This window comes from Thamnophis elegans, chromosome 10 (assembly GCF_009769535.1).
Source record: "Thamnophis elegans isolate rThaEle1 chromosome 10, rThaEle1.pri, whole genome shotgun sequence".
Taxonomy (NCBI): domain Eukaryota; kingdom Metazoa; phylum Chordata; class Lepidosauria; order Squamata; family Colubridae; genus Thamnophis; species Thamnophis elegans.
In genome coordinates this window covers 53,315,567-53,459,745 of record NC_045550.1, presented here as the reverse complement: position 1 = coordinate 53,459,745, position 144,179 = coordinate 53,315,567, and the positions used below count along the sequence as shown (strand labels likewise).

At 38.0% G+C, this 144,179-nt stretch overlaps 1 protein-coding gene across 4 annotated transcripts; it reads left to right on the top strand.

Annotated features, from left to right (window-relative positions):
• Nucleotides 1-53,145: 53,145 nt before the first annotated feature.
• MECOM (MDS1 and EVI1 complex locus) lies at nt 53,146-139,454 on the top strand. Of its 4 annotated transcripts, XM_032224797.1 has the most exons (17): nt 53,146-53,255; nt 56,345-56,479; nt 79,279-79,381; nt 79,504-79,720; nt 84,340-84,487; nt 91,701-91,857; nt 104,731-106,093; nt 106,319-106,405; nt 109,117-109,204; nt 113,009-113,035; nt 120,351-120,517; nt 123,797-123,874; nt 126,024-126,193; nt 127,409-127,538; nt 135,335-135,571; nt 136,979-137,165; nt 138,486-139,454. In XM_032224797.1, the coding sequence occupies exons 3-17, from the start codon at nt 79,333-79,335 to the stop codon at nt 138,606-138,608; spliced, it is 3,228 nt and encodes a 1,075-aa protein (XP_032080688.1). In that variant the 5' UTR covers nt 53,146-53,255; nt 56,345-56,479; nt 79,279-79,332; the 3' UTR covers nt 138,609-139,454. The 4 variants fall into 4 exon arrangements, with proteins under 4 accessions (XP_032080688.1, XP_032080690.1, XP_032080686.1 ...); XM_032224799.1 differs by lacking the exon at nt 106,319-106,405; XM_032224795.1 differs by lacking the exon at nt 53,146-53,255 and having other exon boundaries at nt 56,407-56,479; nt 91,704-91,857.
• The last annotated feature ends 4,725 nt before the right edge of the window (nt 139,455-144,179 follow it).

The following is a 144,179-nucleotide window of genomic DNA, read 5'->3' as shown; positions in this document are numbered from 1 at the left end:
AGCTGAATTAAGCAAAGTGTCCTACATTTGCTCTTTGGGTTTCGTGTTGAGAGAAATGGCAGGGTGTTAAATTGCTGGAAACCACAATGAATGTTGACGTGCCAACAAGGGCAGAATGCCACATTGGACCTGATCAAACACAACACATCGGAACCCTTCCAAAGTGGTTTCTTTTAATTGATTTGGCAGATTGAAAATAGTAGGTCTTCTACAGAATGGACAGTGGAGATATTAGTCACTCTGCTTTTACTTTACCCTGTAGGGAAAAAAAATACTGTTCTTTAGTACTGAAATGGTAACTTTGAAAACATGCATTTTTGGGGGGAAAAGTGGGGAAACAGTTAACCACAGCAGCAAATAAAAGGGGTCAGATTTAGCTGTCAGGCACATTTCATGAGGAGATTTAATAATGAGTATAACTTTTGACTTGGCTTATTTACTTAATGATGACTGATCTAATTTGAAGGACTGCCAGTGATCTTTGTCCTAAGAGAAAGGACTTGAGGAAGTTGTGGAACAGAGATACTTTCATCTCTGGAACACCCAAAATAATGTTCCTATGAATTCCTGTGCAAAGATGTAATGACAGCTTCTTTTGTAAATCCATATTAACTGTTTGCCTGGATAGGAAACCATTTTGGCCACACAGAAGATAGAAATAAGCCCTTGATTTGACCAAATAGAGATCCCTTATGATTTGACAAGGCTATCACTGCAGTTCCTTAATTCTAGCAAAGAACAAAGTCTGGTGTGGATTGAAGAAATGAAATGGATTTGAAGAGCCCACGGATTAGGGCTGCATTAATAAATAAGCACCCAAAATATGAGATTATGTTTCATAACTGCTAATTAAGTACTGTGTTTAATATTGTAAAAACATAGATTTGTTTCCATGGCGGGTACTGATTTTGGTGAATCAGCAATGGGCTATGTTTCATTGTTTCTTAAATTTCAGGTTTATATCCTGGGGCTGTTTAAAAATGAATCAATGCAAATCAATAGAGGAACTGCGTAGAATCCACAGCACTTCAAATAGAAACCAAATAGAACTATTAGCAGTGCTCTTCTTAAAGCTATATTATTAGGTCCACAAACATATCTTTAGAATCATTTTTGGATAAAGGCAGGATTAAAACTCTAATAAGGAAGAAATAAAATAAATATTCCAAGATGTAGAGTTTTCCCACTAGAGACTTGTACAAATATAAACAAAAAAGCTGGATGAAATGAAGAATTCCACTTCCCTGTTTTTTTGTGTGTTGTCCAAGGAAAGAAAATACTTACTGGATTGTTATACTTTGATTAGCTTCAGTTTTATGGTTTGCAAATTCTGCAGGGTCGCTCTTTAATGTCAAAGATATAGCTAAAACCAAGAATTCATTCTGCTTTCTACACTGAATGTGGGATAATGACTGTAAATTGATTCTGGAAAATAAGGAGTGCATTCCCTCACCCCACCCCACCCTCTTTACTTATTTGTTAGTCCTTAATATCTCTGGTAAAAGCAATGTTAGGAGATGCAGAATGACTGCCGGAATGGAGAAAGATTTGAAGGTCCTGTGAAAAATTATGTGAATACATTGGGAGTTACTTCTGAGTTAAAGTGCATTGAGATGATACAAACAGGATGAGTGCCTGTGTCATCAATTAAGATGGTAGAATGAAGTGCTCTGCTGTGATTTATATGGAAGCAGAGCATTACCTACATAATATGTGATCATTTTTGAAATTTAGTTTTGTTTTTCATATACGACATAATGTTTGGAAATAGCTACAGTTTTTCAAGCCCAAAAGACAAGACACTTTTCTCTGGCATAGGATGGATGTGATTTAAATTATTATTAGCATGAGGAAAAAGAAGATAGGTATAGTAACTTTCCCCTCTCATTTTTCTATAGTGAAACAAGCCAAGAGAAATCAATGATAGTATGGAATTTCACTTTGGAAGGCAGCTACTTGCAATGTTATGCTACATGCTGCAGCAATATGGAAATATTATTTTTATTAATGCTGGTAATTAAAGAACACATGGGCCAACTTTTTGTCTACATGGCTAATAGTTACAATTGCTGTTGTTAGCAGTGGCCAATCAGTAATCTAGTTGCTTCATTTGCTACCAGTTGGGATTTCCCGGTCATTATCTCTAATCAACTAAGAAATCATTCTAGATGCATAGTGTCATTCTACCATTTAGACATCTTCACTCAGAACTAGGTAATTTGCTCCTCTTATATTGTAAAATTATTATTATGGTTATGTATATATGTATGCATGTATTTATGGTATGTATGTTTACAGTTGTATTCCAAACACACTCTTGTAAATAAAAACGAAGTGAATAATCAATTTGATTTACTCACACGTAAATCTAGTTCTAGAACTCATTGGTTCAATAAAGAAAGCAGTGGTACGCATGAAACATTTTATAGAAGTCCAAAGATTAGAAAATGAATAATGAAAGATGATTAATAAAGCAGAAATACAGTTATTAAGTTAGATAGAGGAATATGTATTGTAAGCAATATCACTACCAGAATGTACTAAAGTGTAAATAAAGAATGATAGATTTATAGAGAACTATGGAAACAATAGATATAAGTATGTTGTATAATATTATGTTCCTATATATTTTTTATTTTTCTATGTTGAATATTGTATGAATAAGAGAAAAATGGATGTAATTAGGATATATAACATTATGTGTATTTTAAAAAGAGATGATACAATCAGCATATTGCTGTTGCAAAGTTAAAATTGTGATATAAAATGAAGAAAAATATATTTTTAAAAAAGAAACTTTTATAGATGTCCAGAAATTGCACTTCCATACATGGTGCTGTAGCACTCTGCCCACTGTGGCTCTTGCCCCCTCCAAAAATACCCAGTAAGGAGTATCAAAAGATTGCTCACCTTTGCTGCACCATGTTACTCAATCCTCATCTAAGAGGAATGGGATGCTAGCTAGAGTGAAACAGCCCTCCCCGCCTCTCCTGATCTTTGCATTTTCACCAACATGCTGAACAGCTTGTTGTTTCCTGAACTCCAGGCAAATTGTGGGTCCCAAGATGCATTGGAAGTGGCATGAATTGTGAATCAACTCTGAAGGCCCCTTGTCAATGTTCTCCTTGGCTTAACTGCTATCAGTCTCCTACTTTCAAGAGCCTAAACTTCCTGTAGTCCCAAAAGAAAGATAAATAAGAACAAGTCACTTTGACCCTGTAGACATAGGCTGAGGAATTGACTTGAAATCAAATTTATCATTGCAGCCAGGAACAGAAACTTATTGAGGTGGTTGTTTTCTTCCTGGTAAAAATGGTCCTCCAGTTGACAAAATATATCCTTGGCTTTCCTTCCAGTCCACCAATTAAAGTTCCTTTTCAAATATAATTAAGAATAAGGAAGACTTAATTATTTTATTTCTGCTTCATCAGGCGAAGAGTGGCTACTTCATTTTCCAAATTCTTAAACTGTCATACTGTAGATTATACTGTAATCTATAAGTGGTGTGTATATTTGTCACTGAAAGAAGCAGGAGGGTTATTTAGCTCCTCAGAAGTCAGATGTGAGATATTATGTATTGGACCTACTCAAAGTTTAGTGGATGTCAGTAGCACAGGACACTTGGTGAAGATCCCTTGAGGGAGGCTCCACAACTACTTGGGATTGCTTAAGTCCTCCTTTCCCAGGTCTCATATTCATTTCCTGCTCTTACTCACTCCTCCCAAATTCAGTGTTAGTCCTCCAGGATAGCCAAGACAAGAAGAAAAACCATGAGTATTAACACTATATTTATTGTAAGATTACAATAACAGAATCTTGCAAGTCTAAAAGCATTTCTCCTTACCTTTACTTTCCAGAAAACTAGAGATACTTCCAATGTATCTTTTCTTTCTGTGGTCTAAGATACCTTTTGCATCATGGCTGTCTAGTTTTCAGCTCTTCTATAGGAGATGACCAGGCTGAGCCCAAGGAAGGAGTCAAGCTCATCATCAGTGTCGAGTACCTTTGTGTCCACAAGAGATCTAAGTCCAGCCCTCCTTGATTCTGTTGACTCTTATCTATTGCCAATTGGCCTTGTAGTTCAGATTCTTGTATAGAGACATCATGGAATAAGCTTGTACTCATTTGAACAATCTTGGTTCCTGATTTCTTGCACCTGACATCTCCTCTTTGCAGCTCTTTCTCCTGTCTCCCAAGATCATTCCCACTTATCATTATATCCAACCCCTATTAATTATTTTTCTCCATATACATTCCCTGCCCTGCAAGGCTAGAGACACTTTTTCTTCCCTGAATTTTTACCACAATTTGGATTTGTTACAGAGTTAAGCCACAAGCACTTGGGATGTGTCTTTCACCATGCACGCCAGTTAAGCCAAAGTATCTTGCTTGTGCATGAAAAAGGTAGACTGAAAAAGATAAGAAAAATAACATTGTATTCCTGTTTATTTTCAATGAGTATACTTACTGTCCATATTTGCATAGTTATTTTGATCAATGCCCAACTACTATCCTGCCCTTTTAGCTAAAACCTTCAACTTTACCAGATGGCAATCAAGCTTAACAATGGACAAGCATTTCAAAGGCTTCTGTAGTTTTAATATATGACAGAATTCTTGTGCTATGTCAGAAGATAATCTTTTTGAAAGAAGCCAAAGGATATATTGTAAAAAGTGACATATAAATGAGTTTAGGATAAGCATTCTTCACATTCTGTAGAAGTGTAAGTTGGCATGCCTGCATGAATTGAACCATGAATACATTTCAAAAACCTATGTGGAATCCAAGCAATGAACATTTCAAAAAATAAATAAATTAGTATCTTTAAAGGGAATAAATACAAGGCATCAAGCAGCCACATATTAGAAACAAAATATGGCTTTGTTGGCATTCTCATTACTGCTCTGAATTTTTAAGGTCTTCTAAATCAGAACATTTCAGATTAGATTAAAGTTGCACAGTCAGTGTTTTGGAGAAACTGTTTTCTTCAATGTTCTGACTACTTTTGGGGTAGTGTTTCAACTGCAATATTCTGAAGTTGTAAACATCTCTGAACTACCTCTGAAGTTAGCCTAATAATTGGCATTAACAGGAAAGCCTGATGGCATAAGGGGAAAAAAATCACTTCAGTGGCTCTCACAAGTATTGAATTTACTTTAAATTAGTTGAAATTCATGACCCCAATAGGAATCCGCTACTATTTTAGGTGGACTATCCTGTTAGACAGTTCAATAATCAATTAGAATCTTTTTGCATTTCAATTTTCTGGTCATTGTTCTGTCCTTATTTTCAACAGAGAACAAATTTTGATATCTGTAGCCCATTAGTCTATATTAGTCTATATCTGTAGCCCATTAGTCTATATTCCCTTAGTCTCCTCTTTTGCAAGCCGAACAGCAACTTTCCACATTCTTCATTGGGCTTCGTCTTTAGATCTTGTGAGCATTTGGTACCTGATACCTGGCCTGATACTTGGCCTAGTTTTTCTGGGTCTCTGTTATAGAGTACAAGGCACAGTACTTCAAACACAGTCTAACAATGGCAGAATGTCAATGAAGATTCTCAGTCTTCCAGGTCATGGTTGTCCCAAAAGGTTGTTTTTCCTTGAAGATGTTTCACTTCTCATCCAAGAGTATCTTTGGGCTAACAATACAAAAGAAGAAATACCTCCCATTATCTTCATGCAGTCATTTTGGAAATATGGCCCAAATCTTTTTTTATTTTTGTTGTTGTTAGTTGCAAAGTCAGGTCTGACCCATTGTGACCCCATGGACAATGTTCCTCCAAGCCTTCCTGTCCTCTACCATCCTCTGGAGTCCATTTAAGCTCACACCGACTGCTTCAGTGACTCCATCCAGCCATCTCATTCTTTGTCGTCCCCTTCTTCTTTTGCCCTCAATCTTTCCCAGCTTTAGGCTCTTCTCTAGGGAGTCCTTCCTTCTCATTAGGCAGCCAAAGTATTTGAGTTTCAACTTCAGGATCTGGCCTTCTAAAGAGCAGTCAGGGTTGATCTCCTCTAGGACTGATTGGTTTGATCGCCTTGCAGTCCAAGAGACTTGCAGGAGTCCTCCAGCACCATAATTCAAAGGTCTTAATTCCTTGGCGGTCATTCCCTGTTTGAGAGACTTATGAGTTGCAAGGCAAAATTTGGGGGAATAGGGCCTGGAGTAGAGAGAGAAAAGTGAAAGGATTCCTCAGCCAAAACCAGGTTTCCTTCTTCTTTTCAAAATGTTCCAGTGATTAGTTCTTCCTCTCTTAAATAATTTCCTTAGTATTTCATTAATCAGGCATCAAGCAATATTAAAGATAAGCTTCAGTTCCAATCATAAGCTGTTCTCATTTGATCAGCCTCCTTTAGAATTAATATAACTCTCTTTTTTATGGTTTAATATATACTGAATGGATGTTACAGGGCCAGGTAGAGGTATATAAATTAAGCTAATTAACAGTGCAACCCAACAGTGTGTGAGAGAGCATAAAAGATTCTTTGTGAAAATCAAAAGAGAATAAAAGTGTCACGATGAATAGTAAATTTATTGTGCAAATGGGTCATACCGTATAATGCGGGCTACAATTTATACAATATGTATCCATTTTAAACATTGATCTTTAAGTAAGCCATACCATAAATCTGAATATTCCTTCAGGTTACTATTTATATAGGCCCCAATGGGGATTCAAAGAGACAGTTGCTTTATAAATTTTCTGCTAAATTAGATGGCTGTATGTAAATAACATTTTTTTTATAAGTCAACATTGTTGTGGATTTAATGATTTTGGCCCAGTTGGTAAGGACAGTGGATTAAGGCCCAAGGCTCTCTTACCCTCTAACTTGTGACCCGGACAACCAGCCACCCCAATGTACAAGGCAATTTATTTGTGTCAGAATGGGGGAATGACTCTTCCAAGAGGAATGCCAGCTGTCTCTACATATGACTTTAAGCAGTCTGGAATGGCTATTTTCTCTAACAGATAATTCTGAGCCAATCTCAGAGCAAAGCATTAGGTAAATAGGAATTTCAGAAGTTTGCACATCAACTAGACTTCCTGGTCATCCATGAATAATGTATGGAGCATAGTTTATACTCTAAAGAGCCAAGAAAAAAATACTAGTATAGCTCTCCAGAGTTATAATGTACTGGGACCATATCAGAGGTGGTGAAACTGTGAAAGGGATCTTGGAGTCCTAGTGGACAACCATTTAAATATGAGCCAGCAGTATGCAGCAGCTGCCAAAAAAGCCAACACAGTTCTAGGGTGCATAAACAGAGGGATAGAATCAAGATCACATGAAGTGTTAAAACCACTTTATAATGCCTTGGTAAGGCCACACTTGGAATACTGCATTCAGTTCTGGTCAACACGATGTAGAAAAGATGTGGAGACTCTAGAAAAAGTGCAGAGAAGAGCAACAAAGATGATTAGGGGACTGGAGACTAAAACATATGAAGAACGGTTGCAGGAACTGGGTATGTCTAGTTTAATAGAAAGAAGGACTAGGGGAGACATGATAGCAGTGTTCCAATATCTCAGGGGTTGCCAAAAAGAAGAGGGAGTCAAACTATTCTCCAAGGCTCCAAGGGTAGAACAAGAAGCAATGTGTGGAAACTAATCAGGGAGGGAAGCAACTTAGAACTGAGGAGAAATTTCCTGACAGTTAGAACAATTAATCAGTGGAACAGCTTGCCTCCAGAAGTTGTGAATGCCCCAACACTGGAAGTCTTTAAGAAGATGTTGGATAGCCATTTGTCTGAAACGGTATAGGGTTGGACTAGAAGACCTCCAAGGTCCCTTCCAACTCTGCTATTGTATTGTATTGCATTGTATTTTGGTCTTTAGCAGGTTCTGACCAGTTCTGGAGAAGCGGTAGTAGAACTTTTGAGTAGCTCGGAGAATTGGAAAATACCACCTCTGACTGGCTCTGCCCCATCTATTCACTGCCTCCCAAGTCCCAGCTGATCGGGAGGAAACAGAGATTTTGCAGTATCCTTCGCTTGGAGTGGGGAGGGAATGGAAATTTTACAGTATCCTTCTCCTGCCACATCCACCAAGCCATGCCACGCCCACCTGTAGTAAACATTTTTGAATCCTACCACTGGACCATATGGCCTGTTTTAAGGGTGGGCTCTATCTCCAAAGAAGGCAATATTCAGAAAAAGAAGTTGGCCAATGCAGTGGGCACCAGGACATAGAGTGGGGACAGGCAGAACGTATATACAGTATTTCGCAGGCTGATGTGACAGTTTCCCTACAAGACCAAACAGCTAATTCTCTTCGATTTCCCCAAATTAAATATTATGTAGTACCAAAGCCTTATGATCACACTACAAGGAAATTGTGTGCACTCTCTAGTGCATACAACACCAAATGAATGGATTGTCATCCAGATACAGAGGGTTAGGAAAAACAAATCTTCTTCAAGTCAGCCTGAGTTTCTCATCCTTTCATAGAGCCATCTGGGCTTTGTCATTGTCTTCTCCTGAGAGGCTTTTTTTTTGACTTCCTAGTCTAGTATACAAAATTGAGATTTCATGTGTTCCTAAGTTCAGTAACAAGCAGGACTGACTTTTCTTAGTTTCAGAATATCATTCAAGTTTGTCATGATTAAATCATGTGTGGTCTTTTCCTAAAGGAACTGACTTTTAAAATGGACTCATTTCTGGTGGAAGATGCAGTGTATTTACCCTGTTACATTTATAAATAGTTCATTTGAAATGTAAGGGCTCATATCTTTGCTATGACATGTCTGCGTTACTGGAGTGATTATTAATTTCCCATAGGAAAAAAAATATTCTTACTGTCTTGATCTATATTTTCTCAGTCATACATTTGTTTCAGTAATGTCTTAAGAATAATAACGAGAGGGGGGGGGAGAGCGCTTTAGACAATTCAATTTGTATTTTGAAGCCCTGTTTCTTCCAGAATTCAAAATATAAAACTGACTTCAGTATTCTTACATTCTAAAACCATGACTTTAATACAAGAGAATGCTGGCTCAGTGGCTAAGATGCTGAGTTTGTCGATCAGAATTTCAGCAATTTGAATCCCTAGTATCCCGTAATAGAGTGAGTTCCCGTTACTTGTCCCAGCTTCTGCCAACCTAGCAGTTCAAAAGCATGTAAAATTGCAAGTGGAAAAATAAGGACCCCTTTGGTGGGAAGGCAACAGCGTTCCGTGAACCTTCAGCGTTTATTCATGCTGGCCACATGATCATGGAGACATCTTCAGACAGCACTGGCTCTTCAGCTTTGAAACAGAGATGAACACCACCCCCTAGAGTCAGGAACGACTAGCACATATGTCCGAGGGGAACGTTTACCTTTATCATGTAAGGGAAATTGCTTCTGGTATACATCTTGAAGGTAACAGAGTTTTACTTAGCATAGACACTATTCTTTTTCCTGAAAAAGATAAAAAAATATAAATGTTTCTCAAATGCAAGTGAAAGAGTTGAGATGGAAGAACCTTCTGAGCATTAATACTAAATGTAAGAGCAAGAGGTGCCAAAATGTTTTCTCTTCTCCAAGTCAAGCTTCTCCTATTGAATGCATTTCCACAAAGGGAGCAGTCTGCAAGGAAATTATCAGGGAATCACAATTGTTCTTAAATATCCTTCACTTCACTTTAACACCTTTCCCTGTTTAAAAGACAATCAGATGGTCCTATTTACCTATTTCTATTATCCCAAAAAATTAACCCAAGCTGGGATTTTCCAGTGATGTTTTTCTCTGGCACAATTTAAAAGCAAACAAAAAGAAAGGCGGGATTGGGACCTTTACAGATAGCTAGGCAAAATAAGTAATTAACAGGTCATTATCAGGAAGAAAACTTTAACTATTGAAGCTTGGATCCCACTTCCTAGTTTTCTGCAATAAAAGTTTGGAAACTCCCCAGGCCATTGAATAAACCTTCACTCAGTAAACAAACAAGCTTGTGTTGACTGGATAAACAATCACTAAGGGAAGTGAAAAAAAAAAAGACTGGAGGAGAGAGAGAAAGTGAGAGATCATAGCTTTATTCCTAAAACAAGGCGAGGTAATTAAGTACTAATTTTTAAAAACCCAAAGTGATTAGGCAATTGAATAAACTTCAGCCCCTTTGTAAAAAATTATTTTAGAATGAAAACATTGCCAACTTTTTCTTCACAAGACACTTTGGTTTTTCTACCAATGGCCGGTATATATTTCACTTCTGAGTTTGCGTTGTTCTCTGCCAAATCCCTCTCTAGATCGTAACAAAACAATATAAATCAGGTGGTCATAAAAAAAACCTGCCTGTATGTGCACACAAATATATCTGCTTGAATTATACAAAACATTACATACTTACTTCATTTGACTGTAATTTTCTGTTTCCTTGAAGTGGGGTTTACCTCTCCAAATTGTGGTCAGAAACTTGCCAAGTGTTGTGGAAAAGTTGCTTCTGGTCAGCAACTGATAATTTAGTGCAGTAGACATTTTCTGTCCATTATCTTTATATCCAATAAAGTCTCTTGGCTCCATAGAAGCTTCAAAGTCGTCCCTGCCCCCCAAAAAGATGAAATAGGCAAGGCTGCTCCTCTTGGGAAACATTTTATGACAGTGTCCACAACTTTATCTACAAATCCAAATGTGGCCAGTATCCCCTGAAGATTACAGAGCAGGGTAAATCTGCCGTATACTCCACCATCTTAAAAAATGGCGAGTAGTAATTTTGGCACACAAATTCAAAAGTGAGACTAGCATGAGTCTTAATAAAGTCTCTTTTATATGAAAAGAAAAGTTATCTGCATTAAGAGGTTTTGCTTCCAGTTCTGTGTTGCTTTTGTTGTCATTTCCTTAGATTATTAAATTAAAACACATAAGCTGCCTGACTCCCAGTACTCAAAGCGGTTAATCATCATTGTCTCTTTGCATGGTTAAACATATTGTCAGCCTTGTGATGAAAAAAATAATCTCTGCAAATGATATGCTTTAAGAGAGAGCACTGGTGAGAACCTTGTGCTCCCAGTCTAACTGGGAGATCAAGAGCAGGCAGTTTCATAACTATGCAGATCCTCAGTCCTGAAGATCTGCAGAGATGATGACTATCACCTTGAATTGCGCCCAGGATAACTAGGGCCATCTTAACCCTATATCACGCATGATCTTCTCTGCAATAAAAGCAGTGCCATAAGGACATATAATTCAGAGGTGGAATTCAGCAGGTTCTGACCAGTCTGGAGAACTGGTAGCAGAAATTTTAACTAGTTCGGAGAACCAGTAAATACCACCTCTGACTGCCCCCGCCCCCATCTATTCTCTGCCTCCCCACATCCCAGCTGATCAGGAAGGAATGGGGTAAAAATGGGGTTTTGCAGTAATCTTACCCTGGAGTGCGGAGGGAATGGAGATTTTACAGTATCTTTCTCCTGCCATGCCCACCAAGCCACGCCCACCAAGCCATGCAATGCCCACCAAGCCACACCCACAGAACCAGTAGTAAAACCAGTATATATTTTGATATAATTACCCCCAAAAAAGTTACCAGGACATATTTATATTGTGGTTAGGTTTAAGTAGGTGAAGGGCCATAGCCTCTGAAGATGAAATTCCATTTATCTTCTACTCACATATGTTGGGGTTGCAACTTAATTTTGCTCCTTGAGAGTGTCCACCTTCTGCTTTTCCCTATTTGTTTAATCTTTGATATATTTTTGTAAAGATTTTCTTAATTCTTCCTTTTCCCCCCTGCCCCACAATCTTTTGACAAACCTTCATGCTGTGTCTTCCAGGAAGTTGAAAGCAATTAAGCAAAAAAAAAAAAAAAGTAACAATTTTAGACGTCTATCATATAATTTGAAATTACGTACAGTATAGATTTGGAGAGAGATGGAAGAGAAGAATGCTTTGAGAGATTAGTTGCTAAATGATGGTTTTTAAGAAGTGGGTTATTAACTGAAATAATATCAAGTGAATTCTTTTTTTCTCCATAACCTTTGCAAAGTCTATCCTAGTCAAATTATTACAGCAAAGCAGGGAATCAGGAAATAGCTTTGAATCTGTCGGATCCAAAGTGATGGTAAGACTTGTGTTAAAAGAAAGCTGCACACAAAGAATATTTCTGCAATGCAAAAGAACGGTAGGACACCTAGCACACTTCTAAATGAAAGACATTGCCCTTGGAGAGTTTAACATAGTATATTAGTTAATTTGGTTCTTATAATGTTGATTTAGTTATATGGGCAGAATAGGAATTGGGAAGAAATTATTCCAGTATGCATTTTAGTGCGAGTTCATTCTGTTCATATGTTCCTCATTTATGATCGAAATGATATATAGATATAGATATAGATATAGATATAGATATAGATATAGATATAGATATAGATATAGATATAGATATAGATATAGATATAGATATAGATATAGATATAGATATCTATCTATCTATCTATCTATCTATCTATGATCAAATCAGCACTCTTTTGAATTCTTCAATGCAGTTTGCAACATAATTGTTCTATTCAAATGTGTATTATTAACAAAATGCCCACAAAAAGCACACAATTGTTTTGTAACATCGTTAAAAAAAGATTCCCAAATGATGCAGAAAAAGAGGGAATGGATAATAAATAAAAAAGTGAAATGCATTTTAATAGATTGTATTCTCAGAAAACAAAGGTAATACAAAGATTGTTGTTGTTAGTTGCAAAGTCGTGTCTGACCCATTGCGACACTGTCCATGGGGTATTCATGGCAAAGATACTGGGGTGGGTTGCCATTTATTTCTCTAGTGGATCACGTTTTATCAGAGCTCTCTGCTATGACCTGTCTGTCATGGGTGGCCCTGCATGGCAGAGCTCATAGCTTCACTGAGCTACGCAGGCTCCTTTGCCATAGCAAGGCAGTAATCCATGAAGGGGAATACAAAGGTAGATGATCTGAAATATTGCAAAAAGAATGATTAAACAGGAGAAAGCAGACAATTAAATTATATTTCTCTGGCTAAACAAAGCTTTCGTTTAAGTTACGTGTCTACTTTTAACAAAATAACTCTATAACTTCTAGAGCAGAATAAAATCTCATCTTAGTCGATAACCTATAAAAATCCATTTTGTGTCTGGCTTTCAATTGATGTTATTAATGAAATCATAATTGTTTTTAACCTTTTACTTTCTTTAAAAAAAAAAGTTTGCAAGAGAGATGGATTTTTACAGATTTTCTAAAATGCTGTGGGACACGGGCCAAACACAACTCCTGAGGCAATGCATTCTATAGACTGGGAGTCACTGAAGAGAAGGCCTTCTCCCAAGACAGTCAAACAGTCAAATCCAATAACCTTTTTTGAAGAATGAAAATAGTCACATCCTTGTGAAGGCTCATGTAGCTGCTTTGAAAGTTCTCCTTGCTTGTCTGCACATGGCGTACATGTGTAGACAGCTATTCTACTGATTGTACTGTCAAACTACTCTTTACTATTAAAACAGAATCCTGAAGTTCAGATGAAATTTACTCTCCTGTAACTTAATCCCATTAAATCAGCAATTCCCACTAGATATGTTTGAAGATCACATTGTCTGGGAATACAAAAGCAGCTTGTCAGAAAAAAAACCTTGAAGGAATGGGTAGATATTCCTGAATAACTATCTGAAGATATTTAGCCTGTGGATATCACTGTGCAATGATGAGAAATATCAATTAAAGGGTCACTCTGACCCTTTGCTATCCGGTCCATGACATATGAAATTTAACTTTTCTATCTTTAACCACAGTTTTCTGAGGAAGAACAACATCTCCTCTGATAATGAAATGATTTTGACTCAAGTATTTGCAGTTCTTAATGGCCATTGGCCAAAACAATATTTAATCTTAAAGTTGGAACATCTCAATTCCAAAGAACTACATTGAAGTATGCAAATTGTCTGTGGCTGCCAGAACCTACAGCATATTTCCTCATTTGTTGTGAGAGTAACCTACATAATAGGTTGTTTCTGCCCTCCCCACCTCACTGGATGATTAATTGAAGGCAAAATTCACAGAAAATTCACTAAAGACAAAATTACCATTCTTTTCAATGCAATGGACCTAAAAATGGGGGTCTTGGGATGGGGTGTGTATGTGTGTGTGTGTGTGGGAGAATAGGAAGAGAAAAAGATCCCCTGCAGTTAACAGAAAGAACAGGGGGGTGGACTTTATGAAATGGTTCTCTTTTGGATAACTCCGGAATCCTTGCTAAATTTTGAGGATTTAGCCAGGGAACATATTGGTTCCAGCAGACTATGTAAAGTTAATTAAGGATGATTAATGGAGCATTTTCCTTACAGTGATATCTGTGACAGAACAAAGCTGTCTCAGGCTTGTCAAGCAGAATTTGAGTTGAATGAGTATTTATGTGATCAGATTTGAAGGGCTGCCTCCTGATGGAGCAAGGATTCATCAATCAATCGCACCAGCTTGCAGTGGTGGGAAATTGGTCTATCAGCATAGCTCTACTTCCATCTCCCTTTTTTTCATTCTATCATCCCTCCGGCTACAATACATCTTTAACTTGTACCTCTGACCACCTTAAGAGCTATCAGAGGGGAGCAGAAGCAAGGGACTAAAACATCTATTATGGGGCTGATTTCTCAGCTGTAGTCATACAATTGATTTCTTTTAAGCAGAGATCCAGCCATTGTAAAATGATACATGTCTGTTCAGTGAAGAAATTAGCCATAATACAAGTTTACCTCTTGAACCTTCTCTCTCTCTCTCTCTCTCTCTCTCTCTCTCTCTCTCGTCAATTCCTCTAATAAAGAACCAATGTCTTTGTTAATCATCCTGTCTTTTCCATTCTAAGGCACTTCTTTTTTTTTCTTTTTTTTAAAGCTGGACAAAATTTGTGAATTAAAATGCCTAAACAGATATTGTACCTTGCTAGGTTTGGGCTAATTCATAGAGCCATTTTTGAGACATCAATGTTGTTAAAAGTGATTTTGTTTCTAGATTCTGCATGCTAAAGCATGGCTATATACCAGAAATAGATAGATGGATGGATGGATGGATGGATGGATGGATGGATGGATGGATGGATGGAAAGGCAGGCAGGCAGGCAGGCAGGCAGGCAGGCAGGCAGGCAGGCAGGCAGGCTGCATTTAATTGTAATCCTCTCAATGCAAAGTTTTGTGATTCACTACACAAACCTGGCGGGAGGGGAGATAGGTTTATTTCAGTGTCATCCCACATTAGCTCCAGCAGGCTGAACAATTCTAAAATAGCATGAGAGACCATATAATGATAGAAGAAATGATTGCAGGAAACTCCATGTATAAAGGGAAGAAGGAGTGGTCTTAAAACAGCATAATAGAACAGAGTTGGAAAGGCCTTTGGAGGTCTTCTAGTCCATGGGTCTCCAACCCCCAGTCCATGGACTGGCATTGGTCCATGGCATACCAGCAACCAGACCACACTAACAACTAAAGCCCTATCCACGAGATGCAAGCAGAATACAAAAACATACACCCTCCAGTTTGCGGAAAAACCTTTCTCCATGGAACCTGGACCCTGGTGCCCAAAGGTTTGGAGGCTGCTATTCTAATCCAATCCCCTCTCAAGCAGAAAACCCTACACCATTTTAGACAAATGGTTTTCCAATCTCTTCTTAAAAACCTCCAGTGTTGGAGACCTACAAACCTCTGGAGGCAAGTCGTTCCACTGATTAATTGTACTAACTGGCAGAATTTTTCCTTAGTTCTAGGCTGGTTCTCTCCTTGATTAGTTTCCATCCATTGCTTCTTCCTTGCCTTCAGATGCTTTGGAAAATAGGTTGTGATTCCCTCTTCTTTGTGGCAGCCCCTTATGCACAGGAGGAAGAGCTGCTACTGAGACAATGGTCATAGAAAAGAGGTGCGAGTCTGGGTTAGTAATGTATCCTGAGTATACAAGACCCTCCCTAATCCTCCCTGAGGCAAAGGGAGGGTGGAGGGAGGCACATTCAAATTGCCAGATTCTGTTACTAAACCTGTACAATAAATATAATACTGACGTATAAGATATTGGATTCCTAATCTGATCATTCTTGAAGAGCTGATATGATGTCATTACTCAATTACAGTGACCCTTAATGGCTGCCATTACCAACCCCAGAGGTGGGTTGCTCCCGGTTTGGACGAACTGGTAGTGGCAGTGGCAGGAGGCTCCGCCCAGCTGCCTGGATGCTTCTGTGCATGCGCAAAAGCCTTGCGCACACGCGCGTGAGCACAAACAAACCGGTAGCACTGGGATTTACAACCCACGTCTGCCCACCCCTCAATATTCATTTAAAATGTACACAGTTTAAAAGTCTACCCTTTATGAAGTAAGAAGCTTATCTGCTCTTACTCTGCAGATTCAAGGAGAGGTTTTCTTAGTTTGGAGCAAGAAGCTTGAGGGAAAAAATTCTTGGCTTGGATGCTTTCTGCACAAGAAGTAGTCTAAGGCTACTTCTGGCAGACAGGTCAAGCTACAACCCGTTGTTTAGAAACGAATATGCAAATTGTGTGACTGATGATCTGAATTCTGGAGAATCTCTCTCTGAGCTGTCCTCCATCTGATGATTACTGAGCCATTTGTTTTTTTTTTCTATTGCAAAGCATGAAAGCCTCTTTCTGAGTGTGTGTGTGTGTGTGTGTGCTGCGAGCAAACTCAGAATGTCTAAATATTTAACCAATGTTATTTCAAAGAATTTCATTATTTATCTTCTTGATGGTTTATGCTATATCACATTCTCTTTCTCCCTCCACAGTTGTGGTTTATCATGAAGCAGCACATCTGTGGCTATAGCCAAATCGGACCTGTTGCAAAAGATGCGTTCAGATACCATAAACATGACAAAGGATAGATTACATTGAGCCTTTCTCCATGTTTAACCATTTTAATATGTTTCCTATGCAGAAGAGTCTCTAGATTTACTTAATATATGTTAGCACTTAGACACATGGTTAGGAACATGACTTGGGGTCTTAACCTATTCATAAATAAATGAGGAGCTTCCTGTCTAAGTACAAGAAGAGGGAGAATTTATGTCAAACAATCAGAAATTTAATACATGGTGCTCTATTAGGATGTCCACTTTGTGTACATACTCTTAAAGGCATGATTACGAATAACTTCACTTCTTATAAACAATGTGACTGAAGAAATTACTCACCGAGACAACAAAAGGGAAAGAAAGGTAGGCCATTTTGAGCTGAAGCCAATAAAGGAATTACTTTCCCTGAAAAGGTTAAAAATCACTGCATTTATTTGGGGTGCCATAATATTTGTCTTCGAAGGTTTAGTTTTCTTTGGAAAACCTAGGGAAAGATCGTGTGTGGAGTAAGATTTTAGTGACCTGGGTCCAGAGTTATATCATAGATCCAACACTTTACATGACAGCTTCGGTTTTAATATCAGACAGAATCTTTGCACTGAGTAGTTATTTATATCTCTGGGAAAAAGGCTTTTCAGCCTGTGATGGAGCAAGGAACGTAATTCTTCAACTGGTTCGCCCCATTTATTTTCCACTGGTATGAATAGAAAAAGGAGGTATTTCAGTATCAGTAGGATACATCACAGTACATCACAGACCAGAATTCTAAAACTTCTTAACAATTCAAAGTCAAATAAAGAACTGTTTTATGTCACACACTTCCTTGTTCACCTTTAAGATAAAAGTATTCGATCATGCAAAACTAAGTTCATAACGGCAGGCATGTTTGGGCAACATTTTATAACCTTTCATTTCCAAATGTGTTCAATTAAAAACTTTTGGGATTTCCCATCAGTTTGGTTACTAGAAATTCCTACAGTTGTCCTTTCTACTTACAGTATGTGGAATGAGGAAGATTGGGAAAGGCTGAGTGGTATTTTATGAATATATAACATATAGTCAGTAGCTTTTGGCTCTTTGTTAAAAATATATTGAGTAGCCTACAAATAATGCAGCTAAGAAATTAAGTTTCTCAATTATTTACACTTATGTAGCAGGTAGTACAAGTTAAACAAAGTTGTATTCTCTGTATAGGCATTCTAATATTGTTTGGACTTACAATAATGACTATTCAAAGTTATGATGGACCTCAGGGTTGGGTTCCGGCAGGCACTATTGGTGTTTGCTCATGTGTGTGTGCGCGCGCATGTGCAGTGCAATAAAAATTATTCTGCACATGCGCAGAACCAAAAAACAAGATGGCAGTGCCTACAGCACTGCCGGGAGAACCGGTTTACCGGGCGTGGCAGGCCTGGGTCGCTGCTGGTTCCAGCAACCCAAGCCTCCAAACTATACTGGTTCGACCAAACCGATCCGAACTGATAGGAATCTACCACGGATGGACCTACCTCCAGGCTATTTACAACCTCAGAGTCAAAGTTCCAATGGTTCCATCCCCTGCAATCATGTGACCAAACCTAGTTGCTTGGCAACCAGGCCACACTTACAGGCCATTTGCAGCATCCCATAGTCATTTGACCGCATTTTATAATGGTTTGCTAAAAACTAACAGTTATTTCATGTTTCTGGCAAAACCACGCTCATAGCAAATCATGGGTTTGCTTATGTCAGCTGCTACCTTCTGCTTCTGCTTCACTACTATGCAGTGACAGACTGCCATGAACTATGGGGTGGTGGAATGAAGGGGGGAATACTTTGGGAAATGAAAATAAATGCTGTATCTCCTGGAGACACTGCCCCAGTTAAAAGAAGGAGGGGGTCACATACCAAAGTGAACCTGGATTGAGTCTGGTTATACTAGCATGGGCAATGAGAGACAGTTAAGGAAGGGAAAGTAGAACTTAGGGATTTTGGCGCACAATTTTCAGTTCTGGCTCTGCTTTACTGCAATACACATGATCTCTAATAAACTATACGTTTCTCAACAAATGGATCCATTCTAATTAGGGGTTTAAGCTGTGGCAGGTTGGACAGCTTAATAAACATGGAATTTCCTTAACAACTATATTGGGTGCTTTCATAACTGCCTCACTTGCTTAATGACCACCATGAAAAAGGTCATAAAATCGAGTCAGTCATATGACCAACCCATTTTATAACTGTCCTCTTATAAAGATGAGACTCCATTACGATTGTAAATCAATTTCTACCTGTACACTGTTGTTGATAAAGTAACTTTAAAAATAAAAATAAAAACACAAATGAGGGAAATTTTGTTATGAAATATTTGGTCTTCACATGTTGCTGGGGAATTCTGGGAGTTGAAATCCACATATTTTAAAGCTTCCAAGATTGACAAAGTAATCTTAATAATAGTAAGAGAATTTTTAACTGTAAAGATTTGACCTAATATGGATCACGCTATGGATTTTCCACATGAGAATCATTTCCAGGTGGGAAATTGTTTCCATTCTGTCTGTAGATTGCTGGATGTGACAAAATTGTCTTAGTTGCATATACAATACATGCACATCATTCTCAAATAATGATCATAACCTCTTTTTGGATGACTTGGATATATTATAAACAGCATTCTTGTTTCCTCTCCTGGAAAAGAAAAACGATGGTGAATGCAGAGACAAAAAGGCAGAAATATGCAGATTTTAACTAAGATATCGACATTTTAATCAGGAACTTTGGTAGATTAAGAAAACCCTGGGCCACTAGTGGTCAGAAGGGAAAGATAATGCAACATTAGAAGCAAAGGAGAAATCAGCTTTATGGGAAGAGCCGCCTAATGCAGTCAGCATTATGAGAACTCTTGCTCTGCAATAACCTTAATGTCACTTCAGTAAAATGAGATTATATGGCGAGTATTTCATTTGAGGCAAAATGGGAAAGGGCTGTACATGAATGATTCAAGAACTTGTGAGTTTGGATTTAGATGAGTTTCTAAGCCATTTTTCCATATAGCCAGCTGCTGAATTTAACATACACTTGTGTATCATTATATTGTCCACAGTTTCTGAGAAATGTGACTTTAACCAACCTGAGACATTTAGTGATCTATACACCATTAAAAAAGCCAATTGATTTAATTTGAACCGGGGCTTTGTCCAATATATAGTTTTTATATATACATAAATCCTAGCACCTAACCCGTTCTAGATAATTAAAGTATTATGAAAATAATGAAGTAGCATCAATATTCCAGCAATGAAGTTACAGTATTAAAATACTATAATTAATATCTTTCTTTAAAAATGGGCTTTGTTGCTATGTATTATCCATTGTCCAAACGTCACAGGTGTATTTTTGTGGCGAGGATTCTTTTATTTTATTTTCCTGAACCCATAAACAGCATGTCTGGAATATGCAGCTGGCACACCTAAGCATATGAGTCCTCTATGCCAAATGCCTAAGTTATGTTTCCCTTTAAGTAATACAAAGATACCTGTGATGTTTGGACAATGGATAATACCTAAAACCCCTCTGAAAATATCTAGTGGCCTAATTTATCTGCCCAAAAATTGAGAGAAAAGTTTCCTATACAATGTTAGGAACAAAAAAGGAATATTCTGTAGAGTTTTATGGAAGCGGATTTATAAGATGTGTCAAAATGGATTGCATTATTAAATGTAATCAAGCAACATCATTTGTTTTGTAATTCTAAAATTCACAGCAACATATTTGTTTGTAAGAAATGCATGGGGAAAATAATGTATCTTTCTGAAAGTTGGGTACACAAGGTATACATTAGTGGTTATATTGGGAAAAATTAACATTTAAAAACCCTTAGTCAGGAAATTTGCATGTCAAAGAATGCTAGAGAAATTTATATTTCTACAAAATAATTTTAAAAGAAAATTACACAATATATATTATGAGGAATTGCATTTCATGCAGGAGGGAAAGTTGTAAATAAGAATGGATGAATTGTTAATGGAACTTTGTTAATAAAAACAACAGTTTGAAATTCTACTTTAATAATGAATAGGAGATATATATATATATATATATATATATATATATATATATATATATATATATATATATATATATATATATATATTACTAATTATATATGAACTTCTTATTTGTTTATTTATTAAAATTCTATGCCACCCATTTCATTAATAGAGTGACTCTGGACAGCTTGCAATATAATAAGTTTAAAAGTGTTTATTAAATTAGAATAAAAAAATAAAAACTGTGATGAGGCCTTGGGTGAGAATATTCTCTACCCCATCATATCCAATATAGATATTAATTAACAGTTTAGAAATACATAATTGTAAAAAAAACTGACTTCAGTTTTGCAATACAATATTTTGGACTCTAAAATTAACAATAGCACCAACATTCTAGATCTAAAAATTATACAAACAGTGATTGTAAAGTTAAAAGATGAAAAGGTAAAAGTTATATTTATCCCATAAAACCAATATCTATTTAAAGTATAGGGTGAACTAGAATTAGGAAGGTAATTCAAGTATCGAGTCAATATAGCAGGATAGCACATGGCGCTACCTAAAAATCCAGATAATAAAACAAAGGAGATCATCGTAGATTTTAGAAAGAGTTGGCATGGTCATATTTCAGTCAGTATAAAGGATGCAACTGTAGAGGTGGTCAACAGTATTAAGTATCTGGAGGTGCAGATAACTAATAATCTGAACTGGTTTCTCTACACGTCATCCTTAGTGAAGCATGCAAGCCAACATCTGCATTTCCTGCATCAATGAGGAGAGCATGTATTTCTCCTTCTGTCTGGCCACTTTTTACAGAGGCATGATTGAGAGTATTTTCACAAACTGCATCACTGTTTGGTTTGGTTGCTACAATGCCTCAGATAGAAAGTCCATACAGAGAGTGGTAAGATAACCAAGAAGATTATAGGAGGCAAGCAACCGAGAAGATCATAGGAAATTTCCTGTTATTCAGGAAACTGCTTATAAGTTCTATGTGTTTAGAGCTCACAGCATTGTTAGAGACCCCACATATACCCTCTTCACAGTTTGATTCTGTTGCATCCCTCTGGGAGGATGTTTTGAAGTATTTCCAGCAGGACTACCAGATTCTGTAACAGCTTTGTTCCCTATGCCATCTGTCTGCTAAACTCACATGATTCATTGTACGTACATCTATACATCCGAACTAGATTGTGTTGTTTCTCTGTGTCATATAATATATGTGGGTAGATGCATAATTTTGTATTTATTTATTTATTTATTTATTTATTTTGTCATACTTATGTAGTGTATATTGGAGGTGGAGACCCTCTGAGAGCTGTATGCAACAAAATTTCATTTTAATGTAATGCCGATTAGTGTACATTCCAAGTGACAATAAAGTTATTCTAAATCAGATTAAACTGTGGCAACAAGAACTGAAAGAGAATAAGATTAAAAATGATAAACATTATGTAAATCAAATCTGCTTGGTTCTAACTACCAGATGGCATTGAACAGATTTTGTGTATTGCTGGGGGAGTAGATGGCAACGTGGTAGTTCATTGGAGTGGCGGTGAAGTCAGAGAGTCGTAGGGGGAGTACATTATGGAGCCTGGTGACCTGGTAAATGGAAGGGGAGGAAAATCCCATTGAATGTCTCAACAAATAGAGGAAGCACTTGCTAATTCTATGTAACTCTCTCAAGAAGGGGATCTTTCCATATCTTCTTTGTAATATAGGTGAAAGGAAACTCCAGGTTTTGCTTCTTAACTTCTGCATCACTACTTCCAATAGGAATTAATTACAATTGATTTTTGCTAAGCTCTCTGCTTTGCACAGGCTCAAAGCAAAAGGCAACCTTTTGGTTCTTTTCTTTGGATTATTTTGCCCCCAAAATTGCCTTTCCATAAAACAGCTGTTTACATTTAATTTCTACCAGCAGAAGTCCTGTTTTCAGTGCCAGAAAGTATCATTCATGCAAGGAAAATGCTCCCAAGTGCTGGTTTTTGGGGATGGGGGAGTGTGGGGGTAAGTGTGTGTGTGTGTGCATTTTTCATACTAACTGTTGAGCTGTTGAACACCGTTGAACTCTAAGTGTAACTTTACCCCTTAAGAAAGAGAAGAACAGGGTGGTACAACAGTTTGATGTTGGTGGATACTGATCATTTTCAGCCAGTACAAAAATGTCATCCAGATACCCTGATTTCAAAAGACAACTTGTTGAAAGCAAATTAATTATATTGTTTTCATTGCCTAACACATCTGGAAAAGAGATTTCAGCATACTGGTTGTTCCTAATATTCTCAGATCTGCACAGTACAGCTAAATTATATAGTATAGTAATGCTATGCAGGAGGCAAATGAGGTGGTATGAAAGGCTGCAAGGGATGAACAGTGATTCCAGATAGAATATCGGGAAGAAAAATCAACTCATGATTGATTGATATAAATTACACATTGCAATTGAAACATAACACCTGCTGGCAAAAGAAAAATAAATAAAAAAGGTTAACATAGTCTTTAGGTATGTTATCACACTTTAATATCACCAGTATTAATTCCTGGAAAGAAGTGGATCAGAAACTTCAACAAGCTCTAATGATAAACATTTGACCACTGCACAGGCCTCTTATTTTATGTATTTGAATATTCTCTGATCTACAGAAGAGATTCTAGGTGCCTTACAACCACAAATTGGCTCACATAAAATATAAACCCCAAATACACACATTAAAAATGCAGAAGACAAAACACTCGAGCTTCCTGTTTAAACAATTGCCATCAACCATGTTGCACTAACCACTCTGAAAGCTCTCTGAAAAAGTACAGATTCCACAAGCTTTCTAAATGCAAAAAGGAGAGGGATTACCACAGAGTAAATCAAAACAGTGGTCACTATGATCTCTATCCCATGTCCGTCCTTGAACCTGGACTAGTAGGGATCCAGGTAATCCATTCACCCTTTCAATGACCTCCCCACCTTGAAGGTCCTTTTTTTTTTTTTTTTTCCGAATACATTTTATTTATTTCATTTTCATTTTCATTTTATACAATCACTTATATACTGTGCGTAAAAAAAAAAAGAGAAAAAAAAAACCCAACATGACACTTCATTCCCCCATACACCCTCTCTTCTCCCCCTCCAACTTTCATTTCACCCCTCCAGCATTCCCCTCTTCTACTTCCCTTCCCCCTCAGACATCTCCCCCTCCCTCCATCTCACCCTCCTTACATTCCCTCTCACTCCCTCTTTACTTCTCCCTCCTCTTTCCCTCTTCTCCTCGCTTTGGTGTATCCATACATTTCAGTTTGTTTTAAAAGAGAAAAAGAAAAAAAGAAAAAAGAAAAACGAGCCGCAGTATACAAGTGAATTCTTATTGTTCTAAGAATTGAAACTGTAATTCCACCCTCCCCCCTCCCCCCTATAATCCCCCCTCCCTAACCCCCTTACGGCTTCGCAGGTCCCATACCCGGCATAATTCTTTAACAAGCATTTGAGTATAATAAGGCCAGCTAACTTTAAAATTAAAAAAATAAAATAAAAGTAAAGCCAAAGAAAAAAAAAAGAGAATAGTAAAAAATACAAAATAAAAAAACACACACACACACACAAAAAGAAAGGAGAAACAAGAAGGGTCAATAAACCCACTACGTTAACACAGCTTCCCATTATCTGTAAATCTTAAACAATGTAGCTCATTCCAAATTTCGGTTATTTTACTACTTGCAGGGTTTCAAACTGTATTAGAGCCAGGTAAGTTGATCAATTAGGATTCCCCAACTAAAAGTCTCATTGCTTTGTCTATCTATTCAGACCTTTAATTTATCTCTTTTTTATCCGAATATCCAAACCTTTCTATAAAACCATTAAACTCAAGTACTTCTTTCATTTTTCATTTCCAACACCTCCCTTTCTATCCTTACCCACCTCCACATGTAAATTTTTTTACCTTCCACCCTGCCTTTATCCATATCCACATATATATTTTATCCGCATCCATTGCTCCTCCCATATTTACTCCACTTTCCTGAAGACTCTCCGACCAATCTTTCTTGACCTTATATTGAAATAGCAACTCAAACAAACATCAGCTTGCATTCTAGCCCCAGGTAGTCTAATTAAGCTTTCGCTACCCTTCCCTCTCCCACGCGCCTCCCAACTCCGTTCGTCCCAGACCACAACTCAAAAAGATCGCAATCTCCGCTCTCCTCGCCTAGGAAAATAATTCATGTGCAATTTGAGTTAGAGTTCAGACAAATCTTATATACAATATGTGTCCACAATCAGCAACGCTTCTTTCAGTCTCCATGTCTCATCATCGATATACAACTTTTCCATTTTATCCCAGACGGAAATCATAAAGCTTTAAGAACATCGCTAAGTCTTTATTCTTTAGTCTTCTGCCCTTCCGGAAGAGGAAAGCAACACCCTCCGCCTTGTAGCCACGTGTCTCGCTGTTTGTCTTCTCCTTCTCCTTGTCTCTCCCCAGGTCCGGATGAATCAGGAAGTCCCGCCTTCAGGGTCTCGTAGTAAAATTCTCGGGCTTCACAGAGAGAATTAATGCGGTGTTTTTGGTTGCCAAATGTAACTGTAATACCAGCTGGGACTTCCCATTTGTATGGAATCTGAGAATTTCTGAGTTCTTCGGTTAAGAAAGCGTACTCTCTCCTTGATCTTAATATTTGAGATGGTAACTCTTTAAAAACAATCAAGTCCTGTCCATCAATTCTCAACCTCTTGCTGTAAAGCCTCTGTATTATCTCATTTCTGGATTCCCTTGTGGTAAAGTATATAATTATGTCCCTCGGAAGCTGTCGCTGTTTTGCTACCCACGAATTCTGGCGGTAAATTCTTTGAATCTGCCAATCAAAGTTAAATCCCGGACTTCCCACCAAGCGGCTGAAAGCCTCAAAGAAGATCTGTTTCAAATTCTCCTGTTGGTTTTCACGCAATCCTCTAACTCTTATGGCAAAGGCAGTCTTATTATAATTTATCATGACAAGTTGTTTTTGAGCATTTTCAATTTCCTGTTGTAACGTTTGAATTTTGGATATCAAATTAAGATTAGTTTCTTCCAAAAGTTCCAATTTGTCCTCCGTTTCAGCAATATAATCTGTCATGACTGTCATTACTCCGATCATATCCTTCTTTGCCTGAGCAATTTTAGCATCAAATTGATCATATAAATCCGATATCAGTTGATTAATTTCCTGTCTGAAATCATTAAGCGTTTTGAGAAGAAATTCTTGTGTTAACAAATCTCCCGTGGAGGGTGTAGGAGGCAAGGGTAGCGGCTTCATAGCAGTTTTTGGAGATATGTTATTAAGGAAGCGCTTCTGTTTAGATTTGGGAGCCATTCCAGAGTAAAAATAAAAGACAAGCAATCAAGCGAGCCAAAAATCAAAGTCTCTGCTCCCCTCAGTTAATCTTTTAGCAATTAGTACGGAGAAGCCTTCAGGAGGGTAGGGCTGACTAAGTACGTCACATCAAACACAAAAGCTACGAGATCGCCATCTTGTGACGCAGCTAAAAAAGAAAGGGAGCCTTTTGCGAAATTGAAGCTGGTATTTTAGATAGTAATAGAAGAAATTCCTCAGGAATGGTCCCCGCCCGGATTGACTTTTAAATAGCTTAGCTTTGTCCTGGGGGGGGGGGGGGGCAATCTGCCTAGGGCTGCAAAAAAGGCAGCGTGGAAAACTGGCCGGAGTAAAGGCTCAGCTAATGTTGAACCTCTTCTCCATTCACAGCAAAAAAAGGCTATGAATTACAAAGAGATCCTAACGACTGACCTTCTCCCTGCCCCTTTCTGCCAGAAAGGGGAGATATCTATAGATCTTATAAGATATACGAACCAGAATCCTGACAGGAGCTTCATTGAGCTCCCGACGGCGGCAGGCTCCTCCCCCCGAAGCCCTTGAAGGTCCTTTTTTGAAGGTCAATAGTTGCCATGGATGACCTGGTCAAAGGATGGCCTTTGGAACAGGACCCCACAATTGCCTCTTTCTCAAGAGGTGGCATCATCCTCTCCACCCACTCTATTTTCAGATCCACTCCCTTCTCTGGCAATCCCTAGAAGCCAGTTGGATATAGTCAAGCGTAAAATAGTTGAGTTTATCTAGAAACTGCAGGCCTATAACTAAGTAGTCATTAATAAATCAGATTAGAAAGAACCCAGAGAATTCAGTGGGCTGGACTAAGAGTCTGGCATCTGAGAAGGGAATAGTATTCCTTCCCCACTTTTAAGCTTTGATTGACTCAAAACCAAGACATCAAGACACAATTCCGTGGACTTTCACTACATATTTGGTCATTCCTGACAGTTCCAATTCCACAGGCTGACATCTTCTTGGAATCAGTTCTTATTTCTAATAAGAAATGTCTCCAAAAAGGCAAAGTCCTCCACTGAAGGTTGGGTCTGAATTGGTTATGGGAAAGAACCTATTAGGAATGCCAGATACTTGTCATATCGAAGGCTCAGTGATAAGAATGTTTCTCAAGAACTTCTAATCTTGAAATATTTGCTTTCATTTCAAACTTGTGCCAAGCCGTTATTCATTTTGGTGCTGTTAGACTTCTTAGGTGAGAGCCTTACGTCTGTTTGCATTTTCCCAAATCTTATATATTCTTCTTTTTCTTTTTCAGTTTACAAACACTTGACCCACTCAGGTGCACCGAGTAGAACCAGTCTAAGATTTCTCTTTTTATTATGGCTGGCACCTGTAAGATGCTGAACATTTAAAACATCTGTTTTCATCCTCTCTAATCCAGGGATGTGATCAAGGTAGAACTCTGAGACAATGTCCAGGGTCTCACTTTAAAAAATGAGCACCAAATGCTGTTTGGCTTCTTTCTAAAAATAAATCACTTCTATACAAAAGTGTTCCCCAATGAATCATCCAGATAATTGAGTCTATAATGCAAAATTACCCAACAATACAACTGCTCGAATTTCCCTTCTTTCTATTTTCTAGCTCCTGCATTTGATACTATGATTTTTTAGAACTTTGAGGCCCTTCACCCAACTTTTTTCTTTAAAAAAAAATAGCTTTATTTTCCTGGTAATAAAAGCCATTGCCATGATGTAATTTTTAACGTGATAGGAAAAATAAAATCTTTAAATATATTTGAAATAATTGTATTTATTGCATATGATTTTTAATTTTAAATGAAAGCCAAAGCTTTGTCCTTATCAATACCATTAATGTATTCTTTGTCCGCATGTTATGACTATGATTCTCCAGTATGTTAGTACGACTAAATGTGCCTTGTGTTCCTTAAAAAAACATTGTTATCCATTTTTCATGGGATGCGGTGGCTTAGTGGCTAAGAGACTGAGCTTGTCAATCAGGAAGGTTGGTAGTTTGGCGGTTTGAATCCCTGGCACCGCGTAATGGAGTGAGTTCTCGTTTCTTGTCCCAGCTTCTACCAACCTAGCAGTTTGAAAGCATGTAAAAATGCAAGTAGAAAAATAGGGGCCACCTTTGGTGGGAAGGTAACAGCATTCCGTGTGCCTTTAGTGTTTAGTCATTTTGGCCACATGACCACAGAGACGTCTTTGGACAGCGCTGACTCTTCAGCTTTGAAATGGAGATAAGCACCGCCCCCTAGAGTCAGGAACATGGTGCTAATCCTTATAAAGAAATAGTAGAGCTACTGAACTGCAGAAAAGAGCAGTGAGGATGAAGAAGATGTTGATTGAATTCGCTTATAGGGGAAGTTTACAATATTATGTAATATTGTATTATTATGCTAGGAGAAGTCAAGTATTATTTATGACCTTGGCATGCTGCTAAGGTATCCCATCCATGTAATGACCAGGCCCATCCCTCTTTTAGTTTGTATAAAATCAACCAGATCTACTGTCTTTTGAGACACTGTGTTACAGATTAAGTAACAACAAGAAGAGCAATAAACCATATGGTTTTGAGAAGACAGACAGGGAGGAATATTTTTTTCCTTTGTTGCAATACTGACATATGTGATCATCTAATGAAGCTCATCTAATGAAGCAAACCAAAAGAAATGGAAAGTAATTTGAGGCAGAATGTGTTAATAAAGCCCATAATCCTTTCTGTCAGGCTTCTCTGAGAAGAAGGCAGTCATACCATATCACTGTGAGGAGCTAATTGAAAAGCAGATTCCAGATAAATTATGACATTGAGCAGTGTTTTTTCAATGGGATAATTTGGGGATATCCTGTGGGTAAAATAGAATGATTGGCTTGTTTCTGAGCCAAGTGTTCACAAGCAAGACACCTGTGTAAAACAGGAGAAGGTTTTGTGTTGTTTTGTTTTATGGGGGTAATAACATTATTGAACACTGTGGAAAATGATAATTGGGTCAAACAGTCTAAAAACCACTGACACAAAGAGTTAGAAAGTATCTCTTATTCTTGAGGGATTCAAATATCAAAAGCCAATGGATCACTCTCTTAGATCCTGAAGGAACTTGTGCGTTGCCCAGAGTAACTTCTGTTGAGATGGGCAGCTATATAAATTTGATAATAGATAGATAGACGGATGGATGGATGGATGGATTGATGGATAGATAGATAGGTAGATAACTGTCTGAAGATCTGCCCATTTGAGAAATCCTGAAGGGTGAAGAGCCAGATGAATAGAAGAACAAACATCTTCCTAACAAACCCACCCATGAAAAAAAAAACAGAGAAAAGAAAGATCCAGGGTTATCATATCACTCCTATCAGTCAATCTATTATGGATATCTTGAAAGATTTTAGTGCAGGAAATAAAGTGATCTGTCCATAAGAATTGACAAAAATGGTAATGATTTTTAGAAGTCAGTATTAATTTGTCAAGAAATAGTCATTGTAATCTTATTTCATTCAGCGAGATGTCAGTGAGATAATAATTCTTGACAGCAAAGTGTCTGACAAATAATCCGTGTCATGAAATTTTGAATTATGAACCAGTTAGCATATCTGTTAGATCTGTAGGTGTCTTGAAAACTCTATTCAAAAATGTTCTTCACCTTTTTCTCAAACATGAGTGAAGTATTTGGTGGGGTAGCACAGCATTTCATCCTGTATTTTTCAGTAATAATTTATATAAAGAGGTAGAAGGAATGCTTATTCCACTTACAGGTGATAGAATATTGTGTGATATGGCTAATTCCCCAGAAGACCAATCAAACAATCAATAAATGAATAGATAAAAAATGAAAACTATTCATGGATTAGAGAACTGGGCTGAAAATAACAGAATTAATTTCAATAGAGATAAATTTGAAATTATTCACTGGGGGGGGGGGAATAAACCCCGTGCATTGATATAAGAGCAAGGGCTATCTGGTATAATTATATCATATTATATTTATTTGAGTATTATTATGAATAAAAGTGTCTTTGGAAATATAGTAAATGATAAGCTGATCTGAAGAATTGTGATACAGCCAAGGCCAAGCAAAAATAAACAAATGGTATTGTAGAACGTCTTCTATACCGAGATACATCCATATCCATATAAACATGTATGTATTGTGGGCCAGAATTAATCCTGTTCTGTAATTGGTATGAAATATAAGGATGAAAACACTACAGTTTTAAAGAATTTTCAACTTTTAAAAAATTGATTACCCTTGTTAACTCTGGGAAATTTTGGGAGAAAAAATTGACAAACTTTGCATGTTCCCTCACCGTGATCTCAAACAGTCACTGCCTACATTAGAGAAACTCTTCCAGACATAAATGTGACATAGAGACTTTGCCAGACCATTTTTATGGCTCCCACAAACTCCATGATTGTGCCAATGAAATCTGGGGTCAAAACGCCAAGTGATAGCAGGGCAATTTTGTAACTTTTCTCAGAAAGAAGAATAAATGGATGCCTTATATCTCCCTTTGCTTTATAGCACCTTTAGACTTTGTTATTGCTGCTTAAGATTCTCCAAACTGGAAAAATTCGGGCACTGTTTTTCCAGCAGCGCCATTGGATTGCCACCACACTTCCTGTTTAAAAGAATAGTTTGAAAAATTCTATAAACCTCTGTAAATCGTGTTTCTGTAGTTTAAGAGAAGAGTAACTGGCTCTTCATTTTACATTTTATTGTTAGGTATTAGTTCTCCTTCCCCCTCTCTCTCTGTCGTATGCACTTTGGAATTTTGTGTATGACAGTTAAGCTATTTCAATATTAGTGCCAGCTAGACTTAGTCACAATAAATTGGGAATTTGAGAGATGTTGGCACACATCGACTTGTAAAGGTTTATAAATGGCTTGTACAACTATTTTTCCAAATGGAAACAGCATCAAGCTCCTATATTTCAAGAGGCTATATAAGCACATTGTAATTGCTAGACAATGGAAAATCAATCATAGCTGGGAGAAGGGAAGAAGCTATAAAAATAAAATAAAAATAGGAAAGCAAGTACAATTTAGAGTCCTGGGGAATTAAGTAATGTAATTTTAGTCTGGGATACATTTGTAATTCCCCCCCCTCTGTGTGTGTGTGTGTGTGTGTGTCCATGTTTATTAATTTAAAGCCATTTTTTCTTAGATGAGAAATTGAGCTCCTCCCTCCTCAAATATACGGAGTTAGTTCTTGACATTCCTTTCCTGATATTTTATTAATGAGCCCTGGTGGCACAGTGGTTAGAATACAGTATTGCAGACTAACTCTGCTGACTGCCACCAGTTTGAACCTGACCGGCTCAAGGTTGACTCAGCCTTCTATCCTTCCGAGATTAGTAAAATGTGGATCTTTACGGTCAATATGCTGACTCTGTAAACCACTTAGAGAGGATTGCACAGCAGTATATAAGTCTAAGAGCTATTGCTATTTTTAACAAAACATCTATAAAAGTGTGTGTACTCATTAACTGTCTGGTGAACTCCAAATAAGAAGTCCGTAGTATGGCACTGTCAGCAAGATTGCTCTGGGTTGGTTGGTTGGTTGGTTGGTTGTTTTATTTAACAAACTGATTTTTTGACATAGTCAAAACATAGAAATGAACAAAAACACAACAGCACTCCAACAATGTAAATAAGGTAAAATCAAAGAGATGGTGCCATCAAATCAAGGAAGGCTGGCTGAAAAAGGATTCAGAAATATTGAGGGCAATAGATAAAATAATAGGACCACGATAGGGAATGATAGAGCTATGATAAAATGATTTCCAGCAGACAGTCTGAATGTATCATAGCCATTGTGATCCTTAAAATAAAGTAGGTGTCAAACTCAAGGCCCAGGACCAGGGGTCACTCTGGAAACAGCAAAGGACTAGCTGTGGTGCCTCTACCAGTAAAAATGGAGTTCAGAAGGGCTGTGGGCTGATTGCAAGAGGCCGTTGTAGCCAAAACGGCACTCGGGAGCCTGTTTTCGCTGGTAGAGCGCTCGGGCCACCGCAGATGCCCCCGATACAAGTGATGTCGAGCTGGCCATGTCCATCCTGTCCATGCCCACCCCAGCTCCGAACACAACCCTGATGTGGCCCTCAATAAAATCAAGTTTGACACCCATAAAGTAGAGCAACTTCTGAATATGTGTCAAGGAGGGCCAATTCTTTTGTCCCTATTTTTTAAAAAAATGGAATTTCATCACCAAAATTCAGTCATACTTCTGCTTTATGCCTTAAGACCAAAATGTTATATTTGAACAACAAAGTTGTTGGCTGCAATCACAAAGCAAGTTTACCTGAATTACAGGATCTGGATTAGTCAGTTTTCTTAGTTGCATAATTCACTGAAGTTTAAATAAACTAAATGAGCCAAGTTTACAAAGTGAGCTAAACTGGAAACAGTCTAACCAAGGTTAACATGATAGAGATGTGTTTATTTCAACTTGTTACTGATTCTCATTGACTAATGAGACTCTCACTTTAGTACCTTAGCATATAATAAAATAGTCATTATGAAATATGTTAAAATGACATATTTTATAAATACCTTGGATATCATATTATAATAAATAAGCATCTGGATGAACAGCTTTTTAATAGAAATCTGATTTTTTAAAAGTTCTCTTTATCTCTGGGGGGGAGACAAATATTTCTGCTCTTTCCCATTTTTTCAATAAATGTACTTACAGTATATTGAATTTATAATTCCTCTGCTAAAAGACCCCATTTTAGAAACTTTAGAATATTTTTATTTTTAAAATAATCCTTAGCTTGTATGGACTTTTATTTTCTTTAGGAATATTTTTATGTCTTTCATTACACCTTTTCTCCTTTCTTACAATAGAATCAAGGGCTGAGATCTTTAAATGAGATGCCAAAAACAGTTAAATAAGTGAATGCCCCTCTATTTTGGAATTTTCTGTCTCCCCCCCCCCCCCAAGCCTATAGTTCAATTATCAGAAGATTAAGATGTGCAGCAATAACTTCTATTGTGAAACAGGACATATATCGGACGGAGTCATTAATATATCGTTAATATATCTAAGATGGAGGTTCAAGATACTGTGATCTGTCAAGAAATAAATCCTGAGATCACACTTGGCCAATAAAAAATTCTGTTCAGTTCTGCCCTGTCCTGTCCTATCCATCAAAGGCAGACTTTTCTGATCTACCTCTGTTTCTGACCAACCAGGTTTCTTCAGTTCCTGACCAATTATATTTTATGGTGAATCTGTCTACCCTTGTTTGTAGGAAAGGTATGGGGTGGCAGGAGAAGGGAAGGAAAGAAAAGTCAAGATAGCTATAATCATGCAATCAAAGTCTGATCTCTTTTTATATAAAAGGAGCTTTAGTTGTGAGTTATGATCACTGTCCTGATTTTTTTTTTGATGTTCCTCATGTCCCTGCATAATATCATGTCCTTGCTTGATTTGGTTCAAATCAAATTTTAGGCAGTTTTCTACCTCAAGTGTCATGAGTTATGGCACTGAGTTTCTTGTGAACTCATGGTCTTCATATATACAATGTTGCATATGAATTTCTGGGAATTCTGCAGGGATCATTAAGCCTTTGACTTATGCATATTATTTTGTTGTTTTGCTCTTTGCGTTTCTTCCTGGGTCAACCTTTTACACTTCCCCCCCCAGGCATTTTATTCCCGGGGGGGGGGGATCATGGTGTAATCTCAGCTGATAATTATCATGGGAGTCAGGAACAGGACCTGTGCTTTCCTGCTTTCCCAAGTCCTCTAAACCTTACACCACAGTCACACACACACACACACACACCAGACTGCTTGACAATAAGGATTGTATGGATTTTTGCAAGCAGATCTCTGGGGAGTATTAGCTTAGAACTTGAGGGTCCAAATAGAAACCTTGATATGTTGGGAATGCAGCCCCACCCTGAACCTGTGAAAGATTTTACATGGATAGTTCACCCAGCTTTGGGTTGGCCTTAAGAGTCTCTTGTAGATATCCCCAGGGATTTTAATGCTGCTATTAAATTGGTGAATAGTTTTCCGCCCTCCACCCGCTATCTCCCACCTCCAAGCATGACTTCATTAAGCAAGTACCAAGATACCATCTTGTCCTTTGTGTTTGCGCTAGATGACATTTTAGTCTTTCTCATGAAACCAGGCAGGCGTGCTCTGGTCCCAGACGAGAATAGTACACCGGGTGCACTTGGTCTGTCTCTGCCCCCGCTCTGGTCTGTTTGCTGAGATAAACATCAGATAAGACAGAGGAAGTTGGACCAAGCAAGGGAAACCAGCAGCTACTTTAACTTCTCCCAGCCTTGCTGGATGGAAGAATGTTGGAAAGAGAATTCTTTCCGAGTGCCAAATGAACTGCTAATATTCAGACACTTAGTTTCTTTGGGTTTTCCCCCTCCCCCTCTTCCACTGCTAAGAAGAGAAAGAAGGGAAATCAGACAAGGAGGAAAGATAAAAAATTTTTGGCTGTAAGAAATACTCCACGTTGGCAGTCATTGCTAAGCCAACTTCAAGGGCAGTTTCACCCAAAAGACAGGCAAGCTATTGAAATGTCCAGGTATCTTCTGTAGGCAAAGGAGTCACCAGAATAGGGGAAAAAAAAGTATGATCAATATAGCAATAACACTTAAGACTTATATACCACTTCACAGTGCTTTTCCACCCCTCTCTAAGCGGTTTACAGAGTCAGCCTATTGCCTCCCAACAATCTGGGTCCTCATTTTACCCACCTCAGAAGGATGGAAAGCTGAGTCAACCTTGAGCCGGTAAGATTTTATCTACAGAACTGCAGCTAGCAGTCAGCTGAAGTAGCCTGCAGTAATCAAAATCTTAAAGTCTTAAGATGGGATATGAAAGGGCTGCGGGATGAAAAAAACAAAGGAAAACAGGAAAGTAATGATCGATTCCTGATTTGAAAATATTGAGGGAGGGAGAGAAGGAGGGAGGATGGATGGATGGATGACAGGTTTGATTGTATGGAAAAATGGAGTCTAAAACTAGTGGCGTCATGCAACCCAAAATAAATGCTGATAGATTATCTATAGAAGATATGTTTCCATGGATCAAGATTCCACATTTTAAATACAGTCTGAAATAACCTCCTTTATATGGTATTTTCCATGTGGTAAAATACAACTTCGAGAATTCCCAACTGATATTGAAAATCTGGTTAAGGCTAGAAACCAGGAATCTGCGAATTCTGGTCCCACTGACTTAATCACTCTTTCTCAGTCTAACCCACCTCACAGGGTTATTATTGTGGGAAAATATGAAGAGGAATTAGTATTAGGTATATTTGCCACCTTGATTAATTTATAAAAATAATAAAGGTGGGATAAAAAAACAACAAATTTAACCAATCCTAGCCACGAAAAGGGAGCGAAAATTGCTTTATGGTTATCTGAATTTGTTCTAAAAGACATATCCAGAAGCTCTCTTTAAAATGTGCCTGAAAACAGTGTTTTGTTTTGTTTTGTCTTTTATTGGATAATCTCTGACTAAATCTGTATTTAAGGCCAGTGTGTAAAAAACACATTAACAGGAGAAACGCAGCAAATAATATAATATAAATCTACAAAAAGAACAAATGTTTTTCCTCTCAAACACTTCGTATTTGGCAGCCTTTGGAAAACTTCTATGTAAACATGTCTTTTTTTTTTTTTTCAAAAAAACCCTCCCAAGTATATTATAGCAATTTTTGCCTCGGGCTCCAATCAACACAGTTATTATTGCATTTAGAAAGAAACAAGAAAGAACATATGGTTATTTGCCTGACTCTTGTGCTTCCTTTATCTTTACGTTCTTGAAAGGCCATAAAATAGTGAAATAAAAAAGTCATGGATATGTAGTTTTGTTAACTTTATCTTCTGAACATTAAACATCATGTTTCGAATTTCTTACGGTATATAAAACTGCTTGGTCTTGCTGTATCATATGTACTTGACTTCAAAAATAAAAAAAGAGCCAGCTTTGGAGATATAATAGGTGTGTAACACTCTTTAGATCTTTTGCATTTTGTACAACTTTGTCCAGTTCCCAAAGGTGCTTTTAACATGATATCTATATGGCTATTACTAAAGTCATTTGTTTTTTACATAGCATTAATTAGAAAGTATAGACTATGTTGGTTGACAGCTGTTGAGGTTACTTAGTATTGTTTCAGATATTCTTCTATCACTGAAACATATGAAGAACAGTTGTGTATGTCTAGTTTAATGAAAAGAAAGACTAGGGGAGACATGATAGCAGAGTTCCAATATCTCAGGGGTTGCCACAAAGAAGAGGTGGTTAGCCTATTCTCCGAAGCACCTGAAGGCCGGACAAGAAGCAAAGGATGGCAACTAACCAAGGAGAGAAGCAAGCTAGAACTAAGGAGAAATTTCCTGACCGTTAGAACAATTAATCAATGGAACGACTTGCCTCCAGAAGTTGTGGATGTTCCAACACTGGAAGTTTTTAAGAAGAGATTGGACAACCATTTGTCTGAAGTGGTGTAGGATTTCCTGCTTGAGGAAGGAGTGGATTAGAAGACCTCCAACGTCCTTTCCAATTCTGTTATTCTGTTACTCTAATCACTTAAGACGCAAATAGTGATATGATACTGTATGTTTTTCATAGCTATCAGAAGCTGACAGTTTCTAGGCAGTGTTTAGCATGTACAGAGATCATGATCTAGGATCAGCATTGGAAATCTTTAGTGTATGAGTGAAACTTATAGAAATATATGACAGTCACCCTCTCCTTGTCCTGAGTAATTCCAATTTTTTTTTTTAAAAAAAATTGCCATTGGAAAAAGATTGAGATGTTAAAGTTAGCTAGGTAAAACTTGATATTCCAAAGAGGTTCCATATACATCTCATTGTGACTCGGTTATACTCTCAGATTGCTTTTGACGTCAGCAAGTCTTAGGTGTAAATAAGTGTGTTTGACCTCTGAAAGGCAAATATTTAGCAAAGAAAATAAAGCTAATCATTAAGAAAGAGAGAATAGACATTTGATTTCAAGTGCCTGAGTAAATTCTGGCTACACTTCAGTGTGGTGGGAAAGGTTTGATAAATAAACTCTTATGAGAGACTGTAAAGTGCTGGGCAGATATGAATCAAAACTGTAAAATCAATATATATCTATATTGATCTTTATATATCTTGTGAATAACTGCAGCTTAGAAATTTAACTTGTCCATTTCTCAAGAGTTAATAGAAAAAATTCCAAGCAGAACAGGCTCATTATGGCTCCTTGGTAAGATTATTTAACAGGCCAGACATTAAAAGAATTTGCCCTTTTGAAACAAAATGGCGACAGCTAAATATGTCTCTACTTCAAACAAGAGACAAGGTGCCCTTAGTTCTCGCTATATTGCTTGACTCTATCATACTGGCTGAGTTGCGCTGAATTGTAGTTCAATAATACCTGCAAGATGACAGGTGCCCCACTTCCATTCGCAGAGCTAGATGGACAGTGAAAACTACTTTAGACAGACTGTTTTGTGATGATGAACAAAAAGAGTGGCAACAACACATTAAAAATATATATGCTTGAAATTATGGCTAATAGTACAATCCCAATGGGTAAAAGTGAACAGTCTACTTCTAATCCCGAGAAAATGCATTTGAATACAGAATGCTGCTTGTTTCTAGACTAAGTTCAGATTTAATGCTGGTAACTTGAAAGCTCACTGAAGTGGCCCTTACCATTTGGTTAAGCACTCAGTGGCAAGTGCATATATTTATCTTACGGACTTCACTAAAATCCATCTTGGACTGGAGCTCTCTGAATAAAGTTTTAGAGATAAGGAATAGCAGGTTTTCATTCCTCCTCCAAAGTAAATTCTTACTATTCTTACTATTTACAACTGCTTCATGGACATTACTTCTTCTATTTATATGTTTATCTTTCTATTTATTTAGTGTATTTATATTCTGACCTCAGATGGAAAGGCACCCCCACCCCAAGACCAGAGGTGGTATTCAGCAGTTTCTGATCAGTTCTGGAGAATTGGTAGTGGAAATTTTGAGTAGTTCGGAGAACCGGTAAATACCACCTCTGACTGGCCCCATCCCCATCTATTCTCTGCCTCCTGAGTCCCAACTGATCAGGAGGGAATGGGGATTTTGCAGTAACCTTCTCCTGGAGTGGGGAGGTATCCTTCCCCTGTTACACCAATCACGACACACCTGCCATGCCACACCACGCCCACCATGCCACACAAATAGAACCGGTAGTAAAATTTTTGAATCCCACTACTGCTCCAGGCCTGTTTAATCAATTAATATGCCAGTCATCTCACTGTCAAGGCACTTTGGGCAGCTTATATAGATAATTTATCGGTCAATATAGATACATTTACAGAGACCATTGTTTGACAGTACCTGATATTTAAAAAAAAAAACATAAAATGGAAAAGGAATAGCCTAGTTAAGGAAAACAACAAAAATGCATACATCCTTAGTATTACAACAATTTTATTAAAAATCACAATTCTTTTTGAATTTGAAAGGATTTGAAAGAGAGAGATACTGTAGCACCAATCCTACTGTCCTAATGTTCAACACATTTAGCATGAGGTCTGAAGAAGAGCTAGCCAAGCTATTTTGAATCTTAATAAAGCTAAGATCCTGGATTACATGTGCTCATATCCAAGTGACTGTATGTATGTGAGAACTTGAAAATTAGAGAGAAATGAGGTAGAACCAATGTGTCTGAAGTCAAGTCTCTTGCAAACCGTCCAATATCCAGATGAACACACTGAAAAGGAGCAGATATAATCCAGCTGTAATATAGCAATATGCAACAACAGCAATAAAGCTGTTGTTGTTGATTTTATGGTTTTCTGGCATGTTTGTGGAGATTTTCAGCCATCCAGATCATAGCTGTTTCAAAGGTACTTCTTCAAAAGCAATTGGATGAGAAGTGAAACATTTTCTTCTTCTTCCTCAAGGAAAGAACAGTCTAGTTGCCTTTCAGAGGGAGGGGGGGGGAAGCACCTTTGAGACTCTTTGGAATAGAAACAAAAAAGAAAAGGTCCAGATTGTGGCATATCTACATAATGTTGGCCCATGTTTAGGTAAAGCTTCCCCCACACATGCATGCTACTCATTTCCTGCTCTAGGAGCGGTGCTCATCTCCATTTCTAAGCCGAAGAGCCAGCGCTATCCAAAGACATCTCTGTGGTCATGTGGTTGGCATGACTAAACAGCGAAGGCACATGGAATGCTGTTACCTTCCCACCAAAGGTGGTTCCTGTTTTTCTACTTGCAATTTTTCATGCTTTCGAACTGCTAGGTTAGCAGAAGCTGGGACAAATAACGGGAACTCACTCCATTACGCGGTGCTAGGGATTCGAACTGCTGAACTGCCGACCTTTCTGATCGACAAGCTCAGCATCTTAGCCACTGAGCCACCATGTCCCTTGACCCATGTTTAGGACCTTTAAATAATTAAAGGAACTGGAATGCTAAAAGAAGCCTTTAGAAATCATAACAGTTGTTGGAAATTAAGAGCGAGGAAGCTTCGACGTATTAAAATTCTTATTTTGAAGAAAAAGAAGAAAAAAATACCTAGCGCGGACATGCTATTCCTGATGTGGTACAGTCCTTTAAGTCCCATCTTCAGATTTGTTGAACAGGAAAGGAGTTGTTAGAAAACGCGCCCCATCAGAAACCCCCAGAATTGGAAAGCTGACAAGTCAAGCAAAATTGTATGGCCTATTTTTCAGACATGAAACTTCCCATCATTGCATCGTAGCCCACATGAGGCTGCTAATGCTGCTTCTGCCAGCAGTAAATGGGTGACCGCAGGCCAGCACCTGCAGCTATATGGGTTTGATATATTGATGAGATGTGCTTTGGCTTCAGCCTTCATTTTCAGGTTGCAAATCATTTTTGCATCATTAATATTGATGCATTTCTTGTTTCTTGGAGATATTTTCTTTATGAATCATATGAAATCTGCAACATGACTTGTGTATAAAAATATGAAAAGGGTTCCCTGCAGTCCTGCCATTTTCCCTTCTCTTCTCCAAACACACATACACACACACACACAGCTTGGCACAAGCTTCACTCATATCTCCTTACTTGCCATCAGTAAAGTCCTGGAAGAAAAATAAGAACATAGAAAGGAACTAAATCTTAGAGGGGAAGATATTATTTGCCAGCAAGCAATAATGGTAACAGTGGTACAGCACTTATCAAAGAGACAAAGGAGAAGAAAATGGTATACATCTAATAACTTCTGGACTGGAAGGGGTAAATGGAATCCAGAAAAATGCTAAGATTCTCTTGAAATAGACAAAAAGAGGTGTAGTTAACTAATTCCCTCGGGACTAAACCCATAATGTATTGAATCCCAGTGAATTTGAAACATGCCCCAAAGCACTATTGACATTTATTTATTTTCTGTTTCATGCATTTTTAACTTTAAGCATTTTTAACTTGTTAACTACAACATTCAGTATGAAAGTAGAATCAACTGTAATATTCCCAATGTTTTTTAATCAGAGAAGGTCCATTGCTATTCTTGACTATTTTTAAAATATATTTATATTAAAGTTTTTTCTTATAAAATAGAAATCAAGACAATGGACAGAAAGGAGATAAAAGGACTAAAGTGAGGGAAGAAGGAAATAGAAAAGAAAAGGTAATATTAATAACTACTAGTAGTTTCTAGAGCAGTAGCCCATTAACCATCAAAACCCAATGTCAGAATTTTATATTTTTTTTCTCTTTCATGCAGAAAGACCAGAAATATTTTTCAAATAACCACAAAGCTATTTCCATTCTTGTCCCTTATTAGCGCAGTCTATTTCTCCCTTTCCGCCTTGCTCCATCACCTTTTCATTCCTTTCCTTCATTGTGGGAGTTAGCACTTCTTTCCATTTTTGGGCATATGGAATTCTTGCAGGTGCCAACATATATGGCAACGAATTCCATTTCTCCCCCATTTCTTTTATCTAACTGTCATAGAAGCAAAGTTCCAGTTTCCATCGTAAGTCCATTTTTGAAAACCTTCTGAAATTAAACCATGAATCTCTTATCAATATTTTTTGCCTTATCACATGCCATCCCATATGAGAAAAAGTACCCTTCTTGGATTTATATTTCCAACAAACATTCAAAACAGCCTTTTACAGCTTTGATAATTTATCTGGTGTTAAATGCCACCAGTACATCATTTATAGAACTTTTCTTTAAGATTATAACAAAATATAAATTTCAGTCCTTTGTTGTTGTTGTTGAGTTATCAAGTTGTGTCCAACTCTTCATGACCCCATGACCCACAAACACCCCCACTCTACTGTCTCCTGGGGTTTGTCCATATCACAAACATTATGTCTATAATATTATCAAAGCATCTCTACTGTCCAATTCTTTTTTTGCCTTTAATCTTCCAAACTTCAGGGTTCTTCCCAATGAATCCTCTTTCTCATTTGGTGGCCAAAGTATTTGAGCTTCAGCTTCAGTATCTGTCCTTCCAAGGAGGAATCAGGATTGATTTCCTTTAGGATTGACTGATTTGTTTTCCTTGAAATCCAAGGGATGGTCAAGAGACACTCCAAGTCTGATTTATTTATTACCATATTTTTCAAAGTATAAGATGCACTTGGAGACGCACCAAGATTTGAAGAGGCAAATTAAAAAAAAGTTTTTGTACTCTGCAGACCTCCCAAAAATGGCCCATTTTTTGCAAATATAGCCTTTAGGAGGCTTATAGAGTGCTCCTGAGGGCTGGGCAGGGGGGAAATGAGCAAAAAAGGCCCATTTTCTGCTCATTTCTGCCCCCCCAGCCCCCAGGAGCACTTTGGAAGCCTCCTAAAAGCTATGCATGGCCATTTTGGTGAAGGGGGTGGGGTTTTCAGGAGGTCAAAAATGCTATATTCAATGTATAAGAAGCACCCAGATTTTCACCTTTTTTTTTTGAAGGAAAAATGTTTGTCTTATACTCCGAAAAATACGGTAAGTTTATGTTGGCTTGGTCTAGTGGTTAAGTTTATGTTGACTTGGTCTAGTGGTTAAAGCACCAGGCTAGAGACTATGACTTCTAGTCCTGCTTTAGGCATGAAAGCCTGGTGGGTGACTTGGGCCAGTCACTCTCTCTCAGCCCAACCCACTCACAGGATTGTTCTTGTGGAGGAAATAGGAGAGGAAGAAGGTGTGTTGGATATGTTCTCCACCTTGAGTTATTTGTAAAATTAATAAAGGTGGGATACAGAAAAATACATACAATGAAAATAAAATGCGGAAAAGTGGAGCCTTAGACATGGTAACAATTCAGTATTGGTAATGCCACCATCCAGTTGTCAGTGTGAAACTTTGGACTTGTTTGTTCTCAAGAATACCTTCTTAGCTGATAAAGTTTTAGTTCACACAGACTGACTTAACAAATCTGCAACAATCCCTCTCATATTTCACTGCTAAATATAAATGATATTTAGCACCATTGTCACAACTTGGCTGTGAGGTCATAATTCTGCAGACAAGGCTGATCCTTATGTTGCCTTTAGCAAGGCTTTTTATCAAGTTTTAGGCCACAGCCTCTATGGCAAAGAATTAATCATTATAATTAGAATTCTCTCTAGAAAAGAATTGGATGGCTCTGTTTCGCTGAAAGGTTCAGCTTCCTGAGAAGATTTGGTTTATGGGCAATAGAATGCCTTTGCTATTGTTTATGTCTTTGTTACTGACCTTAATCTAATTCCAGTATAATTTCCAATAACTCTGAATTTAATGTCTCTTTATTATCAACCTATCAGGTCAGATTAAAAGTCACTTTGCTATTGAGTTGTTTGAAAAGATAGAAAGCTTGCATACACAAAGTGAGCTTCTTGTCGATATTTGACTCACAATGCAAACATTGGTGGGTATGCTCTAAAAATTTGAAATTGAAATGGGTTTACAAGTTTCAGAAAGCAACCAGTTTGTTCTTTGTGGTTTCTTCTTGAATTCTGCTTTATTGGATTATTGTTGGAGAGTACAGGAAGTTCTCAACTTATAACCATTCATTTAGCAAACATTTGAAGCTAAAACAGCCCAGAAAAAGTGCAGCTTCTCCATAGGCACATGATCAAAATTTAGATCATTTAGCGAGGGCATGTATTTACTCCAGGTGCAGAATCCTGGGGTTCTCTGAGTGCAATTTGTGACGTCCCCATCCAGCTTGCATCAAGCAAAGTCAATGAGAAAAGCCAGATTCACTTAATGAACATGTGATTCACTTAGCAACTGCAGTGATTCACTGAACCATAGCAAAAAAAGAAGGAAAAGTTTCAGGCAAAACTCACTTAATAACCTCCTTGCTCAGCAATGGAAATTCTGGTCCCACTTGTGGTTATAGATCAAGGACGACCATTTACTGCCTCTGCTTATTGGATGTTTACTTTTATTATTTGAGCAAACCTCATATGGCAAGTTTGTGTTTATTGTTTGCCTTTATTAAAACCTTTTTGATTCCTGTATTGTCACAGTCACCAAGAGGAGAGGGAATGAAACCACATACTGGACATCAAAGAACTGCTGTGTCTTATCTTATTATTAAGGGACGCAGTGGCTCAGTGGCTTAGACGCTGAGCTTGTCAATCAGAAAGGTCAGCAGATCAGTGGTTCGAATCCCTAGCACCGTTTAATGGGAGTAAGCTCCCGTTACTTGTTCCAGCTTCTGCCAACCTAGCAGTTCGAAAGCATGTAAAAATGCAAGTAGAAAAATAGGAACCACCTTAGGTGGGAAGGTAACGGTGTTCTGTGCGCCTTTGGCATTTAGTCATGCTGGCCACATGACCACGGTGACCTCTTCAGACACCGCTGCTCTTCGGCTTTGAAACATAGATGAGCACCCGCCCCTAGAGCGATTAGCACATATGTACAATGAGAACCTTTACCTTATGACTTGTCTATTTGCATCAAGTGCTAGGTGCTAAGTACATAATGCCAATATTTGCAAGACATCATGTGCATCATTGTTTTGGCATCATCGCCACTTATGTACCCTTGTGTTTGATTTGGATGTCATCTTAAAAGTAACAATACATGCATTAAAAAATCCTGAAAGCAGTAAAGCAAAACAGTTCACACAGCTGCTTGTCCCTGATATTTCTGGGCCAGCACAGATTATATTTCTGCTAGGGCCACCAACAAGTGATGAAATTCAGCTCAGTCATATACAGGGAGATATTATCTTTTAAACAGCTAGAAATTCAGCTACTTTAATATTTTGCATGCTCAGGCTAACACATTTTGTCAAACATCTTTTTCAAATGCTTTGCCAACTCCTTCCTTATTTTAACTTGTTATCCCTTTAACATGTGGATTTTAAAACCTATTTGGTCTATTACTGAATTACAAATATAAACTAATATTGGAAAAAAACAAAAGGGCAAGGTATTATTATTATTATTTGAGGAGAGGTTTATTGAAGTCACTTATGTTACATCAGTATTTGCAATAACTGGATTCTTTGGGCACCTGAGAAAAAGTCCACACTATGTTTTTCCCCAGAATATTTTCAACTGGAAATATTCATCTTAAAATTTGGGGGTATCACTCATTCTCTTTGCTTTTCCTTCTTTCTACTCTTCTGTGACAACACACACTAATTTGAAAAGTGCAAGATGTTTAAAAGAGATGTATGTGTTGTGTGGGCCAATTGAGATATACAAACTCAGTATCGTATCTATGTTCTGCTTCTACTTGAAGGATTCTGATGAAAGCTTTTTATATGTATTTAGACTTTATATAGAAATAATATATTGATGGAAGAGAAATGTTTTTTCAAGTGGCATTAATCTTCATATTTGAAGAGAATAATCTCACTTTCTCAGTTGAGATAACAATTGAACTTGAACTGTTAACATATATATTTGCAACTGCAGAGTAATTCCACTGCATATTTACCCCAAAGAAATCCTGTGTTAGAAATCCTATTTGTGCACATGTGTTTTATATCCTTATGAAAACAATGTGCACAATATTTAGATTTTAAAAATCTGACGAGTTAATATTTTATTGTTAAAAATTTTGTACCTAGAAAAGAACATTCTTTTTTATAAGTATATACAAATGATTTACAACTCTAAGGCTACTGTTAAAAGATTTCTGCTTCAAGTTACTTTTCTGTTTACAAGAATAATGAATTTAATCAAACAAATCATTTTTAAATAATTCTGTTTCTTGGGCAAAGCCTTTCTTTAAGGAAGCAAAAATATATTTTCAAAAATGCTTTTGGGGGCTTTCATGCCTGTATTATTATATATTATTATTATTTTTAACTCCTTATTTATAGTTCTTGTTTCTTGGACAAAGACTTTTTTTTAAGGAAATAAAAATATATTTTCAAAAACGTCATTTGGGGCTTTCATGCCTGTATTGTTATTATTAACTCTGTATTTTTAGTTAAAAGCAAAAGAGGAAAATGTTATCTTCTAAACATATACAGTAATTGTTTTGCCTCTGAGTATTGTGCGGAAGTATCATTGTTTTTCTTTAAAGAAAACACACACACACACACAAAAATTAACTGATCCAAATCTCAATTCTCATATCCCACTTCGATAATTTGCATTTAATTAAATCCAAGAAACAAGTTAAGTTGGCAACAGAGCATCAAGGGATCTGCTACTTACTAGCATATCATATGCCTGGACAATAATGGGGTGCTAATTTTGAAAACCTACACCACTGTCCTGGAAAAAAAAAAAGATATTGCAGAAAATCAAGCCTCCAGCACTCCTGGCCAAGCTCAGACTGACCCCGGCAAATGAAAATAATCAAAAGTAATTAGAAGCGTGCTGGATTACTCCTCAGAGATCTAAGCGAGAGAATAAACATGCCGAAGTCCTTCGAGCCACTGCGAGGGGCCCATGTCTGAGCTGTAGGTGCCCCTGACCTTGTCCCCATAAAGATGTGATTTATGAAGTGCAGGGCAAAGCAGCAGGGGCTTCTGTCTTCTTCAGAAGAACCAAAATTCTTGATGTGGAGATTAACATGCTTTCAGTCGGGCCCATTTCCAGACCGGGGGAGATATTATTTATTATTATTATTATTATTATTATTATTACCCCCCCCCCAAAAAAAGCCTTTAATTTCCTTTGCTTTCCTTCTCTCTTTGGGGACAGTACAGAAAATAGAATCAACTTCGGTTTTGCACGTAAGTCAGTATCCCTTAAAAGAAGAGTTAGGGGTGCAAAAGAGATATACTAAGAAGTAAACAAAACATTGAGCCGCATTTCGTTTAATGGTTTTTGCTTTTTTGTAATCTTATTGCCATGAATTTATTCTAGTGCACAATTAAAATGGGCAAATGATCTAATGTTTTTAAAAATTAGGTCATACGTTTTTAATTAATAACTTTGAAAAAAGAGAAAAGTCTTTTTTTCTCTTTCTTTTTCTCTTTTCTTATAAACTTGGCTTATTAACCAGCTGTGCAGAAAAGACATTAAAATATGTGCTACTGATCCAATGATATATTTTTTAAAAATAAATAATTATGCCATCAGCTTGTCTCTCCCCCCCACCCCTCTCTCTCTCACCCCGCCTGCATCCTTTCCTCCCTCTTAGCACTGTCCCTCGCAGAACTGCTGCCCTCCCCAGGAAGCCTATTAGCAGTGGACAGTTATTTTGTCTTACTTTCCCTGCCTTTTTTTTCTTTTCTTCTTTTCTTTAACGATGTGCTGGAATGTGCTGTTTCCATAGGGTCTCCATTAGGGGAACTTTTACTTTGGGGACAGCCCTCGAGTTTAAAGGCTTAAAAGAGGCATCAGTTTACACTCTGGTGGGAATAGCTACCAGACTGCTGTACTTATGTCTCGCTGCCATTATTATGGAGGCTTATTTTAAATAAACAGTTGCTTGAAAAACTCTGGGAGTTACAGCCACTAGCTTTTCTGAAGAAATGATGGCACTCTGGACAAATCACAGACAAAGAAGAATTTGAGGGTGGGTTTCTATCTTGTTTTTTGAAGCCGAAAGGAAACTTGAGTAATACAAGGCATTCTGTGCATTCTCTTTTATTTAGGAGATCAGAGTACAATCAATATCATGAGCCCCTTTTATATATTGCCAGGTCTCTATATTATATCCTAAAAGACTTACCTGAAAGCCAACGTCAGTTTTCTCCCAGGTATTTCTTGGACATTTATGAGACAGAGAACTGGGCCTTAAAAAGTGTTTTCCTCTCATTCCATATAATCACTGGGTAAGAATCAGTTTGGTCTAATGGTTAAGGCACCAGGCTAGAAAGTGGGAGACTGTGAGTTCAAGTCCTCCCATAGCCATGAAAGCTTGTTATGTCCACTCTCTCCCAGCCCAACTCACGTCACAGGTTATTATTGTAGGGAGGTGTATTGGATTTGTTTCCACTTGAGTTATTTGGAAAATAATAACGGTGAGACACAATAAATAAAATAATTGAGGAACTCCCCATTCTAATTGAAATATTATGCAGTTCCCTATTAATAAGACTTCTCAGGGGTCAGCACATCTACAGTGCATTTTGATGTCAATTTTTTTCTGAGATTGTTTGGGATTGTTTTTCCTATTGGGGAAAAAAGAGGGAGCTTTGGACCAGCAACAGAGAATGGGGAAAGTGAGGAACACCTAAGGAGTAAGTAAGTCAGTAAGCCACCATCTTCTTAAAAAGTACCCACAAAACCGAGACAAGGGAAATAATCAGTAGGGGTTCCAAATGTGCTTTTTTTTTCGCCCAAGAGGCAACTGGACTTTCTGAAGAAGCTTCTAGATGAGAAGCGAAATGTCTTCAAAGAAGAAAAAGAAAAGAAAAGAAAAAACAGAAAGTCCAATGCACCTTTGGGACAATGATGACCTGGATGACAGAATCTCCATAGATGTGCTATATCACGTTACTCATGTGTTGCTCTTGGATGATGATGGTGATGATGATCTGAGTGATGTCACATTATGCATCTCCTTCCAATCTCGTTCACTATTCATGTGCTGGCATTGGCTGGAGTAATGATAGCCACCATTGCTCTTTACTAGACGATTATATTGCAAGAACATGTCTGCAGTTGGAGCTTCGCCTTTGTTAGCACAACCACTTAATTTCCATTTTACTATAAAGTTAATAATACTGAACAGTTATTATCATGGAGGCAAAAAGTGAGTTTTCCGACTTGAGTTATATATAAAAAAGGTGGGACAAAAATCTGATAGGAATTAATCCCATTTTCTCAATTTGGCCATGCCTGGGATCCTAACATACCTAACAGTTAGGTTTACACAACATATCAAGCCACATACACAAGTCCCTAACCCTTGTTAAAGCTAGTCAAGTAGCACTGAATACATCTGCTAGGTCTTTAATTCATCCCTAGTATCTCTTACTCTCTGGCATTATTTCCCCTGGCTAAGGCTAAAAGCACTGTTTCTCAACCTTATTAGCATGTTTAAAATGTATACACCAACTCCATAATTCTCCAGTTAGCCACCTGGCTGAGGAATTCTGGGAGTTGAAGTCCAGGCATCTTAGAGGTTGCAAGGTTAAGAAACATTGCCTTAAAGTAATCCACCTTCCATCCATTTACAATGTTCAAAGATATGTTGAAGAATTTCTAATTTCAAAATCTGGAGACAGAAGTCAATCCAGTTGACCATCATGCAGTAACACACTCTTTACACATGCAAGAAATGCTGTTATAAAATGTGCAGTAGATGTTTGTATTTTTAATACAACTGAAGTTTATAACAAATGCTCGCCTATAATAGTGATAGTCTTTCATATAGAAGTGTTGAAATGTACAAAGTCTGGATTTTAGATTTTATGAATCAACCATGTTAGGAATAGTGACTATCCTATTTTCATTCTATGTTTCTCAAAGGTTTGGGCAGGTATTTGTGTTGCGAGTTTGATAGTAGTTTTGTAAGTCCCCTCTCTGATCTTCTGATGGGTGTATTGTTAGCATTTTCTGAGATGTCTGCCCACTTTTAAGGAGTAGATGTGAGGTATACAGTAAAAAAACATGTGCAGAAGCTTCATAGATGGAGATGATAAAAGATTATCATTTTTGTTACTTTATTTCCCAGACTTCTTGGGTGCTACTGAAAACAAAGGAAAAAAGTTTAAAAAACAAAAAAAAACACCTCACTCTATGCCCACATAGACTTGGCATTCTTCAGAGAACTTGCCCAAACAGCTTCAATCATTCTTGGCCAGTTCAACCTCTCCTTGTTGGGGATGACTGGATGTGTAGTCCAAGCACTACGAAGAGAATAACATAGAGAAATTGCTGGGGATAACTGGAAGTGTAGTCCACAAGTACTATGAAGGGAAACTGTGGAGGGTCCCTCTGACCGTGTCCTCCTGCAAGTAGTTGGGGGGGGGGTAAAGCTGCCCTTGTTTTAACTGGGTTTCGACTGCACTCTTGGGCGACTCCATCAGCGCTGAGCGCTTCGGCTGAGACTAAAAGGCAAAAGGCCGCTAGACCAGCCCGCAACGCCATCTTCCGGCTGGGAGCCGCCATTGCTCCTTTTTTTGGCGTCTCTCCTTCCAATCCAGGGACCGAAGTCGGTGCCGCGGATTCCGCGCGGTTGTTTGCCCGGGGATCGCAGAGCAAACACCGCCGGAGCCTTTTCTCCCGCGCAATCCTTGTCTTTGCGCCCGGAGGCTTTTTCTTTCTTCGCCGCTTCCTCCTTCTCCTCCTCGTAGCGCGGCGAAAGGGCTTCTACGCGGGGCTCAACCCAAGCATTGGCGGCGGAGGATGCGGTGGGAGGGGGGGAGGGCTGGGCTGGAAGGTGTGTGAACTTCGGCGTCGCCCGGCTTAGAAAAGGAACCTGGGCTCTGGCTCCGCGTTTGGGGGCTCTGGAGCCATCAGTTTCCCAGATTACTTGTATTTAATACACAATGCATCATAAAGCAAATCCCTCATTCTGACAGGGAGAAAATAGAACAGCTCAGAGCTCGAACGGCTCCAATTTATGGCTAAATTAAAAAAAAAAAAGAGGAGAGAGACGAGGCATCCAAAGTGGCAAGAAATCGAAAGTGGGGAGTGTGGGAGGGGGCTGTAGAAACCTCCCAAACTTCAACTCCGTTGGAAAAGTCTCCAAGGTTTTTTTTTAATTATTATGATTATTACACAGAGGTATCTTTTCCCACCCCACGGCTTCCTTCCGCCCTTGGCCGAATGGGCCACGAACGCCGGGCGCGCTCTCTGCCCACTTCTCTTGGCCTCCCCTTTCGGAACAATGGGCGTTCTCCAAAATGACCGTTCGGTGTCACCGATAACAGGCCGCTCAGACGAATTAATCAGCATCTTTTGTCACTTGGGCCACTGGCCCCTGGTGACCTGCCCTCTCCCCTTCTCTTCCCTCCCACCCCCGACATTCCCAAGCTGCTTCGGGCCCTATCCACCATCATTTCCCCAGCTGTTGAAGGCTCTGGTCCCCCCACATTTGGAGTTTCGGGGAGGCTAAGAAATTAGCCCAGCACGCTTTAAAAAAAAAGGATAAAAAATATAAGTGGGATGGCACAGAGTAGAAGCCCCAAACCCTCCCCTATTATTTGTTGGCATCCGTATGGCTGGCGCACACTCGAGCCCTGTATCTTTCTCAAGGCCTTCCTAGTTTCTTCGCGTGGTCTGAATGGATGCCCGCGCGCATGTAAAATTGCAAAGCAACGTTTATTGTTAAAACTACTGAATTTGGATGGCGTTTGGATGGCCGTCGTCGCTAAGTTCAGTTCGTTGGGAATCGTTCTACTTTGTTCTGTGACCGGGATAAAGCCCAGTTTGCAGTCCCACTAACTCAGTTAAACGGGGAAAGAGACAGTTGTCCCGAATAGGCAGCCGAAGAACGCCTGTGAGAGGATGAAGTTATTAATCCGAAAACCAGGACTCTCTTTCTGTCTGGATTTGTTTTGTTTTTGTTTTGTTTTTTTTACTTTTTTTTTTTGGTAACATGAAATGCTGGCTTAAGGCGCCTGTATTCTGCAAAGAACGGCAAGCAGCAAAACTTGGTTATCCCCTTTTGGAACTAATCTCAGAAAAGTCGAGAATACTGCTTTCTGTAAATTTGCTTCGTATGTTTTTATAGGTTTCCATACGAAAAACGTTTTTTTTAAAGGTCTGTACCGCCAACCCGCTTAAAAATGCCGCTGCGCTTTTTCGCTCTAAAGCTCTAATATCAAAATTCCTGCATTTTACAAAGTGAAAGAGGGAGAATGAAAAATGTTGAACGCGGGAGTGGGAGGGAGTCAAATCCTGGTTAGCAAGTGTCAAATATAAGCCTTGCAAAATGCTACTGGTGTCATTAACAGTCTTTAAAGAGACGGGCGTGGATCGCTTGCATGAAATGCGCGTAAATCGCCAGCGATTCCATTTGCCAAGTTTTGCGATTGCTTAGTCGAAGCCGCCAAAACCCGCGGCAATAAAAAGCAGCCCCAGATACCAGCGGGTGCAAGTTCACCTCCTTGCCTCCTCGCTTCTAACCGAGGCTGCCCGTTCAAAACTAAACTTAAAGCGTGCGTAAAACTCGCCTTAAATCAACATAACCGGAGCGAGAGAGCGCTGCACTTTCTAAGACACCACTGGAGCAGAATGAGGGGGCAATGGGACGTCTCCCTCCCGCCCCCTTTTCAGGCTTCCCTGCAAAAAAAAAAAAAAAAAAAAGGTCGAGGGAGGGCTTGCCCCCTCCCTTAACAACCCCCCCCCGCCGCCGCTCCCAGCCAAGCCAGGTCTCCCGATTGGCCGCCAGTGACCTGGATGGGACGGACACGTTTCCCGGGGCCGAGCGCATCCGTAATCAGTCTGCCGGGCGAGGGCTTCTGCCTGGGCGACCTTTTTGTGACCTCTCTCGCCAGAGGAGGCGGCTGTCACTTTAAAAATTGACTGAAAGAGGAGCCTCTGTCTGGCTTCCGAGCGGCCGGCGGAGGCGACGAGGTGGGGAGGGAAAAGAGATACCTCTTCTGGGGCTCGCCCCGCTCCTCGTCACCCCCCCTCCACTTCCACCTCACTCCCCTCACCCTCTCCAGCCTGCTCCTTTCCCTCCCTCTGCAACTTCTGCTTAAAGAGGCAGCTCGCGGGGCAAAGAGAGAGAGAGGAAAGTGGGGGGGGGGGGAGGGGAGAAGAGAGAGGGAGGGGGTCCTGTCCCCAGAGCTCTTCGGAAGCGGGGCGCGCAGCGCGGGAGGAGACACCCGGAGAACTCCCCCCCCCCTTTTCTCCCTTGGCTCACACGCTTTTTCTCCTCCCTTGTGATCAAGCGGCGGCGGCGGCGAAGTGAAAAGGAAGTTATTTTTTTCCCCCCTCCTCGCGCGCCCGCGCCCGCGCGCGCGCACGAGCCCTCCCTCAGCCTGGGTAAACTTTCTCTGGACTCCACGCAGATCCAACCTCTTCCCCCCCCCCCCCTCCCCGCGCGCGCACCCACACACCCACCCACTTCAGAGAGGCTCGTCCTGTCCGTTCCATCCCCCCCCCACCCGCCCAATCCTCGCTCCCCACCCTCCCTCCGGCGAGCTCCAGCCAGCCAGAGGGCACGCCGGGCGAAAGGGAAGAAATTAACACGCCGGGCTCGGCAATCAATGGGGACAATTAAAGCGATCGCCGCGCGTCTTCTGGCCCCCGCGTCTGCTCGCCACCGACGGCCCCCTGCCTGAGACTCGCTTTCTCGGCGAAGAGCGCGGAGTGTGTCCCCCCCCCACGCCCCCCAATTCTCCCCAACGTTTCCTCACCCCCCCCCCCCTTCCTCCACGCCCCAAGCCGGGCGAGGACCCTGAGAAGTTTTCAAGCGAGGCGAAGAAAGTCTCTCCCTCCCCCCCCCCCTCACCACGAGTCCGCCCCAAATGCCGGAGAAGGAATTCGAGCACTTCAGGAAGCCGAGCCGGCGGGACTGCGCCGGGTTTCCTAGACGCCTTTCTTTGGCCAGCGAGGACTGCTGCGAAAGCTCCTAGGAAGAAGGGAGGGCGCGTAAAGGCAGCTGGGGGGGCGGATGTAGAAATCTCCTCAGGAGAGGTTGCTGACAGCTGTTTGAAGGATTGGTTGGCGTTATTGTTATTGTTTTATTTTGCAATCCTCCCTTTCCCCCCTTTCTCCAACCCATCGCTCCCCCCACCCCATTCCAAGGAAAGGAAGGATTTTTGGGGGAGAAACGTCGGGATCTGAGCCGGGCAAGGTAAGACGATCGCACGCGCCGTCTCTTCAGAAGGAGGAGAAGGAGCGCGCGCGGGGAGCGGGGGGGTGTTGTTTCCACGAGGCCCGGACAACTTTCGCTGTCTTCTCCCCCCCCCCCCGGTGCGGTTTGTGTCTTTCTCTCCCCCCCCAAAAAAAACGTCACCCACAAAGCTTAAGATAAGAACCTTTGTTTCTTTTCCTCCGGCGCTGCTCTCCTCCCCTCCCCCCTCCCCAAACGGTCGATCCTGCAGCTGTTGTCATCTGTCGCTGGGGCCAAAAAGGCTTCGAAGGGTGGGAGGGGGGGGGAGACAGCGAGAGGTGTGGGGCGGGAAAGAGGGGGTGAGATGTGACTCCCGTCCATCTCCCCACGAATCTCGGTTCTTGCTTAAAGGAGGCCCACGCGGAAAATTAGGGAACAGGTTAAAAAAAAAATCCCTCTGTGGATCCGAATTCCTCATGCAACCGGGAAACCGCCGCCGTACTACTTATATTGCAGGTTAGTAGCCAAGCGGTCGATTGCAGCGATTCGGTGAGAAGTTAAGAATTAAGGGCGAAGCGGTTCTTGGAGCGTTTTTTCCTTCCTTTCCCCGCTTTTTTTTTTTGCTTCTAAATGTGTTTTGGCGAGAAAGTCTGGCAGGTTTGATTGATTTTAATCCACTGGGCAGAAGGCTTCTCTTGATCTTTTGAAATAAAGAACTCGAATAAGTATAGCGCTATGCCACGGCATGAATGAAGGGAGGAAGAAAGAAAGAGAACGGAATAAATCAATCAGTGGCATTAGGCGGACTAGGTTGGGAAAGGCAGAGAAAGTGAAGGGTCGCGACCTGAAGCAGTTTTACTTTTTTTTTCTACCCAAAAGCTACCAGTTTGTTCAAATGCAGCAACTGGAAGGGGGGTGGGAGAGAGGAAGCAAACCAGTCCCCAAACCCTGATCTTGAACTTTAGGGGTGGGTTGCGGGGATTCCTGCTTCAGAAATAGTTTGCGTTTGAAGAAGTCTAAATGAAAAATGAATATTCAAGGTGTGGGATTAGAAGGCTTTCAGTCCTTTTACGCTGCCTAGATTCTCTTGATTAATAGAACTTCTGGATCTTGAATGGACATTTGAAAAGTGGCACCTCTGAAAAGTGGGGATGGGGTGGGAACAATCAGAGGGTGTCCTTAAGGAAAAGGATAAGTGCTTGAAAGGCAGCATAACTCATCTATCCATTTCCAATAGCCTCCTGCCCAGTTCTTCCTGGACTTCAGGAAGAGGCCCAGATAAATCTGGATTGGCCTCCTGCACTCTCGTCTTTATTCTATATATGTGCAAAGTATTCCTCTGCCCTGTGTCCACAAGCCATTTCTCTGAACACAAGGAAGCTGTTCTGAAGCACACTGGTTTTGTTCCTTGGGCATTGTCACCCAAAGGACTGGTTTTTATTTTATTTTACTTTGCGTCATTTTTTTTATTGGTTGCCTCCCAGATGATCCAGCCAAAGTCTCAGGGGACAGTTATGAGGTAGTGGGTTTCTTCTGGAGGGAGGAGGTGGAAGTAATTTTTGCTCTGGAAGCTGAAAACTCAACTTTTCTTTCTGCGTGCAGTGGAGGCGCTGGGCCAAATGCACAAGCCCCATGTGTAAAAAGATTCCAAGGCTTAATTCTTCTCCTGAAATTGACTTTGAAGTGGGTTTTCACCCCTGGCCGGCCCCTCTTTTCGGGGCATGCACTTAAACATTAAAAATTGGTGGCACCCTTGTTGGTTTTAAGTGCCTGCTGCTTAACAAAACATACAAGAGGCACTTTCTTAGTGCTCCGTTGCCTGTGCCCTGGGCTTTTTGTGCCTCTTGAAGTTTTGTGAAGAGTTAATGATCTAAAAATGCTTCTGGGTGATTACCTGAACTCTTGGTGAAAAATGCTTTCGGGCTAGGAACATATTGCCCTCCAATTTTTGACTTTAACCTCAGGTGAGCCAGAATACCGTAGTTTTATCCACTAGATTCATTTAATTGCTGAATTGGAGCTAGGATCTGAGATTGTTTAGTCTTTCAGAGGAAACTTAATTTAGGATTTTATTATATAAGATGACAAAAGGTACCAGGATTCTTAAGATATATACCGTTCAAAAACAAGAATTGCTATGAATCTAAACATGTATTTTACGTGTCAGTCTTTGCATAATCTCTTCCCTTCTACAATTTTCCATAAACTTATATTGGTTTGGTGGTGTTTTGTTGTTGTTGATAGTGAGGGTAGTTTTGTTTTGTTTTTGCAATTTTACCATGAGGTTTTGTCTAAAACCGGACATGGAAAATCTGTGACACTAAGGAGTCTTAATGTACATTTTGACATACTTAGCTGAAATCTCAGATGAGGCCTCTAGACAGGCAGATTGTGATGTTGTATTATAATATTTAGGCTTTTTTATAATATTGTTATGATGCATTATTTCTACTATAACCTGTAGCAATCACATTAAGTTTGCAATATTTTTTCATCTGAATCAATTTAGGGGCATATGCCAAAAGCAGCTACATTCTGTACAAGTGTTTACACTTCACTGTATTTATTTTCTTTGGTGTGGTATAAAAGGGGCCCTGTTATTAGGCAATTCTTGCAGTTTTATCCCTTGACCGCATATTATATAAAACTTAAAGAACAATTACTTCTTCTAAACCTAGTCTTTTTCTAACCTATGAAATTTTGTATTGGAAAAGATATATTAAATGTAAACTGTTAAGAGACAATTTACAAATATGACGCTAGCCAATTTTGCATTTGTTTGCCAATAATCAAACCTAACATTTTGTAATTTTGTAAAAAGTCAGGACTATTCATATGAGTTTTCATTAAAGAACTCTTGGGATTTTTCCACTGTATTTTGATTATAGACAAATATATTGCAAGAGGTATAGCTGTGACAGAGTAATTGGTCTTTTAATTACTGGGTCCCATTTAATTGTTTTTGTGAAGTCCACTGAAGAAGCATACTTCATTATAAAACACACTTAAGCTCTTTTCTGTTTGTTTATTTGAAGGACTGTGATTTATTTTCAAAATATCTGAATGAGACCAAAGCAACAGCAATGTCTTGTTTTCTGTTTTCTCTCTAGATCTTGGATGAGCATTACAATGTGAAATTCTGCATTGATGCCAGCCAGCCAGATGTAGGAAATTGGCTAAAGTATATCAAATTTGCTGGATGCTACTATCAACCTAATCTTGTTGCATGTCAAATAAGTGATCAGGTATGTAGTGAACATTTTCTGAACTTATTTTTAGCAGCTTTCCATGGGAGAAAACAAAATAGCAGCCAACCTCAAGTTGTCCATGTGTGCTAGTGTAATTATTGGATAGAGGTGTGAAGGAGATGAAACAGTTTAAAAGCAAAATATACGTTTACAAAAGCATTGCTACCCATGTTAATACATTTTTGGCTACATTTATTTTAAGAGTGAAACACAGGATGCATATTTTTATACATATGTGAAGTTATCTGCTTTTGTGTGCTTTTAATATTTGGAAATTAAAATGTGGTTAACTAGAATATTTAATTCTTAGTTTTAAATTTTAGAAATATTTGACACACATTTCTGAAATGGAAAGCTTTTTTTTTTTTTTTAAAAAAAAGAACAACTTTACCAATATGATTCGGGTATCTGCTACCTATCAGTTATGAGGCATTTTTGTTTTGTAAACATGGATAATTTTGCCCTCTATTATTAACAAAATTGGTTTCACTTTTTCTTGATAATTTAGGCTTGTCAAGGATGATAGGAACTAAAATATGATTATATTTGTTCTTTTAAATTTTGAGGGATAGAATTCCTGAGTGGCTTTGTTTTGGAATGGAATAGTATTTGTCTTTGTGTCTTTGATTCAAATACATATTTTAACTGTGAATACAAATTCATATTTTTGCCCTTTTAAAAATTATAGGATGAAATAGTTGAGGTTGACTGGATTTTTTAAAAAAATATATCAGTATTTTTCATATTAATAAATGACCATTTCTTAGAGTGGAAAACAACCTGATCCATTTTTATATTAAAGATTGAGTCTACAATCTTCGCTATGCATTTTCTTAGTACGTGCTTACTTACATACTTACCTGCAAGGGCAGTATCAGTGAACTAATTGGAACATGCTTCTCAGTAGATTTAGAGAATTGCTCTGTAAATCAGGTGTAGTTTTCATACTTGTTATTTTATTTAATTACCCTTTATATAGCACGGTAAATAAAATCACAAGTAGGTAGAAATCTTCAATAGATAACAGTTTCTTGCCAATCAGATCCTTCCTGTAATCAGTTTGTTCTTATCTATTCTGCTGTTTACAGCATCCCACAAATTCCGCAGGGCAAAATAGCATATGCATTGTTTAAAATTTGTGGCCATCTATCTTTTAAGCAGTGACCTCTTAAGCCCCCCCCCCCCTCTAAATATGTAGAGGAAGGATGAACAAACAGAAAAACTGGGCCCTTCCTATCAGTTTTCTGGCTTACCACATGCTATCAAGTAAAGAAGCAATAAAAGGCCATTAGCAATGAAATATACATTCAGAATGTTGCTGTCTGGTTGGCAAAGAAAAATGATCCGTCCTGAGATTGTGCAGGCAATTGCAGAAAGGAAATGGCAGTGTTGTGCTCAATTTATTTTACCTATAGTAAAGGTTTAGCTGGCCGGTGGGGGGGGGGGGAAAGGGAGGATAAGAAGGAAAATAATAATAAATAAATCCAAATGGATTTAAGAGGTGGGGGAGGGGGAGAAGGGCTGGCTTAAGGCCTGCATCTTGATCATGTACTAAAAATAAACAAAAACCATATGGCAGACTGGAAGGAGAAAACACATCTAGAATATGGAACACCCGTTCCAGCAGCTTCACCCGGTTGGGAGTGGACCCATGGAACTCATTAATTTTTGATGTTTACATTTTTCACATTTGGTAATGGCATCTGTACTCTTGCCACACTCTTTTCTTTTTTTCTAAATCATGTTTAGTTTATCTTGGGCCACTTGTAGTTCGTATTTGGGTAACTGATCTTTCTTCAACCTGTAAAATAAATAGCTACTTGTTCTTTAGGTAGCATGCCGTGATTAAAAGAAGAAAAAAATGATAGTCACGTCACACAAATCACATGCAGTTAACAATTATACGTACATTAATATGTGACGCACAATATTTCAAACCAACTTATTCATATATTAAACAGATTGGGGGATCCTTTTTTAAGCTAAATGATTGTCCATACCTGAGCTTCTTCTGTTAAGAGACGTCGAGGGTCAGGCAGCCTACAGGGTTAATACATTTTTATTACTCCAACTCAAATATGGATGGGAATTTAGTAAACTATCATGAAACATGCTGTGAATTTGATTTTATACAATTAAATGTCTGCTAAAACAGCTGAGGGTACTATTTGCCATGTTGTCACTCTCCCCATTCATCCATAAGGAAGAACGGCTGCCACTGGTGAATTAGCTCTCCTGATCACTTAATAATATATCTCAAGCAATGGGGGCATTTATTAACTGCTGAGACCAAGCAGGGATACATGATTAGCGATAGCTGTGTTAATGTCTAATTAGCTTGAATTAACCTATAAAATAAGTAGGAAACTCTCTTCTTTACCAGGAATGAAAAGGAGTTTTTATCAGGCCTAATCATAGATGAACACTATTTTACTGGGCTGAAAGTTGGAGAGACCGCGTGGCAAATGTGACTCGCAAGGTGTTGGTGACATGACTTTCAAAACATGTCTCAAAATCTAGCAGAAAGAAAAGAAAGGGGAGAAAAGAAAAAGGAAAAGAGAAAGAAAGAGAAGGAAAGAAAGAAAAGGAAAAAGAAATAAAGGGGGAGGGAGTGCAGAGGAAGGAAGAAAGGAAGGAAGAAAAAAATTGTATTCTGTTTGTGCTTAAACTTGCTTTTGGACTTTATTTGTCAAAGCTCTTTGCCACTCTCTAAGGTCATATTTCATCGCTTTGGATCAACTTTACAGTAGAACAGGCTTCCTTCTTATAACTGTATAAATAAGCTGTACCAAGATGAACAACTTCAGAATAATGTGATGCAGTCAAAATATGTATACTGAAAACAACTCATATTTCATTTGATTGGAAGTAGAGCAGGACTTTTAAGACTTAATGGGGGAGATTCGTTCTCCCTTTGCAGTAAAGTTGATCTAGAATTTCCCAGGTCTGTCGTATTATCTCCTGTCATGTCTAATAACTTTTAAAAGAGTGTAATTCAAGATGCTAACAAATAATGAATTCCAAACTCTGTGCAACTGGTTATTGCTGTTTTTCTCTGCATAAAACCCCTGATATGATGTCAGAAATTCTAATAATGTACTTTAAAGGAGTTTTATCAGTTACATTTATATTTTCCAATCTGAAATCAGTTTGGAATTGCTAGGCGGTTCAGCAATTTGCTAGAATTTTTCTTTTTCTTTTACTGGATGCAGGAAGAAATTTGGCCCATTTGGTTTCATACTAAGATTTAAGACATGTCTCTGCCTTTCTTTTCAAGGTCCTATTGCTGCTGATAGTTCAGAACAAATTAGCATCTAACGCAGGAGTATGTACTTCACATAGTTATAAATCAATGAAATAATGCAATTGTTTGTATTTGTGTATATATAAGTGCATGTTTAAAAAACTAATTGCAGCTATATTATTAGCTAACTTTTGATAGTTGGAAAATTATAATATTAAGAACCTGGTTTTGTCTGGCATAGTGAGATTGTTCAAATATATTGCATTTAAATGTAAGATATCTGCTTCTCCCATGTTATTGAAACATGGTTATTGAAGTTCACAGGTTATAAGCTCATTCAATGACCACCATGCATTTTACAAGTAGATATCTCTCATTTATTTATTAAAACAAAACTGTTGCCATCCAGCATGTGAAACAAATATAATGTTGATGTGACAAGCATGAAAGTGCAGATTCAAAAGAACTGACGTTTAGTAAAAAAAATGTATATTAATAAGAAATCTCTGGTACATCTTGAATATATGCATGCTTAATCAGCCTCAGGTTGGAAAAAAATCCATTGAATTCCAGAACTGTGCAATTGTAAATGTGCTTACTAGGGAATAATTCTTATTGAATGCAGTAGAAAGAACCTACTTCTCAGTAATTTTTAGATGCCATGTAAATGTAACAATGATAGCAACCTCTTTTGAAAAGACATTATTATGTTTCATCAACATAATGAACAGTTGATTAATTTTTGAAACAGAGGACTACTTATATTTTACATATTAAAAGCATATGCATTATATATGTACTTAGGGCTGCATTTTGTTTTAAAACAGAGGGTGCATCTTTAGTGCTTATGCCAGAATTAGATTACTTAGGAACTTTTGTCTGATTTGAAGTCATGTTTTACTATAGCATACTGTACTCTGGAAATAAACACAAAAATAATTATATATTTACTCAAGCATACAGCGTCTATATATAAAAAATTTCAAACAAACTTTCCTAGATCTTTTAAAATATATCAAATTTTTGATATATTTTATCAATTTTTTGATATATTTATCAATTTTTTAAAAAATGTTTTTATAAGTATACAAGCTCAGCAAGGGGGCCTAACTAATTATTTTCATGTTACTGAAGTTTAACTTGGTGAATTTATATTGATAGTAATTTCCTTTAGACTTCGGGTCTATCAAACATTTTTTAGATCCAATCTTTTCCAGCAAAGTTCATTAAAAAAAAGAGGAAACTTTCATCCCGAACTTAAAAATTTTTTTTTACTTGGGTGCTAGTGTTTTGTTGCTTTTTAAGCTGGTTTATTTTAGTTGATTTAATAACTCCTAACCCTGATTTAGGACCTGACAATTTTACAGTTCTCAAACTGTTTTAACTGTTTTATAGATTAGACTGAGAGCCACTGATATACCTCTTACAAGACTTCAAAAACGGAACTTGGCCACTACTGAAGAATTGTGTATTTAATATACACAAGAGCAATAAATTTAGAAAGAACTATTATTACGTTTAATTTATAACATAAATAAGAAGCTGACAAATGTATGGATGGCCAGGCCTTCTGATAAAGGATGCATTAAAACAAAAGATTCCAATTTTTATAGCTCCTTGCATAAAATAAGATACACCTTTCAACTTTTTTGAATTTCTTTGACAGTGCTATTGTACTTGCTTAGTGGAGGATAGATTTCAATGCATTTCCAGTATTATTCTTATAGAAATTGATACTTTCATTGCTGTTTTTTTTAAAGTAACTCTCATGGGATGGACAGTTTTTGGTGTAGCAATCAATAGGGGCTCCATGTTTAGAAATCAATAGGAACTTACAGAGGTCCATATTCTACTGGCCAAATTTGTGAATTTGGCTTTTACGTGCTGTTCTTGTCATACCTTTTTATCCTTTGAACAAGAACTGGATAAGAAAATCAGATATGATCTTCTACTTCCTTTTTACTTCCACGAGAAGTGCTACAAGGACCTAGAGAAGGCAATGTGAACCATAGGATTTACCTTGCCAATAAAATTCTCTTAACTCTGGGACTGACCCTAGAAAATATAGCCCTACTTTGGAGTGTTCATTCCCTTAAATTATTTGGCAGAGATACTATTTTCTTTGTGTAAAGAAACAGAGTTCCAAATGTTCATTGTTTACCAAGCCAAACATGATTTGGAAGAAGAGTAGGTGACACAAGAATTTAAGGCTGGAATTGGCTACCAAGTTACTTCTTCCCTTGTTCTTTGAATTATGTACCTATACAACAATGTTTTTTTTTTTAATTTCCAACAATGATTCTGTACTCATGGAGAGCCAAAGCAAGCTTTCTAGAAAGCTTGCAGAGATGAGAGCTGAAGGACACCAGATGTCAACCAATTCTGAAGGCCGTACCCAACTACAGAAAAAGCTGCCTTTCTTTCTTGTATTGGTCAATTTTATGGCCCTCAAAAGTAGAGTAGTGAAAATCTCACCCATTACTGACTGAAACATGCACGCAATTGATATAAGTGAAAGCAGACCTTCATACTTCAGTGAAAGGCTAGATTATCTTGTGTCCTCCAAATATTTTGGACTTTAGGAATCATAATCCTTGTCCAGAATTTAATATTAAGGCATATAGAGGAAACCATATAATTTACTCCTGCTTTATAGAGCATGAGTATCAAACTTGATTTAATTGAGGGCCTCATCAGGGTTGTGTGGTGGCCCGGCCAGGGTGGACCTGGTCAGCATGATGTCACTTGTGGCTCAAGTGCTCTGCAAGCGAAAATGGGCTCCTGAGCTCCGTTTTCAGCTGCGATGGCCTCTTGCAACCCTCTGCCAATGAAAACGGAGCTCAGGAGGGCCTCATGAAGCCCTCCTGAGGTCTGTTTTTGCTGACAGAAGCATCATGGGCTGGTCCTTCACTGTTTCCAGGTCAGCCCGGTGGGCCAGATCTAAGCACCCACAGGCCACATCCAGCCCACAGGCCTGGAGTTTGACACCCCTGTTATAGAGGTATTTGAAGATCAAGTTCAGAGGTCTTGTATTGGCTATTTTTGAGGAAGCATTCCATTCCTAAAATGGATTCCCCCACCCAAAAAAAATTATGTAATTGCAAATCCTACTAATACACATTAAGAACTTTTGGAGAGCTAAGCTTCAATAAGCAAAGCTGTATAGGCTTAATGGTGATCTAAGCATTAAGAAATGTGTTGATGGATGGTTATCTAAAAATCTTGTAAACATTTAGGATTTAATAGAGATTAAAAACACCTGATGTGGAACCAGTAAACTGTAATTCACACTGGTTTCTGGCAACCTTTTCTCTTTGAAAACATGATTAGATTAACAGAGGAAAATTCACTTTGAATTCTACCCAAGGTTGCATTGTGTCACTAAAGTCTTCCAAGAAAATCTAATTGATAAGCACTCCCTTTCTTAAACACTCCCTTTTTCGTGAGAGAAAGTTTGTTAACTGAGCTTTATCATACTGTACAAAGATGGATATCTGTGTCACAAATAGCAAAAGCCTCAATTACTATTCACTGTATTGTTTCTCAAAAAATTAGCAAGTAACTCACATCAAGTCCTAACACATGTGGGGGAATTCCAGGTTGTGCATAAATAAGTTTAGAGGAAAGAGATGGAGAAGAATTAGAAAGGAATCCATCTTTGATGATTTAAAAATGTGAATCTGTGCTCTCCTACAGCACACAAAACGAGCAAGGCTAATCTTGAATACACATATAAAATAGCCTTCTCCAAACTGATCATCTTCCATATGTAGATCTCAATTTCCAGAATTTTCACCAAGGGACATGCTGGCTGGGGAGTTGAAGTCTACACTTCCAAAGGAATGACATGGCCGTTCACATATGAATTTATGGTTTATGGTTTATTAAACTTGTATGCCGCCCTATTCCCAGGGCGACTCAGGGTAGCTAACAAACTTGTAGGGGAGGTGGTAATACAAAAAACAAACAAGACAAAACAATTACAAAAAAAAAACATTAAAACTCCTCAACAGCCACAACAATTCAAGTGGGGCTGGGAAATCATCAGCCCCAGGCCTGCCGGAACAGCCAGGTCTTAACGGCTTTGCGGAAAGCCTGAAGGGTGGTGAGGGTCCGAATCTCCACGGGGAGATCGTTCCAGAGGTCAGCTTTATTTGTCGTCCATTTAAGTGTGCATAGGAGTCTGGCCTTAGCTACTACAGTTATATTTAGTAAGTGGCAAAGTAGGAGACCAAAGGATTGTATCCTAGAACTGTTTAACAAAGAAGGAATAAATATTTCCAAATATTAATTTTCCCAACACAATTAAAAACAATTAAAGCCTTTATGATACAATAAATGCTATCTTTAGCATGGGATATCTTTGTTTAGATTCTCTGCAAAGTTTGCTTGTGCAACTGTTTCTTAGTCCAGCAGATTAATCAGGATTGTTGTGAAGATTAATTGGCTCTGAATGTGTGGAATATAAATATTAAAAACTGAAAAGAGGAAATCATTAAAAGAAAATTTATAACAAGCTCATGAATCATATCCAGAAGTTCAATCAGAACAAAGAAATAGAAAATCATACCTTGTATTGTTTTCATTACACTAAGTAATATCTGGCAGCCCCAACTCTACCTGTGGTTGGTCACTCCTAAACTCCTAGATTCTACAGACTTTAAGTAAACTTTCAATGATTTTAAACTTTAGCTACTATCAATTATATGGGACAGGTTTGGTGGTAAGTCGTTGTGGGAAATAGGGTATAAAACACCACGTTGCTTATCTCTGAAAAGAAGGCCATATTTTCCATTTCTGCCCCTCTATCTCAATCAAACAGAAGCGTATCATTGACTAAAACATTTATTTCACTAAATCTCCAAAAAGGGCCTTTTGAAAAATGTATGGTGTTGTTATTGGTTGCCAATATCCACTGGAGAATTATAAAATTCTCAGTTTTTCTTAGAGATATTTACTTTGTTCAGCTGTTATGGTGGCAATTCTGATCTGTTTTTCAATTTGTAGCAGTTTATAGTTTAAATGTTTCATCTTACTGGTTTGATTGTGCTGAGTTTTTAAAGCAGAGTAAACTGCTTTTCAAAGGACTTAACAGCCATGGTGGGAGAAGGTGTGGTTTAGAAACTGTTAATGGCTGTAGATGTGTATCTGGCCAAGTGTTTACCTGTGCACAGTGCATTCAAGGCAGATTAGATGGCAGCTATTGGGGCCAATTTGATGCATAAATATGCCAATGTCATATTGTAACTAAGAGGAAAGTTTTCTCTTCCTCCTATACAATTTCTAGACAATGAGCTACAGTGCAGATACAATCCAGTCTGATTATGCTTAGAAAAGTGGTTGCAGCAAATTTTTAGTTACTGAGACTATGGTGAGTACATGTAGGACTTTATTGATTTAGCACAGTGTTCTTTCTCATTCTGTATATGAGTGAAACTACAGAATGCACATTCATTTTACAATGCCAGCCAGCCTGCCTAACCCCTTTGGAGATTCATAAGCAAGGAAGTAATCAAAGCACAAACAAAAACAAAGACCTGATTCACACATTGCATTTAATTATATTTTGTGGAAGCGACCACAATGATTGGATTTACCCAGTATGTACTCAGTATAAACCATGGCTTGCAGATCACACAACAGAACTTGTCATTCCAAAATTAAGCATACAGGTAGTTCTCAACTTACAACAGTTCATTTAGTGATTGTTCAAAGTTACAATGGCAACTGAAAAAATTGCCGTTGTGACCTTTTTCACACTTAAGTCGGTTACAACATCACCATGGTCACCTGAACAAAATTTGGATGCTTGGCCACTAGTCCATATTTATGATGGTTGCAATGTCCCAGGGTCATCTGATCACCTTTTGCAAGCTTCTGACAAGCAAAGTTAATGGGGAAGCAATTAATAACCATGTTCCTAACTTAACATCTGCTATGATTCATTTAACAAACGTGGCAAGAAGGTTGTAAAATATGGAGCAAGTGTCACTTAACAAATGTCTCACTTAGCAACAGAAATGTTGGGCTCAATTGTGGTCGTAGGTTGAGGACTACCTGTGTATCACATCTTGATGAGTAATGTTATCTCTATCTGGGGAAAATATGGAAATGGAGCTTTATAACTTAAGGCATCAATTAAGATTCAGTGCAGACTTCCATCCATTGCTTGCAATAAGGGATCAATTTTGGGAAATATTTATGAGCGGATCTTATATGTTCTTTTCTTCTTCTTTTTCTTGTATTGCTTTGATTCAGCTCTAAATGCTGTTTCGAATATGAGATTTGAAAAATGTTAGTATTGCATGTTATACATGCAATCCACTTGGCTTGGCATTCAGATTCCCTGCTGCTGGTGAGAAAACAAACATTATGTATTCTTTGGGTTTCACAGAATATCTTGGAAAATCTGTATCATTCCTCCTGGGGATAGAAGAAACCTAAATATCTTATTGCACTAGTAAAGGAGAAGGTATGCCATCTCCCCTCCTCCCAAACAAACTTTCTTCAGCACTGGGACAGGGTCCTTTTGCATGTGAGGGCATACAGTAATTTAGGAATTGTGAAGTAGATACTGTGGTGGCAAAATTCTATAAAGACCTACTTGCTCTCACATATGATAAAGGGAATTCAGAACTGCAGCCCGAGGTTTTTAAATATTAATTTTCCCTCAACAACATACAGGAGGAAGATCTTCAAATTAAAAAAAAAACAAAAACAAAAGACGGGCATGAATGATATGAATTCATATTTGTTTGCTCACTGCTTTTTCCCTACAAATTTTGAAAGAAAGCGGATCCACTAGTAAATTGTTCTCACTGTCAGGAAATTCCTAGGTTGGCTCTCTCTCCTTTATTCGTTTCCATCCATTGCTTTTTGTCAGGCTTCTGGTGCTTTGGAAAATAGGTCGACCGCCTCTTCTTTGTGGCAGCCCTTCAGATATCGGAACACTGCGATCATGTCACCCCTAGTCTTTCTTTTCATTAGACTAGACATATCCAACTTCATATGCTTTAGCCTCCAGTCCCCTAACAATATTTGTTGTTTGTCTATGCACTCTTTCTAGCATCTCAACATCTTTTTTTTATATTGTGGCGACCAAAATTGGATGCAATATTCCAAGTCTGATCTTACCAAGGAAGTATAAATTGATCTTTATTCTATCCCTCTATTAATGCAGCCTAGGATTGCATTGGTTTTTTTGCATCATATTTAATTGTCCCCTAGGACAATTTTGCATCATATTTGATTGTCCATTAGGACACCAAGGTCTCTCTCGCAGTTACTTCTATTGACCTAAGTTCCATCTATTCCATACTGGTACATTTGATTTTTCTTGCCTAAGTGTATAAAACCTTACCTTTCTCACAATTGAATTTCATTTTGTTAGATAGGGCCCAGTGTTCATGTCTGTCGAGATCCTTCTGAATATTAAGCCTATCTTCTGGTGTGCTGCCTATTCCTGCCAGCTTCCTAAGAGCCGTGGTAGTGCAGTGGTTAGAATGCAGTACTGCAGGATACTTCTACTGCCTGCTCTACCTGCAATTTGGCAGCTCGAATCTAACCAGCTCAGGGTTGACTCCATCCTTCTGAGGTGGGTAAAATGAAGACTCAGATTGTTGGGGACAATATGCTGACACTAAACCGCTTAGTGAGGACTGTAAAAGCACCATGAAGCAGTATATAAGTCTAAGTGCTGTTGCTATTGGTGTTGTCTGCAAATTTAATGAGTTTCCCTTCCATTCCTTCATTTAAATCATTTATGAAGATATTAAAGAGTACTGGGCCTAAGACACAACCTTGGGGTAGCTCACTGGTTACTTCCCTCCATGACAATGTAGTTCCATTAAGGACTACACATTGAGTATATCTGAAGCTAACTTCCAAGTTGATTACTTGCAGTAGTTGGAGAAGGAAGCTTAACATGCCCATCTGTTACAGAAAGCTTATGAGCTTAAGTAAGAGAGAAATTATGCTCTCCCCTTTTATTAGTTTTGAACATTTGAAGCAAATGCAGCAGAGGACCAGTTTGGGCAGAGCTAAATCAAAACAATATATTTGTGAGTCCTTGTGCCAACTTTCTGTTTCAGGCAAGAGTCACAGTGCTGTTGAAATCCTATCCCTATGATGACATTAAGACCCCAGGAGGCCTCAGGACTCAATGTCTGGTGGACTGATTCTTCTTCCCTTACCTCAGGAAAAGGAAGGATCAAATACAGTCTCGTTCTCCACCGAGACCTGTTTCCTTGTTTCTTAATGATAGCACCAGAGAACAGCATGTACTAGAAAACAATTTAGCCCGTTTCGTCGAGCCAGTTCTTTTTTTTTTCTTTCCTGTCCAGGATTTGTAAAGTGTAAAATGGACTGCCCTAGGGAGGCATGAAGACACAATTCCCTCAGCTCAAATTAATTTTGCATTTTGAATGGACAAGGAAGTGGGAGCGTTAACACTATTATCATTTCTCTCTGTTTTTCCTCTCATACCGCATTGCCCTGAGAAGCTGATGGCCACTTTTAAGCCACAAATGAATATCACAGGAGAGACAGCGGGGGAAGCAGGAGGTGTTCCCATTGTTGCTAGGCTTGTGTTTACATTATAAATGCAACACCCAAAAGGAAAAGAAAGAGAGCAATATACTGTATATAAAAAGAATGAAAAGGAGCTGCATGCTATAGGCTCCAGGTATGAAAATGTTTAATACCACACCTGCTCTTTAAAATGAAAATTCACTTTGACTTGTTACGTTTTCCCCACTCGAAGCTGTAAAAAAAAAAAAACCCTAGGAATAGATTTTCAGAAATCTTAGAGGTTAATAAAATAAGTTGGAAGTTCATAGAGGATTGCAGTTCTATATTTGCTGAGGTGAAATATCCCTGATCAGGTTTTTATATTCTGAATGGTAATCTCAGAAAAAGAAAGGAGATACTTGAAAGAATGAAAAAGGGCCAACGATTGTTATCACCTAATTGTGTCTTAAGTCGTTGAACAAGATGTTTTCAGTGGGTGGCTTTTTCCACCATTGCTATTTCCTATTCACTTGCTTTTCTCAAGAATTACCATGTAACTTCCTTTTCAGAGGACAATTCTCTGATTTATTTATTTATTAAGTTTATGTTGGCTTGTTCTAGTGGTTAAGGCACCGATCTGGATAGAAAGCAAGAGACTATGAGTTCCAGTCCTGCCTTAGGCATGAAAGCCAGGTGGGTGACTTGGGGCCAATCACATATACTCTCAGTCCAACCTTCCTCCCAGGGTTGTTGTTGTGGAGAAAATAGGAGGAAGAATATGTGTTGAATATGTTTTCCACCTTGAGTTATTTGTAAAATTAATAAAGGTGGGATACAAACAAACAAACAAACACAATTAAAATAACATACAGAAAGATGAAACCTTCCTTGCTTCCCACCCTCCACCTCCCAAATCACAGAATTATGGTCAGGCTTTTTCTTAGAAAATAAACAAATCTGGAGAAAGGGGAAAAAAAGAAAAGGACAGAAGAAATAGAGAGAGAGAAAGAAAGAAAGAAAGAAAGAAAGAGAAGAAAGAGAAAGAAAGAAAAGAAAGACTGACTGTTGGAAGTTAAAGTGTTCTAGGGGTACCTGTGGACATCTCTGAGACCAGAAATATAACCTGAGCAAGGAGTACTAAAGCAGGCTTCATATAACTTAATACAAAGGAGATTTATTGGCATACACATAAAAATCATGTGCTCTTCCACTCTTTATTTTGGTAAGCTTTTCCTATCGTTATAATGGTGTTTTGCTCAGATCAGATTCCTGCTTTAAGGAATTTGATGGGCACCAGCAGAGCGCTTCCATCTCTACCAGAGAGGGTTGTCCTCTCACTTTTTCCATTGGTGTAATTGACAAACTAAGAGACAGTAATGAAGAAAAAAATGAACAGACACCCTCCTTATTAATGATGCAAGGCCAGAGGTCTTTCCCTAAAAGTCATCTTCTCTTTAAAAAGACATTTTTGTTTTCTTTCTCCTCTTCAAGGATAACTAAACATTGTCTTTGAACTTTCTTTATTGGCAGAAGTTTATGTTCTGCTTTTCCTGTTAGAACCATCATTCAGCACTCTTCTTTTTGGCTCTTTCTCCTTGGTCTAAAAAACCTTGATGGGATGAAGTTTTCCTCATGTTATATCTGGGAAAGGAACTGGGGTGTGGGAATCTGGATCAACAGAGATGGAATAATGAGAAGACAAGAAACTTGCAGCCATATTAAGCTTGTTGTTGTTGTTGTTGTTGTTGTTGAGTTGCTAAGTTGTGTCCAACTTTTTGTGACCCCCATGGACCAGAACACACCAGGAACTCTGGTCTTCCACTGCCTCTACCCTCTATAATTTGCAGAATATCATACTCCTGTCCTAAGATGTTTTTTTCCCCCTTCCTTTGGAGGAAAATAAATACAAAGCAATTGCTTTTCTATCAAATCAAGTGAAATGGTTTTAAAATGGCAAAGAAATGTTTAGCCTAGTGCAAGGAAAGGGAAATTTGGAGACTGGGACCTGTTGAGCTTTGACTCAGTCAAGCTCTGCATTAAACGGTGCCCAGGCTAATAACATGAATTTCCTGAAGATGGCAGAGATGCATACCAGCATTCTAAAAACACTTCCCTCAACAAGATTAAAAGGGTGAGTTAGACGAGAGAACATGGAAATTCTTTGCTACATTAAGCAGGATTTTCCTGAGACATGGAAACGAATTGCCACTTAGCTAAGCCAGCAGAGTGAGATAAAAGTATCTAAAAGAATTCAGAAATATATTGTACACTTAATATATTACACTTAAGCAGTGTAATAAAAAAAAATTACCAGAAAATATCAAAACAAGAAAATCTCTCTCGTCTATATATATGTCTCAATGTCGTACATCCTCCCCTTTCTCCTTTGAGATGGTTCAGGAAGATAAATTTTCTCTGCTATTGAATTTATTATAACTTCCTGGATAGGCTGAAGGTCTTTCATAATTCACGCTTCTGTTCTTCTTCTATTTAGCTCATGCTAAATATAGTCGCTGATGCTTAAACAAAACTCACAAGGCTTAACTACGAAAAATTAATTGCAAAGGTTTCTCCAATTTTTTACGGTAAAGAAAGTGTATTACCTATTTTCTTCTTGGTCTAAACCTCTGCCTTTCCATGCTGTAGTTACAATTTATTGTTGTATTCTTTGTCTTAACTCTGTAGAATTATTGCCCATAAATGTCCTTAAGGAATAGTCATATTAATTACATCCTACAAATACAGAATTTTGGAAATTAAACTTCTTTTATTTTAAAAAAAACCCCAAGATTCTAATCGTTAAATCAGGTTTAGAATGTAATATCAGAAATTGGATGTTTATTGAGTCTGAGACTAATTCAGTAGAACATGTGTCACTCAGAGTTGAAGGGTAGGGTCCTTGGTGCTCTCTGAGCTTGATGATGTATCTAGTTTGGTAATGAAACGTCTACAAGAAAACAACCAAGGCCAGATAACACCCTCTGAGAGTGAATGCTTACTATTCTGGAAAAGAAAGTGAAAGAATCTCCAAAATTCTTAAATTAAGTTTCTTAATTAAAAATGTAAGAAAGTAAGTTGCTATAAAAGCAAGATTCTAGTACTTAAATCAAGTTTGAAATTGAATCTTAAAAAACTGGATGGCCTGTAAATCTGAAAGTAAATGCTTGCCTGTCTAAAAAAGATTATGGAAGAAGTTCTAAAATTCTGGAGCTCCACTTATCCACAGTCAAAGATAAAGTGTTGAAATAAAGAAGTTTTGGGACAATAGTGAATCATCTCAAAAATTGCTATTCTGTCCATATTTCTCCAAAAGAAGAGAATAAAATTATTCAACAAGTGACAAAAACCCCATATTAGGAAGCGGCGGACTTATTTTACCTTGGATAGAAGTATTCATGGACTAGCATTGGGTAAAAATAGGATTTATGAGAGAATAGCAAGACAAGAAACTATTGCTTATGAAAAAGAATATTGATTCTCTTCCCAATTTTAGAAGAAGCACCCAGATACTTCTAGAGGAACAGATCAATGTTCAAGTCATATTAGTCTATCTGATAGAAACTAAGCATCATGTTCCACAATAAGAACCTCTTAGCAGCTCTTAGAAGATGGAAATATCTTGACTTTGGGATACTTTAAGTCTCAAGACTTGAATAGCATGTCATAATTGAAGAAAGCATGACATCTGCTTTGTGTCAGAAATTTCTGTATGAGAACATCAGGTCTTTCATCCATCAGCCAAATTTGAAGCACAAATAGGTTGTGCATCAGGATAGTGATGCCAGTAATATAAGCAAATGTACAAAAATAAAATTCAGTAAAAAGGGGGAAAAGAACATTAGTTTAGTACAAATAAGTCAAAATCCAGGTCCAAATCCCATTTAAGCAAAACCTGCAGTGACTAGTTCATCCTAGTAAAATTTCAAATATAAAGTTGAAAGCTTGGAAGAATGAGAATTTTTATACAACAATCTAGGCAATAGATATCACCAATTGCAACTAAAGATAGAGCAATCAGCTTAATCTAAGAAGTTGGTTTCTTTTTCACTCTGGAACACCACATTTGATGGGTCATCTACAGTAATGAAAATAAAATAAGGACCATACTTCAGTGTTAATTATACAGTAGGACTCCCTTTTTATATTATTGTGACTTACATGAATCATTGATAAAATTAAATGAGATTCAGAAATACTAAAAAGAGATAAATACTTTTTCATAGAACTGTAAAAGAAATAAGATAGAGAATGTATATTTTCTATTGATTTCCTGATGTATGTATTGATTTATTTGATATGGGTTTTAGGTGCATTAAGTTGTAATTGGCAAAGTCCTTTTTACTTCAGTTATGCTGAATAGGTTTTTCATTTTATTTTGTATGTCAAAAAATAGTAAGTCCTGAGAGTTACTTTCTGGTAATGGAGGAAATAAATTTAATTCTTCGGTGGCCAGCATGGAAATCTATGCTGTCCTTAAAGAGAAACAGGTAATAAATGATCTGTTTCCATCTCGTCGATAGAAAAAAATCTTTATCAGATGCCTTCTTGTTTCCTAATGCTAATCACATGGGTCACCAACATAATCAACATTTTGTCATGAGATCCACATTTGAAATCTTGTTTTAATGTTTAAAACTCAAGAAGTTTTAAAGTTGTCATTCACCATACTAGTTCTTCCCTTCTGAGATCACTAGCTGGTACTGTTTGAGGATGATCACTTTATTGTGCAGCTCTAAATGGCTCAAAAATAAAGAAAAAAGAACATGTTTTTGAACTTAATTTTTCTCATTTTACATTTTTAAAAGTTTACAGTTTTTAAAAAATTGTGGTTTGATTAGTAATTAAAATTTAATTTGGGAAAAGGCTGGATATATTCATGAAAATAAAGTGAGACATACGTTAAGAAAAACTACTTGCAAAAATTGTGTACAATTGATAAAATTGCAAACAAAATCAGTATAGAATAACATGCATCAAAAAACATACTACAAATGTACTGTGATCTTACATTTGACAAAATGAACTTGACATATTCTGAGAAATGAGAAGACCCAAATGAGACCCTGTTCTCCCACTGAAAAAGTGAAAAATAAATCCATACATTTGCCACTTTTTGCACAAAAAAGAGCAGCAAACTACAATTTTCACTCTCAGCAACATAACAGAAGGGCCAACAAGCAGCACTGTTGTCTGGGACAGTCGTTCAATAGTGACTTGCTTTTCACAATTGTGGAAGGTTCAAAGGGTCAATTCTTGATGGACCAGAGAAATATCTGCATGAAATTCTGCCAGAGTTGAAAATACAAGCCCACAGGGTTGTGTGTTCTGATTTGGTTTAAGGAAGTTTTCTATGTTCCTAAAGCCTGAAGAATAAGAAAGCGAAAAAGCAACAAGGAGTAATGATACTGATGACCATGTGAGATGGTTTGTGCTAGATGAATAATCATATAGACAGATATTTTTCTTTGCCTAAGGTCAGCTTGACTTTCACACAATGTCACAATGACTTTCAGCACACTGTTGTTTACCCAGCACTATAAACTCTGGCTTTTAACCTTTGGGACTTGACTTGAAGCCACAGGAAGGGCTAAAGGAAGCCATCAGATCTATTGTATGCAACCTGTGCATTTTGCCTTCATTCTCCCAACCTTTGGAAGTCAGCCACTCAATCGTATCCTCGGCTCATCAGCGCATAACTTTTCTCTTTCAAATGCACCGAGGCCATTAGATTTCTGGAGAAAAGTCAGATTTAAATACATTTATCTTAATAAATGGAAAAGCAAGTGTTGCTTAAAGCAAATATTCAGTGCATGCAAGGTTGACATCAAATTTATTTTCAAGACTTAAAAGCTGGCCTTACTTAAATCTGTCTCGGCCTTAGATCAAATGAATGTGGTCGTCCCAACCTAGCCCCCAGTGACTCAAAGTCCACATCACCCGTTCACAGCCTCATTTGTCACAATTGGCAGTATCTGCTCATCAGAAAATGATTAGAGGAGCTAGGCCTTTGTGGAGTTGGCTCGAGGTGCATGGGGACGCGTGTTCAAGGACTCTCCTTGGTCTCCATTCGAATCCCATTTTTAAAAAAAGCCAAATCAATTCCAGGCTAAAGCTGAGAATTTTGAGCTCATTTAACACAGCACTCATGTGTTTTGTGTTCAGTTGTCTTTGCAAAAATGTGGTGTGCGGGCCTCAAAGCATTGCTTGCTCTTTCTTTGGCTTGTATCCATTATGGAAACGGATTCTGGATATTACTCCGAAAAGCAATAATAATAATAATAATAATAATAATAATAATAATAAATAAAAATAAAAATAAAAATAAAAATAACTACAACAGTTGGAGAGGAAAGTGCATTATTCAAGGGGGGGGGGGGAATTGTTGGCCTGTCCCTATGTAGATGCTACACATCTGATCATCCCATGAAAATGAGGGCAATGGATCTTGTAACCCATCACGTCTGAAAAAGCTAAGTGAGAAAGCCTGAATTTACTGGGTTGCTTCTTAGAGAGAAAGGTTAAGGAGTGGAAGGAGAAAGAGGGAGGGAAGGGTTGTTTGCATGTAGAGTTTCTGCTTAGATAAAAAACGCATGAACTGAAGCAAAATGTGATGGAAGGTTTTCTTACCTCTCTTTTCTTTGTGATACCTGCTTCACAAACACCCTTGTCTGAAGGGCATCAGCAAGAGTTCTTGGTGCTCTCTGAGTGTGGTTATTTCCCTGCAGATGTTTCATTTCCCAAATTAGGCAACTTCATCAGTGCTAGCGATGATGGACTAGCACTGAAGATATTGCCTAGTTAGGGTAATGAAAAAATCCAAAGAAAACAACCAGCTCCAAGAGCACCAAGGAGCCCTCATTTCAATTCTGAGCTACAAATATTCTCCTTTATTGGGAATATTTCAGTCATGGTCTGAAAACCATCCTGCAGACATACCACATCGGATCCCCAGTTTCATTCTGGTGTTAGTGAACAGTGGGTCCTTTTAATTATAAATCTTAATTGTTCTCTATTTTGTCGTTGCCTTAGGATCACATAATAGATTTCAAAATAAAGAGCCATACTTGTCATAATAGCAGAGTTACTGTAGTCCATTTTAATTATACTTTCCTGTGCAATTAAATGTGGTACGGGATTAATAAAAAGATAAATTATCTGTTATTTCTATCAATGCTGGCTGAATTCTGCTCGTGAGAAGAAAAACATCATGATTTTGTAATTATTCTGGATTAATCTGCTCCGTTTTGGTTTGAAGTATAATTACTGGTAGTTCAGTAGTTCAGATTAAGTTGCCATTAATCATAAAGGGCAACTGATTACTAAAAAGGGGATCTTTTTATGAAGTACTTGACCTGGGTAGGATAGGGCATGTGGCTGCCAACCTTTTTACCTGATACGTATAGCTATATCTTAAATAGAAGTTTGAAACAACAAACAGTATCAGGTGAGACTGAGCTCACAGAGCAAAGTGATTTATACAAATCAAGTTTCTGATAAAAACAGCTTCTAACAGAAACTAATGTTGGAAGGTTGCGATTAGTATTTATATTATTCTCCATTGCAAGCTAAGGTGGTGAGTTTTTATCCTAGAGGAAGAAAATGCTTATTCTGTTTTCTTAGTGATTTATTGAATTAGTGCCATGAAGCCAACCTTATGTATTTATCAGAGGAAGACTTTATTATACTAGGATCACAGCCTTTCTGTTACGAATACAAAGATGCACTATGCTTTTCTCATCTCAAGAACGAGGTTGAAAGTTAAGGCTTCAGAACTTGGTTTACAACGTTGTACATAAACTGGACGCTCCGTCAACTTTCAGCCTCCAGACCAAACAAACAGGGGAGCCATTAATCAGGTCTTCATCCTTGGAATTCATGGATCTGAGGTGACCTGTGACTTATAGTCACACTAAACCTGTTATGAGAACTATTCTGACCCAACACTGTTCAGATTAGCTTTGGGTAGTTGTCAAAGACTCCAGCATTTTTTGAGTGGTTGCAATCAGATGTCAGAATCCTGCTTTGGCACTGTCGTGGATTGCACCGGGTGAGTGGTTTCTGTAGATGATCCCACAAATCTTTCATAGCTGAATATATTTATGTGCTTACTATTTTATCTAAATACCTGGTGCTTTGACTTCCTGCATGTCCAGCTTTCAGATTAAATTACATTAAGCCAGAGTTCACGAATATGTGTGTGTGAGAGAAGAAGAAAAAACACCACAGGAGATCCAGCTGTCAAAGGCAAAAGATACATAAAGGCCTTGCCTTCTTTCCCCTTTAAAAAAAAAATTGTGTGGAATAGAGTTGAACAGGACCAGACCTTAAAAGTGTGTAATATCACAGTGTTTCCTCTCCTTTAAAAAGAAAACAAAACGGGGTGAAAAAACCACCCTTTTTTGTGTACGTGTTAAGGCAGCATTTTTTCTTTGTGAGACCTTGCTGTGAAGTTCTAATATGTCACCATTCAAATGTCAGCAGGCTGTTGGAAAGGAAGCTAATAACTTAAACCTTTGAGAGCTGCCAACAAGAGAGGTAATTCAGATTGTAGAGAGAATGCCATTGTGTTCTTGGGGGAAATAGATTTCAGGAATGAAACATACTACTTGGAAGCATTTATCTTTTGTGTGAGCATGTGGAAAGCGGTGGTAGTGGGAGAGAGTATATATATTAGAAACCCAAAAGATGGTTTGGCAAAGATAGCTCTGAGGGAGGAAAAGGGAGTTGATAATAGTGGGAGTGAAAGGTCCAGAAGTCCCTGGTTTCTGTTTTTATTGGGAAAACATGCGTAGCTTACGGTAGTCAGCCTGCTTGTGCTATGATTAATGCTTTTTTTCCCATATAATTTTTGATTTTTGAAAAGCAGTCATTGTGTGAAAATGTGATATTTATAGTAAAATTCCTTCCCCAAAATCATTCCATACTTGCCATCTTCAGGTAGCTGACCTGGAAAGAAATAAAAGGGAAGGAAAAGAAGGAAGGAAGGAAGGAAAGAAGGAAAGAAGGAAAGAAGGAAAGAGGGAGGGAGGGAGGGAAGGAAAGAGAAAGAAAGAAAGAAAGATCTGAAGCATTGCTCATTATGTGGATTTGGGGTCTTCCTCCTTGCCCTCCCATCCCCCCCAAAAAACATAATTGTGATCAGGCTTTTTCGCAAAAATAAACAATTGTGTTTTAGAGCCACCTACTGGAGTTTTGGAAGAATAACATGAAATATAGTGGGATTGATTTTGCCTTGTGTTCCAACTGAACTTTTGCCATGGTATTGGCAACAAAAAGCCTCTGTCGTCCTCTTGAATTCTGAAAAAATAGGACTTTTTCTCATTAGGTCTTTTTCTTCCTCTCCCTGCACTTTCATTTCATTTTAATCAGAATAAAATATGCCTCCAATTAGGCTTAGAAAGGTTCTGCGTAATTTCTGACCACAATAAAGGTGAAGAACAGCTGTCATCCTAAGGATTTTTGTTGAGTGGAAGAATTTATTTACATATATATTCATTTATATACATTTATATGTAATTTTTATAAATAACTTAAAGCGGTGAACATTCCTAATACTCCTTCATCGCTTTCTTTCCCTCACAATAGCAACCCTCTGAGGTGGGTTGGGCTGAGAGAGAGAGAGAGTGTGTGTGTGTGCCCGGCTTTCATGCCTAAATCAGGACTAGAACTCACAGTCTCCTGGCTTCCAGCCTGGTGCCTTAACTATTAGACATTAAGAGAATATCTTCCTAGTATAGCAGCTCTTTTGCTGAAATGGACTTGAAGCTTTGCCTTGAGAAGATAGGAGATCCAATAAAATATTGCCCTAAAGCCACTGGAACTTTGCATTTTTTCTCTCTTGAGTTTCAGAACCTTGAAATGTTATTGGACTGTAACTCAACATCAGCCCCATATAATAAGACCTGTGGCTAGGGCATGCAGTCCAACAACATCTATAGAGGTTGTAAAGTTTCCAGCCAACTTGTATCCAACTATATGGTAAAGTTTTCTTGGTAACTTATAGTTTTGGGGAAGATTTATAAACCATCTTTCTTCAAAGGCTTTATGGAAGTCATTTGTCATTTGGCTTCTTCTAGTTTGTGTGTGTGTGTGTGTGTGTGTTGTGTTGTGTTTGTCGCTTAAATTTCTGGGAGCAGCTAAGCTTGACTAGATGCTATCTTCTATCTGATCTTGTATCTTTTGTTTTTATGTACACTGAGAGCAAATGCATCAAAGACAAATTCCTTGTGTGTCCAATCACACTTGACCAATAAAGAATTCTATTCTATTCTGTTCTGCTAAGAAGAATTTGAATTTATTAGTTTCCTTGTTTGGCTAACCAAGAAGAAAGTAGCCTTTTTCCAGTGAATTGTTTCTATCAAAGGAAGATTTCTGACTTGTTAATGAACATTCATAATGTTCTGATTATCACACAGCCCACTTATGAGAATATTTTAAATCTTTATCATGGTCACAGACCAGCAGTACAAATAAAAGCATTTAAAACAATAATACAAAAACAAAACAAAGAACAGGCAAAATAATTTATTACAATTTATCAGTGGGCAGTAAAGTCTGCCTAATTTTGCATACAGCATAACAAAATTTGGCCACCTTCAAAGAAACTTTGTACTGATATAATAGCAACTGTACATAAAAGGTATATTTCCCTGGATATTTTATTAGGTGACATGTTATAAATTGAATCCGTGATTTCTTGTGGAAGATACAGTATAGCAGGACATTTTTTAAAAAATAATATTTTGTTTTGCATTGGCTTCTGTTTTTTACTTTTCAATGATCTCTCAAGTTACTGTGTGCCAAATGAAATACTTCTGCATGAATACACTTTTAGTTCCCAACCAGTAACTTCCATCCAAAGGTTACTCCAAACTTTGCTAGTTTATTTGATGGAATAACTAAAGACCAACTACAATTGACATACTGAGCTGTAGCTCTTATTTTTTGCTTACATTTAGGATTGCAGCCCAAAATGTGTAAAAGGTGTCTCTCTCCATTTCTATTTGCTTGTTCTTGATTGATCATCTGCCATTTTGTATTTCAGATTTACTACAGAGTAGTAAGAGACATTGAAGCTGGAGAAGAGCTCCTTCTGTTCATGAAGACCGACAATTATTTACATGAAGAGATGGCTCCTGACATTCATGGTTAGCAGATTCTCAAGTATTTACACCAGAAACTCCCTAACCTTTAGACTAAATTTGTGCTCCCCAATTGGCAAAAATCCCTTGTGAACTACAATTCATTTGCCAACTCATTTGCTTTGCAGAGGAGCGTCAGTATCGGTGTGAAGATTGCGACCAGCTGTTTGAGTCCAAAGCGGAACTGGTAGACCATCAGAAATTCCCCTGCAGCACTCCCCACTCAGCATTTTCAATGGTGGATGAAGAATTTCAGGCAAAACTTGACAAGGAGAATGATCTCCATGATACGCATGACATCCAGGAATGCAAAGAGTGTGACCAAGTATTCTCTGATGTGCAAAGGTAGGAACTGGGGATTTTTCTTTTCAACCAGTTACATGTAAACAGTAGCTTTCGAAGAGACCAAAAGTCAGTTTTGCACTATAATACTATATGAACAGATGGCCGCTGCTTTTGTGAGAATGGTCCATTCTCCTTTGCTGGAAATTTTCAAACAGAATTAGAAGCCATCTGTTAAAGAAATTGCATTGAATATCTGCATGTCTGCATTGGTTTGGGTTGTATGGCCCTTATTGAGGTATAATAATATTGGGCGTCAAAGTTATCATCCTGAGAATGTTCGCTTTAAAAGCAAAATCTGGTATTTTTCTCTGCTGAAGCTTCTTCCAAGTAATGGTATGTAGAAATAAGAGATTACGGGGAAGAAATGCTACTTAGGGAATAATCAGATAATAGAAACTATAGCCTAGAGAAAGAGATTGAGAAATGAACCTCCATAATATCTCAGGATATAAAAGGAATGGTGGGAGATTTCTACTATTAGATTTCCAGGTTTCTGTTAATGTAGACTTATAATAAAGTTGAGTTAGCTCATCTGGTTGAATTTCTGTCTGGTCCACTTGGGAAGGCTGACATTCTGTCTAATGGTTTTCCAGATATTTGCAACCCAGATACAGTAGCCCAAGCCTTACATACATGATTTGGTAAACATTTAAGTCAGTGGACGGATTCAATATAAGGTCCCTTCATGTGCTTTTGTGCGCTTTTTTAGTAAGTATAACCAGGGGTGAAATGCTCTGAAGTCTGCTACTGTTTTACCCAAACCAGTAGTAAAAAAATGCTGTGCAATCAGCTGTGTGATCAGCTGTGCAACAATCAGCTGTGCTGTATGATGATTTCTAATCAGGTGGCACAGCTGATTGTCACACAGCTGATGGTCAGAGCTACTAGTTCGCCCGAACCGGTAACATTTTTTCATGTTCTGATGATCAGCTGTGCAGCGATAAGCTGTGCCACACAATTTCTAATTGCACGGCACAGCTGATTGTCGCACAGCTGATCGTCGGAGATACCGGTTTGCCTGAACCGGTAGCATTTTTTTACTACCGGTAAGGGGAAATCGGTCCAAACTGGTAGCGTTTCACCTGTGAGTATAACTGAAGCAAAAGGTGTTAAGAGTTTGAAAAAAAAAAAAGAACTCCAGTGTGTTGAAAGGCTTTGGCCGTTGCCAAAAGGCAGAAGAATTAAGCAGAGCAAACTAATATTTTGTCTATGTGTCTCAGCACTGTCTTTTTGTGAAGAGTGCACCTTCGTGGAGAATACTTCTAATCAAAATAAATATGGGCTTGGTTCAATCACCTAATTAAAGATACCTCATTTTAGTCATTAACTGAACGATCTGTGCATTGTGTTGAATAAATATTCATGGCTCTTCATATTCATAAGATCTGAGCTAACAAAAAAAGTTTTTCCATTTTTAAATGAGACATAATGTAAATATTTTAAATATGGTATTTGTTCAGTGTAATTTTAATAAGAAATACTAAAATATTGCTATGTTAAAAAACAATTGGCATCTTTTGATGAATTAAACCATGTTTTTATATCTGTCAGTTATATAAAATGATAGATTAAATATTGAAATACTGATTAATGGTATTTTAATAGCAAGCATATAAATATTTAGTCGTTACAAAGACTAGTGATATAAAAACTTAATAAAATATGTCATAACATTCAGTCATTTATTATGGGAAATAGTTATGTGTGCTATCAAAACAGTGAATCTGATATCTCACAATGAGCAAATATGAAAAATGGTTCTATTGATTAAGGAAATAATTGGGCAAGTAATTACGGTACCATCCAAATCAGAGTTAGATCAGAGGGAAGCAAATATTTCCTACTCAACATTTTGAACATATGCTAAGCCCTTCCTTTCTTGGAAAACTCAGGGTAATAGATGGGCCTAATAATTCTTTACAATCATTTGTAGCAATCCTAACTCAGAACCCCAGAAGGACTAGCAAGCCACCATACCTTTGAGCAATTTAAAAGCAGGTTCTCACAGATCAGTCTGCAAAATATAATGGGAAAGAGTCATAATATTTCACCCCTTTACTTCCTTTTAAGAAGCATTGGATCTATTGTTCAGAGGGCTGAGAATTCTCAAGAAAGTCAGCTGAATGTTTGGAGATAATCCATAATTCTTTCTCTCTTCCTGTGACTGCATCAGAACTGCAAATCAGTACTTGGGGTTGTAGTCATCTAATGTTGATGTATGGCAGAGATGGTATTCACTTATTCCCTACCGGTTTGCAAATGTGAGCATGCGAGCACATGCGCTCGCTTAGCTCGCATGGCCCATCCACACATGTGCTCGACCTTCTACGCATGCACTTTGATCATCTGCATGGCTTGCATGCATGCACGCCGCTTGAAAACGTGCCTAAATAGGATGGCATAGAGCCAAGGCAGTTGGGAGGGTCCACCCGCGATTTCCACTACTGGTTGGGGTGAACCAGTCCAAACCGGCTAAATTCCACCTCTGATGTATGGAGAAAGGGAAAAAGTGACTTTTTGAGAAGACTTCCTTATAAAACAGCATCAATAATTGTGTTACTTTATAAATAACACCCCAGGTTTTAAGATTTGGGGGTATTGTTGACCTGAGAAATAATTTAGGTTCTTGTCCATCATGAAATTGGGAGTGTGGCATGAGAGTTGGAGAATAAATGAAAACTGATTTTCAGGTGAGAAGTCTGTTCTGAGTATTCAGCTGAACACGTTGACTGCTAGAAATTGCATATCGCTAACAGAAATGCAACCTTGAGGAGAGACGTCTGGACTTTGCAGAACAGATGGATGATTATTGTACATTTCTTGTGCTTAAAAGCCCTCTCTTCTTTTGGGAAAGCCAGTGAGGGTATTAAAGGCTCAGAACAAAGGCCAGCGGGAGAAAAAAACCAGAAGAAGAGAAATCATATTTTTCCCATAAGGAAAAGGGAGAAATGAGAAACAGGGCAGCTCCTTTGAAAAACGTTTAAATTATTTAAAAGCCAATACATGACAGAAACAATTCAAGACAGAAAGGTATGAAAAAAATACTCTATTTTTTTTAAAAAAAATTGAGCCACAGATGGAATTGCTGGGACAAGCACATATGCTTGGGGGCATTTGTAATTAATAAAAAAGATCCTTGAACATATCATGAGTTAGCAATGGAATAATAAGGAGTAGATGGCAATAAATTTCAGATGATTAATTTTAAAAGAAAACAACACTAATATTAAATAAAGTGAGAATCCTGACTTGTAATTAAACATAACCGATTGGAGTCTTGAGACGTGAATGAATATAAAAGCAAGAAAAGGTCCTTTTTCTTTATTAGCTTGTTAAGAGCATATTCACTTTGCCACACACAAAAAAAAGATTTTTGAACAATAAACAATAATTGAGAGCACTAGAACAGATACAATAAAAACCAGAGTGTGCAAAGATATTCTAATGCCAACTTAAAATAAACACAATCTCAAAAGTAAAAATAAGATGAAGAGGCTTGGTCTTTATATGTTGATATAAAATGTTATTTTTTTTTCTGGATTGATTGGATAAAGGAAATCAGGAGAAGTATGATGAAAATGGAATAACATCTTTTAGAGGCTGTCTTTGTGACCATCTTCTGTTAATTAAAACATGTTCACATGAAGACAAGAAATAAAACATAACAAACATTTCTTTTTCCCATATGGGATGATTGAATGGTTGAATGCATGGCATCTTTCTCCTAAACTTTCTTGAGGATCTCAAGGTAGCTTCATTGAGGATCTGTTTTCATTTTAACTCCCTACCGTGTTTTCCCAAAAATAAGACAGGGTCTTATTTTCCTTTGACCCCCCTGAAATAAGCACCAGGCCTTATTTTCAGGGAGGGTTTATTATTTTTGAGGTGCCGGAGATGGTGAGCATGGTCACCTCATGACTGCTGCTGTGTTGTAATATTTCGGGGAGGGCTAATTTTCAGGGGAGGGGTTATTTTAGCCCATGCCCTCAAAAGCACGATTGGGCTTATTATCCAGGGAAGATCTTATTTTCAGGGAAACAGGGTAATAGAAATCCTGTGGGCCAGTTTGGACTGACAGAATCTACTAACCCAGTTATTCAGTTAACTTCCATGGCTGAGGATGAACACAAATTTGGGTGTTTCCAGACCAAGTCTAAAATTTTAACCATTACTCCAAACTGACTCCTATCCACACTAAGACACAAAAAAGCTTCCAAGGATGTAGAATTAAAGGTGTGATTCAAACAATTTTAAAAAGCCCCCCCCCAGTTTAATCTTTAAACAGAACTTTTATTAAAAAATTATGATGCTCCAGGAATGTGTTCCCTCTCTTTTGTTTAACATTTCTTCATTTCCCCCTTTATTTTAAACTAAAATCATAAATAAAAATGTGTCTTTTAAAAAAAATAAAGATGTCAGAGACTTCCCAATAAAATTATTAAAGTTCATTATACTGCCCACTGAAAAGATAGTTCTAATTATTTTCTGATTGATTTTTCCCCCCAGTTCTCTGAACTGAAATAGCTTTTGTTCTGCGTATCTAATTTCTTGGGCGTAATAGAGAAAAGTATCCCTATTCTGATTCAATCTTATAGAAGCTTTTGGTTATACCTCTACAGCTTGGAAAAGCACATGCTGTCCCACACAGAAGAGCGGGAATATAAGTGTGACCAATGTCCCAAGGCCTTTAACTGGAAATCAAACTTGATACGTCACCAGATGTCCCATGATAGCGGGAAGCACTACGAATGTGAAAACTGCGCCAAGGTACAGTGAATTTGGAGGATATGTGGGAGGTTTTCTGTTTTGTAGTATTTAGAATAATAGCATAATCTTTTTGTCTATGGAGATTCTCAGCCATCCAGGTCATGGTTGTCCCAAAAGTGATTTTTTCCCCCCTAAAGACAACTAGACTGTTTTTCTTTGAAGATGTTTTGTTCTCATCTAAGAACTTCTTCAGTTTTGACTGAATGGTGGAAAAAGTAAGGATTTATATTCCTTGCAGTCATCTGGTCATTAGTACTCTTTCTGAGAGTTATTGAGGCCACTTGGAGATTTATTTCTGCCTTCTGGGTCACCTGAATAAAGCAAATGGGTATGGAACCTTCTTGGAACTGCTGACTCCCCCTCTTTTGATCAAATTGGTCAAGTAGACCATAGACCACTGTTTTGAAGATAGCAAAGTCTGCATTCTGGACTTTGAGAGGACCTCTGTTTTGAAAGAGGCGTCAAAGAGGCCATGTACATTAAGACCGAACAGCCCTCTCTCAAGAGAGGGAGAGGGGTATGACACCACCTATTTCCTCTTTACAACACAGTCTTTTCAGCTGTTCCAAGATGGCCCCGCACTCATTTGCATTATTCAGGTGACCGAATAGTGACATTGGGCACACTGGGAACAGGCTCCACCTGTTCATCTGCCTCACTGATGTCTGACTCTGAAGGCAGCTGATAATTGGCATATGGTTCTGGTCCCCTCTCTGCCTCCAACACAGAGCCCTCATCAAAGCCTTCCCCAGACTCCAGGACCCCCAACCTCCTCACTGTCCGAGTCTGTCACTATTCAGCACAGACAAACCTCCAGGTGGCCTCAACAACTCTCAGAAGGAGTGATAACGACCAGATGACTGCAAGGAATATAAATCCTTCCATCCTCCACCATTCAGTCAGAACTGGAGAAACTTGGGTGAGAATCGAAACGTCTTCAAGGAAAAACAAAGTCCAATTGCCTTTTGAAAAAAAAAAACACCTTTGGGACAGCATAGCCTTCAGCTCTGAAATGCACGGTGAACAACCTCTTTGATGTATCAAATACTTGATTACCTTTTTTAAAAAAAAATCCTCTATATTAATCCATAAAGTGTCCTTTTGAGCTCAACTCACAGACCAATCCACAACATTCTTGGTAAATATGATGGCTTCAAGTTAAGATAGTTCAACATTATTCACTGATTTTATGTTCAGTGTAGCTTTGTTCCATTTCTTCTTTTATTCATTATGCAGGAAAATTCATGTGTGTTTTAAAATAAAACACATGCACTTTTCTGATGTACAGATATTAAATATTTCGCAGGTTTAAAACAATAAAGAATCTCAGAATTTAATAAAAATGGATATTAAAATATACTTGCTCTGGTTCACATATGAGATAAAAGAGATCTATCCCACTTTCATTTTAAGAGTGTAGCATTGAAATGTTTCCTCATGTATAAATGATCCATGGCTACATAATAAAAGGTAAAATGCCCTTAAAAGGACTGTGACTGAGGCTTCTCCTTGATGAGGCAAATTTTGTAGATAAAGTTTTATCTGATGTGTTGTTCATTTTTTTGTAAACGGGACAGTACTAATCTGAAGCCTATCTGGGTTCAATAGCCTTTAATTCAGTTTGCTAAAATGATACCATGTATTGGGGCCCTTTGGGATCGTTAGGCCCGACCAGTGGATGGAACACCCTCCCCTTTTCTTCTCCTTCTTTTCCATCTGACCACGTATCAGACCCTTAGACTTTACTCATCATGGTTAATCTCCCGGCCCCTGCTGTGGCAACGGACATCTGGAACTATTCTATCCTTCAGCCACCCTTCGCTTGGACTGTACTGAACTCTCTGTTCCATCTAATTCAGTTTTCCTCAGGGTGCGCCCCCCCCTTTGGGGGGGGGCGGAAAACACCTCCAGACTTATATTTTTCCATCTGACATTATACCGGACTCTCTGTTGGCTCTGACAGTCAACATAAGCCAAGTACAGACTTTGTACGCCTGCGCAAATTTTTAATTGGTATGTTGAGTGTATGGGAGTGTATGAATAGTGTGAATGACCCACTTTTATTATTATTATAGTTGTATTTTTGTGTTTTAACCATAGTGTGGGGATTGTTTGTGTGAGTGCCTGAGTATGTTTGACTCGGAGGACCTGCCGGGGGATGCGGGAGTCACCGGGGTGGTTGGGGGAACTACAGCTACGGGAGAGGGTCGGAGCATTGCGGTCATAACAGGGAGGGGCAGATATGGCGGGGGCTTTAGGGCTGGCCATTACCGGGGAAGGAGGGCTCGCTACATCACAGAGATCCCTCCTTCCGGCCCTATGAGTCCCACTCCAAGACCAGATGGCGGGAGTAGTCAGGACCCTGGTCTGAGGCTGTTGTCGCTAAATGCCAGGTCTGTTGTTCACAAAGCTCCCCTCGTCCGGGACTTAATTGTTGACGAGAGGGCAGACCTGGCATGTATTACTGAAACCTGGCTGGGCACAGAAGGAGGAGTCCCCCTTGTAGAGATGTGCCCAGAGGGATTTCAGGTGCTTCATCAGCCGAGAGCCCAGGGAAGGGGTGGCGGTGTGGCTATTGTTATCCGGGAGTCTTTGTTACCTCGTAGGGTCCCTGCTCCGGAGCTTGTCGGGTGTGAGTCCCTGCTGATAAAGTTGGACCTCAAGGGTCAAGTGGGTTTGCTGCTAACGTACCTGCCTCCCAACTGCGTTGCAGCATCCCTCCCCTCGCTCCTCGAGTCAGTAGCCGAGCTAGCAGTTGAGTTCCCCAGGCTTATAGTTCTGGGGGACTTTAATTTGCCATCGCTCGGTGAACGCTCTGATGGGGCGCAGGAGTTCATGGCTTCCATGAGAGCCATGGGCTTGACCCAGGTAATTCGGGGCCCAACTCATGCAGCGGGTCACATGCTCGACCTCGTATTCCTCTTGGAGCAGTGGATGTGTGATCTTGGTCTGAGGGGTAATGAGATCATACCCCTGTCGTGGTCAGACCACTGCCTACTGAGGCTTGACTTCCGGAGGCCAAACCCCCACCGTAGGGAGGAGGAACCGACCAGGTGGTTCCGCCCCAGGCGACTTATGGATCCTTTGAGGTTCCAGACGGAGCTTGGGGTTATTCCTGATACTCTCGCCCACAGTTCGGCGGAGGCTCTAGTTGCCGCCTGGTATTCGGCGGCGGCGGAGTCTCTTAATCGGATTGCGCCACTACGGCCCCTCCGGGTCAGCGGATCCCGGAAACCTCCTTGGTTCACCGAGGAGCTCCGGGAGAAGAAGCGCCGGAGGAGACGCCTAGAGCACCTGTGGAGGTCCGATAAGTCCGAGGCAAACCGAGCACTTTTGACTACCTGCACCAAGGATTACGTCCGGGCACTAAGAGCTGCCCAAAGAACACACATCTCCGCCTTGGTAGCGTCCGCCGAGTCACGCCCAGCCGCCCTGTTTAGGATCACCCGCTCCCTCCTCAATAGGAGGGATGCGGGAGACCCCTTGCAGGGTAGGGCTGAGGACTATGCTCAGTTCTTGGCGGACAAAGTGGCTCGGTTTCGGTCGGACTTGGACTCCACCGCAGTAGATCCAGCCGAGACACAGGAGGATTACTTGGCAAACCATCACTGGGTTGAGTTCCAGGATGTTGCCTCTGGGGATGTGGACAAGGCCATTCGAGCTGTAAGCGCCTCCACCTGCATTCTGGACCCGTGTCCCTCCTGGCTGGTTGCCAACAGCAGGGAGGTGACACATGGCTGGATCCAGGCGGTCGTGACCGCCTCCCTTCGGGAGGGGCACTTCCCCGCCGCACTCAAAACGGCGGTGGTGAGACCCCTCCTGAAGAAACCATCCTTGGATCCAGCCATTTTAAACAACTATCGTCCTGTCTCCAACCTCCCCTTTATTGGGAAGGTTGTGGAGAAGGTGGTGGCCTTCCAGCTCCAATGGGCCTTGGAGGAAGCTAGTTATCTTGACCCCTTCCAGTCCGGCTTCAGACCTGGTTACGGCACAGAAACCGCTTTGGTCGCATTGACCGATGATCTCTGGAGGGCCAGAGATGGAGGCCATGCGTCCATCCTGGTTCTCCTTGACCTCTCAGCGGCTTTCGATACCATCGACCATGGTATCCTTCTGCGACGACTGCGGGAGGTGGGGGTGGGAGGCACTGTTTTGCAGTGGTTCTCCTCCTACCTCTCGGACAGGTCGCAGTCGGTGTTGGTCGGGGGGCAGAGATCGTCCCTGAGCCCCCTAACATGCGGGGTGCCGCAGGGTTCGGTCTTATCCCCCCTACTATTTAACATATACATGAAACCGCTGGGCGAGATCATTCGGAGGCACGGGATAAAATATCACCAATATGCGGACGATACGCAATTGTATCTGTCCGCCCCGTGCCAACTCAATGAAGCGGTGGACGTGATGAACCAGGGTCTTGAGGCCGTTAAGAACTGGATGAGCGCTTACAAACTGGTACTCAACCCGGACAAGACCGAGTGGCTGTTGTGTTTCCCTCCCAAAAATTTGGCCAATGTTCCAACACTTAGGCTGGGGGGTCAAATTTTATACCCCTCAGATAGGGTCCGCAACTTAGGAGTCCTCCTGGACCCACAGCTGACGTTTGACCACCAGTTGTCGGCTGTGACCAGGGGGGCATTTGCCCAGGTTTGCCTGGTCCGTCAGTTGCGGCCCTACCTAAACCGGGAGGCCCTCGCAACAGTCACTCGAGCCCTTGTGATCTCTAGGCTGGAATACTGCAATGGGCTGTACATGGGGTTGCCCTTAAAGTGCATCCGGCGACTGCAGTTAGTCCAGAATGCAGCCGCGCGAGTGATAGTGGGCGCACCGCGGTTCACCCACATTACACCCATCCTCCGCGAGCTGCACTGGCTACCTGTCGATCTCCGGGTGCGCTTCAGGGTATTGATGACCACCTTTAAAGCACTCCATGGTAGTGGATCTGGGTACTTGAGAGACCGCCTTCTGCCGATCACCTCCCTTCGACCGATTAGATCGCACAGACTGGGCCTCCTCCGCACTCCATCTGCCAGTCAATGTCGACTGGCGACTACACGGAGGAGAGCCTTTTCTGTTGCAGCTCCGACCCTGTGGAATGACCTCCCCGTCGAGATCCGCACCCTCACCACCATCCAGACCTTCCGCACAGCCCTTAAGACCTGGCTCTCCCATCAGGTCTGGGATAGGTTCCCAATTTACCCGCCCGAGTGTTGACTGTTGAATGCAAGTTGTGTTTTTATTATTTTCTTTCTTTTGTTCACATATTGTTTGTCTTTGATAGTGCACCCCCTTCCCTTTGATTGTAAGCCGCCCTGAGTCCCCTCAGGGAAAAGGGCGGCCTATAAATCTCAATAAAATGCTAAAAAAAAAATGTATGTAAGATAGTCCTTGATTTACGATCAGCCGCTTAGTGACAGTTCAAAGTTACAATGGACCCCAAAAAGATATTTACTCCCAAATTCAAAGTTCCAATGGCTGCTCCCCTCTGTAGGCACTTAGCACTTAGCCCATATTAATAGATGTGTACAGCATCCCACAGTCGAATTAACCATGATTTATTATGCTCTCCCCCCCCCCCCCGAGACTGGTATTTTAGTTCCTGCAAAAAATGGCCATTGCTGACAATGGGTTCATTAACTACTACGAAGTTCACTTAACATCCATAGGATTCACTTTGAAATTGTCACACTAGCTTAACAATTACCTTAGTAAAAATTGTAAAATCTATAACAGTCATAAAAGGACCTGTTTAACTGCAGACACAACTGATAACTGTAATTGCAGATTCAATTGCAGTGGGGCCCTGTTAATTTATGAAATTTAGGGATAGTAATTTAGACAATCAAATGCTTAATTTCTAACAAAGAACTGATTATACCAACCAAAGTGCCAGAGTATGAATGTCAAAACCATTGGTGTCAAAAATGAAACTCATATACTGTATATGGCTTCTTGACATATTCTGGCATAACATTTTTTTAATAAGGATATTGAGGCTAATGAAGTTAACTGTGTGGTGTTACAAAAAGGAAATTCGAATTCCATATATATTAAGAATAATATGCATAAATGATGGTGACTTAACTTTTAATGATTCATCATTATGAATCATTTAAAAAAAAGATAAATTGAGGAAGAGGACGAGAAAGAGGAGAAGATTACGGTTGTGGTCCCAAATCCACAAGAGAGTAAATCTCACCAGATCAGAACTATGTAACTCTCTTGATTAGAACTGGGACTGTTGAAGGTAACTTTGGACAATGATTTCTAATTCAGTGAAAGAGAAATAAACACTTAAGATTATAAAGGATAGTTGGGATAATCTCTAGGGCCAAATCATAGTCTATGATATCTAGAGATATCATAGTCTAAATTATAGAAAAGACTTGATCTTCCAATTCAGGTAGTCCTCAACTTACAACAGTTTGCTTACTGATTGTTCAAAATTGCAACTGCACTGAAAAAGTGACTTAGGATCATTTTTCACACTTATGACCGTTGTAGCATCTCCTTGGTCATGTGATTTACATTTGGATGCTTGACAACTAACTCACATTTATGAGGGTTGCAGGGGGTCCTCTGAATGCCTTTTGCAACCTCCTGACAAGCAAAGTCAATGGGGAAACCAGATTCACTCAATCACCTTGTTACTAACTTAACAACTGCAGTCCACAGCTGTGACAAGAAAGGGTCGTAAAATTTACAACTTAACACATTTCTCACTTAGCAACATAAATTTTGGGCTCAGTTGTGGTTGTAAGTTGAAGACAAACTGTATTCCAGCTTCTCTAACAAAACAGAGGAAGAAAAGTTAATTTATGGAAGGTGGGTGAGAGTATTAATTTAATTATTTGCGCATCTGGTTAAGGACCCTGAGAGCTATACAGTAGATTTGTGAAGATTGAGAATTTGCTGCAAGAAGGCCCTGGTTCTATTACAGAATTAGTTTCCAGGATTTTCTTGGATGGGAGCCATGACTTTTAAATGGTCTTGACGCGACTTTAAATGAATAACCATAGACATGCCCTCAAGGTCACCTTTCCCATTTTCTGACTTGCTGATTTAACTGAATCCGCAAAACAACCCTTTCCCTTTCTCCCTCATTAAATGTCTCTTGGTTCCAGAAGGGTCTTAGATCAAATGTGATTATTATTATTTTTTTTGCAACTGTTTGCATTCAAATCTCATTCAAATTTAATCAGTACTCATTTCCTAGCAGGTTTTCACAGACCCCAGCAACCTCCAGAGGCACATCCGTTCGCAGCATGTTGGGGCTCGTGCGCATGCTTGTCCAGAGTGCGGTAAAACATTTGCCACTTCTTCAGGCCTCAAACAGCACAAACATATCCACAGCAGTGTCAAGCCTTTTATATGTAAGTCTTTGCTCAGCGTCTACTGTTCTTCTATCCTTGAGCAAAATATGGGCTCTATTCCTGCAACATATTTAAACCCAGAAGCACTAACCCAGTCAGTTCTCTTTCCCGGGCAGTGCACAGTCCCACTAACTGGGTCAGAAGAAATCATTTGGGGAACAGGTGTGGTGGACTGGGATTGGAGTTGGGTTACATAATAGCAATAGCACTTAGATTTATATACCACTTTACAGTGCTTTACAGCTCTCTCTAAGCAGTTTACAGAGTCAGCATATTGCCCCCAACAACCTGGGTCCTCATTTTACCCACCTCGGAAGGATGGAAGGCTGAGTCAACCTTGAGCCTAGTGAGATTTGAAGTGCCAAATTGCAGTCAGCCGGCAGTCAGCAGATGTAGCCTGCAGTACTGCTCTCTTACCACTGTGCCACCTTGGCTCATAAATAGCCAAAATAAATAAATAAAATAGCCAATCACTTCTCTGAAGATTAACCTCTGGCCTAATGAAGCCATTCATTAGGAAAGCATTGGTAAATCTCTAGGCATTCCTAGGTGTTTTACCCTATTGGCTATCTGGGTAGCAGTAGATGGCATTTAGCCAATCAAAATTCGGCTAAATATGGCTAAATATGTTCTGTGCTATCCGGTTTTGGCAGTGAATTCTGTAAATGAAAAGTCTTTTTGATTTGAGCTATTGTTTCTGTCAGTTTCTTTCTTGGAGAACTGTGTTTGCAAAACAGCTTATTGGATTCGGTTTAAGTGGTTCCTATGATGCATCCAACTAAATTAATCCTATGCAAACTGGGTTTGTTTTGAGTTAATCTTAATTCCCTGGGTTCTAGGTCAGCTAACTCCTTTTTGACATTCCCTTCACACACCATTCTCTCCTCAACCTAATGTAGTATTTTTTTGTGGCTGTATGGACATACAGTTAGATAGTGGTAGTTTGAAAAATAATTTGGTTTTGTCCAGGTTCATACATAATGCTAGGTCATAAATGGGTATATTTGTTAGTGTGCAAATAGGGTCAGTTAATAAGCAATAATTTGTTTTAATGCAGTAAATCAGTTTGAAATCCATCATTTGTAGCTGGACTGCAACTACAGACTATCATGCTGTACAGGTGAAGATGCATGGGTTGTTTATTTGATTGACATCCCTGTGACCTGGTCAACCCAATGAAATTTGCTTATTCCTAATTTGTTTTTCTATCCCACTCATGCCCTAACAAATCTACTGAGTTACAAAATGAGAGCAACTAAAAAGAGAGGAAAACAAATCGGGAATTGGTCCAGTGATTCATGATGACTTTATTCCTCTCTAAAACTCTCTCCAGCTTTTTCAAACACCCCAAGATTAAATCACAAATAGCACACTGTGATGGGTAAACATGTTACTTGTGGAGAATCTGGAGTTACTTAAAGGCAATTCTGTTATCTATATAAAATCAGCACATTAGTCCTATGTCATTTTAATTTTCTGCCTTCCTGCAAAGTGTTATTTTTTATTTCTCTGGACATTTTTTATCACAGAATTGAACACAAACATATGCATTTGTATTTTTTATAAATTGAACTGATGCCAAAGCTATTGAGTGGTATGTGTTGACAATATCAATTGAAGCAAAACAGAAAAAAATAATCAGTTTCTTTGTGCTAGAAGAATTAGGTGAATTGGCTCTTGGCTTCATTTGCACTTGGCTATCAGAAGTATTTATCACTCTCAAAGAGATGCAGTACTGTAGTTTGTTTATTTATTCATTCCTTAAATTTATGTCCTGTTTATCTTGTCCAGAAACAACTCCCAGCTGCCTACAAGCATTAAAACTACTACACAATTAAAATAATAAGGCAGAAAATAACAAGAGTAATCAATACTGTTAAACGATGGACAGTAGGGGAGCACAAAATAATGGGGAGAGATGGGTGTCTTTCCTAATTTAGTCACTATCTCCAGAACGGTGCACTCCTGTTGGGGTCCCAGGCCAGCTGGCAGAGACAGGTCCTCAGGTCCTTATGGAAGGTCAAAAGGGTGGGTGTGGATTACACAACAGAGGGTACAATGCTCCAAAGGGCTATCTCAGTTAATGGAATAATTGCAGTCTGTTTCTTTGTTTTTCCAATCGATCTCAGCCTTTTCTTTTGAAATTTAAGAAGCTCAACAGCTATGAAATGAGATTGTGATGAGTAACTTCTGTGGGTATATTAGCAGCATTAGTAGTGAAAGGTAAGACATAGTATCAAGGAAATAAAAGAAGGAAACCATAAGAAGGATCTTCAAATGAATAGACCCAAGGTTAATACTCTCATGGCAGATTCTCTCTCCTTGTCATTGAGTCCATGCATACTCCTCACTTCATGCCTCTATTCAGTGCAGCTACTTAGATTAAGTGTACCAATAGAAGAGAATATTTGTAGCACAGAGTAGAACTGTAGGGTCTTTATAATCCACTTTGAGCTTTTCTTTTTTGAAGACATTACATTACCAAACTAGACAACACAATCAGTGCATCAAAACATCTGCAAGAAAACAATCTACGCCAGAGAGTACAACCCCCTCACACAGTGGAATAAGTGTCTCTGCTTTTTCCAACTTGTGGCTGTCCAGTTGTGCTAGTCACACACTTGCAAAATTCCCAGTTGACATCTGGAAAACACAAGGTGAGGAGAAGCTGCCAATGGTGGCTACAATTTGCGTTATATATGGGGAAGGGATGTGTGTGAAAATTCACCACAGGGTATTTTTAGCTTTCCTTATTTATGGAAGATAGAACTCTGTTGCATTTCTCTGTTTGCTTCATATTCAGAAGCTTCTTAGTATTTGAAATTCTTGGGCAATTTTGGAAATACTTGTATAACCTCATTTTATATTGTGTACTCTGGCACTCTTTCCTGGATCTAAGTCTAATTGTGCTTTGAACCTTTTGTAAGTTTGTTTATTGTTCTTAATGTAGCTCCAGGAAGAAGATGAGAGCTACTGGTGGATGTGACTAATAAAGTGTTAGAAGATTCCACCAAGTGAGTTTCTCTTTAGCAAACCACTGAAAACCCTGGATTTGCTCCAGGCTATTACTAATTTCACAATAAGCTCAAAACAGTCTTTTCCTAAATAAAAAAGTGCATCTTCATCAAATGAGAGCTTTTCACAGGCTGTTCACATTGAGAGTAAGGGGCTGATATAAAATCCTTACCATTTAAGAGCTTCCCTTTTGATTTGTTGCTTCTAAATGTGCATAGGTCAATTTTTTAAAAAAATAAAACACAGCATATTTTATTAAATGAAAACACATAAATGAAAAGTAGGCAGCTGCTGAGACAAATTACAGTTCTCAACCATTCCAGCCAGCATGGCCGATGTTGTGGCCTGCCAGCGGCCAGCAGAGCTGGCAGCAGATTCGGACAGTGAGGAGTTTGGGGGTCCTGGAGTCTGGGGAAGGCTCTGATGAGGGCTCTGTGTTAGAGGCAGAGAGGGGGCCAGAACAATATGCCAGTTATCAGCCGCCTTCAGAGTCAGACATCAGTGAGGCAGATGAACAGGTGGAGCCTGTTCCCAATGTGCTCATGCGCAGAGTTCCCAGATGAAGGGAACAGCTAAAGGACAGGGGTCGACTCGGGAGTAAGGCCACAAATGGACGACGAATGGCCCCAGAGGAAATAAAATAGGAATGAAAGGGGAATGGAGTTTGTAGGAGACAATTAGTTCACTTAATTGGCTCCTAACTCTCCGAGATTCCTTGCCAAGTTTTGCAGAGATCGGCCTGGCAGCTAGAGAGCTGCCCCAGATAAGGTCTGTGACTGTAAATCCTCCCTTGAAAGACTTTGTTGTATGTGAATGAGCAGAATTCACAGTAAATTAATAAAAGGGGTTTTTGTCGGGACCAGGAGTTTGCTTCATGCTCTTGGGAAGCCTAGGTCAGAACAGCCGAAGTGAGGTAGGCTGGGAATGGTCTCTCAGTTCTTTTGGAAGACCATAGGCTCCCCACCCTTGCTTTATGGTGCTACACTTTGAAGAGGTTGATATCGAGGCTGGCTAAACCAAGAGATGAATAGGCTGAAGAAGGAGAAACCAATGGAGTAAGACTGCCAGGTCTGGCCGCCAAAAAATTTTCAGTGAGAATGTAGAAATGGCTTCTTTGTCATGTAATATAATGGCTTTCCTGGCCACAATGGAGAAATATATAGTGTTGATTGATAAGAGAGTAAGGCAATTTATGCTCTAATTTGAAACAACTGAAGGGAGAAGATGATTGTTGCAATGGGCAATGTCACAATGATATAGTGGACCATATGACTTTTAATGTCAATGTCAAATCCATCAGTGGGTCTTCAGTACAAATTAAGTATCTTTTCATCTTACATGAAGCTGGAACCCTTCAAATGTGTTGGGTCAGGTGCAGGAAATCAGGCATCCAGGCAGTTCAAATAAATATACTTTTATTGTATCCTAATGCTCTGAATATGAATTCCTAATGGTCAAAGTAAATTGGTGCTAGTTAAGAGTCAACAAAATTCAAGGTTGGCTGTATTTAAATCTCTTGTGGTCATGAAGGGACTCAAGACTGAGATGCATTTGACTCAAGACTGAGATACATTTGACTCCACCCACAGCCTGGTCATCTTCTATAGTTGGGTGGAAATTCTAGCTACAATTCTAGCAGCTTCCAGCCCAGGTGGATATTCTGGAAGCTGGAACCCAAAGCATCTAGAAGTGACAAAGTTTGGAAAAGCCCGTAAGACAGTCTTGCTTCCTGCTATCATTTCTGACAAGGAGGAAGCACAGAGAATGAGAAGATGGAATGTTTTCAGTTTATAGTGCATACTTATAGTCTTCAACTTACGACCATCATTTAACAAGGATTCAAAATTACAGTGGTGTCAGAAAAAGTGATTTATGAACTGTCTTCACACTTCTGAATTTTGAACCATACCTGCAGTCATGTGACCACAATTTGGGTGCTTGGCAACTGGCTCCTATTTATCAAACAATTACAGCATCCATCAATCATGATTTGCAACTTTCCCAGCCAGGTTCCCACAAAAACCGTCAATTAGGAAAGCTTGATTTACTTAACAAGCATGGTAAAAATTGTAACCTTGGGTTCAGCTACATGATGACTCACTTTACAAACATCCTAACTTACAAAGGAGATTCTGGTCCCAACGGAGGTCGTAACTTGAGGACTACCTAAAATACTACCAACATACTCATTCTGTTGAAAATGGATGATTCTAAACATCACGTCACTTCTAAAGGTTGATGGTAGTATTCTGACTGAGCAAAAGATTTTATAGTTGAGGAAAACCTCTGGGTTCAGGGAAGCTTTAAATAATGTAAGTTGTGCATCATTGTGTAAAGAAAAAGGAATCAGAAAAGTAAAGCAACCACACTTAACATTTTTGGGGGAAGGTCAGAAAATAGGTTGGATCCGATCCCACAATTAGATGGGTCTGGGTTTTGGTTGGACTTTGAAGGATTTTTAAATGAGACATGGCTATTTTCAGGCTTGGATCTTAGTTCTGAACTTTTGTGCTCAGAATTTTATGATCTGCAGAGCTTTCAGGGTTCAGAAGACTGTCCATCTTGCCTTAAAAGAAAAGGACAGCGACAAAAATAGATTGCATCAAAAGGATATATTTTTAGAAGTTAAGTCCAGGTGTTCAGTATGTCTTTGGTATTATGGGAGTAATATTCTCACACTTGATGGTGTTAATATTTAACATTAATAGTGCTCTTTTGTACCTGGAATTTTGTCTTTATTGTTTTGGAAAATTGGGGCTTTTGTATTGTTGTGGCCTTGTGAAGAGTAGAGGTCTAAAAATTAAAAAAAAAACAAATAGAAGTCTTTGAATGTGGAAGAACCTCCTGCTATTGGGAAACCACAACTAAAGAGATAGAGTGTTTGAAGAAAATGAGATATGAAAGTTGATAGCAACAATATTGAGTACTAGAAATATGGCTCTCAAGAAAGGAAGAGCCAAGTAAAGTGAGAAAAACTGAAATTTTACCATTTCCAGTTTCTGGAAGTGAGGCACAGGGACTTGGGCCGCACATGGCCCTCCCGAGCTCTGATTGAGTGATGTTGAATTGGCCATGCCCACAGTGCCCACGCCCCCCCCCCCCAAGTTGAACTCAACCCTGATGCAGCCATTAAAGAAATCGAGTTTGAGACCCCTGACTTAGCAGGTTAGTTTTTTAGACGTGTTCCCCCCCCCAACCTTGGTGACTTTAATATGTCTGGACTTCAATTCCCAGAATTCCCCAGCCAGTAGAGCTGTACAAATATTACATATTGTTGGAATGTCAATGAAGTGAAATATTCAGACTTGAAAAGAAGCAGTAACAAAAGTTTGATTGGCTTACAAGTTTGATTTGAGGTTGTTTTTTTAGTAACAAAAAGAAAATTACAAAATGTTTTGCGGTAACATATCAAGAGAAATTTCCCAGATCTATCCAATGTGGAAGAAAGTGACTCAACCTTATTTCTAGAGTTTTATGTATCTCACCATGGGGAAGTTTAAGTTGGTTTTTCAATCATGTGAATCCTTACTAATCCCTGCCTTGGCTCCTTTGTTCCATCATCAAGTTGAACAGCATGTTGTGGTTTTTACTTAATGTCCAGATCTTTCAACCTCCGAGCCAGGCTAAGTTAACAAAATTTGAGGCTGGCTATGCTGTGCGGATGGGCCAGAAAATGCAAAAGCGGTCTGTGTGAAGGTGTAGGGTCAAACAGGAAGCTGATTTTTAAATGAGAAAGAGGCCAACTTGCAATTTCAGATCAACCCATGGGGACTTGAGGTTCAAACTCTTGAGAGCCAACATTCAGCTTCCTGAAGCTCATGAATTCACTTCTTTAGTATACGAGAACATACGCCATATATTCATCAAGGGAGCAGTTGAACAAATCTGTGTGAGCCTTAAGTCTCAATAATATATCAACATGATTTTTAATGGCTTAAAAGAATCCCTCTGAGGTTTTTGGTCTGCTCCTGAAATGGTTCCTTTTTTATTTATTTCTGCCGAGTTTATTTAAGCTAGCAAAAACGTAATTAACTGGAGCCAGTTATGACTGCTGCTTAAAGATTTGTGTTCCCTTGCCCGAGATCACAGGGTTGTCTTTTTAATATTTGTAAAAATAAAATAATTAGGTGAACAATAGCTTCTAGCCATATAGGAGGCACTTATACCCTGCAGTTCCAATTGCATTTTTTAAAAAAAGAAAAGAAAAGCTTTTCAAATTAAATCACTTGGAAAAGACTTCTTTCTCCCCCCCTTTTTCTTTTTTTAACCTTCAATAATGTGTCCTTTGCCACTACTGATGTAACTAAAAGAGTGGCTGTGATTTTTCAAATGCAGGGGATGATGGACAAGGGAAAGGAAACTGCTCAGTACAATTATGAATAATTGCCATGTAATTACAGAACAAAAGAATTTAAAGATTGCATGTCAGGACAAGATTTTCTGAGCATTTGTGGCTGGGGTGCAGGGTCACCTCAAATAGAGATATCTAATTCCTAACAAAAAGGCCACACAGTATGCCTTGCTATTCTGTCTGTTTATGGCAACTGTCTCTCATTACTGCATCCTAGCCTGACTTGGGAGCAAAGCTCCCCAGCACCAGTTCACCAATACAATTACACACCGCCAATGTTCAAAAACTCTGCAGCTCACTCAAATAGAAACCACATGGTGGAATACACTGGAACACCTTAAATACAACACTTTGTGTTCATTTGCTTAATAAACAGAAAATATGCAAATTTTACCTTGCGCTGAGTTCTTGCCCCTAAGACGATTTAAATTAAATTTTTAAAAATTAACAATAAATAAACTGACTTGGAAATTAAAACTAAAGCCACGCAGAGAGAATAGAGAAGTTTATTCGGGGAGAATATAAAATTATAGATTGAATATAGGAATTAGTCCATGGCTTTAGTTATAAAGTAATGCCTTATAACTAAATGGAACCAGATTTTTTCAGAATAGGAAGTAAATCAGAACATCCCATTGATATTAATGGATTATAACAATCTCCGAATGGCCATGTCAGAAAGTACAATTATAAGAGCAAAAATAGAAGTGCAGTAGGGATTTATGTACTAGAATTTATGCACTAAATTGGAAAAGGAGATAATTGATTACATCTATCATTCTACCCTTATTTTTTTTTTCCAAATCTTTGAGACATTTCCATCCAATATAGCTCCCAGTTGAAACATGGCCCCGTTCAAGACTTATTTTGATTTGCGAGAGTTTAGATTTATATTATTTTATATTTTTTTCTTTTAAGAGTCTGGTTACTAGAGTAGGATAAAGAAAGAAGAATTACCATTACTTTGTAAACTTCTAAGACATATGGTCTGAGTCATTTAAGAAATTCTTAATGCTTTTATAGAAGTTGGCAATCTGTGGCGCCCAAGCTCTTTTTACTAAAACCAATTTTTCGGCTTTGTTCTGAGCTTTAGGTCTTTCTTATCCTCTTCGCTTTCATTGATATAAATAAATTATATATCAGGCTCTCTCATTTCATGATAGGCAGTAAAGGCAGTGAAGTATGGATTGGGACAATTGTTAGAGAAGAAGTGTCTAAAATATGAAGTAAACAAAGAAGCAACCAACTTTCCAGACGTATGAATTTCTACTTCCAGAATGTTCTGTACAAGCATTGTGGAGAAATTTAGGAGAACACGCTGGTAGGGTAAGAATGAGCTCATATAGCTACTTCTTCACCCTACTCATTTTTGCTATCCCACCCATTTCAATGTAGCATACAAAAAAATGTTCGAAGATACGCAACATATATTTGTGAGCCATGAGGTGCTGTTGGACAGCAGGCATGTTATTATTTTATTTATAAGTTGTTCAATTCCATTATGACTCTGAATGGTATACAACGTGCAAAATTTAAAATGAAAAATGGCCTAATGCAAAATACAGCTGGAGTAAACAATCATCAACTCACAGGTCAGACAACCCAGAAGGAACTTGATATCCACTACAATCAAAGGCTTCAGAAAAGAGCTGGGTCTTCATGACTCATCTAAATAATATCCAAATTGGGCTCATATCATATGAACCTTTGGGGGTTGGGAATTCATTCCAGAAGTCAATTATTATGACCAAACCCCCCACATTTTCTGGGTACCCTCAGATGGCATTATTTAACTAATAGACCAACAGTAAGAGATTTTATATGACTACTAGCCAATAACTCAGCATTGCCCGGGCATTTATTTATAGGGAGAAAATGTTCAGATCAAATATAATTTCTAATGTTGGATTTTCTCTTATGGAGTACTGTGAAGCCGTTACCATGGCAACTCCACTGCACGGTACAGTAGAAGCCATTTTAACAGATACAGGCTGTATCTTAACAGAACACACCCACCGAAGGGTGATATGGGTGTCTTACCTCCCCACAGTATTTGTTTCCAGAGAGTAAGTCCTCTGTGTACCAAGTTTGTTGAAATTGCTTGAGACGTTCCACAGTTATGCTGGAACATACACACACACAGAGCCATTTTTATGTAGATAGAGACAAATAACGTGGCCCTACGCCATGAAGGGCTTTTAGGAGATAGTAAGCACTACTGCTAACCAGTGCAGAGCTATTATATGAGTCCACCAAGGCATGCCCATACCTGCCTGTGTTGCTGGATTCTGGATTTCATCTACAGCTTCTGAATAGTCTTCAAGGATAGCCCCATGTAGAGCACATTGCAGTAGTTCAAATGCAAGGTGACAATAACATGAATGATAGGCAACCAAAGTAGCATTGCATACTAATTCTCCCATCATTTTTCTTTCACTAGTAGAAAAACAAATTATCAGAAGCTTCCTTCATTGTTTATATGGAACAATTGGAGATTACTCATGGAAGCTCTAAAAGGCCCCATTCTTTTCCTCTCACATCAGTGAACTGCTAATTGGGCAACAGACTTTAAGGCCATAAATGTAGCAATACTTGTGTTACTAATTGATTTTCTCTTCCTGTGGAAGTTGTTAGGACTATTTACTGGAACAAGTTACATTGCTACAGTTAGTTCTAGGCTTATCCCCCATTGTTGGGTTTAAAGGCAATTACATATTTACATGCTCTTAATGATTTTTTGTATGTAAATTAACACTGGCTCTTTAAATTAGAAGGGTAATAAGTAAGGAAATCAGAATATAGTGGGAATCCAGTGCACAAATAACCCTGGCTGAGATCTACCTAATTTCAGTAGTGTAAGTGCCTGTAGACAAATGTGTTTATTTATATGCCTGAATTAGTGCCATAAAAAGCAATTGCAATCTTGAATTGACAGTTCAGGTTACTATTCCTAATGGAAGGCCATTTGTGTAAAGTATGCTGGGCACTAGGTTTCCAAAGCAATCAATGTAAACTCACTGGTCCAACAAATTTAATTTAAGATAAATTCCAGAACTTTTGCCACGATGATGTTTTTTTTTCCAGAGTAAAAGAAACATCTCTCCTTGTTTCACAGTCTTCATGCAAATAAGATTTAAGAAAGCACTCTTTAATTAGAGCATTCCTCATGAATGAAAGATATAATACAGGAACACTGGCCTGACAAATCGGAATAGCATTTTTCCTGAATTGTACATTTTTGTTGGCCTGCAGCCAATTTGCAATTGTTGCTGTGGTTGTTGCCTGATGTGGATTGCCAAGGCAGCCCATCTGAGCCAGACAGGTGGAATCGGGAGTTTCTCAAACAATAGATATCTTTCTTGTTATGATGGGAACAGATAGCTCTACGGATAAACATTTAAGACAGACAACAAGCAGGCAGGTTCTCAAGGGTAAGCATTATAAGAGCAGGAAGGTTAATATCTGCATCGGTGGTGAGTGGAAGTGAGAGGACGTGATTATAGTTCATGGGAACCAAGAGTTCAGGATGAGATACATTCAATTCAGTTTCCTTTACAGGCTTAAAATAGAGCCATTGTAAATTATGTCAGTCTGACTGAAACCACAAAAATAATTGTTAAGAGCGTCTTGGAACGCACAATGTGCATTGTTATGTGGCTTTGATGTGTGAAGGGCAAGAGCCTCTAATGTAGGCAGTTTGCTAAAAATTTGCTCTGCCCAGTTCTTCTTTGCTGGAAGTTGTTGGATTTTAATATCAAAGGAAAAAAATTCTCCCAGCTTCTGAGGCCGAGATGGTGACAGTACAATCCTAAGAAGTGCCGTTCATTGAGTCGCGTAAGGCTTACTCCTGTGTAAGTAGGCATAACATTGCAACCTGAATTCCCTTGCTTTCCAGCTTGAGCCCTGGTTGTGCAGTGGTTAGAATGCAGTATTGCAGGCAAATTCTGCCCGCAGCCAGGAGTTCAGTCCTAATGGGGCTCAAGGTTGACTCAGCCTTCCATCCTTTTGAGATCAGTAAAATGTAGACCCGGGTTGCTGGAGGAAATATGCTGAGATTGGAAACTGCCCAGAAAATGCTATAAAGCAATGTGGAATGGTATATAAGTCTTAAGTGCTAATGCTATGGCTATTCATCAGTAGTCTCTGGAGAGTAACAACTCACAGGACAAAGATCCCGTTCCTTTATTCCAGAAAATTGTTCACTGATCTGCATTATATTTGGTTTAATGCTAGATGAAATGAAAGGCCCTTTCTAAATGTTGTCCTTGTTTGCGTTTGGTCACATTGCTGCCCTCCATGCACTAGAAGGACACTGTGCCAGATTTGGGATACATAGGGAAAAAAATAAAATATAAATAAAGAAGAACAGGTCCAATTCAAACTGAGCAATCTGAGTAGCGACAGAGGGTTAGCTAAGTATTGGGGGAAGGACAGAAGCCAAGAGGAGAAAAGTAGAATCACTAACACCCTGAACAATATAATTCCATGTTACAATATCATGTGAAAATCTTGCTGGCATTGTTTAAAACTGATTTTGAAGCCAAGTCCAAGTTTCAGGGTTATTAACCATTCATATTTCCTGGTGTTCTAAAAATTAGTTTTGGTACATGAGCACAGCAAATCTTCTAACGTTACAATGTACATTAATATATATTTCTTGATCATGTAAGATAGTGTTTATATTGGATAACTGAAGCAGTGGTATAATAATTATATGTACTGGTGGGAGGATGACAGGCAGATTCCTATTTTCATGGGTAAAAATCAGATTCATTGTATATGCAAATGAATGGGGCAAATAATAGAACTATGCATCATGGGTAAAAAACAGCTTCATTGCATATTTAGATTAATGGGTCAAATAATAGAGCCATTTATGCAACCTGCAATCATGGATAAAAATAAAATCCTGTTCTGCAACTACTGTATGTCTTGGTCAAGACATATACGTATACACACACACACACACACATACACATGTATATGTATATCTAAAGAAGCCATAACCAGATTGCACCAGGTTACAGTTTGCGGAGATTTTTCTGCAAATCAATAACTGTGAATACAATCACTTTATTGGAGTTGATGTTTTATTATGCTTTTCGCTGTATTTATCCTAACCATATTCTTCCTTTTTGGAGTTTGGGACTAGTTTTGATAGGTTATCTGCTGTTAAATTAATCTACCGAGTATTACTAATAGCACAACTTTATATATGTTTATTCATACCTTGAGCTTAGTGGATTTTTTTACATAGACAACGCTCTAAAATTACAGCCCAAATACTGCAATAGCTGTCCTTGCATGTAGGTAACAAATTCCATAAATGGTCTTAGTTCTGAATAAGCAAGGGTAGGATTGAGCTCTAGTGATCTCTGGAAGTTTAAAACCTTTTCAGATGCTGAGGTAAAAGCAGAGGGATGGGATTAAGAATGTCTGTGTGAAGGGGAAGAGTAAAATTACCATCGATCCTGAGATATGATGTTGTTGTTGTTGTTTACACACAGGTGAGGTCTGCCATAAATCCTATACTCAGTTTTCAAACCTTTGCCGTCATAAGCGTATGCATGCTGATTGCAGAACCCAAATCAAGTGCAAAGACTGTGGACAAATGTTCAGCACTACGTCTTCCTTAAATAAGCACAGGAGGTTTTGTGAGGGCAAGAACCATTTTGCTGCAGGAGGATTTTTTGGCCAAGGCATATCACTTCCTGGAACCCCAGCTATGGATAAATCTTCCATGGTTAATATGACTCATGCAAATCCAGGCCTTTCTGACTATTTTGGCGCCAATAGACATCCTGCTGGTCTTACCTTTCCAACAGCTCCTGGATTTTCTTTTAGCTTCCCTGGCCTGTTTCCTTCAGGCTTGTATCACAGGCCACCTTTGATACCTGCTAGTTCTCCTGTTAAAGGACTTCCAAGCACAGATCAAACAATCAAAAATCAAAGTCCCCTCATGACACATCCTCAGACATTGCCAGCTACCCAGGAGATTCTGAAGGCACTAAATAACCACCCATCTAACCTAAGTGAAAATAAGCCACTGGAGCTTCAACCAGAAAGGTCCTCTGAAGAGAGGCCACATGAAAAGATCAGTGACCAGTCAGAGAGTAGTGACCTTGATGATGTCAGTACCCCCAGTGGGAGTGACCTGGAGACCACCTCTGGCTCTGATCTCGAAAGTGACATTGAAAGCGATAAAGAGAAATGTAAAGAAAATGGTAAACTGTTCAAAGACAAAGTAAACTCTCTGCAGAATTTGGCTTCCGTAAATAATAAGAAAGAATACAGCAATCATTCCACCTTCTCACCATCTTTAGAGGAACAAACTGCGGTGTCAGGAGCTGTGAATGATTCTATAAAAGCCATTGCCTCTATTGCTGAAAAATACTTTGGTTCGACAGGACTTGTGGGGCTGCAGGACAAAAAAGTCGGAGCCTTACCTTACCCTTCCATGTTTCCCCTCCCATTTTTTCCAGCATTCTCTCAGTCAATGTATCCATTCCCTGATAGAGACTTGAGATCGTTACCTTTGAAAGTGGAACCCCAATCTCCAGGAGAAGGGAAGAAGACTTTAAAGAGAACTTCCGAGTCTCCCTTTGACCTTACCACTAAACGTAAGGAAGAGAAACCACTTACTCCTGTAACTTCAAAAACATCAGTTTCATCAGTGGCCAGCCAGGACCAACCTCTGGACTTGAGCATGGGCACCAGAACTCGAGCCACAGGCACAAAACAGACCGAGCCTCGGAAGAACCACATTTTTGGGGGAAAGAAAGGAGACCAGGATCTCGAATCAAGGAAATCCTCTGATATTTCCTTACAACACGCAAGACCTACACCTTTCTTTATGGATCCCATTTACAGGTAATCCACTTGTAAGGATTGTTTGGTTTCTGAAGTCTCACATTGTCAAAATGGCCTCAAGTGATTGATTATCATAAAATTGAGGAAATAGTTGCTATATGAAATGAATCTTAGATAATTCTTACCTTAGTACAAGTTAATGTTTTTTTTTAAAAAAAAATAATTTTCGGAAAAAGAATGTGTTTAAAAATTGGCAGTCAAATTCTGCTTTTGTTTGCAAACTAGAAATGTCAACCTTCACTGCAATCAAAGGCGTTTCACCCAAGAACTCAAAACACATTGTACCATAGCAACCCAACGTGGAAACCAAGGGTAAAATTCTGTCTTTATTTGTTTGTAGTTATTGGAAAGTATTTGTCCCCATCTGCTATGCAGAATATACAGCTGATGTCAGAAGAATCTGCATGACAATTCTAATGAAATTTCATAGTAATATTGTTTATTGTGCTAAAATCAGTTTGGACTCCAAGAATATATAAGGAAAAGCAGAATCTTCTAAACAGAATGGCTGATTGTTTACATATGGATTTTCCTCTGATTTCCTTTTAAAATTATTAACAAAGGGATTTTACTTATAAACTGAGTCAATTTATGTAGTGCTGACTATATCTCAAAAATATGCATATACCTTACAGGTCGTTTTTTTAAAAATTGTGAACTTTTCATTTATTCAACTGTTTAGGATTCAGTTATATTATCTACTCTTTCTCTTTCTTTATCTCACTCCCTTCCTCTTTCCCTCCCTTTCTCCCATCCATCCTATTGGACATTCTTCTCCAACATTATGCTGTTTGGATGATTTGGAACCACAACTGTCAGAATTCCCTCTGCCCATAATGGCTAGCAATTCTGGGAGTTACTCTTCCGAAGCATAAGAAGCGTAGAAAGTGGGGAAATTTCCTCAAGCACCTGCAGAAAGATTCAACTGATATCACAGTTTAGAGTTTTTCCTGATTTCCAATGTAGAATTTAAATGTTTTCAATTTTTTAATGCTTTTTCTCATACAACAAAATGAATTTTGTCCTTCTAGGTTTGCTATTGCAAAGGTTGAATAGATATACGTACTTCCTAACTTCCTACCTAAATAAGAAATCAAACTGGATAGGTCGTGGGCATGTATCCCATTAAAAAAATGGGGATCTATTCATGAAAAATATATATGTATTTGTCTCAATTTTGCATATATACATATTAATGAACAAAAGAGGAAAAACAGTGATCTAGAGAGAAGGGAGTAAAAATAAATCTGAAAGGTATTAGTTGGTTTCCAAATAATGTGCTAGCACATCCTAATTGCCTCAAAATGGATGACTGATTCTCCATAGACATTTGGCACATCCTCGTATACTTTAAGAAGTAAAGCAAAGGTTGTAAGCTATTCAAATATTACCTCTATATCTGGAAGGCCTTCTGCAGATTACTATCAGTGGAGTGGATTACCCACTCCTGCTCCCCATTTTTTCTTCAACCTGCTTTCACTTGCTTGATGGTCCTCAGTAAATAAGCAGACAACACTCTCGGTTCTTCCTTCATAACCCAAAGGAAGCAGCAAATGAAGAAGCTGATTTCTAATGCAAAGGATTACAGTTTGAGAGGTCTTCATGTGGACCTTAGTGCAATGACAATAACTTCTAATGATCTTTAAAAATCAGAGAAGGTTGTATACTGCATGATTTGTTGGAATGGTTTAGTTTCTCCATCCATCCATCATCCATCCATCATTTATCTCTGTCTGTCTGTCTGTCTGTCTGTGTCTTTATATCTATCTATATCTCTCTATCTCCATCCATCCATCCATCCATCATCTATCTATCTATCTATCTATCTATCTATCTATCTATCTATCTATCTATCTATCTATCTATCTATCTATCTATCTATCTATCTTCACTTTAACCTGAAATTATGGATAAGGATACAGTATCTCAGATGGTTATTTTCAAATTGTTAGATATTTATTCAGGGAATTCAGACCTAATTTATAAATAGCATGCCGGTGAAATTAGTTATGTTTCTTCCATCAGTCTCTTTATTTCTGTAACATAGCATTTGTAGGTGTTGGTTACAGTAGTGTTTAATTTTTAATCATTTAACTGTAATCAAAATCTGGCAACATTATTTTTTTTCTTACTCTGTAAATGATTAGCAAAGCTTGGAACTGTGTGGTGAATTAATCGTTTTGTTTGGAGGAAAACAATATGACTGATGGTTGAGTCTTTATTCAGAATACTCTGAGCATTTCAGAATTAGGTGTGGTGGTGATGATGATGATAAAAATAAGGGATCAATCTAGTTTTCTTTTGGTTTCAGTTATGAAGGTTATTTCACATTAAAAGCATCCTCCCCAGTCCTATAATTTTATAGTATAATTGCCATCTTTAAATTATGCTCAGTTCCAATTTCTTATATGTATATATAAAATTGCAGGTGTCAAAATTTCAGTGTAAATTAAAGCAGCCTTCTCCAACCTGGTTGGAGAACCAGAGGCTGGTTTATAGGATGCTCACTATACAGTACATTTATTTGTTATATAGGTAGTCCTCGACTTACAAACAACCATTTATTAAAGTTACAACAGCATTAAAAAAAGAGACTTATAACAGGTTTCATACTGTCACGTGATCAAAATTTGGGCCCTTGGCAACAGGCATGTATTTATGACAGTTACACTGTCCTAAGCTCATTTGATCACTATTTATAGCCTTTCCAGCTGGCTTTCAGCAGGCAAAGTCAATGAGGGAACTGGATTTGTTTAAAGATCTCATGATTCACTTAACTGTAGTGATTTGCTTAACAACTTGGCAAAAAAGGTTAAAAAAAATGGTGCAATTTAACAACTGCCTTACTTAGCAACAGAAATGGTGGTCCTAAGTCAAGAACTACCTGCAATAGACCTGTGTTGACAAAAAAATATTCCTCTTTATCTTTCATCTGCGGCACTAAAAAAAATCTGGTCTGTCATCCAATATTTATCCATCTTGATTGAATCATGACAAGATCATTCTCATTTTAATGTTTGCAGAGTAGAGAAAAGAAAGTTAACTGATCCACTTGAAGCTTTAAAGGAAAAGTATTTGAGACCATCTCCAGGGTTTTTATTTCATCCACAAGTAAGTAATTTTTTTAAAAAAATATTATTGAAGTATTAAGATTGTAAACAAACATGTTGATTCACAGGCGCAGGTGCACAGGAACAACTGGAATTTTAGTCAAGGTCAGATTTCCTAAAAGGCATTTTTTAGTGACGCGAGACAAATAAAACCTTTTCATGTAGCATTGTTTTAATCTGCATGATGTTTTTGCAGGAAGGTTACAAACATAATTTAGACAACTGTCAAATGCCAGCGTGTACTCCATGTCGTGATATGGCTAAATAGCAGCTGTTCTCTCTAAAATACCCTGGCATTTAGGCTGTACCCAAATATGTATTTTGTTGGACAAAAAATTATAAGAAGAAAAATTCAAAACCACATTAGTCATTAGCCAACCTTTAAATATTACTGCAACCGTCCTAAAATCTTTAAGGTTCAGAATCTATACCATGCTCTGTTTGCACCTCCTAAGATTTTGCAGAGTTAGATCAGGTCTCACACCCTGGAATAGTGAATCAATTCTGTATTTGATGTTGTTGCACTTTCTAAGGAATAAAAATTGGAAGGCAGTTTTGTCATCAGCAGATACATCAGTTTAGACATAAACTATGATCTGCTATTCTGCTTCTGTGTCTGCATTTTTTTAAAAACAGTACTGTATGTAGCTTTTATCTGTAAGTTCTTGTGCATCTTATACAATCTTGTATTGATGTAAATTTGTCCCTTTTTGTCTGATTAGGTTGATATGGCTACTTCTGGACTGCATTAATGTAGCAGCCTAACAAAAGAATTAGATTTTTTAAAGATTTAGAATCAGAGCCATGGTTATGAGACTGAAGTCGGTCAATAACCATTGAATTAAATGAATTTTAATTAAATGAATTTGAAATGTTCAGTAACCAATGCTTTGAGAAAGGTAGCATAATATAGATAAAATGAAGGATTCTTTATAGGTATTTCTCTTTCCTCTCATTTCTATAATTGCCAAAGTCCCATTTTGTATTTTGCCTGTTTTGTACTGTTTGTAGAAAAATATTGCATATAAAAACTCTTGCTGCTTCAATCATAATTTTGACAAATGAATAATGCAGTAACATAGACATTTAAGTGTGACAATTAAATGTAAGCCATGACACATTGTGTTTGATTTTGCATTAGTGTGTATCCAGTTGTGCTTGATGTGCTGCACAAAACCAGCCAATCACAGCCTAGAGAAATGTGTGAATTAATGTGTTATAATAGCTAGATTGTGTCAGTCAACTGATGATCTTGATCCAGTCACAAATTGTCTGCACAGCCTTTAGACTTTATTGATCTGAACATAAACAGGGATTCTGTAGTATGAATCAAAGAAAGGCATGAACTAATTGCATTTGTACCAATAAAACAGTGATGCTAGCAATATGATGTGGGCATTGGTGTGGAAATAGCACCGATTAAATTACATTTTCCCTAAGACATTCTGTCTGGGTTGATAAGCTAAGTATCGGATAGCAATTTATTTATCAGAGTTCAACCTCCAGTATATTAGGAAATCTCATGGAAATCAGAGTGTCCTTTAAATGGTTGTAGGAAATGGGATGAGTGACAGGTTCGTTTGATGGGCCAATGATGCTTCACAGAATTCTCAGGCATTTTCATATATAAGTTTGATTCTTTTTTCTTCCTTGTTTTTTGAGGGAGAGTATCCTGCCTGTATTTGGGCCTGTGCATAAGGTCATTATACAGTTTCAGCCTTTTCCAGTCTGGGTGTCCCCAATATATATGAACATTAAATCTCAGTAGTGGTTATCTTAATGAGGAATTCTGTGACATGAATAGAACAATGTGAAGAGTGCCCAACTTACCAGTATTGTGGGAGAAAACAAAGCTGAAGTTCATTTTTTTCAAATTTTGATTCATTGATGAAGCTGAGGTCATGAAAGAGGGACATCTTCTTGAGCTGTTTTGACCTGGGGCCTCCTCTCTTAACCAAATTCTTTTGGACCTTTTCTTTTCCCATTAGGATGATTTTATGCAGGATAGCAACTGTGAAAAAACTCATTTTAAAGCATTCACAATCTTTCTTACCACATTATAAAACATACATGTGATTCCCCACTGTCCTGAGAAAAAGTTACCCCACAGCATGAGAAGCTAATCAAATGCTAATAAAATAACTTCCTCTGTAAATGACTTATTATACTGTATTAAGTATTAAGTTTTCAGGCTTGCTCCTGGTCCTAATTCCTCATGTTTTTGGTATTCATTCACCTGCATTCTTTTTCTGCATAAGGTCTTGGAGCTTTTTATATAACTGTTCTTCTGCTTTACCTCTTTCCAACTCACATTCTATGAAGCAGTCTTGCACTGTTTAGTACTCAGCATAATAAAATACAGTGAACAAATAAAACATTTAGAGTTAGAGTTAGAACTGTCACAAGCTGCTGATGGGTTGAATTGGGACTGAGGTGGGGGTTGGCTCATAGCATAAAGTATGTAACTGCTCCAGATTATAATTTAAATTTTAATATGTATTAGTTAATAGAGGTGAACAATAAGTAATGTCAGAAAATAAGTCTGTACAAATCTGGATTTGCTAGTTTACACTATAGTAAGTAAGTAAGTAAGTAAGTAAGTAAGTAAGTAAGTAAGTAAGTAAGTAAGTAAGTAAGTAAATCTTTATTATGGTCAAAGACCAGCAATACACATTAGTTTTTACACTATGTTTGCTGGTTTGTTTATCAGTAAAGAAAAAAAGAACAAAGAAACCAAAAATGGGAATCAGTTCATTCTAATTGGATGACTATTTGGGGAAAGGGGAACAAACAGAAAGCATGGAAGAAAATACACCATTCTATTATCCATTGTTATAATAATTGTCAATTAGTTTGCATCTGTCTATTTTCTCCTTATAGTGTGAGTACAGTGAGATTATTGCTGGTTGAAAAGAGGGAATTTCTCCCAGTGTTTATTTTAATCAGAGCCATCTCTACCATTAAGGAGAGTGAAGCATTGGCTTCAAGTAGCATTTCATTTGCTGTGGTATTCAGAATACCAAGGGAAGACAAAACTATTAGTACACTGAGTTTATCCTGTGTCTTCTAAGCTAATTGGAATGATGACTGCATGGTGGGAGCAGATAACATCTTATTTTTCATTTCAGGAAACAAGAGAGGGTCAGTGTTTGGATAGTATGATAATATACAAAGATATATTAAGCTGTACTATTTAATAATGCACATTCACAGACATAAAGGTGGATTCTTTTGCTAAACAATCTCCCCATTGCTCCAATGTTTATATTATGTACCATAATTATTAGAACTAAACAGTTAGCTTAATTTGTAATATCTTTTACTGTTACAGCTAAAACGTTTATTAAATATATATATATATATATATATATATATATATATATATATATATATATATATATATATATAAAGAAAATCATTAACACAGAGGTTAGAGTTTAAAAGAATAGAGAGGTTAGAGTTTAAAAGAAAAGCATGAGCTTTAGATTTCAAATCACAAGTAGATTTTAAAAGTGGTCATTTTTGTTATAGCTTCCTCATTTCTTTCATCCCATTATCCTCTTTTTTTGTGTACCAAATTTCTATCATCTGCTTTAGAGAATCCATCATCATGGTTATTGTTGATGCATGACAGCTAAAGTGACCTTTGCTAGAAGGGTGACCATGTTAGTTAGTTCCTGTATCAAAAACAAAGAATTTTAACACCTGAAAGTTATATTTACTGTAGCATGAACAAAACATTAAATGCAATAATGAATCCAAGTGCAGGGATAATCTGTTGTTTCTGTTTCTATTTTGCTCCCAGTTCCAAATGCCTGATCAAAGAACTTGGGTAAGTTTGTTATTTATTTATTCAATTTAAATACTGTAAACAAAATTGCATAACACAACACAAGTAATAATCTGCTCCATACAATTTCCTCATTAATGATTTTAGTTCTCTTAAATAATACCAGAGATTTGTTTTAATTTTGATCAAATGACACAATCTTTAAATAATTCTAAGTTCTAATAAAAGGACATTTACTACAAAATATTGTACATGAAATAGATTTTTCTATTGCATAGATTTTTTTTCAGATAGATTTGTTGAGCTACAAAACTATCCAAACCTCTTTGCTTACATGAGTTTTACATATTATTTTCCTCTGTATAAAGATAAAAAGAAAACTCCCATTGATGATTGGTTGCAATCAACTTAACACAACCTCTAGCAAATTTTTCTTACTAGATTCCTCAAAGATTTCAACATTGACAGTGTTTCTAAAGTACTGCCTTCACTAACAAAAATTGGTAAATAGTCAGTGTCATCACAGTAAATGTTTTACGACATTTTGAATAGAATAGAATAGAATAACAGAGTTGGAAGAGACCTTGGAGGTCTTCTAGTCCAACCCCCTGCTCAGGCAGGAAACCTACATCACTTCAGACAAGTGGTTATCCAACATCCCCTTAAAAACCTCCAGTGTTGGAGCATTCACAACTTCTGGAGGCAAGTTGTTAGACTGGTTAATTGTTCTAACTCTCAGGAAATTTCTCTTTAGTTCTAAGTTGCTTCTCTCCTTGATTAGTTTCCACCCATTGTTTCTGTCCTACCCTTAGGTGCTTTAGAGAATAGATTCACTCCCTCTACTTTGTGGCAGCCCCTGAGATATTGGAACACTGCTTTTTTGTATTATGTTAATATTTGTCATACAAAGTTTTATAAAATTTGCCAAATTCAAAATTTGCCAGAGATGGAAGGAACCTTGGAGGTCTTCTAGTCAAACCCCCTGCTCGAGCAGGAGACCCTATACCGTTTCAGATCATCTAGTATGTTTTTGAAAGGCTCCAATGATAGAGCACCCACAGCTTCTGACAGCAAGCTATTCCACTGGTTGATTGCTCTCACAGTTAAGAAATTTCTCCTTAGCTCTAGATTGCTTCTCTCCTTGGTTATATGTGCTACCAATTATAACATCAGAGGCTCTCACCTTAGATAGGTGACTCCATTGCAGACGAAAAAAAGCATTTCAAATACAATCCCTATTTGACAAACTCGGTGAAAACAGTTTATAAAGACCATTGTAACCCTACTAGCCATATTACCCCTTAATTGGCAATCATATGTTCTCTGCAGGTTAGGGTTACAGGTTTGAAATTTAAAGTAAAATCTAAACAAAATGCCAAATTAATGTCTTGTGTCAGCTCCTATTTGCATGAATAAACATATAATTTTTCTTGATTTCTTTGATAAAGAAGAGGTTTCTTCTTCCTTTCTCGTGAATTATGAAGGTCAACCTTTTTGTGATGCAAGCATGCCTGAGCATAAATAAAATCTTAGCATCATACAGTGTGAACCATAACTTGCAAAACAATGTAAAATTATTTTTGTGTTTCACAGGCTATTTGCCCTTGATGTCCATCAGGGGTTTTCTATGTCTTTTAAATAAATTATAATATGAATGTCCAAGGTTGACAGTATCCAACCTGATTTCTGAGAGCCAAATAAATACAAACAGTTCCCTACCCTTAATTACAGCAATGTCTGTTTTTTTTTTGAGCGCTCAGTAGTGGGAGTGAATGAGAATCCATGTAGAATTTGCGTCACCCAGCTATTTATGGTCTCTTAGGGATTGAAAGGGAAATAGAAATGCAGAGCACTTCATTTTCTAAACATTTGGGTGCAGATACAATCAACTCATTATTTGGTTAATCAAAATTGTAATGCTGCATAATATATATCTACTTTTTTTTAAATTACTAAATACAGATTAGGAGCAGAGATAGCTTCATAATATGGCAGGAGGGAAAATTAAAATCTTCCCTGTCACCTTTTCCCCATCATATATCAATCATAAGATAAAATGCTAGATAAAATGTCATTATTTTCTCTGAGTTTCCTATAATTTCAGAAACATGTAGTGGGGCTGAATCTTGTTTCTTGATATTTTGGATCATCTGTTGCAATTACTCATATTGGAGATATACATGAGATAAAGAGGACAAGCACAGATATTAGTCCTTTTACCTACTTTCTTTGCTGTAACTACATTATTTCTTAAATTTTTCTTGCTTTTTAAAACTTTCAGTTTAAAGTCCGCAAACTTTGGGAGTCTTGTGGTTTATTTTAACAATAGAGATTTATTTAGATTGTTTCTTGGTAGAAATACAACAGTGACTTTACAAGTCACTGAAATGCAGCTTGTAGCTTGTCTCCATGTTGTGACAATTATAGATAGACTATTATTAAATGGAAGTTTGTTCGAACTTCTCAGTCTATATATCTATTGACAGACATAATTTTCACCATTTTGTCAAAGTACCAGGGTAGTTGTCAATCCCCAGATATGTATTAGTGGATATTCCATTAATCAGTGGATGGACAATAATATTTCCATAAGAGATTATTGAGAGTGGGGGGAGGAAGAGAGAGAGAACCTTGAGCTGTACCACTATTTTCAAAAGGTATATATTTTTCTTATTTCTTATCTTATGGATACACAGCATTCCTCTATTTTATTTAATTTTTTTGCCTCAGTGATAAGGGTGTGTGTAATAGGATGCTATGACTAAAGAGAACAGGGCTGAAATTTGCAGGTGTTATATAGTTGACTTCCTGGAATAGCTTTAGAATACTGTTTTTGTAAATCTAAAAATACCATTTCGTAAATAAAACCTGAGACTTCTGTATCATCACTTAGTGGCCTGTGGGGGCCTCAAAAATAGTGAATGGAGCTTCAATGTGGTCTATGTGCTGCAATTCTACTGTAAATACTAGAGGTCTGATCTATAATTTAATGTGTTGTATAATAAATGAATATCAAATAAATCATCTTCTTACATGATTACTACTACCTGCAGATTAGGATTCATTGACTGAGGGGCACACAGTCCTGCCCAGCTAAAAATTACATCTATGTTCTATTTAAATATCTGTCCCTAAACTTTAAAGTGGGATGCGGTGGCTCAGTGGCTAAGATGCTGAGCTTTTCGATCAGAATGGTTGGCAGTTCGAATCCCTAGTGCCGCGTAATGGAGTGAGTTCCCGTTACTTGTCCCAGCTTCTTCCAACCTAACAGTTCTAAAGCATGTAAAAATGCTAGTAGTAAAATAGGGACCATCTTTGGTGAGAAGGTAACAGCATTCTGTGCGCCTTCAGCATTTAGTCATGCCGGCCACATGACCATGGAGATGTCTTTAGACAGCGATGGCTCTTCAGCTTTGAAACGGAGATGAGCACCGCCACCTAGAGTCAGGAACGACTAGCACATATGTGTGAGGGCAACTTTTACCTTTAAACTTTAAAGAGGCCAAACATTAGCACATTTAAATGTCTACCTATCTTTTCTTGATTGCAAATTGTAAAATAAATTATTACAAAACAAGACAGTGACTTTTGGAAAATGTTCTGTTGAATCAATCACTCATATCCTGTAATTCTTTACCTGTGACACATAAGTAGAAACTTGGTTCACCTATTTAAGGAAATACCCAACCAATTCCGACATGTATGGTTACTTTTGTCAGATAAAACTACTTGCTTTCTTAAAGTGGCTAAATTTTGTAACACCCTCTGTGAAACTTGACATGGCCTGATCAACCAGTAACCTACCTACAATTTTACATTGTCTTATTTTATTTGAAATAAAAACTGTTGATTTATTTGTTTATTTCTAGAATTCTAATCAGTGACTGTAATAAAGATCCCATTTATTCTTTTTTTTTGCTCTAATGGCCTAAGCTCTTTCAAAATGAAAATGAAATGCCATCATATTTTTTTCACACTGAAGCAACATTTATAATCTAACTCAAATTCGAGACATAGCTATGTACACTTTAAACATAGCGAAGCCATTACTTCCATCGGTTATGTGGAACATTGATAGCTGACAGACACTACTAAATTGGTACTTAGATGAAATAACAGAGAGAAAGTACCTTAACCTGTGAACAAATGCTAAATAAATGCCTAGCAGAAATCCTGGTCAAAAGAAATATCTCTTAAGGAGTGCTCAGCTGCCGGCACTTCTGTTTTTAGAAACTAAGGATAGAGATATTCCCATTCTGAACAGTTCTGAGTTTTTGTGAGCTGTCATTGTTATAGTGATGACAATCTTGTAAGGTTTCCTTCCCCTTCAATTGCTGATATGCCCTCTATACTTGAGTTCTGCCTCAACAGCCTTCCTTTGATTTTCTTTGTCTGAGAACATCTGTTCCAATGGGGAAACTATGACCTTTGACCTCGAGTGAGGCAAAGCGCTACTCTATCAAGTCTAGAGGAGATTAAAGAAAGGCTGCCCAGATAGCTTTCATCCTGCTCTAGTGATTCTCAGCAATAACACAAGAGAATACAAATTGGTACAAAGGCTCTCGGCTGGGCAGTAGGGAAGGGAGAGAAACAAGATACAAACAATCAAGTTCAACTCTATAGATGCAGATGGGAAAATCCTTGCTTGTTACCCTGGAAATAATTGATATTGATAAGATGGACGTCATTGGATTAGTGATTCAGCTCCATATTAGCATCTTTCTATGTTTGTTTCAGCCCTTCAATCCATTTTTATCTTATTCCAAGGTGGATTCATTCAAAATTAAAATATCTCACTCTCATGGAGAATGGGAAAATTAGGAAAAATATGGGGATTCTACTAAAAATAGAAGCCCATATTAACTTTTATTTTTTTATTGAACGCCAAATACACTATACTCCAAACTCTGGCATACTGATCAGAGTTGGGTTGCTCCTGGTTCGGCCTGGATCGGGTGAACCAGTAGTAGCGGCGATGGGAGGCTCCGCCCACCCGCCCAAATGCTTTTACGCATTCAGAACACGCGGAACACGTGTGATAAATGAATTTGAATCCACCCACTGATTTTGTTTGGAAGCAAACTGGGAAGTCACAAATGGGTATTACATGACCTCCAATGTTTTAACCATCACAAATACATGCTGGTTTCTAAACACCTGAATTTTGATCTTGTGACTGTGGGGATGCTGCAACAGTTATAACTGCAAAATTGGTCATACGTAACCTTTTCAGTGTTGTTGCAACTTCAAATGATCACTATACAACTGGTTGTAAGTCAAGGATCAGTTTGTAAGTACAAATTGTTATCTCTCTAACAATTAGAAAGGTTTAAAATGCAATGGGAAACTTAACTCCAATTGATTCTGGAAGGGAAAATAAGAGTGAGTGAAAAATGCTGTGATAATACACAACTCTGGGCCAATAATGAGCATGCTCTATTAGGATGGCATCACCTCCTATCCTAACCTGCCATCATCATTGGCCCTACGATCGGTACCCGTCAAAACCCTTCATATTGACAAATGCCTTGTCCACTTCCACCTTTGGATAATGTTTTAGCAGCTGAGTGATTATGAATCAAACCCCAGAGCTTTGAGCCCTCACTGCTTCCCTCTGCTTTCCCATTTGTCTCCTGACAAGTAAATGTATCTTGACTTTCCTCTGATAATTTTTTTCCCCTTTTGCATGATGTTTGATGAAAGACATTTGGTAAATTGGCAATGGTGCTCTGTACAATGCAATTTGTACTTGGTGTTGGAAATCTGAGCATGAAATGAGAAGTTAGGCTACGGCAAAAGAGGGGGAAAATATTAGTGCTAGCAAATATGAATAATCATTCAACAAAGCAACTCAGAGTTTATTTTGGAGGAAAAAAGCAGCACCATCCAAATTATCTAAATTGCTTTATATCTTATTTTGTACATAGAAGACAGACAACCCCCTTTCCATGTAACCTTCTATCAATGCTAAGTAAGATTGGAGCTTTTGTGAATGCAGTATAGGGAAAAGCAAATCAGATTTGCAAGCAGCCATCTTTATTTTCTCATTGCCACCCATAGTTTTGTGAACACAAGCCTTCTCTGAGGCCAATTCAACAATCCTTTGGAGCAAGGGGTGTGATTTTACAGCTCACTGCAGTTAGATAATGTTTTGGTGAATGGCAGTGATTAAAAAAAATACAAAAGAAAATGTTATGGCTATATAACATGAACTGTGAAGTTGAATCATGATGTGCATTAATTCTTAAGTTAATGGTATGCTACTTTATGTAGAATTGTTTCCAGCAGTGTGAGGTTTTTTTCATCACATTATGCTGTGGGGCATAATTGTGCCTTTTAATATTCCATTAGGGACGACCACATCTGGTAGCACTTGGTGGTTCCTTCTTCTTTCTTATTGGTCAGTCTGGGTCTCCTCTGCAGTTTTCTTTTTAGGGATATACAGTACAACTTTACTAAGAAGTCAGTTGCACTGCATTTATTCATCTCATTTGTGATTCTGAGCCATTTAGTTGGATCAGATCTAGTACTCCTGTAAAGAAACATGCATGAAAGAAATATAAGATGACATCATTAAAATCTTAACTTTCTCCTGACAAGAAAACCCAGTTGCAAATGTTCAAGAGATCTAAGTAATATGATATGCTATTCCAAAAAACGAAACCTTTGGAATATAGGTAGTCCTCAACTTATAACCATAATTGGGACCACAGTTCACATTTCTAAACAAGATGTTTGTTAAGGGAGTCACACCTGATTTTATTATCTTTTTTGCCACTATTGTTAAATCACTTCAGTTGTTAAGAGCAAGAGCAAGAGCACTTAGACTTATATACCGCTTCACAGTGCTTTACAGCCCACTCTAAGTGGTTTATAGAGTCTGCATATTGCCCCCAACAATTTTGGTCCTCATTTTACCCACCTCGGAAGGATGGAAGGCTGAGTCAACCTTGAGCCATTAAAATTAAACTCCTAGACTGAGCAGTGAGTTAGCCTGCAGTACTGCATTCTAACCATGGGTCGATGAAGTGAATCATGCAGTCATTAAATGAATCCAGATTCCTCCCTCTGACTTTGTTAGTCGGAAGTCAGCTAGGAAGACCAAAAATTGTGATCTTATGAGACTCCGCAATGCTGGTTAGCTAGTGCTTGAATTTTCCTCATGTGACTGTGAGGATGCCATGAACGTCTGAAGTGCAAAGACCAGTCACGAGTCACTCTTTTCAGAGCTGTTGTAACTTAAAACGGTCACAAAGTGAATGGTTGTAAGTCAAGGACTGCCTGTAATCTTTAACTTTCCTATATTATACTGGATGTCTTAAGAATTTGCACTGACCTTATCTTTCTCATTTTACAGATGTCCGCCATAGAAAACATGGCCGAAAAGCTGGAAAGCTTCAGCAGCCTGAAACCAGATGCAGGTGACCTCATTCAGTCTGTTCCTTCCATGTTCAACTTCAGGGCCCCTCCCAACACCTTGCCTGAGAACCTTCTTCGCAAGGGGAAGGAACGTTATACCTGCAGGTAATTTCTGCTTCCTAATTACCATATTTTTCTGAGTATAAGACGCACTGGAGTATAAGATGCACCAAGGTTTTGAAGAGGCAAATGTTGTAAAAAAAAAAGGTTTTTCCCTTACAGACCTCCCCAAAATGGCCTGTTTTCATGAAAACTTTTTTGTTGTCAAAAAAGGGCATGCATAGCCTTTAGGAGGCTTGTAGAGTGCTCCTGGGAGTTGGAGGGGGGCAGAAATGAGCAAAACCCAGCCCATTTTTCGCTCATTCTTGCCCTCCCCAGCCCCCAGGAGCACTCTGGAAGCCTCCTAAAGGCTATGCATGGCCATTTTTGCAAAGGGGGCAGGGTTTCAGGAGGCCAAAAATGCTATATTCAGTGTATAAGACACACCCAGATTTTCACCATCTTTTTTGGGGGGAAAGGTGATTCTTATACTCCGAAAAATACGGTACCTCAAAGTTTTCTCTCCCAATATCTCCTTTCCCTTGCAAGCAACAGTTTACTTTAGTAAATTACTCAAAACCAGATGATGAATAGGGATGATGGTGGGTCACTGGCATTTTAAAAGGTTCTTTCTTCAGCAAGATATAGACACAGGGATTGATTTTGTGTTTGTTTGCAATTACAGGAGGAATTTTGTCCTCCATTACCGCGAGCTTGATAAATGAGGCCAAAACATTTCATACACAAACGTGTTCCAAAATTTTCTCGTCACCTTTATATTAATGTGTGATCTTTTCCCTCACTATTTTTTTCTCCTGATCATGAATTGCAAGACTGTTTTCCTCTTGGATTTTTTTTCTCCCTTTGATAATACAAGAAGGGAAAGTTCATAAGATCTGTGAATGATTAGGAGATGTGAGGAAAAAAACAAAGTTGTCACTGCAAATCTTCAGCTCAAATCAGCATCTTCCGAAAAGTAATCAATGGAAGTTTTGTCTCGGAGCTGGATCAAGTATACAGATATCTGCAGTCGCTTAGACCCTAAGTGGAAAACCATTTGCTAACTTAAAAAGGAGTCTTTTTCTTGACCTCTAAATTTCATGAGTTTCACAGCTCATTAGAGTGCAAATTTGAATTTCAAAATTGGTCAGAATTTAAGGAGTGAATAATCCAGTAATGCTCTTGACAAGTTACAAAGTTTCCACTCACCCTGTCTGGAACAATTTTAAGAGTTTGGACATTTTTTTTAATATATGGAAACATCTGTATATAACCATTCAAGGTACCATTTTAAAAGAAAGAACAATGAATAGTACATATGTACTTTTTTTCCCACAGGTGTGCCACTATTACAGAGAGTGTCAGAGATATGTAAAATGACTCACATTTTAACGTGGCCTTGTAAAATGTATTTATTTATTTATTTGTAAAATTTAAATGACTTCCCATCTCATCCACTGTAACTCAGCCAGCATTGAATTTGGCCTATTTAATGTTACGGTTCTTAACTTGTGTGGAATAAGGAAAGTGAAGTTAAAGAAATATTTCTTGATGAGAATGATCTATTTATAAACGAAATATAATTAAACAGTTGGCAAACTGGATTAACGTTACTGGTGTGGTAAGCAGTGAAAACAACATTACACTTCTGATTCCACTGAAATAAGTATAAAGACAGAGCAGAGTCATTAAGTTACCAGAAATATGATTGCCATTCTCGTACTTGAGAGATATTGACAAATTCATCTGCAATGTTCAAGAATTCACTGTTGTATCCTCATTTTGCACTTTGGTATTTATTCTGCCCTGGTCAGCCTTTTGCCAACTGCTGATCTCTTCTATTTTTTTAACAAAAATAGTTAACATCATATACTTTAAGCAAAGATTTTATCATAAATTTACTACCACATATATTCATTCCCTTCCTCAAATAAGTTTACCCTCAAATTTTTAATGAAAATGTCATGAAAAAAGCAAAACCCCACATAAGCTAATCATCAAATTTTCATGTTTTACTTTTCCATGATTGGTTTATCTCGGGGTGTGCCACTTTTAATGGTGTTTCAATTAAGAATTCAAGAGTTATTTACAGATATTTTAATAAAAGTAAGGGAACAGCAGATAAGCTCATTTGTGGATAAGCCAAACTCAATTTTGGGAGTGTATTTTGTTACCTAAAATTCTCAGTTTATCTGCGAATGTATATAGTATATGCTTCCTTTCTGGCATGAAACATGTTATGGAAAAGGAAATAGATACCATGGACTATGTTGTTATTTTGTTTCCATCTGTATGATTTTTAATAGAAATCTAGAAAAAAGTGTCAAGAAATCAAGATGAAATTGTCTGAGATCTTGCAAATTAATCCTCCAATACTTAACTAGTTTGCCTAGCATAAACTCACACACATACACGTTTCATGTATGTCAATTATGGTGACTATGGGACTTAGACCAAGAAGACCAAATCTATAGCTTAGAAGGAATGACACATAACATTTGTATCCAAACATACACATTGTGCAATAAAGTTAAAGGATAGCTTATGGGACACAAGTAGAAAGAAGAATTTAAATAATCACAGGAATGGGTGCCTTCATTATTTAAATGTTTACTATGCCAGAAAGTCTGCTAATTCACAATTCATGCCCACTTTTTGTAGCATCCATTTCTTCATATTCATAAGAAAGATACCAGATTTGGAAATATGGCATTACTCAGATTAGCTTTGCTTGGTCAAAAAGTAAAATTCACTTGTCTTTAGTATTTCACGTTCATAAATATTTTCTGGAAGAGTTTTTTCTAAAAAAATATGCTACTGCTATTAGAAAGTTCCACTTCTATTATTTTTTAAAATCTGTTGCTTGTATCTCGGCTCTTTATCAGAATGTAAGCATATGTATTTAATATTTGGCATACCAGATTCATAAATATTTCAGTTTCTTTCATAGGATATCTTTAGAGAATCTTAAAAGACTTGGTCTCAATAATCTAGTGATATTTCAGTTATAGTTCACCAGATATAACAAACAATTTAAAATAAGTTTCCATTAATCTAAATTCTGAGCCCCTTAAAAATATATTTCAAATCCATTATCGAGATTATTTTAATAAAGGGAATAGTAAATTGAAAACTTGTTTATCAGATATTGTGCAGAGATACTTTGGTAAATTGCTACTTCATTCTGTAAATGCTTTAATGTAATTTATTTATCATGCCTATTTTCAGAAATTTTAAAATATCCTAGAAATGTTTCTGTTCAAGATTTGTTTGAAGTGATATCTAAACCAGAAATTTCTTTACATAGTGTAAAATAAATTATTATTAATTATTTTCCAATGATAGATACTGTGGCAAGATTTTTCCAAGATCTGCAAATCTGACTCGGCATCTGAGGACACACACTGGAGAACAGCCATACAGGTACAAGATAAACGAATTGGTGTATATTTGGCTGGTGTGCAGACAGAAATAACCATGTTTCTCTTATTTGAAAAAGATTATTGTCAATATTCGATATTAGAGCTGCTTCTTCAGCCTTTGACCACGAAAACTCACTACCTAATACAAGTAAATCAAAGTTTTGGAATGTGCTCCATTGAATATAATTGACAATAGATTATAATTAATATGTACCAAAATAGATTCCAGGGTACTTCAACAAAATTTTATGAAATATTAGCAAGTCTTATCAAGCAGCAAGCAAACATCAAGCAAACTTTCCAAAAATGGTTCCTATTGTTTAGCATCATGTCTTTATCTTTTAAATTACTTCTCTGTTGGTAAATTCTATCAATCTCTTAATCAGGAGACCTCATGAAAATAAGACATATGGATACTATTCATTTATTGAAATGAATTTTTTAAAAAAAAAATTGAACTGAAATTCTATTTCATGAAATCAATGGGAAGGAACTCATCCCCAGTTTTAAATGAAGTATATTGGTATATATTGGTTTTGCCTTACAAAGAAAGGAGAAAAAGTACATTGTTTGATTTTCCTTAGTCCTGAATTTATTTGAGAAGACATCTTTCATGTAATTTAATTCATGTTTTAAATCATGTCTTAAAATCTGTTATGCGCTTCTACTGCCTAACAGCCAGAAACAATTAGCCATGTAATGCATAATTTCTTCCCTCAATAATTGACTTAATGCACAAAGTAGCAGAGATGTTTTGAAATACAGGAAAAATAGACGGTTGGAGAAAGGAAAGGATGATGTTGATGTAGCCTTTTGGCCAGGTGCCAACTAAACAATTTGGAATAGTTATAGTATGTCTTAGTAATGGCTTAAAGAGCAATGCAGTAAAGGCTTTGGGGATTTCAAATGACTGCAGAATATGAAAATTGATGCCTCTAGTACCCAAGAGATAGACTAAACTACTCATTTTGGCAAGATATTAAAGATTTGGATTGTTTATTTCTGCATTTGGGGAGATAACTGTATTTCCTGCAGGATTAGCCATTGAAAAAAGCTAATTCTTCAAGGGAGATTTTTTTTTTCATACAGTATAACATTGAATAGGGGAAAAAGTACCATCCCTCCTTAATCTTAGAAGTTTCAGGTTTTCTTCTCCCAACTGGTTAGCTTTATCATATTGACAATGGGTTGAAACAAAAATCTCATGTTTCTTTGTACATTCAAAACTTTGGTACCATGCTTTTTAACATATACAATGGAAATATATTATTCTGAAAGTTATACATTTTTTACGCTAAAACACTGGGTTTCTTCATTTATGTTAAACTGAAAAACATTTTTATAAACTTTCTACATATGTGTATATGTGTTTAAAAAAGGGAGGTTGGAGAGACATTATTTGCCTAAAATTATTGGAAATATTTCCAGCAAGTCTGGATATAATATTGCACAAATGGATTACAGACTAATTTGGGAACAGCAGAATATAAAAAAATGGATGGGTGTGAAAAATGAATTTCAAATGGATGAAAAAAAATGAATTTTTCTTTCTCTTTCGAAACTTTGTTTTGTGTCATGTAATAAAGCATTTTCAGTAGAACAACAACATAAACAAAAAAAAAACAGCTTATACAAAATTAACCTATCATAACAGCCATCTTGAATGAATGGCTTTTTAAAAAAGGATCGAATAAATTCATAGCAGATCGATTCTTTGAGGTCCGTTAGTCTTGAAGGTTCAGTTGCCTTTGCTATGGGTCAAGCATCTTTCTTATGTGAACACTGCAGGGACATCTGGCTAGCCACTTGAGGAACAAAATGCTTGCATAAGAGCCAGCAGGGATGTTTCTTGCATTGGTATGAAAGAAAAGGAGTACATTCTCTCAGCATTGCCCTTTATGATGGGAGTAGGTTCCAGCAGGATAAAATATTCAAACCATTTGGTATTCGGGTGCTATCACTGCATTCATAAGACCTACTTCAATCCAGGTTTATAGAATAAAACAAATTTACGAATTACAGAGTCAAGGAATTGAACATTGTTGATAACTGGAAATAACTTTTTTTTTTAAAAAAAACTTCTGTTTTTATATCAGGAGAGCATTGCTGGATTAGTTATCTATTCTTTCGTATTTGATATTTATTTTCAGGTGCAAATACTGTGACAGGTCTTTCAGCATATCATCTAATCTACAGAGGCATGTCCGGAATATCCACAACAAGGAGAAACCCTTTAAATGTCATTTATGTGACAGGTGCTTTGGCCAACAAACCAACTTAGACAGACATCTCAAAAAGCATGAAAACGGCAACATGTCTGGTATGTAACTAACTTCCCTTTTTATACCAAACTACTTTGGTATTACTTTATATTGGATTCGTGTCATTCCATATAATTGCAATAATTTTCAGTTAAAAAAAAAGCTAGAAAAAGAATTCCATTCTCACACTGTTAAGTAGTCAAGATAAAAATGTTCAGCCTTTAGATTTTCACCCTGAAGTTAAAATAAGGTTAGTAGATTAGGGAAAGTATGTCTCCACCATGTTTACATATTGGTTCCGTTATAGGTATCTAGTTCTTGGTTGATTTTAATGTAGTTGCTTTAACACTTAATATTGAATATTTTAATGTTTTTACTGTTCTTATGGTTTTATATCATGTTTTTATATTGCTTGACAGTGATATTGGTGTCATATAAATTTAATAAATAAAGAAAAACAAAAAAAGTAAAACATGACATAAAACATGGTATATGGCACCCAAAAGCTTTGGGTACAGCCCAAAACCTAGCCTAGCGTTTCCTCCTAGTAAGAACTAATAGCTGATAATTATTTTTTTTTACTTACCAACTATGTGAATTGCTATATGCAAGAATAAGTACCATTATGTAGATGTGCCCAACACAGTCAAGTCATTTGTGTATTATTAAATAGGCATGGAACTTTTTATAGACAAAGGAATTTGAACACACAAATATCAGATACATATACCAGAACCAGTTCACAGTTATAAGTAGATTCTTAGTAATGTCTAAAAACCTCAGGCTATTATGCTGTTAGTATGTAAGCTGTCCCTAAAACAACCTGGCAGTCATACAAGGATTATTATATTTATGTTAGAGATGTTAACATCCATTTTGTGGACCCCAGAATTCTTCCAAAGTGAGTAGGGCTAAATAATTTCCCCCCTGTATGTTGGGTGGGTTTTTTGTTTTTTTTTAGGATTAAGAAACAAAACATGCAGGTCAAGCCATACAACTCCCAGATAATGACCCAGGACTGGTCCTGGCAACTTTTGAAGTACAGCCCTTAACCTGTCATTCAAGCTTACAAAAATTATGCATCTTCTTCCTCCTCAAAAATAAATGTTATCTATCTATCTATCTATCTATCTATCTATCTATCTATCTATCTATCTATCTATCATCTATCTACCTACCTACCTACCTACCTACCTACCTACCCACCCACCCACCCACCCACCCACCCACCTACTTACCTGCCTACCTACTGTATATTCCTTTTTTTGTTAAAGGTACTGCTACATCTTCACCTCACTCAGAACTTGAAAGCACAGGGGCTATCTTAGATGATAAAGAAGACTCATACTTTACAGAAATTCGGAATTTTATTGGGAATAGCAGTCACAATAATTCAGAGGAAAGGTAAGGTGTCCTTTTATTCTTGCTGGACTCAATCAACAGCATACTTTTTCTAACGTTTTTTTCCACCTCATTTTTTTTTCCAAATAATTGGGCAAAACTAGGATTTACTTTAAAGATGCTGGAATACCAGACATAGTTTCATTGGGCTGATTACACAAACTATAAATAAAATGTGCCTATTAATATAAACTATACATTATTGTTCTTCCATTATAAACTTGAACCGCAAAACTAACTTTGTTTTATTCAAAAGATTTCATCAACCTTTCTTTTATAGTTTGAAACATGTAGAACAAATTAATTTAAGCTTTTTGTTCTTTTGTTGTGTTTTCTACATAGTCAAAGCAATATGTTCTGATGTGACATTCCCAATATACAACTTGGATGTAAATTTGGATCTGCTTGATGGTTATCAAAGTAAAATGTTGAATTGGCGTAACTAAAACTGTTAAATTCCAAATCAAAATCTGGTATTCTGACAAAAAGTATTGAAATATATCAACAACTTTGAACTGTTTAATTTTCAAATTAGCTTGATATGAGAGAAGTTTACAGGTTTTTTCCCCCAAATTGAGAACTGGGGTTAAAATCAGCAATGTCTTTGCATATTTGGCTATTGAATGGGCTTCTATGCACGTCACTTAGTCTTTCTAAAATTTGCATCATGTTTTCAGTTTTCACTTAGTTCTGCACATCTGATCCAGGAATTAGAAATTGTTTTGGACCATATAAAAACAGGGAGATATTTGTAACACCTAGACTGGACAACATAGTGTCACCCCACAAAATTTCACCAACTGCAGATCTTATGAAATGATAGGCTGAAATAATTATCTTTCAAAGATTGAAGATTTTTCTCCTCCTTGATGTGGCAGCCACCATTCCTTACAATACCTACCTCAGTATTTCTAGAAACATTGCTGAAGAAGACAATACGTCTTTAATAAGGTGCTTGATTTCTTTAAAAAAGCAGAATATTAAAACAGCTTCCTGAAATATGATTATCAGGCTGAGCCTTTGGTAGTTGCCTTATGTTCTGAAAACAATACAAAATAATAGGGAGTTTTCTAATCCAATTCCCTGTAGAAACAGGAAACCCTATAACATTTCAATACAATAATACAATAGCAGAGTTGGAAGGGACTTTGGAGGTCTTCTAGTCCAACCTCCTGCCTAGGCAGGAAACACTATACTGTTCCAGACAAATGGTTATCCAACTTCTTCTTAAAGACTGCCAGTATTGGGGCATTCACAACTTCTGGAAGCAAGCTGTTCCACTGATTAATTGTTCTAACTGTCAAGAAATTTCTCCTCAGTTCTAAGTTGCTTCTCTCCTTGATTGGTTTCCACCCATTGCTTCTTGTTCTACCCTCAGGTGCCTTGGAGAATAGTTTGACTCCCTCTTCCTTGTGGAAGCCCCTGAGATATCGGAACACTGCTATCATGTCTCCCTTAGTCCTTCTTTTCATTAAACTAGACATACCCAGATCCTGCAACCGTTCTTCATATGTTTTAGTCTCCTAATCATCTTCGTTGCTCTTCTCTGCACTCTTTCTAAAGTCTCCACATCTTTTTTACATCATGGCGACCAAAACTGAATGTAGTATTCCAAGTGTGGCCATACCAAGGCATTATAAAGTGGTATTAACACTTCACGTGATCTTGATTCTATCCCTCTGTTTATGTAGCCTAGAACTGATTTCAGATAAATGACTGTCCGGTCTCTTCTTAAAAGCCTCCATTTATTACATCCCTAATAAATAATTATTTCACACAAATGAAAATATATACCCCAGTTCTTTCTAAAGAATGTATTAACCATGCATGCTAAATACTTATATTAATTCCTCACTCCACTATAATAATAATATAGAAAACCTTTCACTATTTTTACTTACAGAATTGTAACAACATGATCACAAAGTAAGCACAGTACTTAAATCAAATTGTAGCCTTTCATGCAGATATGTATTCACAGATGTGCAACTGAGATCATAAGAATATGGTCTTGACTTCCCAAAGAGCTTTTGGAGATTTTTAGAAATTCTGTAAAATTTGTAAATTTTAAAGGGACTGAAGGGAAACTTAAACTATGTTTGATTAACTTTTTTGGTTAATTTAATTTGTATCGTATTTCATAGTTCAGTTTTGTCTTGACCCCAGGCCTATCTTTGCTCTGGCTCTGTTTATTTTTTAAAGTAACCCACAGCAAATCATTCGGAGGTCAAGTGTGACCTTTGTCTACCCAAATTTTTGATGTAATTGTTTAAATTTCTATAAAAATGTTTATCTTTAATAAATTAGTCTGACTATGTCAGTGTAGTTTTCGCTATAAAAGTAGCTACTGCACGCCATCATTCCCTTTTCATTTTTCTTACTTGTTTGAATGCTGGGATCAAAAATAAATAGGCCTATATTAATGAAGACACGTCTTTGTACATTACATGCATATTGAAATTTTGTTCTCACATCATGGCCATGTTTTAGTATGTTTCACATCTGGTTTCAAGATACCCTTACTGTACGTAGGAAGATTCTACAAGAAGAAAACAGTGCATCTTTCACTGTTTTCTTTTAAAATGTATCATTTTTACATTATTTTTAAAAGATGCTCATTCTTGGGAAATTAGGGCATATAAAAATGTAATTAGTAAATCTGGCTTTTCTTAATCATATGGTTTTCATTAGTTTGATTTAAATCCAAGTACTTTTCACAACAAATATTCTCCAACTGTTGAAATTTCCCATCTGGCAAACCCTGATTTATGACTCATAATTCTTTTGATTACCCAAAACATACTAAGCAGGGCACTTTGACAAAACATGCCAAGAATATTCTCTACTATAAAGTGACCAGTTATTGCTGATCTTTTTATAGTAATTTCTATAAGCTTTATAGCTCTTGTATTATTACTGGTTAATTTCTGACTGATTATTTTTCTTTTATGCTATAAATTAAGGAATAGCCATGAAGGTACAAACTTTCTAAAAGTTTCTAAACTTAATTGTGGGCAGGGCTACATAATTTTGACAATGATGAGATAACTTCTTATGTGATTTCATTCTCTTTTGCGAAATAGACCAGTTATAGGGAAAACCAAACATAACATTCTTTTTACATTTCAGAAGAAGAATTTGGTTCTAGGGAATAGGTTGGGAATAGGTTGGGTAGGCGTGTAGACTTCCGATTGGCTATTTATTTACATATTTAAGTTTAAATGAAGTAAGGTAATCAGAACTTATCTCTGAGGAAAATGAGAGAGAATGATTCATACAACTAAATAATTAAATTCTTATGGGTGTAATATTAAACACTGTCAACAATTTATGTGGCTGTTTCTCCAATCCATTTTGGAATATAATGTGTTTAAGATGATTAATTCCATTTTTATGTCAAAGTATTTAAATGTACTTCACTGCCTCAACACAATGGGCATTGCTAATTCTTATATGGCAAGGTTTTATGAGAAGTTCTTCATATAAATGCTATAATAATAATAATAATAATAATAATAATAATAATAATAATAATAATCTTGGAAACAAACCAGTTAATGTACAGCGCAGCTGTAATAGTCACTAATGAACTAGGCATTAAAATTAAAGTACCTAGTCACACAAGAGAAAAAGCATCAAAGCCAAAGTGGAAAATCCGTTTAGAACAAAAAATCAAAAAATTAAGGGCAGATGCTAGTAACTTAAAGAACATGCATGAGCAACGGCTTAAAAACAACAAAATCATAGATCGGCTAATCAGAAGATATAGATTGGATACAAGAAACATCAATGAAGCTGTAGAGATTGTAAAACAGCAGCTAACAGCAACAGCTAGAAAAATTGAAAGATATGAGGCACGAATCATCCAATATAAACAAAATCAGCAATTTCGATCAGACCAACGGTGTTTTTATCAAAGTCTTAATGTGAATGGTGACACCAAAAGTGAAAAACCAGAAAAGCAGGCCACAGTTGAATTCTGGAAAGAATTGTGGGAAAATGCAAAGGACTACAACAAGGAAGCAAAGTGGATACATGACTTTGAGAAAACCATTGGCAACAAACAAATGCAAGTATTAGAAATAACAACTGAGATGATCAAAAATCGAGTTAAAAAGGTAAAGAATTGGACATCACCTGGAAAGGACCAATTACATGGTTTCTGGCTCAAATATCTGACCAGTTTACATGCAATATTGGCCAGGCAACTGAATTAAATTTTACAAAAGGGCCAAATTGATGAATGGTTGACAACTGGAAAAACATACTTGATTCAGAAAGATGCAACTAAAGGAACAACACCTGAAAACTATAGACCAATAACATGCTTGCCAACAACCTTCAAATTACTCACAGGCATTATTGCAGATAACATGATGGATTATTTGGAAACAAACAACATCTTGCCAGTAGAGCAAAAAGGCAACAAAAGAAGGAGCAGGGGCACAAAAGATCAGCTTCTAATTGATAAAATGATATTAGAAAATTGTAAGAACAGAAAAACGAACTTGAATATGGTCTGGATTGATTACAAAAAGGCATTTGACTCACTGCCACATAGTTGGATCATAAAATGCTTAGAAACAACTGGCATTAGCAAAAATATTACATCCTTTACTGAAAAGACAATGAAACAATGGAGAACTGAGTTGGCAGTAGGGAATGAGAGCTACGGAATGGTTAATATCAAGCGAGGAATTTTCCAGGGTGATTCACTTTCACCTCTTCTCTTCATCATCGCAATGATCCCACTATCAGTAATCTTAAAAAAAATGAAATTAGGCTACCAAACAGCCAAAAAAGCTGAAAAAATTTCGCATTTACTATATATGGATGATTTGAAACTCTATGGAAAGTCAGAAATAGAAATCCAATCATTGACAAATACAGTCCGAGTATTCAGCACCGATATTTCAATGCAGTTTGGCATGGAAAAATGCGCCACTGTATCCATAAAAAGGGGCAAAATCACTGCATCTGAGGGAATTGAAATGCCCAATGGCCAACTAATTAAATGCAAAGAAAATGAAGCCTACAAATACTTAGGCATTCTGCAGTTGGATAACATCAAGCATGGAGAAGTAAAAACTATTGTCAGGCGAGAGTACACCAACAGAGTTAGGAAAATTTTGAAATCTAAATTGAATGGTGGAAATACAATCAAAGCCATAAATACCTGGGCAATACTAGTTATAAGATACACAGCTGGCATAGTTAACTGGACACAAGCTGATTTGGACCTTTTGGACCGAAAAACCAGGAAACTAATGACAATGCACTACAGTTTACATCCACGTGGTGATACTGATAGATTATATCTGCCCCGAAAATCAGGTGGCAGAGGATTATTACAAGTGAAGCAAACAGTTGAAGAAGAAAAACATGCACTGGCTGATTATTTAAAAGAAAGTCAAGAACATCTATTAATCGAAGTAAAGAACAAAAATCTACTGAAGGCCCAACAGACAAAACAAGAATACAGAAAAGATGTGATAAAATCAAGAATGGAGAGTTGGCAGAACAAAGCACTGCATGGCCAATTTCTGGAAAAAATAAAAGATAAAGTGGACAGTGAACAAACTTGGTTATGGTTAAAAACAGGTACATTAAAGAAAGAAACAGAGTCACTAATCCTGGCTGCGCAAGAACAAGCTATCCGCACAAATGCCATTAAGGCCAAAATCGAAAAATCCTCTGATGATGCCAAATGCAGACTTTGCAAAGAAGCTGATGAAACTGTTGATCACATACTCAGCTGCTGTAAAAAAATCGCGCAGACTGATTATAAATTGCGGCACAATTCAGTAGCACAAATGATCCATTGGAATTTGTGCAAAAATTATAATATTAAAACAGCAACAAACTGGTGGGAACATCAGCCTGAAAAAGTCACCGAAAATCAGATGGTCAAGATCTTGTGGGATTTCCGTATACAAACGGACAAAATACTGGCGCATAATACACCAGACATCACACTGGTTGAGAAAAATAAGGTCACAATCATAGACATCGCAATACCAGGTGATAGCAGGGTCGCCGAGAAGGAACATGAAAAAATCGCAAGATACCAGGACTTAAAAATCGAAATTCAACGACTATGGCACAAACCAGCAGTGGTAATTCCAGTGGTAATTGGCACACTGGGTGCTATTCCAAAAGCACTGGAATTACATTTAAAACAGTTAAAAATTGACAAAATCACCATCAGTCAAATGCAAAAAGCCGCACTGCTTGGATCTGCACGCATATTACGAAAATACGTTACGACGTCCTAGGCTCCTGGGTGGGGCCCGACTAGTAACCAATGCCAAATCCGGCGAAACAACTGGCCGCTGTGATACAATTGTATAATAATAATAATAATAATAATAATAATAATAATAATAAGAAGAAGAAGAAGAAGAAGAAGAAGAAGAAGAAGAAGAAGAAGAAGAAGAAGAAGAAGAGAAGAAGAAGAAACTGTTGATCACATACTCAGCTGCTGTAAAAAAATCGCACAGACTGATTATAAATTGCGGCACAATTCAGTAGCACAAATGATCCATTGGAATTTGTGCAAAAAATTTAATATTAAAACAGCAACAAACTGGTGGGAACATCAGTCTGAAAAAGTCACCGAAAATCAGATGGTCAAGATCTTGTGGGATTTCCGTATACAAACGGACAAAATACTGGCGCATAATACACCAGACATCACACTGGTTGAGAAAAATAAGGTCACAATCATAGACATCGCAATACCAGGTGATAGCAGGGTCGCTGAGAAGGAACATGATAAAATCGCAAAATACCAGGACTTAAAAATCAAAATTCAACGACTATGGCACAAATCAGCAGTGGTAATTCCAGTGGTAATTGGCACACTGGGTTCTATTCCAAAAGCACTGGAATTACATTTAAAACAGTTAAAAATTGACAAAATCACCATCAGTCAAATGCAAAAAGCCGCACTGCTTGGATCTGTACGCATATTACGAAAATACGTTACAACGTCCTAGGCCACTGGGTGAGGCCCGACTAGTAACCAATGCCAAATCCGGCAAAACAACTGGCTGCTGTGATATAATTGTATAATAATAATAATAATATAAGGTATAATACTGCCATTAGTGGAAAATTAACATACTATTCTTCTAAAATAATTCATTTTTGTGGCCCTCTATGATTGTCAAGATTGCTCCTTCTATGTCAGATAGAAAACAAATAGAAGACCTAAAATTGAGAAATTGCAGTTAAAAACAACGGTGTCCACATCCAAAATCTTACTAATTTAATTTCAGCCCTTCACTCAACAGAAATGCCTTTCCTTCCTTGAAGACACCAGAGCATCCATAATTCATGGCTATTTCATGACTCAACAACTAGAATATAATTATCCTCTTTTGACAGTATTGTTGTTCAGCAGTCTGCATAAATTGTTTTAAGCATTTTTCTCTGGGAAATAGTGCAGTATCAGACAGGATATGAAATGAATAACTTCTCCCTTAAGCTAGTGCTGAATAGGATAGAAATTCTTGTTTGAAGAACATAGTAATCTAAAAAAAACCTCTATCAATCAAATTGAATCTAAATCTAATCTAATTTTCCTCAGTGTTAATTTCACAATTGTGAATTCTGTTCAGAGGTGAATTAAATTTCAAAGAAATGCTGACACCTTCATGAACGAGGTTGAATAGTGTGGATTTTAATTATAGCAGACTTATTACTTCTGCAAAAGAATTGAAGAAAACAAAGGCTTTATATCTAAATACTCCCTACTGTTCATTTTGTGTTGACTGTTCATTCTTACTTTTTGAAAGAATGAATGGAAGTCACTTTAAGGATGAAAAGACCCCAGTAGTAAACCAGAATTCAGACCTGTTGGAAGACGAAGAAGCAGAAGATGAAGTAATGATGGACGAGGAAGATGAAGAAAGTGAAATAACAGGGAAGTCAGTTAAAGAACTGGCAACAAGCAACATATGTGAAGAGCCCTCAGAGGGTGATTTTGAAGAAGCGAATGCATTGGAAATAAATTGCAAATCCTCTCCTGACAGGTACGTACTTATCTCGATGATAGTCAAACATGGCAGCAGCAGAATGGGGGTAGCTGGGACCAAGAAGTACCCAGAAAATATCTGGATATTATTGCATGTAGATGAAAATGTTCCGTTTCTTAATTCTCAGAAATTAATGATATTAGATAAATTATTAGTGGGGACTGATGATTAATTGATAAGGGTAATAAAATTTACTACACTACAAAATGGAGGAAGAACAAGTCCATATGACAATGGTCATATGGGCTAAAAAATTTGGATAGAAAGAGAATCTTTATAAAATGTTCTACAAGTGGCATCTCCCCCCCAAAAAAAACATTAGCTAAAATGTTTAGCAACACATCCCCAAAATGTTGGAAATGTGAACAATCACTAGGCACATATTACCATACCACATGTGGTAGACCTGTAAAAAAGCAAGATTTTGGTTACAAATTCAGATGTGGCTAGAAAAAAATGGTTGGACAAAGTATAGGATTCAAGCCAGAATTATTTCTATTAAGTATTATAAGGCTATAGCAAAGAGTCAATATGCCTAATACTTCACATCCTAACAGCAGCGAGAATGGTGTTTGCACAGCAGTGGAAAAGTGAAAATACTCCTTCAGAATAATAAGGAAGATATTAAAATGAGCAGAAATGGGTAGACCAGGGGTCAGCAAAAAATGAAAATGTTCTTTTTTTCAGTTAATATATATAATTATTCTTGTGTTATGTAATATTACAAAGTGCTGAGATATACACACAATAAAATATTTTACCAATAAAAGGGAATATTAGCTCAGGGTTGAATTGTGAGTTTCTTGGTTCTCTGATCATGTTACCTAGTTTGGTAATGAAATGTCTGGAAGAAAACAACCAAGAGAGTACCAAGGAGTCCACAATGCACACATTCTTTTCTTATTATTCCCTGCCTTTCAAACACTTTGTCCAGAAGGTAGCCTGTAAATATATGGCAATATATAAAACAGTCATTCTCAATCAGTGAATCAAGTCAACAATGTGCAGTGTTACAGTGGGCAGTTAACTGAAAGAGGGAATATAAAGGTTTTCATGGAGGGACTTCTAGGAAATTTACAAGAAACAGTTTTCAGGATCTGGGTTGCAATTATTAAATACATTTTTAACATGAAAGGGTCTTAGTCTTGAGTAGACAAACACTGACTTGTGTTGCTAGCTATGAACCCATGACTAGTTTATGTTTTCTAACTATTATTTGTCAATTTGCATGAAGGCTTGGAAAAGAGAAGTGTGTACTATACATAACAAAAGAATGTTCCAAGAAGTGTCTCTGTTCTAGTACCTATATTTAATTTTATTGAAATCAGTGATGTGTTTAAATATATGATGATTACAATCATTGGCTTTTGCCCAGATTATCTCATCTCAACGTCTTTTTTGTAGGTATAAGGAAGATGAGTTTAATAAAACTGGACTTTCTGCTTTGGACCACATAAGGCACTTCACCGATAGTCTCAAAGTGAGGAAATTAGAAGAAAACCAGTTCAATGAAACTGACTTGGCGGCATTCACCACCTCCCATTTGCCAGAAGACTTAAAACAGCCATTGCATCGCAAGTCCAAATCCCAGGTAAAAGTCCTTTAGGAAATGCAAAAGATGAACAACTAAGGAAATGCAATTTGCAGCCTAATCTAGATGTAATCAAAACATTGAGGCTGAGAATGAGGAATGTATGATAATAAACAGCCAAGTATTTTGTCCATCTCCAAATTCAACCAATTAGGGACTCTTATGGGTTTATATGCTGCCTTTATAAATGTAAATTATAGGAATATAGGGTTCTTCCTTCCTTGGTCCTTTCTTTTGCAGGAAAAAAATATATCCCTGGTTTAGGATCAGCATTTAGTCTGATGTTTGCTAAACCATACAATCTGAAAACATTTTAGTCTACTGTAATGATAAATATTTACTCCCAGAAAATAAATTAAGACTTTGTTCCTATTCACTGAACTGAAATGGCTAGGTTCTCAATGTTGCTATTCAGTGGTTGGTTCCTACCGGTTTGGACCGGTTCAGCCCAACTGGTAGTGGTTTGGTGGCCCGGCTCATGGAACTGGCAGAGACGCAGGCCTGCCACACCCCCAAAACGGTTCTCCAGGTGGCGCCGTAGGTGGTGCCATCTTGTTTTTTGCTTCTGTGCATGTGCAGAACAATTTTTATTGTACTGCACATGCACTCACAGCATGTATCAAGGGCTAGTGCATCCACAAGCGAGTTAGATCCAGTATTTGTTTCAAGTTTTCTATGTCTCTTGCAGGTAGAAAATTTAATAATTTGTAGCACTTGCAATTTTCGATCCCAAAGCTTCCCAGGTCCTAGTAAGAAAAGGATGGGTGATACATAAGCAAGGCCATTTCCCAAATAGTCATCAAGTATGATCATAAATTAGAATTGCTAACCCCAGAACTCTTTCTTGAGCCACTCTGCATATCTTCTCCAACCAGCTAGATATCTCAGTCACATAACAATCCCAAAATTAGAAGGGTCTTTTCCTCAGTCAGATTCAATGCCCTCCCAGCAGCTGTTACTAAAGGAAAATACCCCCCCAAAAAAATCCCCTTCAAATAGCGATTGTGTTAATGCAGTGGAGGAATAATTGAATTGATGGAACATATTATTCTGTACGGATCTCTCTATGCAAGTGCTCACCAGGAATTCTTATTTCTATTCATCACTAAATATCTTAATCATTCCAATTTGTTTTATCTCAAGATATTGTCATTCCAACCAGATTTTATTTCATTGATTACTTTGACTCTTGTGTTTTATTTGACAGAATAAAGATTGATTTGATTTGATTTGAATTGCTATTCATGACAAAATGACGGGTCTACTACATACTATTATTATTAAGTTTTGGAATTGTTTTCTTATTTCTCATTGACCTAGGCTTACGCTATGATGCTTTCACTCTCCGACAAGGACTCTCTACACTCTTCATCCAACATGTGGCACAGTATGGCGAGAGCTGCTGCGGAATCTGGTGCCATCCAGTCCATTAGTCACGTATGACCCTGTCAATCGTTAACTGGATTGGGACTAAGTCCGAACTAGCAACAACGCTCTTTGCTAGAAGACTAATGACTAAAAAGACTGCAGAGCAGAATGCCTTAGAAATCTGACAGGTCACGTTTAAAGTCAGGTGACCTTAAACTCAATGATTTAAAAGAAGAAGAAGAAAAAACTATTTATTCTCAATATTTTGTTTTGCACAGTGAAGGCAGCTGCTGACATTTTGAGGATCAATGCGACATTCAGAAAAGATGGATCAAATGGACCTTGATGGGAAATATGTGTCTTCCACTACACCTATTTGGGGAGGGACTTAGGGGTCAAGATTCTATTGCTACATACTCATGAGCACTTCACTCAACAACAAAAAAATGGTTTCATTTATTGTGGGGAAGGGATAGTTCTGTTTTCTTATGGAGCAGTTGGAGATGGGTTTTACTATACAGTCCACCTCATTTTTGTTTCATTCATTTCAAGCCACAGAGGAAGACAAAGCCTTTGTATGCCCACCATTAACCTAAAACTTAATGGCAACATCTTGCCCTCTGTTTAACTTTTGCCTTCTGAATTACATTAGAAAAATAAATTGAATATAGAGAATCACAGGAGATGACAATGTAAGACGTCTGTGTATATTGTAAACACACACACACACAAATCTGGATATTCAGTAATCCTAGGAAGTGAATCTTTCATCATCTTACTTACGATGGACCATGGCCATTAAACATACCACTATAATTCAACGAATGCTTCCCTTATTATTGTAAAGGCATTTTTAATTTTAGACAATCACGTCATTGCTTGTTTTTGTCTTGTTCGTGTTTATTTTTTGCTTTTGATTATTTCTTCTTCCTCCCCTTCCTCCTCCTCCTCTTCTTTTTTTTTTTTTTTTTTTTTTTTTGATGTTGCTTGTACCATGTATTTATTTGTTGGCAAACAATTGTTGGTGGGTAGAAAAGCACTCTTGCTAAATGTAGCACTGTTGATATGAAATGAATAGCACTGGTCCAGTTTTCCCCCCAAACCCCTCACTATCATTTTTCTGGGCACCCATGAACTTCAAAAGAAAAAAAAAGGAGGCGAACTGATCTGCATATATCGGCGTGCAAACTGTGTTTGAAAAAAAAAGTCTTACATTCCTCTTTTACTATCCTTGTTTTCCATTTTACTGAAATTAAATAATGAATAGAGGCGATTTAGAGATTTTTTTTTTTGTAATAAAGCAAAATGATTCAAATGTATAAAGCATTCTAATTTTTTTTCTTCATGAAAGCATGATTCTTCTGGTAAAGAAAATGAAAATTGTACCCAATATTTTATGCTGGTTGTCTGCGAACTATGTGATGTTATGTTCATGTTAATCCTATTTGTAAAATGAAGTGTTCCAAACTTATGTTTAAAAAAGGGGGAAAAAAACCAATAAATAAATGATTAACTGTATTCTGTTATTTTCGGGACAGGGGTAGGGAGGGGGGGCTGTATTTTGCCTTTTTGGTAAGGGGCCAGATTTTACTTTCCTTTTGTTTATTATCTCATTTTGAAATAACCAGCAAGTCAAGGTACTTTCCTTAAATGCTTTGTACAATGTAACTGTTATGCATTTCAGTACATTATTATGGGAGGATCAAATTTAAAAAAAATAAAAGATTATTGAAATGAGGGCGTTGTTTTCATGGCCTCCTTTTTCGTCTGTAGAATGGCACATCTATTGAGCTTGGACCTGTCAATAATATGTTTTCTTAGAGATGTCCTTAGTTAGCCGTAACATCGCATTTATCAACTCTAAACTAAATCCATCAGTTAGTTGAACCTGTAGAAGGTGTGGCAGAACTGGAGGGCAGAGTTAAAAGAGGCATCAGCCTAGAATTCCTACATAACCGCAAGTGAGCTATGGTAAATCCAACCTCCCTTGAGTTCCATTGAACCTTATCTAATTCCAAGCAGGTGCTAACAGTTGACAAATGAAAACAAATATATGTGTCCCAGGGTAATGTAGCAGGATCCAATCTGGGTCAGTCACTGGGAATAGAGTTTTTAGTCTTTCAAGCTTTTGGACTGGAGCCTATTTAAAGAACTCTCTACTGGAATGTGTATTTGAGTTGAGAATATTTATGGACATAGGCCGGAGCAGCAGCAAATCACCTTGTGTGGATCTTAATTTGTGGACCTGATCTTTTGCTCCTAACAGAACTCTACAGATGCAGAATTTGGGAGGCAAGAGGTAAAACAGCGCTTAAAACCCTGCTTTTTAATACTTATGTTATTGCATGATATCTACTGTGTCATCGTGACAAAATGTTTTGCTCTGGATCAGAGCTATCAATTTCATGACCCATGGGATGGATGTGTCACACACTGACCATGGCCACACCCTGTTTAGCAAAAGGGGAGGGGAGTCCCAATACGTCAGGTAATGATGTGAGTTTAACACCCCTGTTCAGGATGCTTCATTGTGCACAGGATATAGATAGATAGATAGATAGATAGATAGATAGATAGATAGATAGATAGATAGATAGATAGATAGATAGATGATAGATAGATAGATAGATGATAGATAGAAGAAAGAAAGAAAAAGAAAGAAAGAAAGAAAGAAAAAGAAAATTCTTTATTGGCCAAGTGTGATTGGATACACAAGGAATTTGTCTTTGGTGCTTATACTCTCAGTGTACATAAAAAAACAAGATACATTCATCAAGAATCATAAGGTACAACACTTAATGATAGTCATCGGGTGTAAATAAGCAATCAGGAAACAGTCAATATCAATCGTAAGGATACAAGCAACGAAGTTACAGTCCTGCAGTCATAAGTGGGAGGAAATGGGTGATAGGAACGACGAGAAGACTAATAGTAACGCAGCCTTAGTGAATAGTTTGAGGGAATTATTTGTTTAGCAGAGTGACTCTTTTTGAGTCGTGCAGTATACAGGTCCTCAATGGAAGGCAGGTTGGCAGTAATTGTTTTTTTCTGCAGTTCTGATTATCCTCTGAAGTCTGTGTCTGTCTTGTTGGGTTGCAGAATCAAACCAGACAGTTATAGAGATGCAGATAATATCAATTCCTCTGTAGAACTGTATCAGTGGAGGTCTTTTGCTGCCATTCCCCATTGATGAAGTTTAGATGCATGAACTGGACATGTTTCACCATCACTAGCAATTCAGAATACTTGGAATTTATTGTTGCTGTAAATCATCTGACCATTTATATGCCAGCAGGATATTTTCGCCAAACTGCCTCTGACCAGCCAGCCGCCCTTTGCTTTTAGTGCCTTCTGAACATTAAACCTTTATGTTTATTCAAAAGAATGCCCATTTATTTGCACAATCATTTATCCCTGCGTGAAGCACAGGCAAGTGAAACACTTCTAATTATCCCTTGTTTCTTTCCTTCCTTTCACATTTTCTTTGATTAATTATTTGCTAGAACAGATCAAAATGTCTTTGGTATTCATTTATCTCAGCAGAACCGATTGTGGAAACAAATTGACAGCAACTCTGATTTAGTTGCAGTTGCTCATTGTGGGTGTGGGGAAAGAGATTTTATGCAGCATAAAAAAAAACCCTCTACATATAAAGTCTTAATGGACCCCAACAAATAAAAAGCAAGGGGTCTGTGGCTAGAAAATAACCTTGACCTCCTCTTTTTCCTACCTCTCACATTCAAAGACGAAGTGTACTGCTAAATGCTTATCTAACATTGTCATGGAAAGACCACATTTGCTGTTCAATTAATTTTACTACGTCATTTCTGAATACTAGAGATTTTTCTTTGAAAACCTACAGCCATGGTTGGGCTATCAAGGATAGGAAGGTTGACCACGTCCTATCCTTGATAGTAGAGATGGTATTCAGCAGGTTCTGACCAGTTCTGGACCAGTGAAATTTTTGAGTAGTTGGGAGAACCGGTAAATAACATCTCTTACTGGCCCTGCTCCCATCTATTCTCTGCCTCCCGAGTCCCAGCTGATCGGGAGGGAATGGGAATTTTGCAGTATCCTTCCCCGCCATGCTTACTAAGCCACACCCACCAAGCCAGGTCTTGCCCACCAAGCCACGCCCACAGAACTGGTAGTAAAAAAAATTGAATCCCACTACTGCTTGATAGCCCAATTATGTTAGCTCCCCTATTGTTTCATAATGGCCTAAAGTCTGTGCCAGTTGGACTGGGGCTCCAAAAGCATAATGGAGGTGGTTGATCGAGTAACAGCAGATCCCATTTCCCTCCATTCTAACTCCCCTCCCCAAATGTCTTTGGTTTTAATATTTGGTTTTCATTTATTCAGGTTTTAATACAGATGTATTTTTTTTTTACATTTGAGAGCTGCCCAGAGTTACCTTATGGTAAGATGGGCGGCCAATAAATATTAAAAATAATAAAATAAAATAAATCACAATTCCACCAAAAGAACAGAAGGGATTAAACTGGGAGTTTGGTAGGTATTGTAGACTCTCACCTCAGAAGTACCTCTAGACCTCCTACTATTTCAGATCCTGAAAGAAGAAGAGACTCTTAGCCTAGTCTTGGCCAAAATAATAGCTAAATGAGAAAAGCTTTGTTTGTTCTGTCTCTCTGTCTCTGTCTTTCTCTGTCCCTCTCTGTCTCTCTGTCTCTCTGTCTCTCTGTCTCTGTCTCTCTCTGTCTCTCTGTCTCTGTCTCTCTGTCTCTCTGACACACTCTCTCTCTCTCTCTCTCTCCCTCCCTCCATCCCTCCCTCTCCTCTTCCATCTACCCTTCTCTCCCCCTTCTCCTCCTGCTCCCTCTCCCTCTCTCTGACGCACATACACATCCTTTTCAGGGCTCTACAATTCTACAAGGCTCAGCCCATAGATGCTCTAGTTTTGAGCTCAGCATCCTACCCATCTGGTTGGATGTTCTAGGCTACATGGCTAAGGAATAACTCTTCCTATCCAGGTAGCAGATACGGTGCAGCCTGCTGCTATTAAATAAGGCAGGTAAGAGAAGGTAGAATTGTTTTAGATAGCCAATGTCCCATGTGCCTTTGGCATTTAGTCATGCCAGCCACATGACCACAGAGACGTCTTCGGACACTGCTGGCTCTTCAGCTTTGAAATTGAAATGAGCACCACTTCCTAGAGTAGAGAACAACTAACACATATGTGTGAGGGAACCTTTACCTATATAGCCAGAGGCTCCGATAGCAAACAGTGTATAGGATTTCACAGTCTTCGCTTGCCCTGTCAGCTACCATTGACACCACTTGCCTTGGATGCTTTGGATAAGGAGAACATTGTATTTAGCCCAATTTGCATGGTCAGATTCTTCCTTTCTTGTTTATATCATCGACTGATAGGGCACCTCTGGGTGACTAACATAGGATTGAAACCTTAAAAGCCTATAACACAGAAGACAATATAACATAACTTATGGCAACCCACAGTCATTCAACTGGTTCTCAGTTGAAACTCCTGTTTCCGTTGATGTTCACTGCAACCAGGAATGGCTGGTTGAAGTATCCATTAAGAATGTCCACTTGAGATGCCTAATGGATCTGGAGAATTTCCACCAGACTGCATGGTTTCTAGTTCTCAATAAGATAGTCTTTGGG

What these genes read in the sequence shown, in the direction of transcription:
- MECOM (XM_032224797.1), top strand. Translation starts at nt 79,333, where the DNA reads ATGAAGACCGACAATTATTTACATGAAGAGATGGCTCCTGACATTCAT. An exon ending in GTATTCTCTGATGTGCAAAG is followed by an intron (nt 79,721 to 84,339) that starts GTAGGAACTGGG and finishes ATACCTCTACAG; the next exon opens with CTTGGAAAAGCACATGCTGT. An exon ending in TGAAAACGGCAACATGTCTG is followed by an intron (nt 126,194 to 127,408) that starts GTATGTAACTAA and finishes TTTTTGTTAAAG; the next exon opens with GTACTGCTACATCTTCACCT.